This window comes from Artibeus jamaicensis, unplaced genomic scaffold (assembly GCF_021234435.1).
Source record: "Artibeus jamaicensis isolate MK-2021 breed Jamaican fruit bat unplaced genomic scaffold, CSHL_Jam_final contig_373, whole genome shotgun sequence".
Taxonomy (NCBI): domain Eukaryota; kingdom Metazoa; phylum Chordata; class Mammalia; order Chiroptera; family Phyllostomidae; genus Artibeus; species Artibeus jamaicensis.
In genome coordinates, this window is record NW_026521807.1 from 4,327,543 (window position 1) to 4,440,835 (window position 113,293).

The 113,293-nt window shown below is 43.5% G+C and overlaps 1 protein-coding gene across 2 annotated transcripts; it reads right to left on the reverse strand.

Moving 5' to 3' along the window:
• Nucleotides 1-13,051: 13,051 nt before the first annotated feature.
• Nucleotides 13,052-104,780, reverse strand: SERINC5 (serine incorporator 5). Of its 2 annotated transcripts, none has more exons than XM_037159288.2 (12): nt 104,613-104,780; nt 58,289-58,456; nt 42,765-42,943; nt 42,208-42,290; nt 40,684-40,777; nt 34,824-35,035; nt 32,882-33,013; nt 29,636-29,762; nt 22,620-22,686; nt 20,038-20,077; nt 19,216-19,360; nt 13,052-17,342 (listed from the first exon to the last, which is right to left on the reverse strand). In XM_037159288.2, exons 1-12 carry the CDS (start codon nt 104,637-104,639, stop codon nt 17,195-17,197), a joined length of 1,422 nt encoding a protein of 473 aa, XP_037015183.1. In that variant the 5' UTR covers nt 104,640-104,780; the 3' UTR covers nt 13,052-17,194. The 2 variants fall into 2 exon arrangements, with proteins under 2 accessions (XP_037015183.1, XP_037015184.1); XM_037159289.2 differs by having other exon boundaries at nt 32,882-32,977; nt 104,613-104,778.
• Nucleotides 104,781-113,293: the final 8,513 nt, after the last annotated feature.

The window sequence follows — 113,293 nt, forward strand, 5'->3', positions numbered from 1 at the left end:
AAACCATCTGGAAAATGAAAATAATACCTTCTGCATCCTACCAAGCTCCAGGGACCCTGTGAGGAACAGGGAGAGATTACCAACTAAGCCCCCCACATTCCTAGAGACGGTTGCCCTGGAATATAGGCTATGGTTGGGCCTCACGCGCCCTACATAGAAGCAAGACACAAGTCAATTAGTGCTCTCTGCGGCTGCCCTGGCCTGGCCTCAGGAGCTATTTCTACTTCTAGCCCACCCGAGTGAAGATGAGTTGCTACTGCAACTGCCGCAGCCTGAGGTTCACTCACCTGAGAGCTGAGTTGGCAATGCAATGCAGACTCAGCGAGCTCCTGGATCACCTGGGGATTTATTAGGATGCAGACTGTGATTCAGCCAATCTGGGCCAGCATCCTGGGCTTCTGCGTTTTCACCGGTGATGCAAATACTACTGGTCAGAGTGGAAAGGTGCTAGACATACAACAGGAGGGAACTTTGTCTCAAATGTGCTTTGGCAGAAACCTGGACTCCCAAGCAAGCATCGTGATGGTGGTTTGAGGGAAGTGTGATGCTCTTCCTAGGGGCTTAGCTGGGGATGCAGACCCCCTAGGGTTCTGTCTGGCCAGCCACATGTCCTCACATTTCAAAGTGGGCGCAGAGCTCCAGAGTCATGGCACAGGTTAGCAGGCTTTCAGTCCAGCACCAGCAATTAACCTTTAAGTTAGGGCCCTGAGAAGCCAGAGGTGTGTACAGCTTGATTTTGGAGTGTCCCTGAAAAACAACGCAGCCCCTCGCCAGATGGGCTTCTTTGCACCTTCCTTCCCTCCAGCCCTGGCTGGCCAGGTCCCAGGGAGGATTCATTCTGGTTAATTGCACTTTTCCTGGCAGGGCTTTCAGGCTCATGAAATCCATCTTTTGCCCAAGGCAGAGAGGATCAGCAGGCAACAGAGCACCAGGCTGCAGCTAATCGGGTGCAATCAGTTCTTAATGACATCTTTCCCTGCCCCCCAGTTATCAAAGTCGTGCAATTCACTTTAGAAAATTAAGAAAATGTTGAAAAGTACAAAAAAGGAAATGATCCTGCAATTCTACAACTCAGAAGTAATCTCTTTTAACATTTTGAAAATATTCTTTCAGTCTCTCTTGTGCTGAGTTCAACTGGTATACAGTTCCACACTGGGCTCCCCGAATTCTTTGAAAGCGTAACAGTGTTCCCAAATAGACTGTGAGCAAGTTGAGAGCAGGACTGATTAATTTTTATGTTTCTAGAATTTAATGAACAGTAGGTGTCCAACAAATTTTTTTCAATAAATGAACATTTTCTAAGTTTACTATTTAGTTCATAAAAGACTACATTTTTGCTGTGTTACATTTACTTCTTTTAATGTATCAGTATGCTGAAATTTGATACATATAATTTCAATCCCAGTTGAATCTCTGAAGGTTTGGCATGGGTATCACAGAAAATATCGGTAGAGGTCAGGTGCAGTTACTCTCTGCAAGCAAGGCCATCTGGAACTCTTCGATGGCTCTTTAAAACCTTCAGAGGGACACCTGCTCCTGCTGACAAATGGGCAAAATTCTTCTGAAAAGGAGGAAATCCTTGATTAGGGTGCTTAACGGGATGGTCACAACGTTAATTCAGCATTGGAAGGGACAGAACATGTGAATTCCACACCAATGCAGTAGAAATCATCGATCTGGCCTCATCTGGGAAACCCGTGCTGGGGAAGACTGGGCTGGGGGGGGGGCGGAGGGCGCGGGGCAGGGCAGACAGCCCCCTCTTTGCTGCAGCAAGGCCCCTTAACTTTGCACTCTCTCTCCTTCTTGGACAAAGCAAATTCAATGCCATCACCTTTACAAAGTTTAGAATCAGGCTGTCTTGTCAGAGCGAGGGCCAGAGATTTTCCATTCCCTCTTGTGCTGAGAGTATTTTCTCTAGGCCTTCCATCTATAACAGTGATAGTTTCTGGGAAAGGGATAGAAATGGATTATCCAGTCCTGTGTACCCCTCCACTAATGGAATGGAGGGTAAACAGGCCTAGCCAGTCCAGATCACTACAAATGTCATAGGACACTCCAGTCCACTTTCCTCCTTTCTGGTTCTGGGACTTCCATGCCGTATGTCCACGCCCCGTGGATGAGGCAGGGAGTGCAAGAGAGCGCTCACCTGCTTTCTCCGATACTGTAGGCAGAAGCGTAGCCACAGAAACTGGCGGCTGACCTCCAAGAGGATGTCACACACTCCTCCGGTGGCCCTAAGGCAGCCAGGGCTCAGCTGGCATCCCATCCCAGACATTCACTCGCTCATTAACTAACATCCCAGAGCCAGGCCTCCTCTGGCCTGGCGGGGAGGGTGGGGGGTCCCTCTACCAGAACAGCAATTTTCGGCCTTTTTCATCTCCTGGTACACATAAGCTAATTACTAAAATTCTGCAGCACACTAAAAAATATGTATTTTGCCAATCTGACAAAAAGATGGGTATGATTTTGATTTATTTACACCAGACAGCTATTGTTTTGTTGGCTATTGTCATTTTTTTTAATTTAAAAATCTAAGTAAGGGAAGAGATCTAACCCCAGGTATTGCATGTTTTAAAAATCTTTGTGGGCCCTGACCGGTGTGGCTCAGTGGGTTGAGTGTCCTCCTGCAAGGGGAAGGTCGCCAGTTCAATTCCTGGTCAGCGCACATACCTGGGGTTTTCCCTCTCTTCCTTTTATCCTGCCTTACTCAGCGTAAGGCAGGATAGTGCCCCAAATTCTAGTTCTCACTCTGTCACTTACTCACTGTACAAACACTGTGGGAAATCACCTCTGAGCCTCAGTTTCCTCATTTGTAAAATAGGCTAACAATAGCAGTGCAGTAGAATCTCAGCTCTCAAACTTAATTTGTTCTGGAAGGTTGTTGGAGAACCAAACTGTTTAAGAGGGGAGATGTTTGAGGACCGACTGTGCCTGCCTCAGAGAAGTGGTGGGAGGCCTCACTGAGGAGCCTGGCACCTAGCACATAGTAGGTGCTCGGCAATGTAAGAAACGATGATGGTGATGATGATGTAAGTCTGACACACACAAGAGAAAGGAAAAGTTACTAACCGGTAATCGCATAGGGCCAACTGACCCCCCCCCCCCCGCCGCCTTCTTTAACCAGATGAATGTAAGTTTTTTAAAAGCTCCCAATAAAGGAGGGAGACACAGGTATCATTATGAGATATGGAATATACAAATGGACAATGGCCAGCCTATACATAAAAATAGAACTTTGATCCACAACCTATAGTAACGAGTCCAGAAAGCCAAGTAATGACCTTTGTAGCAATCAACCCAAAATAAGCCAGGACTTGATTAGTAAGTGACAGCTTCCCTAATTTTTTGCCCCCACTTTCAACTTAGGACAAACTGGATAAAGCCAAATATACATTCTTACCAATCGTGTGGGGCACTCCACTGCTATTTAACCTGCCTATAGCTTCCCTGTGCCACCAACATCCAATCAGAACATAACCGGAGTCTCCCTTCTTTCCTACTATAAAGCTTTTCCACGCCTCTCCCTGACTTTGAGTCTGCCAAGTGCAAGGGATTGCAGCTGACCCTCTGCTATGTAGAAAGCCCTGGATAGCCTTTATTGATCTCGTTTAGATAGTCTTCATTTCCTTCCACCATACACATTTTTCAAAGAGGAAGAAAATAATGCTTTGGGCTCATTATTACTAGAATTCAGTTGAATAGAATGAAAAGCCAAATTGGTGGGGGTGGGGAGAGAACTGAAAATTTGAGTTAATCTTGACCAACAAGTAATACTGGGACAGAAAAACTAGGCAGAGATCCAGTTTGGATTATAAAAAGCTAGTTCATCAGTAAGATCAGTACTGACTATAAAATCAGAAGCAAATGAAGAGTCAATTAAGCACAAAAGTTTTGCTGTAACAATATGCAATGAGATCCAAAATGTATTAAATAGGAAGTTTCCTGCCAAGGAGAAATATAATCTTCCCTACTGGCAAAAGTCAGAATTTCATGACATCAGCCAGATAACCACAAAAGAATGCATGTTGTAACACAGGCTGTCTCTAAGCTGTTGGGAGACTACGCTGTCCCCAGCCAACTGACCGACGTTCATTATTTACTGATTTAACAAAACACATTCCATTTCATAGTCACACTTTTTTTAAGCAGACAGGTTGAATAGAGATATGCCTACGATACAAGCTCAGTTGTATTTGAGATATAACTAAAATACAAGCTCAGTGGTGTGGTTCAGTTGGTTGGGTGTCATCCCACAAAGCAAAAGATCACTGGTTCAATTCCTGGTCAGGGCACATGCCTAGGTTTTGGGTTCAATTCCCAGTCCAAGCCAGTCCAGGCAGGATGCAGCCAATTGATGCCTCTCTCACATAAAGGTTTCTCACCCTCTCTTTCTCCCTCCCTTCCTCTCACTTTAAACAATAAATATATAAAATATTAAAAAATAAAATAAAATAAAACACAAGCTCTCCAATGTATATTATTTTCTTTCAATGTTATGAGCTAAAACACTGTTTTAGCCCTGCCTGGTATGGCTCAGTGGATTGAGGGTCAGCCTGTGAACCAAAGGGTCACCGGTTCGATTCCTAGTCAGGGCACATGCATGGGTTGTGGGCCAGGTCCCTGGTGGGGGCGCATGAGAGGCAACCACACACAGATGTTTCCTTCTCTCTCCCTCTCTTCCCCTCTCTCTAAAGATAAATAAATAAATATAAAATATAATCTTTTAAAAAACAGTTGTTCATTGCCTTTTTTGGCCAAATGAAATTTATAAATTTTAATCTAGCTACAAAAGAAATATATTGGTATATGCATTATAGAAATTTTGAAAGAATGAAATTGAAATCATCACATTTCCAACATCCAAAAACAATCACTTCTGTATAGTAGAACATATTGACAATGTATGTGACAGGGGAAAAAGAGTAAACTGCTAGAATTTTTTAAAAATTTCCATTTCCATTATGATAGAGTATATTATTGTTCAAAACAGTTGCTGCCCTGCCCTGAGGGAGGGTAACATCTTCCTGCCTCCGTGCATCAGCCTTGGTTATGGGATTTTGTCAAACTCCTTCTGGGAGGATACATATCTTCCCCTTTTTGACCTCAAGATTGCCCATGACAATCACTGTGATGATAACAACTGATGTGAGCCACCCTTAAGCTGGAGCTTCGGAGTCATCATGTGGTTCAGCATGTTCTCTTCCTCTCTTCCATGATAACAGTGTAGGAGAGAAAAATAATTTTCCTTCATCCTTCTAAGTTCTAGGCTGGGACCTGCCCAACAAAAAAGATTTGAGAAGAGAAAAACAGAACAAACAAAAAAGTACTGGCATGCTGTGGGTGGGGAAAGGTAATCTTCCTCTCCTGTGGTAGCTTCCTAGACATGAGAGACGGGCAGGATGGGCCAAGTACAGGAGGTCACCAGGGCGGAAAGCCCCGGGTGCCTACCAAGGGGCAAAACTGGGAAGCAAGGACCTCGGCCCAGGGTCTCTAGCACCTTGCTGATCCCGTGGTTTGAATTTCTTGACCTTTCAGATCACTGTTCCCGGTAGAGTTTAGACCTCATGATCTAGAGATAACATCTAGGCCTCAGTGTGTTTTAGCTTGGGGGGCAGAAAGCAGCCAAACCAGACAAACGACACCAAGGCTGCCTTAGGACCAGCTGCATTAAATAACAACACCGTGCCTGACACTGACCAATCAATGGAGACCAAGACCCTGACAGGACACACCTGGGAAGCTGATGCAACATCTCATTAAACCCTCTCCCGAGACCTTTCTTAAGAGTCTCACCTGTGAGAGAAGAGCTAAAATCTGAAGGACAAGGGATGCAGGGCACACTCTGCCCCTGGGGGGCACGCCCTTGCCTCTGCCTCCCCCTCTCCCCTCAAGGTGTGTATCTCCCAACCTCTGAGGGCCCCACGAGACTGGCAATCGGGAAAGCAATGGGCAGCGTGCAGCTCATCCCAGGTGACCCGTGAACCTGTCTCCAAGACCCTCCTTTTCTCTGACTTCCCAATGAGGTAAAGCAGCCTAGCCTAAGCTCTTCTGTCATCTCTTCTATGCTGTTTTTCCTTGCTTCACTGTTCTCAGTGTGCTCTTGCTCTAGCCAGTAAATTCTTGCTTTACTGAACTTGGTCCCTTGACTGTAATCCTTCTTCCTTCAAGAAGACCAGAACCGAGATCTTGTCATCTTGCCAGTAACACTCACTACCTTTCTGAGTTTTTAGCCAAGACCCATATAATAAAAGATTTGAACAAAAGAAAAACAAACAGCCCTGGCTGGTGTGGCTCAGTGGATTGAGCAATGGCCTATGAACTGAAAGGTCACTAGTTTTATTTCCAGTCAGGACACATGCCTGGGTTGTGGGCCAGGTTCCCCGTAGGGAGTGTGTGAAGCAACCAATCAATGTTTCTTTCCCTCTCTCTCCCAACCCCTCTCTCTAAAAAACAAACAAAAAATTAAAATAAAAAGAAAAACAAGAGTTTATTAACATGTGCACCTCATGTACCCATGGGAGGTCCCCAGGGAAAAAGAGTAACTCTTCAGTGTGGTTTAGGACTCAGGCTTATATCATCTTTAGCCAAAGACAAACGTTGTGGGGGGGCCAGTTATGGGGAGGTAACCAGGGAAAGTAAGGTCAACAAAAATAAGGTTTATCATTCACGTATGAGGTAGTGCCTTCTCCATTGATAAGAGTTTAAAGTTCCCTCCAGAGATCAACTTCTGTCCTTCCCATAGAGAGAAGAGGAGTGGCCACCTTTGTAAATTTATGTTCTTTTTGCTTTTAGGCAAAATAGGGGGAAAGCTGAGAGCTTTTCATGTATCTGCTTCTTCTCAATTGCCTTCAGTTCAGAATAATCCCTCTGTCAAAGTGGCCTATATTGCAACACTTTATCAGCATCAGACTGGCTCTCGGAGTGAAGAAAACTCAGAGCAGAGCTACAGACAGACTACCACAGACATGTGACATGAACAAGAACTGAACTTTTGTCACTGTAAAACACTGAGGCCTTTAGAGTATAAAAGAGTTGCTTATAACGTAGTATAACTGTAGCTTAGTGTATACTGACTGATACACCCATGTCATCTGAACTTTCCTTATGTTTGAAGAGCACTTTTATGCACTGAAATAAGTTGTTTCAACTTATATTTTATTTATTTATTAAAATATTTTATTTATTTTAGAGAGAGGGGAAGGGAAGGAGAAAGGGAGAGGAACATCAATGTGTGGTTGCCTCTTGCACACCCCCTACTGGGGACTGTACCAGCCAGGGCAAGTCCCACTCCCTTTAAATACACCCAAAAACAAATAGTCCTGCTTCCCTCTGCCAAACCAGGCCAATTTCAGAATGTGCCCTTCAGAAGTATGGTCTCTCAGAAAAGCAGGAGTCTGCAGCTCGGCATTCCCTGTCACAGTGCAGCTCCAAGCATCTCTCCCGAGTCTGGGTGGCCAGGCAGGTCCATGCAGCGCTGCCAGCTCTGCAACCATCCTTTCCAGGCGGACTTCCAGCAGGCCTCCCGACCTCGTAACTCCCCTTTGACCTTCAGGCCGCCCTAATTTAAATGCTCAACTGGGAACTTCCTATGTGACCTCGTATCTGGCCCTTCCAATGGTTCATTAGTGTCCACCATTTTAATCAGATTGCCTATGTCTTTGACCCTCTTCCTGCGGCCATCTTTAGTCAGGGCAAAAGTTCCCAGGGACGCACAAGCATTCAGTGAGGGCATCTTCCCCACTGGCTATCTCACAAGTTACTGTGCATTCTCACAGTCAGTATATAATTCTGCAGCTTCCAAAATCTTCTTTTCAGAAAGGCACGGCTATTAACTTGCCTTTGCTATGCAGTATCTTAAACGCTGCACCACCCACTCTCCCTGCCTCCACCTGCCGTAGACAGGGTTGTGAGGGTGTTCTATTCAGTGGACCCGTGCTGTGTACCCAGTTACATGGGGACGTGGACAATGGTGTGGGGACTGACTGTGGGAAAGGGGGGTGTCCCCGAGTGGAGGGAGCAAAGGGGGAAAAACTTGGGACAATGGTAATAGCACAAACAATAAAATATTTTTTAAATAATAAATTTTGGAAAATTTAAAATACAATCTAATAGATACATTTGATTTTCTCAAGCCCCTCAAATGCCCAACAAATTCTGTAGACAAAATCTTTCTAAACAGTTAAAACACACTAAATCTAAAGTTTAACCTTATAAATTTAATAAATTATAACTTAAACATTTAAACATTGGTTTCAAATTTAATTACCTTAACTTCTGAATTTTTATTAATATTGTGTCACATTCATCAGTCTCTTCACTCACCTTAAAAAGGCAAAAAAAACATACACAAAATACTATAATAATCACAAACCTTATTTCTAAATAAAAATTCATCACTAGAAATAACAGCTTGTCATCAAAGGGGCTTTGAAAGTATTCTTATTTTCTGGCAATAACAAGATATTCCAGACCCTCATATGTCCTGCCTTGAAATGCAACATGCTTCTCTGCAGGGAGCCCTCCACCCTTCCCAGCTCCTCTGCCTGGAATGTAAATCAGATGGGTCTGCAGAGCAGCGGCTGGAGGCAGAGCAGCGGCTGGAGGCTCCAGAAGAAAAGCCAGTAAATTCACAATAAACTTTGGTTCACATCCCGGAGAACCAGAGTGCTTAAGTTACTGAGGTCCAGTCTCTGTTACTCAAATGCAATTCCTTACTGATGTAAATTGTTATCCAAATAGAAAAGCCAATAGAAAGCTCTACAAAGGAAAGATAATTATTGAACTAAAGGGGGTGGGTGGGGTGGTAAAGAAAGGAGATGGGAAAGAGGTAGAGAGAGTGGTGGGATTTGGCAAACTGAAAATAGTTGCATTTAAGTAAGGATTTTAAGAAGTTTACTTTTCTCTCTCATGTAAAAATGAGAATTAGAAAGAACAGTAACATCTATAGCAGCGATCACCAAACTTTTTGGCACCAGGGACTGGTTTCCTGTAACACAATTTTTCCTCGGACTGGGGTTGGGGGGATGGTTTAGGGATGAGTCAAGCACATTACAGTCAAGCTCACCTCCCACTGTGTGGCCTGGCCCTTAACCAGTCCCTAACCAGTCCTGTCTGCAGCCCAGAGGTTGGGGATCCCTGGTCTATAAGATCACTTGTGAGAATTATGCCAGATACACATTGAGTGCTCGATAAATGTTGACTGTCATTATTATTTTAGGTGGGCCTCTGAAATGGAATAGAACTGGGGACCGGGACACCTTCAGAAATTTGTTCTTTTTCTCTGCCCCCCTTTTCCCTTTCACAACTGCTTTAATCCTATATCTTCCTGCAGATTAGCTTTTCTTGTGTCCATAAAACCTAAAGCAGTCACTAACGTCATCGTTCAAGTTTCTCAAATCCTTGGTTTGAGACAACAGCCAGTCTACAGCTATAATTTCTTTTAGTCCCAAATCCAAAGTTCCAGAGAGGCTGAATGCCCAGCTTTGATGGAAAAGTCTACTCCTGGATCAGTTACTGTAGCTGTGACAATTTGGGGGAAAGGACATAGCTGCTCCTGCTATAACCAGGAGAACAATCCCCAAAGTACGGAGGGAGAAGAGCAGGATGGGGGTGCTGCTGTGCAGACAATACAGTAGGCGAACCCTTCGGTACATTTTCTCTGAGTGGGCAAGTGTTGTGTGTTCTGACCAAGACCCCCACCTTGACCAAACTTTAGTCAGGCTTCTCTGAGTATTCATTTTGACCAGACCTTGACCATGGCCCTTCCATGTCCATCCTGTCTTCACTGTTAGGGTGGCTGGTGACATGGGCTGTGAAAGAATTCCCAAATTCACAAAGTGTAAAGTTTTTATTCACTCTCCAAGAGAGGAGAGGGGCATGGTATGCAGACATACACCACCCTTAAGGGGTGAGGGCTTTAAACTTCTATTGGATTATACTTAGATTAAAAAAGGATGGGGGGCTGCTATTGTGTGGCCCCTGGGCTGTTGGGACATTGTAACAGAGGATGCAGTTTGTTCCAGTGTTACCTTCCGCCTGTGGCTGCAGGGAGTGGTGAGTTCTGTTCTTGCTTCTGGTATTTTCGAGTCCTGGGGACAACTCAGAAGAGTAAAATGGCAGTCGTGTTCAACAAGGTCACAGGCCTGCTTGGCAAATGGTGCCACGATAGCAAAGGGCACTGGCTTTACCCTTTCATTGACCATGCACCTGCACGGCCTGGTCTTAGCAAGATTCCCACCCCCCTCCACCCTAAAAATCTGATCAAGTTCCTCATCCCCCTCCTTTGATGTAAAAATACTTGGTCTCCCTTTAGCAGGAATTCCCTTACCCTGATGTCTCCTCTTTCAATTTCCCATCCACTGGACTCCCTCCCTCTGCTCACTAGCTATAAATCCCCACTTGCCCTTGTACTCCAAGTTGAACCTGAGCTCTCTGCCCTATTACAAAACCCCTACTGCAATAGTCTCGCATAAAGTCTTACCGTTATAAAAGCTGTCAGAATAACTTCAATAGTTCATATACACAGGATTTGGATCACACAGTGTACACAGCTTTCTAAACGATTTGTTTAACAATACATCTAAAATAGTCAATGAAGTATTTTTCAACATTTTTATTAACTACTTATCATTGCTAAGATACCGAAAGTCAAATGTGACTTCAGAGGTTAAAATAATAAAAATCTGCATATATCAGATTAAATTTTTTAAAATAATGCAACCTCAGGGTCGAGATAAAGCCCCTTGTTGAACTCTCAGGAATTTTTAAGGAAATGCTTCTCAAATACTACTGACTAGAAAAGAGTTTTCTAAGAATCTTAATTTAAAAGTGCACCTCCTGGTTTTCTCGGCTAGAGAGAGTGTAGGCAAGAACCAGGGTATTATCACACACCGCTCTGTCCTCTGAAGTGGAGGGGGCTGTATCTGGGAAGGGCTGGTGGGATGGTTTCCATCTAACTTATCAAAGATTCGGAGAACACACAAGGGTTTTAAGAGAACTGAACTAATGAAAACACGGCCCACTTGCACTAAAATGGAGAGTTCAAAATGAAGTGACTGGGCTCCCAGCAACATACGGCTGGGCAGCAGGATGAGCAAACTATTCACCTGCAAACCAGGCACTGTAATGTGTAGTCAGTTAGGATGGCCCAGAAGGTGGAGCTCAGAACCACATCAGGTTCAGTCACCCAGTCACAGACGGCTGACGTTTCCAGGGAGGGACCCCTGGGTGTGGTTCTGTGGGTGCAACGACTTGAGACTAAAAAGGCAAGTTATCTGTCTTCTGTGACCTTAAGTGCAATGTGAATAGAAAAAGAATAACCACAATAATCACTTTCAAAATGTGGGGACAAGTATATGTAAAAATCAGTTAAGTATGAATAACATTTATTTATAACTTAGTGAACAGTGTCACGTGCTTCTAATAGGTCAAGTAAGATGAAGACAACGGATATAGCACCATGGAGATTACCAATGACCTTGAAAGGCAGTTTCTGAGAAAAGGTGTGTATGAAAGGCTTCCTGCAGCTTAATTCGAGAGTGAATGGAAAAATGCTGGTGATGGTAGAACACAGTTTTGGATCATCCTGAATTCCCATGTTAAAAGAAAGTCAATAGGCAGCGCAACCAAAAGCCCATGGATAAAGTTTACAACAAAAAAATGGTGAACTGTAAAGCACATCTAGGATAAATGAAACATGAAAAGCCAACAGTATCTATCTGGGGGAGCAGGGTGGGGGTGGGGGGAATGGAGCAAATACAAATTCAGAGAGACAGAAAGCAGAATGGTAGTTTCCAGGAGCTGGTGGGAGAGGAGAATGAGGGATTGCTGTTCAACGGGACAGTCTCGGTTCTGAGACACACACCAGTGCTGGAGCTCAGTCGCACAGTATGAATGTACTTAATACTGAGTGTACACTTAAAAACGGTTAGGACAGTAAATCCTGGGTATGTGATACACAAAAACTTCAGGAAACTAATCTCATAAAAATGATTAGAATTATCTACATTAAATCCTGTGAAGATATTTTAATAAAAACAGAAGTATTATACAATACTAATAAAGAAAATTTAAACGCTCTATACACATGAAAGATACATCTACTGTTGTTATGATGTCAATTCTTTATAAACTGATCGAAGGACTCAATGACATCCCAATCAAGGGAACTGACAAATTAATTCTAAACTTTAAAGGGAAATGCAGAAGACCTAGAATAACCAAATACTGAAAATGAACCACACTGGAGGGCTCATATTACCTTCTTTAAAGACTTACTCTTAACATTGGCTAGTGTGTCTCAGTGGATTGGGCGCCCGCCTGCAAATGAGAATGTTGCTGGTTCGACTCCTACTCAAGGTACAAGTGCTGGGCTGAGCCAGGTCCCCAGTTGGGGGCTTTCTGAGCAATGGATTGATCAATGTTTCTCTTCCTCTTTCATCCTCCTTTCCCTTCTCTCTCTAAATAAATAAAAATCTTAAAAAAGAACTCTATCTAAAAAAAACTTACTCTAATTCTCATATTTAAGATAGCTTGTCGCTAGCATAAGAATATTAAAAAGGAAGCAGGACAAGGGAGCTTTTAGCCAGAGAGAAGCTAAAAAGCTTGTGTTTTCCTTTTGTATTTTTGTTCTCAAAGAACCACAAGGAGACTCTAAAAAACTTAAGAGACAGCTGATTAACATCCGAAGACAACATCTTGGAAAACACTACCTAAAGGACTCTAATTACAAATGTATCCAAGAGAACAGAGAAAAACCAACATGGTTTTCAATGGAAAGTTTTATTACAGTACAGAGTTAACAAGTTCTGAGTGTTCTACACAGGAAAAAACTGGTCAACTTAGATACTTCATAGAAAAATTAGCATTCACAAAACAAATATAAATCCATAGTTGCTTCTGTGACTAACGGGGGAAAAAACTACTTAAAAAGTTACCAAAACTCTAACCACATCTGACACTATTATAAATTTCAAACAGTAGATTTACCACATATATTACATTTTCAAAATTCTAATATTGCAAAACATAATTGCAATATTGCAAAACGTAATTTGGCTACAGCTAACTGTTTCAGGAAAGTTTAAAAAATTAACAAAGTTATGATTATAAAATTTTTGTAAAGATTTTTTTGTAAAGTAAAAATGAATCCTTTAATCTTTAATTAAGGAAAACAGACAATCCTCTTAAATTTCTTATAAATAGCTCTCAAGACATATATTACAGATCTGCTACAAGCTTTCTTTATCTGAATTTCCCAGGATCCTTCACACCAAAGGATTACCTTCAAGAATTCTTCCGTCATTTTACTCACATAAATATGAGTAAACTCCTGTAGAAGTGAATTTAGACATATGCATTCTTAATCTACCCTTCCCCAATTAAGTTTTTGCTGAAAGGATTTTACTTAAAAAAAAAAAAAAAAAAGACGGGGGGTGGTGGGCTGGGATGGGAGTAAAAGACAGAATACTGTAGTTGAAAAAAAATTAAATAAAAAAAATGTTTTAAAAAAAAAGGAAAAAACCTCTTTGGTTAAAAGTCACATATTTGCAATGAACACCTCTGCAAATGATTTACTAAGGAAGAAAGGAGAGAAAGACCTTGAGAATGTCTAGCCTTAGTTCAGAAGATCTGTGTAAATAAATAGCTTTCTAGTCCTGCGAAAAAGGTCTAACATGAGAGAGTCCATCTCTGCCTGAAATACAACACTGTATTAAAACGCTCGAGTCTTTACAGTTATATTAAAGATGGCAGGAAACATGGAGGCCTTAAGAACAAGGCCATAGGGAGTTAGTGCTCTTGGCAATTAAGAAGAATGTCCTACAGAGAATTTCATGAACCAAGAGGCCACTCTACTTTCTCTGGTTAAAGAAAGCCCAGTATTCTCTCTGGTCATATAGGGTCTCAGCCCAAGGTCACACCCTTCTTAGTCATGGAATAAACCCTCTTTCGTTTCGAAGAGGGGTAGAACACGAATGCGCACCAAAATGAGAGGCTATTTAGAAAGGCAGTCCAGGGAGAAAAAAACCCAGGCATCTCAAATATAGGCTCTGGAAGTCCCTTTTTTGCAGATAAATGAAGCACCAATGGTAGTAAACTTCTGGCCAAAATGAAGCACATGATTTTAAAAGGCAGAGGGTGACAACTGGGGTCAGTGGAATTACCACTGCACGGAGGTCTTCCATAATGAAGGAGCCTCTTGAGCAGCTGGAAATGAACGATTCGGTGTGGAAGACCCCTGCTGGCCATTGCTGATGGGCACCAGAACCCCAAGTCCCAGGAACCCCACCCACCCACAGCTCCCACAAACACAGTTCCTCACACTGCAGAAGAGCTCCAAATACTTCTGGTGACCAACACCTTCAAGCCATTTCCCAAGAGACTGTGAGGACAAAACTGAAACCGACAAAAGCAAAACCCAGTAAGGACGAAGCATGGTGTCAGAAAGCTTTGCTAGAAAAGTCTCTGCCTTCGGTCAGGTGGCGTGTCTAGGTCTACAGCAACACTCCCAAAAAGAGCCCCTTCCCCCGCTTGGTCTTTTTACTCACGGACATGATAGGGGAAATTTTTTTCCATGTCAGATGAATAGCATAGAGGAAACACAGAGAATTTTAAAAACTTTTCCAGTTTTCATCACTAAAGGAATCTGACCAGAAGCTTTTAGGAACACCTTTAAAAAAAATCAGGTACAAAAAGTTGTAGGAAGCCAAAGTCTATTATTTAAAAAAAGAATTTATCAAATAACAGTATCATTATAGCAACTCAAAGCAATTGGCACAATTTCTCCAGTTTCTTAAACCACAACAGCACAAAAATGCAGGTTCTTTAAACCTGCATTTGAATGTTGACTCATCACCTGAGTATTGTTTATTACAATTAATAACCACTAAAGTCAATTTATATGCCCATGGTCCTCAGAGTATATCTACATCTGTCTTATCACTCAGATAATCTTGCATGAGAATAGAAACCAGGCGACCATAACCAGTCTTCGTGTGTTGGACCAAGACAGGACCTTCAGGCCACAAACCCAGTCTTAGGCATCTGGAAAGGGTGGGGTGGCTGGGCAGGCTAAGGAAGGGAGCTCCCAGGGCCCTGCCACTGGCAACGTCCTTTCTTTTGTGTCTCCCTGAGCTTCTTTCTGCAGGGGGGATGGGGGGGGGGTCAACAAAGACCAGCCAAAGAACACACGGCTTTGCCAGCTTGACCTTGACCTGCTCTAAGGACCAGTACTGAAGTCACACAGCTGGCTGCCAGACCTCGAGAACAGGAAGAAAATATAACAAAAGTAGTTGCTGATACAACGCTGGTCTTGATCTGCCTCTCCTTGTGGTCTTTCCTAAAGCAATCTCACTTCCTTGGAGCTCTTTGTCACTGCACCTGGTGGCCACTGCAGGGGTCTCTGCCAGGGAGCTGCTGCTACACAGACAGCCCCGCCCTCTCAGCCCGCCCCCACCCACGAGCTCACTCCCACTGGCTTGCTGCAGGCCCACCTCAGCCATTCACTGTGTGGCTCCGGGTCATCCTTCAACCACTCAGCACAAAGAACTGCTGGACTAAAAAAAAAGGTTTTTTCTCACAAGTGCTTTTAATAACCGAATCTCAAGACACTGTCATTAAGGCAAGTTCCTAGAGGATTTATTTTCCTTCCTTGTTTTCACAGGAGAAGGGCAAAAACAGGGAAATGAAAAATTTGACTCATTTCCAAAGCCAGCCTTTTGGCACATGGAAGCTCAGCTTGCAGGGAACCGAATGGTGCCCGACTCAAACACACTGCAGGGGGCAGGGCAGCCTCGTCTCAGACCCTCTCTGGCAGGGGGGGTTGAGGAGTCTGTCCATCCCACAGGAAAACACCGGCAGGGGTGTCCCCGTGATGTCTCCACTGGAGTCTCTGATGGACTTTCCACGAAGTCAACTCCTACCCGACTCAGAGCATCAGCCCTGAAAACGAACATCTTCTTGGGCAGCTGCCCAAAGTCTAACATCTCATGAGTATTACTTTATTGGTATGCATTTAAAAATTTTCTCTGGATGTTATTTATGACTTAATTAAATACCCCTGCAACCCAACTTTCCTTCTAAGTATATCTGGTCACGTCTACAACTTGTACAACAGGCCTCACCCGGCCGGCCCTGGCTGAGCTGCTGCCTGCCACCCTGTTGTCCTCACCTCAGCACATCTATTCCGATGACTGTCGTGGACATTCACAGTGTTGTCCCATTACAGATCCGGACATCAAACGCCCTCTGCCTCTGCCATTCCAAAGGCCTCAAGGTGGAAGAGAAACACGGGTGGCTGACCTTAATGACTGAAGGTGGGCGCAGCAGGCTTTGGCCTGGAAGCAACTTCTCAGGTAAGGTCCTATGGTATTATTACTATTAACAGCACAAACAAGTAAGAAGTATAGCTCTCCATCGTTTAGACAAAGAAAACAACACGAATATTGTTCCACAGTCATGTGAATAATTCCACAAACAAGAGTCATAATCACTGTAGTAACCTGGATCGGGTGGTGATAACACAGTGGGGAATGACACAGGTGGTGATAGCAAACTGTGCTTTTTCACATTAGAACAAAGATGCTGAACCCAGAGGGACGACGAGACCCCTGGGAAGGGCTACGGAAGGACTCGGGTAGAAGTGATTCCCAGCATCACGACTTCGGAGGGGAACGGGAGGAGGCAGCACCGGGGGAGTCAGAAGCAGGGGCTCCCTCTTACACCCTACACTTATCAGTGGGAGGGGTCTGCACTGTCAGGGGCTGAGGGCTCAAGATTTGGCCATGTTTTCTATTCCAAGGGTAAGAATGAGAGGTCACACAAGGGAAATGTCTGTCCCTGTGAGATGTACTCCAAACTCTGTTTTGGTAAAAAACACGCAGAAGAAAAATACTACCCTAACTACTATTCCAGTTTTTAGGGGCAAGACACAAACAAAATATATGATCACAAAGGAGCGACCTAGTTGAAAACTTCAATTCTTTTGGGGTAATCCTGTAGTTTCCTTTTTGAATTTTAGAATTAAAAAGCTAATCAGGTGACCTGTTTTTCTGTAAAGCCTTTTCGGGGACACTCCAGCCAGGGGATGCCAGCTTTTCAAAGAGCGTCAGCAACTGCTCAGACCCCTGGGACACTTGTTCAAAGGATGTCACTTCCAGCCTCCAGGCCTGCCGAACCAAGGTGACGGCTCAGCTCCTCACACGTAGAACTGCCGAGTGGGACAGCAGAGGGGAGCGACCAGCGTCCACAGGTACAAGAGGACACACATCCAGCAGGAGGCCATCTTGACCCAGAAGATGGACCAGCTTCCACTGAAGAAAGTTTCGATGTTGGCGCTCTCATAGCTGTGGAGATAAGAGAGCCATCCCTGGTCAGAGCCGGAAGAGAACAGGTGGGGAGAAGGTTTCTTCTACCAAGCATCTCCCTGCTTCTGCCACTCTAGCCTTTTCTTTTTCCTAACCATTGACTTCATATACAATTCACTCCCGTTTAAAGTGTAAAACACAATGGCTTTTATTATGCCATAGACTTGTGTAACCACCACCACAATCCATTTTGGAACATTCTCATTGCCCCAAAAGAAACCCTGCACCCTCCAGCCACCCTCCCCAGTCCCCAGCCCCCGGCATTCACTCCTCTACTTTTGGTCTTTATGGAGTTGCCTAGTTGAAATGTTTTCATTTTCATAAAGAATCTTGGGGCCTCTTGGGACCAGCTCTTTCCACCCAGCGTGATTTTTTCAAGGTTTTTCCACGCTGTAGCACTTGTCAGCATTTTATTCCTTTTTACTGCTGAATAATATTCCACTGTCTGGATACAGCACATTTTGTTCATCCATCATCAGTTGGACATTTGTGTTGTTTCCACTTTTCATCAATGACGCTGCCATGCACTTTGTGTAAAGTTTTTGTGTGGACACGAACGGGCTTTCTCTTCACTTGGGCACACACTTAGGAACAGAGTTGTCAGATCATATCGTAACTTTGTGTTTAACATTTTGAGGAACTGCCAGACTGTTTTCCAAAGCAGCTGTACCATTTTACAATCCTACCAGGACTGTAAGAAGGTTCCAAATTCTCCACATCCTCAATAACATGTGTTAGCGTCCGCCTGATTGAGTACAGCTCCCTCCATTTTTTCTAAGCTTTTCAAGCCAAAATTTTCCAGAAATTCTCAAAGTATCACTGAGAAGCATCAGAAGCTCCCTCCCTATTTCCTCCCTCAAGAGAACGGCTGGGAAGAATCCCCCGTCCCTCTGTTTGAAACCGCCAACCACGCCATCCCCAGCCCAACGAGGTGCTCCTTACTCCTCTTCCTCATTTCGTTTTTCTCCCCCACACTCACCACTGTCTGCCACACTGTGTCTCGTTAGGATCAGGTCTCCCCCAATAGAATGTAAGCCCTGCCACCTAGAGCAGCGCGTGGCACACAGAAGCCGCCCAGTATTTGTCGAATGGATGTGTAAAAGGACGCACGATGAGCCTAAATGTCTATCCTACCTACATCCCAATTTATAACAGACTATGACCCAGCAGAAACTTTGGATCAGTCAAAGAATAATCCAGAAAGAATCTGCACTGTGACAGGGAAAGTCAGATGTATCATATAATATATAACCTGTATAATCTTATTAACCAATGTCACCCCAATACATTTCATAACATTTTTAAAAAGCAGATGACTACTTGAGAATTCTAAGTGTTTTCCTTCATTACTATTATTAATACTATATTCTTCAAACTGCCCATAAGGAGTTAACCTTCTTTTTTTTAACTTGTAATAACTGTGGCAAGTTCCAGGGTAAAGCAGGCTGCTAGACTGTCAGGAACTTTGAACTATTTCTGTAAAGGTGAGGACAGCTTGACTTGGAAAACAGTTTAGATGACTCCAGGAGATCTGATCTGTGTCTCAGCATCTTAAAGAATAGGACTTCCCCCTGGCTAGTGTGGCTCATGGATTGAGTGCTGACCTACAAACCAAAGGGTCGCCTGTTCGATCTCCAGTCAGGGCACATACCTGGGTTGCAGGCCAGGTCCCCAGTAGGGGGTGTGTGAGAGGCAACCACACACTGATGTGTCTCTCCCTTTCTCCCTCCCTTCCCCTCTCTAAAACTAAATAAATAAAATCATTAAAAAAAAAAAAAAAAAAAAAGAACAGGACTTACACTGCTTTTTCAGACTGTCCCTTCTGAAACATCTAAGAAAATGGGCCACTCACTTGAACCAGTTGGTGACGGTCATCATCACGTAGAGGGAAGCCAGAAAGAACACACAGTGGAAATAGGAATAGCTATAGACAGTGCTTTTCTTTTCATCATAAATGACACCAGGTCCTTCTTTCATGTTCCGCTGCTCTTCAGGGTCTGTGAACCATAAAACCAGCACAAGCTCAGAGAGTGAATGAACACGTGCAAGCTGAAAGACACACTCACTCCATCCCAGGGACGGTTCAGTAGAAAGGGTGTCAGGAGCCACTTGTACCCTCAGGCAATTTCCATCTGTGCCCTCGGCACACATCCCCAGCCCACCCCAGGACCTCCCTGAACAGGATTAGTTACCTAACACTCCCCTTATTTTAATAGAGCAGAAGAGAGCCATTAAAAACACAAAACTTGTTATAAGCTCAGAAGAAAGTGAGAGAGTGCAGACCAAGAATTCCCAGCCCCTGGGCGCTCCAATCCAAGAAAAGTTACGGTGAGCGAAAGAGGTGGCCCAAACAAGGTATCAGGACCTCTTGGTATTTTCCAAACTTTCATTCCTTTAAAAAATATACATTCTGTTTCTCTAAATCTCACTGTACACCTTACACATGAGCCAAAATACTAGACTGATTTCTCACCTGCCAGAATACCAACACAAACAAGCAAAGCCCAGCAACCCTTTGAGAAGAATGTGTAAAGTACACACACAGGAAACTGGCTTTGGAAGAAAAGTTTCCCCTCGCCGTTCAGTTCTTTGTACCTGAATCCCAAATGCCTATGGACTAGAGCTACAGGTGTGGAGGGCCACACAGATACGCAGGGGAAGGTGCTCTACTCACCTTCTCCATAGGGACCAAAGCAGAAGCAACACCGAGCTACCTGGGAGAGCAAAACCGACAGTCAGGTGGCTTGTCTTCTGCTTTTCTCTCCCCGCATCAGTAAGGCACTGCATGCCAAGCTTTCCCTTCTGAGTTATATCTCAGGCCCTGAACTGTACACTTTAACCCTTCGGAAGGTTCTGTCTAATCATCTGTTCTTCTCAGATGCTCTGGGTGCTGGTGATGGGAAATACAAAGGACATGGAGGTAAAGATCCTTCTCACAGGTGTGCACGCAGTTACTACGACTGCTGTGAGCTGACAGTCTCTAGACTGCAGCTCCCAGGCTTTGCCCAGGGGCAGAGTTACCCTGCCAGGGGGCAAGCCCTTCCTGGGCAACCCACAGGAGTGCGTGCTCACAGCAGGCATGTAAGGGGGCAGCCACTGGCCCGTGTTATCCATTTACAGTTGAGGAAACTGAGGTGAGGCAGGTTAGATAATTGGCCTGAAGTTATGCCACTAGCTTAGTGGTGGAGCTGGGACATGAATGCAAGATGGGAACCGCAAGGTCCATGATTCACAAGAGGCAGCAGGTAGCACGTGAGATCTAGCAGATGGTGGAGCCAACAGCATCAGAAATGGTGAAGCTAAGGTAGCTGGAGCAGGAGGCCCACCCAGGGTTCCTGTGAAAATCAGGCTGCTCCACTGGCAACCTCTCTGGCCGGGGACGGGAATGGGTGGGATGCTTTCCTTTGAAGAGTCTTTGCTAACTTTCAAATTCCGTACCATGTGTCTAACCTGCTCAAAATAATACACATAATTTAACAAATATCAGGGTATAGAAAATAACTACATGATTCCAGAAGGCGCCTAGGAAACAAATAAGAAACACTACATGTACCAAGAGGGTCTGGGAAAGGCTGGGTCTTGGCACTTTCTGACTGATAATATTTTTACTTCAAAGAACACTGAGCCAGGGACAAGGTCCTGGGAGCTTGAGCCTTTATCCATTTATACATCTCAAGGACACATCCTTGTTTCCCTCCTAAAGGGAATTTGTGATAGAGGGATCAGCCTTGACTGAATCTTGGATGAAGGGACACAGACTCACTAATTCCTTCGGGGGACCCAACAGGTGACATGCTGAGGTCCTAGTTCTTCTGAAGCTTAAGTTACCACAAGAAACTAACTCTCTTCCAAAGGTGCATCCTGTGAAACGTGATGCAAAAAGAGCAAACCAACTTCCATTCTGCGTGCTCTCCATTTCTGAAGGAAACACTGGGACTTTTTCCTTGGAATAAGAAAAACATCCTCTTAAATCTTACTTAGAGACATGCTGTTCTTTGCACTTTATTTAACTCTGTGCACAATAGGGATATTGAAACCACGAGGTACTGCCTCCACAGGTGGTCGCCCAGTCAGTGGAGAGAACAAACGCCCGCCTCCTAGAGACCAGTTTCTTCTGTATGATAGGCAGTAAGCTATTCAGACTCAGCACAGTTTTCTCCTTTGTTTTTAAGTGACAGAAAGAGCTGGGCAACGACTGGCAGACTGACAAGCCTTCATAATGGTTCCCTCTCTCCAGGTCAGGTGTGGGAAAGACCATCCCCAGAAACGCAGCTTCAGAAGAAAGCGCCCATCAGATATACCAGGGCTCTTAAACCCAGGAAAAGCCACTAGGATGCAGCCAGGGCGGGACGCAGGCCAGGAGACAGCAACTGGGCCCTGGGGTAGCAGTGGTTAGCAACTGCCAGAGTGCACGGTTTACATGTGGACAAATCAACAGTTTAAATGACTTTGTAAAATGAAGATAAAACCCTCATTGGTTTTTTATGAGGGTTTAAATGAAATGGCATGTGAAGCACCTAGAACAGCGCCTGGAATACAGCAAATGCCACAAGTCTTAGCCATCACTGGAACTTCCCATTCTTCCCATTCTTGGGGTCAGGGCTGAGTCTTCTGGCTGCCTCCATCTGGTTGGGCCTTTTTAGACTCTGATGGACGTCCCATTAAGGGCCTCAGAAAGACTTTTGTACAAGTAATAAAATAAGACACTCTGCTGAGTGATTGGGATCTGCCAACCAGCATGATTCTTTGGACACCTATTCACAATACCCAATAAAACGCCCACTTGATGGAGCTGATGCACTTAAATAAGCTAATGTACACACACTGCCCAGCCGAGGGGCACACAGCAGGTGCTGGTCCCTGCCCTTCTCCAGCGTTCTCTCCCATCTAGGAACAGCTGTTATGTAACCTCTCGGCTGTGCTACATGGAGGGCACAGACAGGTGTAAGACAAAGAAAGGGACTAGTAGTTAAACACACACACACACACACACACTCCATTTATGAAAAGAACAAAGCCACTCAGGACTCTGATGGGAGGTGGGTAGCAGGAGGCCACACAAGAGGCCCATTTTGTTGGGGAAAAATCAAGCATCTTCATTCCATAATCTATACAGGACACTTTTTGTATAAAATTTATATTCTTAGGATTATGGAATGCAGATAGATAAAAGTGAAAAAAAATAAACATAAAAAGCCTTTCTGGAAAAATGGGTCTCCTGAGATAAAGCAGGACAAGAAAAGGAAATGAACTTACTTCCAGTTCAGGAGCTGCATATCGCCCCTGCAGAGCGTCAGAACTCGATCTTGTCGTTGATGTCAGACTAGGAGACAAGCACAGAGGTCCGCAGAGCTCGTTACCGTGTGGTACCACATCGAAGGAGGGCGGGGCCGCCTGGTGAGCGCGCCGGCGTGGTTCGCTAACCTACCCAGTTCCCACTGCTTGGACAAATGTAGTCTACTTCAATGTCCACTTTAGTCCCACACTGGCTGACCAAACTGTCTACAGCTGATGTTGTTTTACATGAATTGTGTTGGACCACTTTGGGCAAAGTGAAATTTGTAAAGAAATAAGATGTCTTCTGGCCCCACAATCTTGTTTTTCCCTCTTGGTTTTCACCTTTTCTCCATTAATGCCACAAAAATTTTCTGATTTCACTTTTACTGTTTCCTTCCCTTTGACGAGTCTCACTTAGAAGGGATCTAGAGTAATGAAAGAACGCTGAGATGGCAATAAAAAGCAAGGGTGTAAAAAAGCCCAGGCCACAGTTCCTTACTGAGAAAATCCACCTAGAGCGGAACAAGGTTTTCTGTTTAGAAATTCAATATAGAGTAGTTGTCAGTGAGATTAAAAAAATTTCTCCAGTCACTTTCCTTGGAGCTTAAGGGGTAAAATGTTATAAAATTTGACTTGCAGGGGTAAAAAGGGTATTTATTTTTCCTGGGAAAAAGGAGGGAACATTTTAAGCTAATAGAAATATATGCAATACTTAGGGTTCCATCCAACTGTGTAAATTCATTGAGCTAATATTTACGAAAGGTCTGCCATGCGTCCAGCCCTGTTCTAAGCACTGAACACTCGGTAAAAAAGACAACCCGGTCCTCACACAGCTTCCATGCTAGCACAGAGGCAGGTGCGTGCGTGCGTGTGTGTGTTGGGGGGTGTTGGCTAGTGGAGAGGCAGGACTTGACAGGCTCTTTTCGACCAAATAAACCACATGAGGCAACACTACCTTCTCTTTTCACTTTTAACCTCTTTCCCAAGGGGAGATCAATGAGATGCAAATAAACAATAAAAAGACGTAGTCATAAAAAGGTCCTCTGGGATCTCAGCATATTGCTTCTTTTGTGGTCCATTCAAGTCCAATAACATCAGTTTCTTTTTTTTTAAAGATTTTATTTATTTACTTTTACAGAGAGGGGAAGGGAATGAGATGGGGAGAGAAACATGCAAGAGATACATCAATCAGTTGCCTCTCACACGGTTGCCTCTCACAGGCTCTCCCTGGGGACCTGGCCTGCAGGTCCTGGGAGCCTGAGGCATGTGTCCTGACTGGGAATCAAACCAGTGACCTTTCGGTTCGAGGCCTGGCGCTCAATTCACTGAGCCACACTAGCCAGGGCAAATAACATCACTTTCATTTCTGCTCTGAACAGATGGATGTTCATTGAGGCCCACTCCACTCCCACTTCCTGACTCTGAGCTTGGTCAGAGGAATGACAGATACATTTCGATGGCTGTACACCCACAAAACACGTACACCTTGCTCCTGCATCTAAGAGCGTGCTACATTTTTCCCCGACTGGTGTGGCTCTGTTAGTTGAGTGTCATCCTGCAAAGTGAAAGCTCACCAGTTTGATTCCAGGTCAGGACACATGTCTGGATTAGGAGTTCAGTGCCCAGTTGGGGCCTGCACAAGAGGCAACTGACTAATGCTTCTCTCCCTCTCTTTCTCCCTCCCTTACCCTCTCTCTGAAAAGAAAAGAGAAGAAAAGAAACCTATGTATACTTGTAAGAGTGTGGTATATTTTGTGCCTGTGAATTATGACATAGTACAGTACACATTGTCGATGGGGGAAAATAAAACTTTCAATTTTAGGAAGAGACCACTGCATGAAATTTTCATCTGAAAGATATTCACACTTCAAAGGGGGTAGGATAAACATTTCATTTCATAAATTGTTTGTAATAAATGGTTTCAGAAAAACAAAGCTTTTGACTGTGGCACTTTCACACTTCATTGCCACCATTAGAGAGCACTAAACAGGGTAACGTTTACCCTTACTTCTAAAAATACCTATGTCCATTGGAGACATGTAACCTCTGTATTACTGTAAAATAAGGTCTTTATTCAGTCATGACCTTTCCCTGTAAAACACTCTTATTGGAATTATCAAAAAAATATTGTTTTTACAAGCTCCTAAAAAAGCATAGGAAATTCCTACTGTCTGCACTCTGGCCTTAACTGACCCAGCAGCACAAGACAAGCTGTTGTACAATAATTCCTGGATTATCCATAACCTCCTGTCTCCTAGACCTATGGTATGAGAGATATTAACCAGGCCCTCCTGGGGGGTGTGAAAGAGACTAAGATATTTGTTGGGACAATGCCTGACCTACAGAGAATGTCCAATACACCATGGCATTGCTGCTTTATCTAGCCCCTGGTCACCAAAAGCCAACAGTGGCTTACAGTCAGTGTGATACCCAAAAAGATAAGACACCTCCTGTGCTCCTCCTGCCAGGAGCCATTGCCATGCCCACTGCCTCTTCCACATTGGCGGAGGACTTCCAGACACAGGGGCCTTCTGCACCCACTTCTGTAGCTTTTGGAACTGGCCGAATGCCTGCAGGTCACAGAAAATCTCTAAAAACTAAGTCCAGACTTTCCTATTGAAGACCATGGATTCTGCTTCCCTAATGAACTCACAGGGCAGACCTTTGGGAGATCCCATACTACTTCCCAGCCTCTGTGTGATGAAGTTCAGTTATATCCCCGCTGCACTGCAGAACTGGTGACTCAGAGCTCCCAAAGGAGACCAGAGTCCCATGTGAACTGGGGGCAGGCCCAACACGCCCAGTGCAGAGACAAAAATTCCTAGCTGGCAGGCTAGAAAGTGTCAGGGTTCCCACAATAAAGATACAATAACCAGCCCCCTTTCTTCCCTTAAATTAGAGCATCAGGCCTAGAACACACCACAAGAATAGATATCCACCTTGATTTACCAACTTTTTTCTTTTTAAGCCAATCTCTTTCTAATGGCAACTTACCTATCTTGTATGTATCACATTACTGTGAATGTCCTATTTTGAACTTGCAAGTTTGATATTTTATAAAGATTCTTAACTTTTCTAATTTTGTATTTAATTATGCTTAAGGAAAAATATCATCATTTGTTACGTAAGCTGTCTAGGAACTTGAAGTGGCCAGGGAATGTTTCATAGCACAAGTGCCTCCTGATAATATAATTATGCTAGTCATCTAGCTTATCTTTCTACCTCAGTGAAGAACAGACCTATTATTCCAAGCCAACGCAGGGGGGAAAAGTGACCTGTCTCTCCAAATACCCCAGCAAGAAACTCAAGGAAAAGTGTCTGAAAATTGGGGATAGAAGGCTACAGGAGCAGGCTCCACGCCTCAGTTTCCTTTTATGTACCAGGAGGTGACTGAATCTGATTGACTCCAGGATCCTGTCCAGTCTGACAGCTTGAATTTGAAACAAACAGAACAATAATTTCAAAATCCAGAGACCAAGGAGGGAATTAAAGAGCAGCTGGGAGAATAAGGGGCCTGTCACAGCAAGAATCCAGGCCTGGGAGGGGGTGGGGGACCAGCCTGCAGAACGAGCCACTGGGGAACTCCTGCAGAGGGTCCAGGCTGCGACACTTCTTCACCACAGCGATGCCTGGGTGCAGCAGAAGGGGGCTCTGGAGAAAGAGCAGCCTCAGGCAGGAAGCCAGGGAGTGAGTTTTGGCTGAACCCTTCTTCTAAGCTGAGACAACAAAAAAGTAAAAATAGATTCCTGGTGAGTGTGTCAGAAGCAGGACTTGGAACAGAAACTGAGGCTGGAGGTGATCATGAGAATCCTTAAAGTGGTATGGGGGGGGCATGTCATGCTTAGGGGGGCTCCTGTACACGTACAGGGGAGAAGCCTGTCCAGTGAACCTTCTGTGGCCTCACAGAAAAGTCTTTCCCGGCAATCTGGGCTTTCACTGAAAATGGGCAGTTTCTCCTCCGGTTAATGTACACATGACCTACCCAGTCTTTTGGCTTTCTACAATTTCTATCAAGAATTCTAGAAATTCTTGCAATTGTGTTCAAATGACAGTTTCTATGCAGCCTCTTTCTGTAATGTCTTCCAAACTTTCATTCCTCCCAGTCTGGGAGGAAAACATAAACTCTAGAAGCCAAGATTTGAAAACCTCCTGATCAGACTGCCTCCCGCCCCTAGCAGAATTCCCTTTTATCAAGGCCTCACTTGGCCTGAACTCACTTCCCAGTGAACTGACTCCCCTCGAGCTGCAGTGGATAACTGCAGCAAACACCCATCGCCCGCCCTGCCCTGGTACAGTATGCCCTGCCCTGCTATGGTGCTTCACACCGAGAGTGTGTTACACAAACACTCAGGCACTACCAGGTTACTCGGCTTCCCCACTTGGTGCGGGGCTGCTGTTTGCCACCCCCTCCTCCACTGGGCACTATGGTTTTGCAGTTTAGTTACTAGCACTCGGTAATGTTCACTACTGGCATTTATGCAGATTTTAAGTGGCAGCTGACAGCTTTGAGAATGGTTATCTTTGGGGGATATCAGCCTAGACCATACCAACCTCCCCTACGGTGCCTCTAAGGCCCGGAACGGGCATGTTTTATCATCGCTCACTCAAGGATGGTGGTGGAAACCCAACACGGTAAAAATTCTGTGCTGCAAAACAACGCCATTTGCAGCAACTCTATCAGCACACGAAGTAGAATTTTTTTTGCCAACTTTCCATTGGTAGGTTACAGAAAATCCAAGCCTGGTTTTATCTAAGGGGCAGACATTCCTTTTAGGCATCTAGCAACCCACGAAACACATGATTTTACTTTTAAATATCTTTATAGATTTTCCTTTAAAAAAATTCACTTCAGGGAGAGAGAGAAATGTGGATTTGTTGTTCCACTTACTTATGCATTCATTGTTTGATTCCTGCACGTGTCCTAACTAGGGATTGAACCAGCAACCTTGGCATATTGGGATAAAGCCCTAACCAGCTGAACTACCCAGCCAGGGCAGTTCTTTTCTAATAATAATAACTATTATTATAATTATAAGAATAAAATGCTAGATCACTGTAAAAATATATATATATATTTAAAGAAAGCAGAAGAATAAGAAAAAATCACCTTATCACTATTATGTTTTGTTTCTTTTTCTTCCAAGACTTTTTCTATATATGTAAACACAAATATAATATATTTTATTTTTTAATGGAATAGTCTCTATTTACAGTTTAGTAATTTACTTTATCCTCACTTGATTTACCAATATTTGTATGCCAGTTCAGAAAAAAAACTGAGTGAGAAATTAAATTCACCATGTTGCTGCCATTTCCCCCTAAACCCCAACAATAACAGACTCAGGAAGAAAAAGCTTGCTCAAAAAAGGAAGAGCTGAGAATTAGGATTTAAAATGTGGGTGCCTTTATGATTTCCTTGAAAAAATTCATGGACTTGGGTCCAAATCCGATCTATTTCTTTTTATGTCATAGGTACTCAGTGAGCCATTATGGAATCAATAAGAACCAAAGGGCAGAAAGCAGCCACCGTGTGTGGAGGAGACAATGTTCTGGACATGGCCACTGTCTGTTTTGCACGCGGGACCCAGGCCGGAATGAAGTTTGCTTTGTGCTAACCCCCCTTAGAGACTGTCTGATTATAATTACTCTTCATTCTGACATAGATCCGAGCCCTTTGCTTCCTGCTACGTGCTGGTCCCTGGAACAGGTTGTTCTCCTGACCTGGTCATGCATGTAAAATTCTTTCTGTGCCTGGTGGCATTCACGCACTATCCCCCCTTTACCCCACACAATTCTTTGGCACCTGCCAAGAGACACAAGGATCCATTCTGTCTTACAGCCACCCAACACCTGCCTCACATGTGAGTTTCCCTTAAAAACTCTACTAATAACCAGACTGAAGTAGCCAGCCTCTTTCTTTCCTCTTGCCCTGCCCTCCATTTATGGAGGCAGCTTTTCAGTGTTGGGGGCTTTCCCCTGGGTCTTTGTATACTAACACCATGGTCCCTGCTGGTGTGACAAAGAGATTCTGTCACTATGTAGAAACCAGAGTGCGCATCAATGGCACATACCCATCATCATAACAATCACTTGCAACACGGGCAAGCATTTTATGGCTAGATGCGTGATTCGGAACAAGCCCTTGGTCCCCCTCTAGCATTAGCCAGTGTGAGAAGCTATAAGAGAAAATGCCAACGTGCTCAGAAAGACATTTTATTTATAATAGGTATCACCATCAGCACTATTTCATTTCAGCCAGAGGAAGATTATAATGTGCTTAGGACAAGTTGAAATTTTTATTTGAGGCACAACAAATAAAACCTAAATCAAAGAAGTAAAACCTAAACATGAAAACGTTACCGCTGAGGGGAAACTTAATTATCAGTGAAATAACTACCCAAAAGAAGAAACGAACCATTTCCATCCTTTACTTCTGTCTGGCAATCTTTTAAACATTTTAACAGTGGAACGAACCCCACCATAAGCATCTGAAATGCAGCCTGCTCATATATCACACCTACATTTGGAGACTATCTGGCCTCCTTAACAGCACTGTGGGTTTTAGCATAAAAAGAAGAGGGGAGTTCCCTGTCTTTCCTGGACCAGGTACAGAATGAAATGACTGTGTATGTAGTGCTCTGAACTTTGTGTCAGCAGAAGAATGAGTATTATATCCCTTGGATTAGAAAGTTTCCCAAACATTCTGGCACAAACCATCCCTTCCTCACTTTGTGTTCCCTTGCCCTCCAATAAACCTTTAGCAAGTAATAGTCTTTTAAAGGGTTGTAAACATCCTATACTTATTTACCTCATATATAAATTTACCTCGTATATAAATACGAGTAAGGCAAATAAAGTCCAAACACCTATTATTTCTATTGTCCTTCCTCAGAAGGTGTTTGTTTTGCTGTCTCACCATTGCTCAAACTTACTGAAATTCTTCTCCTGCACATTTAAAGTCTGCAGAGAAGGCCACAGGAACTCCTGAAACTTACCATGAGTATAAGATGCATGCAAACAAGAGAGTGGTACCCAGGCCAGTAACCAAGTTTTCATCTCTGTACAGGCCCTGACCCAAGTCAGGAGCACAGATCGTGACGTTCTTCCCGTGTTTATCCAGCACTAAAAAACAAAGCAACCACAGTTAAATCAGAAAAACCTGTTGTAATTCATTCTGGAAAATTCAGGTAGCTCAGAAGAGTGAAGACTTACCCCTGGGAACTTACGCCCTATAGTCCTACTCAACTCAGACTAGCCTGTTGCTATTTCAAAGCACCTCTCCTCCCACCTCAGCACCCTCTGAGAACAAGACCCTCAAATTCTAGCTCAATGCTAAAGGGTCCTTCAGTTCAGGGCCTTAGAAAAGTCTTGCTCCTTTTTAGTACTATTCAAATAGTAAAAAGTAAGCTTAGATTCATTTTTCAGCTGATCTGGCAGCCTTTGAACAGAGACAGTGCCGCAGACTATGGAGTGCCCCTCCATGCCCATGCTCTCTGGAGGAGTGATACGAGTACCCAGCCCCCAACCGTGTGCAGGCAGTGTAACAGCCACCTGCCCACAGCCACCACCCAGAGGAGAGTCGTTTTACTGCCGGTGATAGGATGGCTGTGACATCTTTCAGGCTGTAACCTGGAAACTGCCTGAGGTGGCTGGATTTTTAAAACACTCTGAGAGGCTACATTAACAAAGATTTCTGTAACATTATCATCGGTGGCAGTTTTGTTGTGTTTTCATTTATTGATTTGTGAGAAAGAAACATCGATTTGTGTTCATCTTATTCATGCTTTCATTGGTTGCCTCTTGCATGTGCCCTGACCAAGAGGTCGGACCCGCAGCCTGAGTGCACCAAGAGGGCGCTCTAACCAGTCGGGGCCCGGTGGCAGTTTATTTTTCATCGAACACAGAGGTTTCCATTTTGAACCGTGAAGCTAAGTCAGATCGCCAACTCTGCCCAAAAATAAGGGACACAAAGAAAGGAAACCATTTTACAAACACGCGTGTTCTCAGTGTTTGAAGTTCAACTAAAATTATCTCTGGTACTCGCACTTGAAACAGTAAACATAACTGCGTGGGCTGTGGTTAACGGAATCTTTATTCTTAGGTCAGTGAAAAATGTTTTTAAAAAAACTGACCAAATATGAACTTTGCTATTTAAGTAGTAACACCTAAAATAAAAGTCTTTTTTGTTTCTAAGTCATACCTACAATTAAAAAGAAAATTACTATTAATCAAAACCCACACTAAGTTAAAATCAGAGATTAATACATAAAGTGTTAAAGAGACTAGATTTAAGTAAACTTAGAGTCAAGATAGAGAGCTTGTTTGAATAAAATAATTATATCCAGCCCTGGCTGGTGTGGCTCAGTGGATTGAATGCTGGTCTGCAAACCAAAGAGTCACTGGTTTGAATCCCAGTCAGGGCACATGCCTGAGTTGTGGCCCAGGTCCCCAGTGTGGGGCGAGTGGGAGGCAACCATACATTGATGTTCCTCTCATTTCTCCCTCCCTTTCCCTCTGAAAATGAATAAAAATCTTTAAAAAATTATATCCAAGATAGACTATACTTTATATCATGCCAACAATTACATCACTTTGCACTATAAATAGCTATAAAAATGAGACCCATACACAGTATGTGCGTACGTTAAGCCTTTCAAATCATCTTTGATTCCTAAATTTAAAAAGTAGAAAAACAATTTCAAATATTTTTGCAGTTGAATAAGGTTAATGATACTGTGATCATTGTAATGCATACTTAAAATTTATGAACGGAGTCTCATATATAAATGAGCTGTAAAAATCGGGCCACATATTCATTCTGCAAAGTATTAATAAATCCCATGGCTTAAGAGAAATTCTAGGAATATCTAGGTGAAAATAGCTCTCACATACTAGTTTTTATAAATGTATTTATTTATATATTTTTAAATATTTTATGTATTTTACTTTTAGAGAGGGAAAGGGAGAGAGGGAGAGAAACAATGTGTGGTTGCTTCTGCAGCGCCCCCTACTGGGGACCTGGCCTGCAACCCAGTCACGTGCCCTGACTGGGAATCCAACCAGAGGCCCTTTGGTTCACAGGCTGGTGTGCAATCCACTGAGCCACACCAGCCAGGGCAGAAATGTAAGTATTTTTTAAACAACTTCAATTTTTTTATTCTTGAAAAAAGAGTACATTTATTTAACTTGACTTACAAGATCAAATTATCAAAACATATATAATTTATATATACTTTTATATAGCACAAAGTGATCAAGATAATAAATTAACACACAACACATTTGGAAATCAAAATAAGAAAATCTGGTCTTTTACTGGCAAGGCTCAGGGGCTCATACAACATCCTATAATATGGTGCTTTTACAGTTCTCAAATAATCACTGCAACCACTCTACAACAGTAATAGCTCACCCTTATACAGCACTTAATGCGTGTGAGGAACTGTGAATTCTTAAAAGCCACCTTATAAAGTAGTAACCTTATTTAATTATCTTGTTAAATTACGAATTAAATTTAAAGTCAAGACGTCTAGGCAGAGAAAGGTAGTTAACTTTGTACAAGTTACGTAAGTGCCAAAACCAGGCTACCCAGGCAGTCCGAGTCTAGAGCTCATACACGGTGTGTTGTCTCTCTCAGTAACTGCTAAGAAGAGCATTTCAAGGTCACACAGCCAGCAAAGGGTGTGGCTGGGCTCAAATCTCCTCTTGTTGCCCAGTCCCGTGTTTTTTCCACTCTCTGTTTCAGAGAAATGACCATCTGAAGAAAAATACATTAATACCCAACGAAAAGAACAAAGCAAAACAGAGAAAGGTTCCCTGAAAACAGAGCGGGGAAAATGCAGAGTAGGCCTCCAAGCAAACTCAACAGCCCTCTTTGTTCATGCCTTTCCTGCACAGCAGGAAGACCAGAGAGAAGGAATTTTCATGTTTCTATCCCACCGTAAGGACTTTATTTAATGAAAAGTCTCAATCATTTCTCAAATTTGATTTATTTCAAGCAAGGGGGTGTAGCTCAGTAGAAGAGCACGTGCTTGGCATGCTTGAGACCCTGGGTTCAACTCCCAGCAGCTCCACCTGCAACTCGGCCTTCAACGGCACTCCTGAAGAAACACAGGCTCAGCTTGATTTACTGCAGCCCTGATCCCTGATACTTACACAATAGCTCACAGAGACAAATTTCTTCCCCCACAAATAGAAACATTCATACCGCAATCACGTGCTCCCTAACAAGGCCAGCTTACCTACTTCTTCAGGTTTGCTGGACAGAGCCGAGAACGTGAGATATGTGACGTAGCAGCTGATGAGGCCGGACTGCAGCAGCCCGGAGTGCGGCTGTCCTGGAAAATGGCGAGAGGCGGGTTTCCAGACAGTGTCTACACGCCAGCAACAATAAAGCACGCGCTTAAAAATAACAGAACTCTGCATCCCCCAAGTGATATTCCTCAAACTCAGACTCCTGCCTTTAAAGGAAAGAAGAGGCACCTACTGTGTTTCTCAGATAACACTAAAGATTTGGCAGTAGGAGGAGTTAGACAGTTAGCCTAACTGCTCTTTTAGAGATGACAAGTTCTGCCAAATTCTCTACCAACATCTTATTTTGAGAACAACTACAGCTGTACTTAAACCTGCTGCCTGGTCCCCTTGAGGTTCGTAACATTAGTTCTTAAATCACAAGACCTCAGAAGAGCATTTACCATCATTATTTGTGAGATCACGTGGCTCAGCGGAGTAAACAATAGACAGACCATGGATGGACTCCTGATTCTACAAGGCCAGCAGACACTTATAGTCTGTGACAGTGGAAAAGAGCTCTTATCTGTCAATGAATGAGCAAAAACTCTTCACAATACCAGAGCTGGTCCCAGCCCAAGTGGAAGACTATGGGGCTCACCATTCATTGGGAGACGAGCTATAATGTTTTGGCATTTATATTAAACTCAGTGTTTAGATCACTAAGAGTAACCAGAGTATAATAAAAGAAATTCATATTTTGGGGGGTAAAATTTTCAACTACCTGCTGGCATGAAAGGATTTAGTTTCACTAATTTTTCTCTCTGGTTAAATTTGTTTCCAGAATTATATCTATTACATTACAATGACCAATAAAGGTATAGAAATAGGCCCTTTTATAATGTTGCTCTTTTGGTATAGGAATAAGATTTAACTTAACAACTAAGGACATTAAACTAAATATTTCAAAATACTGTGACTATTTCAAAGATGTTTTAATCTGAATACCAGTAGTATTTTAGGAAATTCTTAACTGACCAATTAAAGAAAACGGAAGAATGATACTTTCAATATCAATAATGAACTTAAAATTTTTAGTACAGAAATACTTTAAAATTATTCAATACCAGCTCTTTTTTAAAGCATCACTTTAGAAAGGATTTAAGGGGCTATAAATTTACTTGACATATTTTCCTTTTCCCATCTGGAAACCTGAATGCCATGTACTTTTTTATAATCACCTGTACAGTAAAGTACCTACAAGAAACATGAAACCAGGGACAATTCTCTCTATAATCAAAGAGAGCATACTGGCCCAAGATATTAGAAAACTGTCATTTACAAAAGACAATTCATGCCCATACTTTCTAAAGCACTTTCAAATCCCTTATCTCTCCCTACAGCTTCGAAACAACCAGAGCAAGGACAGGCTCACAGGTTTCTGTTGGCTTTGCCAAGGAAGGACTTGGGTCTGGGGAGGGTGGCTCAGGGGCCAGCTGCCGGCTGAGTGGACATTGGATGTCCTGCTTTCTAACTGCTAGACCACACTCTCCCTGATTTCTGGTCCAGGGGCCTTGAGTGAGAGATGAGCCCAGAAAAAGCTCCTTCTGGAGCCTTCTCTTCAAGTTTTAAACAGATTATATAGGTTAGAGCTCAATATACACTAAAGGCACTTCCATTTAAAGGGTCCTTATGGTACATTACTTAATTATGGCAAAATCTATCTCCTTATTTTCTTGACTTCATTATGTTCAGATCTTTCTTGACATGAGGCATGCTTGACAGTCACATTCAGCCCAAGTGTGGGATATGAAGCAGAGACTGGAGCCCCCCCTTTCCTATTGCTGACTCATCCCTGATGCGTTAAGAAATGACCCTGATTTTTTTAAATTAGGTTTGCTCAAAGACACTTGTACTATAAATAAGGCAAAACAACAACAAAACTGTGCTTACGATTTTGGACACAGGGAGAGATGGCTACCAGTGAAATCAGCAGACACAGGCCTCCGTTTACCCCCAGAAGGATTTTGTTTTCCATGCAACCATCTTTCTGTGTGTAAAACACTGCCATCAAAATCAGGCCTCCGGCAGCAACAGAGTACATGGTGAGGGTCACCAGGGCCAGGGCGGCGTACCACAGCTTGTTGTGAGCTGTGCCGGCAGTCCTGTTTCCACAGGGAGGGGCAAGAGGGAAGGGAGAGAAGACAAGTCAGTGATGGCCACGACAGGCTCTGACATTCACCAGCTCCGTCATTCACTAACGCTGTCAAGCCATGGGCCCATCCTATCCGAGTCGACCCAGGGACATCACTTTACCAGCGCTTATGCTCCATCAAAGCTAGAAGGTAATGGTCAACATGAAAAAAACGTACAGGTTCAAACTTAGAATTCTTCCTAAATGCTGAAAGAACTGCTTTTGACTCCAGTGTATCCCTCACCTATAATGAAGACCCACAGGCATTTACTGCAGCTTCCCCTCTCTGAGGGTGAATTAGCCTGGAATAGGTTTTGGGAGTAATGAAAAGTGGCTCTTTGCTGGAGCTTACTTCCAGGTGTCCCTATACACACAGAGACTGGAAGGTGCCACCGTTGTTACTCCCAGTGCCGCCAGCAGCTCCCACTGAAGCTTATCTTGTCTTCAGAGAGAGAAGCAAACTAACTCCCCGCAGGGAAAGGTGGGCCAGCCTCAGCTCTTCCATCCCGGCACTGAAAGGGCGCATCTGCAACAGTTCTGCTTCTCCATAGCAATGCCAAGTATGATGAAGGGAAAACATGACATTCAATAAAAGTGGAGGATAGAATCAGCCCGGGAAAAAGTAAACATTTTAAGGGGATTTACAGTGAAGAATGTAAAAGAAGAGATTAATGTGCTTTCTAGTTTATGTAACTATTAATAAAGGGATGGAAGACATAAGTGGTGGTTTAACAATCTATAGAAATTGTTCAGAACAAAGAAAAGAGTGCTTCTAAATGCGAAATGAAGAGGGCAGAACAACAGAAAGAATGGTTTGAATCAGTCATCTGCATTCTGATTACATTGCCCTATTTGTAACCACAGTCTCACAAACCTTCAGAAAAAGCATCTTGCTTGATGTTTTTGCAGAACTGGAAAGTGTTCAAGAAACCCAGCTAAAACGTTTTAATGATGAAAAACTTACTGCAGCTAGAAACAAAGAAAATAGGGAGGGCAAGGCCAACATTGACAATGACCGTTATATTCTTGAACCGGAGCCAGGCTCTCCAACGACCACAGAATTATTCTAACATAGAAGGCACACAGAGGAAGTGAAGACAAAAATGAGACTCAAGAAAGGGGGGAGAATTCTAAAAGCCAAATAGTAATTCACGACACAGAGAGAATGAATTATGTAGAAAAAGCTAAACAACTGCTGACCTGCGTGTGCGGGAGGGGTCTAAGTGTTTCTGCACTAGTCTTTTGGATTATCTTATTACCATATAAAGGGCTTCCTTACAGTCCATTTATGCGCATACTCCTCAAGTTAAATCTTCAACCCTAACCGCTCAGCCCCACTCCAAACTCATAATACCCAACTGCTCTGCATCCTCACTTGAAGGTCTAATCAGCTCACCCAATTTAACAAGTCCAGAGTAACTTCCCAACATTCAAACCTCCATCCCCTAAACCTGCTCTTCGCTGGTCTTCCCGACCTCAGAAAGTGACAACTCCATTCTACCCCTGGGGGCGGGGGTGGGGGAGGAGGGTGGAGGAATAAAGGGAAAAACTGCAGAAGCTCCTGATTGTTGTCTTTCTCTCCCCTCCCTCCTGCCCTGCCATCACCAGCAGCAAATTCTGCTAGTTTCAGAGTCAGAATAAATCTGAATCTGACTGCTGCTAACATCTGGCTTCAAGCGACCTCAACTCTCACTGGATTGTCTCCTACTGGCCTCCTTACTGGTGCCTCCAACTCCTAATCTTTTCTCTATAGGGGTCCTCAACTCCCTCATCGCGGTTCCACCCACCTTCCCCCAACAATCCATTCACAGTGGGCTGGCCAGCGAAGCTCGCCTAAAGTCTGCCTCCTTTCCACCCCTCACCCCGCCACCCCCCCCCATGAAACCTATCTCTCATACCAAAAACGTTGGGGACTGCTACACTGTATTAAATCCTTCTCGAGCCCTCCTGTTTCACACAATGGCCCCAGAAGCCCCACCTGATGTGGCCCAGTGCTGTCCCTTGACTTCACATCACCACTGTGGTCCAGCCACACTGGACACTCCTTTGCTCCTTAAACAAGCACAGCACAGACCCTGTAGTCCTGCCTCGGCTCTCCTCCTCCTTCCTTCATCTGGCTCACACCTTATCAGGAAGCTGTTCCCTTCCTTCCCTGCTCTCTCCAGCTCCTGCACCCTGCATTCTTTTCCCCCAGAGCACTTCTCACCAATTGAACCTATTCTTTGCTTGATCAATAAAGTTAATTATCTCCCCCACCCTCCCTGAAGAATGTAAGGTTTACAAAGCAAGACATAGTTGTGTTCATGGCTGTTATGCTCTGGAGGGGCTGGCAAATAATAGGCACTTCATGAATACTGATGCAAGTACTGTCGGCTGCTAAATAATAACTTTATGCGGCAATGTTAACAGAGTGACTGCCACTCCTGCTGTTCCAGATTCAGTCGGTCTTCCTGATGACATCTCGCTTCCTGATGACATCCCAAACAAGTGCCATGACTTATGTTTACAGTCTTGAGGCCTGCCACACAGTACTACCCCACTGTGAATACATGCTAAATGAGAGGCACCTGAATGGAGATTAGAACAGGACCAGGCATAGAGCGGAGCTCGCGGACACAGCAGCCAGCAGGGCCTGGGCTGGGGGTGAGGGGGCTCGTTAGAAATACCTGAATACACTATCTGCTCTTTAGTTCAGTTTTGATATAAAACTGACCCTTCAAATCACAAAATTTCAGCTAGAAAATATTAAAAACAAGACAACAGGCCTCAAATGGAGTGCTTTATGCTAAACACCAAACCAAAACAGCCACATTACAGTTTCAGCTCTCCCAGCAATATGACCTTCCGTTCTGTGAAGTACACTTGATTACTTATACTACTACGGTCATCCCATTTTTCCTTCCCTTCATTCCCCTGCACCGTGCACCCCACGTCCCACCAGCAGTGCCCTCCCTTAGTCCAGAAACACAATCTTAAACCGGTCAATCGGGAATCCTCTGATTAACACTGCTAGGGAACCTGCCTGATAGACTCCTGCCATCCCCTACAGGAGAGCAACCCTACAATAACCAGCCCGCTCTCCCCTAGGATAACGTCGTTGTCCCCGCTCCCTTCAGCCTGTGAAGCCTCAGTTTGCACAGTTCCTTGGAGCTCTTGATGCTGCCCAATTTGAATGGACTTTTTGCTCAAGTAAGCTCTAAAAAATTTTAATATGCCTCAGTTCATGTTTAAAAACCCCCATTAAACACCTAGTCTAAACACAGCATTTTACAGGTGTGAAAATGGAGGTCAGAGAGGCCAAGTGATGTCCCTAAAGTGAACAGCAAGCTAGAGAGTGAGAGGCATTAAAATCTGCACCCTCCTGGCCCTTGATCTTTCTGTCCCACTGCCTTTGGGATCTTCTTCTCAAGATCTTTACAAAATGGAGAAAAAAAAAAAAGAGAGAAAGTACTTTGGTTGTTCCATGAAGAGTGATGTAAGTATTACATTTTCTACACTAACCTTGTAAGCAAGAGACTGTTTAAAAACACAGCAAAAACTCTACATTATATTAACTTACATAAAAACAATGTTAGTGTCCTGGCCGGGTGGCTCGGTTGGTTGGAGCATCACCCCGTACACCAAAACATTGTGGGTTCTATCCCTAGTCAGGGCACACACCTAGGTTGCAGGTTCAATTCCTGGTCTGGGGGCGTATGGGATGTAACCAATAAATATTTCTCTCTCACATCAATGTGTCTCTCTCTGTTTCTCTCCCTCTCTTCCTCCCTCCCTCTTTTCCTCTCTCTCTAAAATCAGTAAACACATCCTCAGTGAGGATTTAAAAAAATAACAATAACAATATTAGTGAGCTTCCTAGCTTAATCCTAATTTTAGACAAACCAACCAACCAACTATAAATATGTTGACAAAAGGGATTTTGTTGGGATATTGGCCTCAAAGCCAGGACAATAGCAACATTATCTGCTGCAAAGCTCTTAAGCCATTCTTATTGAGTGGCTTCTGGAAAGTTTTTAAAGCAACCAAACTCTTCCAAAAGACCCATTGAAAGTCGACATCAATAATTAGTCCCAGAAAATGGCTCCAGAATCAATCATAACATTAAAGTCAGAGTGAAGAAGCACAAGTATTCTCAAGAGAACACACAATTTAATGGACAAATCAGGTACTCAGTATCGAAGAGGTTAATATTTTATCAGGAATTTTTTTATCTGAGTATATTTGTGAACATTTTAGGAAAAATTTAGGATGACGTACTTACTTTGTCTAATAAAAAATTCAGAGTGAGCCCTGGCTGGTGTGGCTCAGCAGACGAAGTGCCAGCCTGTGAATTGACAGGTCATCAGTTCGACTCCCAGTCAGGGCGCATGCCTGGGTTTCGGGCCAGGTCCCTGGCTGAGGGTGTGTGACGGGTAACCGATCAATGTCTCTCTCACATCAGTGTTTCTCTCCCTTTTCTCTCCCTTCCTTCCTCTCTCTCTAAAGACAGATAAATAAAATCTCAAGAAAAAAACTCGGAATGAAAATACAGTAACAATCATCATGGAGAGTGATATGTGGAGAACATAAATAACTAGGTTTCGGGGATGACTCGAAACCCCAGGACAGCATGCACAAACCTAGACATGAACACCTCTCATACCTAGAAATCTGTATGATTCTAGAGATTGACTTGAAACAATACCAAGACATATCTGTAGTGCTGCTTATATGGCTAGTCAGTGTGCTGTAAACACTTTAGAAGCTGGCCATAATAAGCATTTGGGTGCTTACTCCAGTATTTACCAAATAATCAAACAATTAACACTATCTTTACACTCATGCATCTCCTGGTTTGATCTTTAAAAAATAATACCAAAACAAAATAGCAATGACTACTACCAAGTTGAGAAATACAATCAAAATGAAAGATATTTTGAGAGAATTTGAACAGCATATTTTGTTTTTTCCAGAATAAAAAATAAAATTCACATTCACAGAAAACTTTCTAATCCCCTCCACCAATAAAGAAAAAAAATGTATAAAATAACCTGATGACTAGAAATTCTAACCTATAAATAACAAAAGCCTTACTGGGTACAAAAGGCAGCAATTTTCATTCATATTTTACAGGTAAAGTAAGACAGAGAGCAGCTAAGTGCTTTGTCTAGAGTCACAAAGACAGTCAGGTTGACCTCAGGACTCAAGGGGCTGGCCCCTAGTCTGGCCGTCATTTCCTCAGTGTAGATCGGCAAGAATAAAGACTAGGCATTAACAGTTGGGCAGTTCCCACTTATCCTGTGACATGAAATTCTACTTTCAAGGCACCTAGAAAGAGTCTGGCCACGTCATAACATCATCTGAGAGACCAAATGAGAGAGGGCAGGGAAAAAAAAGAGCCAAAAGGTGAAAAGAAATGCAGTGACAGAAGGAAAGGTAAAAAGAATCAAAAAATAGTTTGGGAGAAAAGCACATGAAGAGGTCCAAAGAGCAAGGAGGAGAGGTTGCCGGCAAAAACTGCTGTTGTGGCGGGCTGCTCATCCCACCGGCAGTGGAGCGCCTTTAGCAATACTGTACTGTGGGCAGTGTCTCCGAGTCACTGAGTGAGTTCACTTGGAAGCTTTCCATAAAGGCTCATACCAGTTCTTGTTCCATTTATGTGCAAACTCCACAAGCAGGATGAGCTGGATGCCTATGAAGAGGAAGGCTCCGACGGCTCCCACATAGCGCCAGGCTGCAAAAGAAGACCACCCAAGAGGAGACGACATGACTGTTCCAAAGAGTAATGACTACAGTCCATTTTTACTGCATGCTCTCTGTACCTGCAACACATTTCATTTTCACACAACGATACTACTATTAGACCCACTTTACAGATGACAAAAACCGAGTCTACGTAAGTTGACACAGTGCCTTACTCAGTACTGGGTGTAGCTGGGGTGTAAACACAGACAGTCTGGCTCTGGAGCATCCAAGCTTAACCTCCATGCTATCATTGCCAGCTATGCTAACAGGCGCAGTAATTCATAAAGTCAACATGGCCCACAAATTAAAAGTAAAAACACACGTTGCTGGAAAAATCAAGGGCTGTAATTTAATTGGATAGGGAGCCACTAGTGCCTAGTAAGAAAATGAGGTTTAGACTCGGGGGCCAAGGACTCAGACTCTCCTTCTGGCTCGGTCACAGAGAAGCCCTAGCACTGGGTGAGCTGTGTCACGTCTCTGGGCTTCAGGTTGCCTATAGAAACGACTGAGCTAGGCTAGAGGACTGCTAGGCCGCGTCCCATTCTAAAGATACTGTGCTAATGCATAAAAGTAGGTCTTTGGGGGACAGAAAACCAGTTAATAGCATTTTAGGTAAAAACAAGACATGGATATAACTCCCTTAAAGAGTATATAAAATTAATGTGATCTTGAAAAACTAGCTGGACCTTTATATGGGACTATTAGGGTCTACGTCTGTTCCATATGGACTGACATAAATGTGAATACTTTTACTATCTTATTTAGGATAGTGAATTCATTGGGGTGGAACGGTGTTTTGAATCACTGAAATTTGGACATTTTTTCCTCCTTAGCTCATGGGAAGAAGGGCCCCCAGGTTCAGCTATGATGAAAGGCTTCATATTAAATTAATTCTGGTAGGTTCTATCAATAAGGAACACAACTCAGTGTTACACAGTCTCACTGAAGGCAAGGTTAGAAGTAGACTGGAGGATGCCTCTGTTGCCCCGTTAGGGCTGCAGATTTCAAGCTGCTGAGAAGCCCTGGCCCGTGCAGTGCTCAGAAAGAGCAAGGTCTCCGGGGCCTCTTCAGACGGGCTGGTGGTGTCAAGCTGACATGCTAAACTGGTTTTCAAACAGATTTTAAGTGCTTCACTTTCCCTTCAGGCCAATAACCTTAAAATTATTTTACCTCTTCAGCCCGTTGAGGAAGTAGAGGCCCTCCCACAGCCTGCCAGGCAGGGAGGGAGTGGGAAAGGCAAAGGAGGAGGGGACGGAGGGGGATGGGAGCACAGACAGTGGATAAAGTACGGGCAGGCCAGGAATTTTTTTTAAGGCACAAGAAAGTCAGTGATTCAAAATATCAAAGGCACTGTGGACTACACTTTTGAATCATTTTACAAAATGGGTAAAAACAAAATCCATGAGGACCCATATGTACCATTCAGGAAGGTCTCCTGGTCAGGAATGAAGAAAGCTCCTGAGCACATGGCCCCCAACAGCAGAAGCTTGAAGAACCAAAAGCTGGAAAGAAAAAAAAAAAAGGAAATGTATTTAAATGATATTCAAGGAAGGACAAAAGACCTCTTAGAAGGGAAACATGTCACTCCATGATTCTGCCATTGGTACTGTTCTCTCCAAATCGAGGGGAAGTAATTAAGTGACTAGAGACTGCCTTTTCCATAATTAGACAGACTCAGCATAGCCTCTGATTGTGCAAAACACCATTTTGTTGCAGGACTGGAAATGACCTGGGGAAAGGTCTTGGTACAAGAAATTAACTCTTGTCTTCACTGCGTTTCTCGTTATGGTACCAGGGTTACAAGGATGATTCTTCTCATTCTTCAGCCACTGTGTGGTGACAAGTATTAAGTCTCCCCTTCCCTAAAATCAGTGTCGGCAATTGCAACTGGAGGGAGAGCAGTGCGGGGTCTGATGATCGGAAGTGGTCCTGGACGGCTGTTCTGAACACCGGGGAAGGGAAGCCTGAGGACTCACCCATTGTGAATGTAGGCTCTGCAGCTTTTGCTGTTGCTGACATTGAGGGTCAGGAGGCAGAAGATGAAGAAGAAACAGGCCATTCCGAAACAGACTCTGTACACCGCAGAGTACCCCACCAGCTTCTCGCACGTGTCGCCAGCTTTAATGCCTTTACAAATGTCTTCGTAAAAAGGAATCTGAGGAAAAAGCGAAAACAAGTCACGTCACAACTGGGCGAAGAGGGGCCGTGGGCAGTACTCCTTCAGCCTGCAGGTCACGGCCCCGCGCGGAAATGCACCACACACACAGAGAACAGGCACCGAGAAGGGAGGCCCTCTTCCAAAGGCTGTTTCCCAATTTCCTCCGACTCTTTCGTACAGTTACGGTGCTCAGAATGTACCACTCAGCCTACACTTGCCCCAGATGAATTCTGAAATCCAGTATCAGAATTTTCTTTAATTACACTTGCTATTTATGGGTATATTTTTCTTCTTGAAATGCACAAATGTACAGAATAAAAAGTGAGAGACTTCCTTCACCTCTACCCCAAAACCTCTACTGACCTCTCTTCAGAAGAGTTAATAGTTTGGCGAATATTTTTATTAGTTTACATGTATCAATGTGTGTATATGTATACACAGCCCCATACTTACATACAACACACATATACATTACACACACACAGCTTTATTATGTAAAAGAGTATAAGTATTGTTCTGTAATATTTTTCTCCGATTAACAATAAATTAGATATCCTTCCCTATTAACACATAAAATCCCACCCTGCTTTTTTTAACCACTATATATTTTAGAACGGACTAGATTAGAATTGATAAGCACTCCCACACTGACGTTCTGAGGGAGGTGTTTTGTTCCATGCACCTAGTTTTTGCTCTTACAAACACTGATGCAATACTGCTGTTGTGCACGCCTCACTGTACCAGTGCCATTACTTATGTGGAACAGACTCTGGACCCAGAAATGGAACCACCGAGTCAGGTAGTATCTACATTTTAAAATTTCAAGAGATGAAATCAAATCACACTGTCAAAGGCTGCCCCAATTTATCTCACCAGAATTTCTGAGACTGCTCATGGTCCCAACCTGACCACCCAATTTAACGATAAAAAACACTATTTTGTTTCAATGTCCTTCTTCCTCATTACTAGTAAGGTTCACTTCTTTTCTTAAATTTATGGCTATCTATGTTTTTCTTTGTGAATTGGCTATTAATTTTTTTCTTGATCCACTAGAGCTCTTTATTCACGTATCTTAATCTTCTGATAAATGTTGACAATGGGTTATTCTAGTCCAATTAGAAGGTTTCAATGTAACACCTATATTATCTGCATAATCAAAATGTTACACAATGAGAACAGGCAGTACATTTCTAAGAACACAGAAAATAAGGATTTAGTGATTTAAAAACTTGCTTATCTACATCAAAGCTGCACATTCTTCAGAGCAGAAGAAAAGTGGAAAATCACATTATAGCTGTAATTCACAAGATAAAGAAAAGATAACACAAAGGGGGGAAATGACACAATGGAGATAAAAACGAAGCATGATAATTTAGTTTCTTCTCCAGGACAGATATTAAAGTAACAATAATAACTGAGACTATTAAGATTTCCCTAAACAAAAGGAAGACTAAACTTAATTGGCGTTCATCTTCCTGAATGTGGATTCCTTCTCCTCAGAAAAGGTCTGCAGTCATTACTACTACACCTGAATCTCAAACATGGTTTTTCTAAACAAAACATGTTTTTTCAAAATTACTGCCTCGGGCAAAAATGCATTGTCACCAAGGCCCTATTAACATAACTGTTTCATAAACAGACACGAAAGAGTTCACAAAGAAATGTCAAATGTTTTTGTAGTCAGCACATTCTGCAACTGGCAGTTTTGGTTTTTTTTTAGATCATGGCAAGATGTAAATGCATAAAGACACAACTGTACTTTTGAACAGGCTACCAAACAAATTAACACACATGTAGGGTTGCCAGATAACATACAGAACGTCTAGTTAAATTTAAATTCCAGACAAACAATGACTAATTTTCTTAGAATAAGCATGTTGCAGACAGTATTTGGAGCACACTCTGACTAAGTACTGCAGGGGACACAGCTACACTGAAAGTGCATTCCTTCACCAGAGACGATGCTCAGAAGAGCAGGGGTCACGTGTCTGTTGTGCTAAGAACCCAGGCCCTGTCTTGTGGGCAAAGGGGAACAACTATTTAAGCTGGAATAGCTTTGTTTGTTTTCTTTTTCTTTTCTTCTTTATTTTCATTTTTTTCATGTTTTGGGTTTTTTACACCAAAATGTCTTTGGCTGCAAAGTGGAGGACACTGCAAAGGGGACAGGTCTGAGGCCGGGGTAAGTTAGAGGGCAACTGGTTCACTGCCCAGGTGATGCGTGAAGAAGGTAAACCAGTGGATAATAAAAATTCTGTAGGTAGAAGTCATAGTTGGCTGGACCTTATAAACAACAAGAATGAAGTCAAGGATTGGGGGAGGGTTCTCGTCTGCTTTAATTTTTTGCTGTTTGTCAGGGTGGGGGAAGAGGGCTGGCGGAAGGCAAAGAGCGGAACTGGAAGAAGAGACCAGCAGTTTGTGTTTAACTAACAGAGTTCAGGGCATCCTGGATCTTCCCAGTGAGGATGGCTGGTCCGGAAACTGCTTCAGAACAGCAATTAGGACTAAACACACGGATAACAGGAAGTGACCCCAGGCAGGTACTAAGAGAAGTCAGCCGGTGCTTCCTGAAGGAGTTAAAATTTTTCAGATATTGAAGCATGCTGGAACCCACTCAGAGTGAAAGTTTCAGAGCCTCTAACAACAACAAAAAAAGCTACAGCCGTGAGTAGTGCCAGTAACAAGGAAGTAATACTGCTTTCAATCTGTGACAGCCACATTCACTCCACCTGACTTTAACAGGCTGTTTTATTTATAGGAGATTAATTGCTCTATACTATTCATTCATACCTTTTCTTCCCTCCCTTCTTTCTTCTACGCATCAGCAAAGCTCATTTCTCACACATAGGCCCCAACCCAGCCCAGATTTCACCTTCAGGCTCTTCTCTGCCCCCTGCCCAAGCCCACTCTCCTCCTCCTTCTAAAACCCACTTGAAGAAGAATGCTAATAATGCCAGCTAGGCCTGAGCTCCTAGCAATCATCCCCTACAAACGTCCCCCGCTGTTGACTCCCAGGCTCCCAGAGGCCCTGACACTCATCAAAGGGTGAGTATGTGGCATGGCATATTTCACCCAAAATAAAAGTAGGCAAACACCCCCCTGCCCCAATACTAAGGTCTGCTTTATGCTCTGCGGGTGACTTAGTCATTTATCAATGGCTTTCAGTAAACAGTGAGTATTTTTAGGCAAAGAACCTCGAGTTGAACAAGCTGGCAGGATTTAGCAAAGGGAATTTGCTCTGATTAAATATTTGTTGTTCCAAACTCCATCCCAGTTTTGGAAAAAGAAAACATGTAACACACACAGATTATACACTGTGGGGTGAAGGGGACTGGCCTGCTAAGGGTGTTGCCTCTAAAACCTGGCTCTGGGCATCCAGGGACACCACAAGTATTGGTTCTGTGCAGACCTAGGGCCAGAGATTTCCTGCCATCCCCCAGGCCATCGAACTGAAAGTCACAAATTATCAGGAAGAACAAACAGCTCACTCCCAACCCTAACTCCACCACTAAAGTGGGCAAATTACGCACCCTCCCTGAGCCTCAATGTCCCTTCTCGTACAATGAAATAATACTGCCACCCTGTACATCTGAAACTAATATAAAATAATATTGAACATCAACTGTATTAAAAAAAATTTTAATACAGCCTTCCACCTCATGAAGTTGTTCTGAAAATTAAATTAACATCCTTGTAAAGTACTTGGCATCGTTCCTAATCCATAATATCCATTAAGTAAACTTCCTTAATTCTGAGGTATTATCTTTTTTATAAAAAGAACTTTTGGGGAAGGGAGTCTGCCTAGGACATGAACCACTGACTGGCTGATGCGTTCTGATTTAAACATGGTGGGAAATGGGCATCTCAGGACGCAGAGATGCTCTGCTCACCTCACCAAGGGAATCACTGGAAAGATATAGTATACACTTACTTGTCTTTGGAAGACCTAGTCACCACCCAAAAGAAAATATCTGAACTCCCAAATCATGGAAGAGATGTTCAAAACATCAACACAAGTATTAAATTAAAAAAGATGGGATCTAGGAGAAAAATCTACATAATTGTGTCTACATAGGAGAAATGCTAGTTATGCCCCCAAATAACTTCCATCTGAGGCAAATAAATACTCAGAAACAATAAATATACAGACCTACAGAAAGACCTGCAGATCTAGTTGGCCAGGAGCCCAGAGCTGTGGACTTAGAAATCAAGTATAGACTTTGAGAATGAGTCTTATGGAAATGGAGGAGAGGAGGATGAGAGTCATGTTTTTGTAATATCAAAGGATTATTTGGGAGAGATGAGAACATGGCATATTAAGAAAGCTAATGATTTTATATTCCATTACATCAAATTTCTAGGGCAGGAAATGAAACTAAGATGCAAAGAAAGCTTTGGGCAGCTCAGCATGAGTGATGTCATGAAAACCAGAAGAACTAGATCAGCATGTACTATTTAATAACCCTTACTTGAAAAATGACTTTCCATACTGAGAGTCTTTCTCAGCCTGCCTCTCTCCTTCCTGATAATCTAACTTGTCCTCAGACTTTCTAAACAATTCATTTTTCTCTGCAGGTCACAACAGCGACGCCTGCCTGTTACCCACCAATGGACAGAAGCTGAGAAATGCGATTGCTAAAATCAGTTCCCACACTCCATGGACAGCCTCTAGGCAACCAAGGCTCACTTCTCAGTCAGTTACTATCTTTGACACCCTTTGTGGGAAACAACCAGTAATTGCTTCTCTTTTGTTTGGGTTTCTAAACATTTTTAAGAGAAAAGTCCACATTGTGTCGTTATTAAAAGCCACAAGAGGAACAAAAATTCCTCAGGCTGGTTTCGTTTGACCCTGCCACCTCTGAAGTCAGGAATGCAATGCCCCACCCCGAACAGTCCTCACAATCTTGATGCACACCCGCAGCTTCTCCACCACGTGCATTTCATCAGGACCCAACAGCCGCAAATACGATCAGACAATCAGAAAGCAATTCTTATCAAACTCTAAACAGGCTTTCATTCTGAAGACGACTCACAGGGGACTGACTCATTATGACAGTTCCAAGGGCTCTTCCACAGAAGGGGAGCAGGGATCAGCTAATGTCAATCTGTTTAGACAATCAGGCAACATCCAGGGCAGAATATGCAAACACGAGAAGCATGCACCACTTAATGATCAAGCAGTGAAAACTTGTGGAACTTTTCAATGAGGCAACAGCAGTGGGGGGGGGGGGTTAGGGGCCATGCAATGGATACATCCTGCCTGCTGATTTGATGTGGCCTATGGAGGTATGGGCTTTGTTTTAGCCGGAAAATACAGTTTTTCTACCCCCTCCCCCTTCCCCCAGAACATAGGGTCTAACAGAGGACTCTGTCCTGCCCTAAAAGGAAGAAGACGGACTGAAGGACACCCTTAAACACAGGGATGTTGTGGTTTCTGTAACAAGACGACTAAAAGTCTACACAGGCAAAGCTGTCGATTTGGACCGCTTAATCAGGCAGAAGACAGTGAGCCCCAAATCAGCTTTCTTCCTGAACGTCTAAACCTGGCAGCCGTGGAGATGTGTCATATGCAAATTCAACTGTGTGCATGACTATCTTCTATAAATAATTTTTTAAAACCCAGTGAGATTAGTTTGCATGTGTACTCATTCCACACTACACATTGCACGATACATGTAAACATATACTGCAGCACAGCATGAGTGATGTCATGAAAACCAGAAAAACTAGATCAGCACGTATATTTAATAACCCTTACTTGAAAATGACTTTCCATATTGAGAGTCTTTCTCAGTCTGCCTCTTTCCTTCCTGATATTCTAACTCGTCCTTGAACTTTCTAAACATTGCTCACTCTGAACTTTGCTCACTCATTCACCAAACCTACCATGTACAGGAACTGTTCCAGGTGAATAAAACAGGTTAGGAAAAATCCATGCTAATAAGGAGCTAACTTTCTGGTGAAATACCATATCCACAAAACTATGTGCTCCACTTCATGGATATTTCAAGCATTTGCATGGTTAATCTTGCTTATTTGTGATTTTTTACCTGAGGTGGGACACGAGAATCTAACATCCCCCCAAGACTGGACTCCACCACACCTACAGTCTCACGTTCTGCGGGCCCTTACTTACTTGTTCCCCACTCCTAACGCTGAGGACCAGGACATCTCAGACATTTAGGTTTCCGGCCCAGCGTCTTTCCCATTTTACCATTATTGAACCTGAATGTGGGGACTGCCAGCAGCAAGAAAACTAGGGTACACACGCATTTATTTTCTCCATTTATTTTCTCCATTCCTACTTCTTCCCAATCACCAACATGCTTGGTTTGGCTACATAAATTGAACAGTCATCATCTTTACTTGAGAATGATCTCAAAGGGCTACACAGAACAAGGCATATATAATGTTAAACATATGCTCAATTTATTCTTCCTTAGTCAACCCAGTATGCGGTTCACATGGGCCAGTGATCTGCAATGGAAGCAAATACTCTGGCGTTTTCGGCACAAAGTCTAGGCCACTGAAGCTTCCCCTTCAGAGAGAAGAGGAGAATTTAACGGCATGACATGCACAGAGCCACGAAGTTCTAACACGGGAGTCAGCAAGTGACAGCCTGTGGGTCACATCCAGCTAGCTTCTGCTTATGTAAATAAAGTTTTATTGGAACACAGCCACGCTCATTTGTTGGCATATTGTTTGGGCTGTTTATGTGCTACAATGGCAGAGTTGAGCAGTTGCTAGAGACCACATGGCCCTCAAAGCCGAAAATGTTTTCTTAGCTGGCTCCTCACAGGACCAGTTCGCCCACCCCTGGACCACCAGGAAGAAAAGCCCAGAACTTGTGCAGAGCTGCTGAAGCATAAATTAGCATCTCAAAGGCAAATGACATCTGGTGATAACTTACTCTGCAGATCAAAGGCCAAAGGACCAGCAGAGAGCACAGCAACTCATGTGGACGACTTTAGAGGGTCCCAGTAGAGGGTCCCAGCGTTTGTCCTGCCTTCTCGCCTGTCTCAGACTCCTTCCCTTCTCCACAGGACTGTTTTCCCCAAATGGAACTTATGCTTTCAACAAATCCAACTGTACATCTCCCTTGTCACTGCGAGTGCAGCAAATTAGGTATTTTAATTCACCTGCCTGCCCGGTAAGTTCTTTTGGAGGAGCAGTGGAGGGAGTGGGGGAGTAGACATGCCTGTGAGTGCCAACGTGTTTTCCTGTGGGTCAGAGTCCTCAATGGCTCTAACAGAAAAAAAATCCCCACATCTGTTATTATGCAAACAGCCCGTGGAACCAAAAATAAAACCCATAGTGATGAAAGCCGGCATGTCAAAAGATAATTTTAGACTTATTTTAAGACCGTAGAAATAGCCTCGCTGAAATTTAAAAACCACACCCCCAAAATAACCAACACCCTTGTGATTAAGTTCAGCCTGTAACACACTTCAATTCCCTTCCGCAGACCTCCTCCCTCACCGCAGCCCCCAGTCTCCAGACCAGGAAGGGGAGAAGGTCTTCTTGAGGTCTAGTATGACCCAACGGTCACTAGAGCTGACACCACCGTCTCCTATGGTTGCTAATAAAGTTCTCGTGTTTTCCGTTTTCAAACACACCTGCGTACACACCCAGTCTCATGTTGGGGGGCTTTTTCTGTACATACAGGGTGGGGCAAAAATAGTTTTACAGTTGTAAGTAAAACAGAGTTTATTCTGGTACTGTTATTTACTAATTACTGGATCATTTTCCACACACACTGTAATCTACTTCTGCCCCACCCTACACTGGCCACACTGTTCTCATCTGCCCCTACCTGAGGTCCAGTGTTCTAAGAACAAAGACTGTGTGCTGCTCACAGCACATTCCCCCTGGTCCACCCAGAAGCGGGATCCGCTGGCCTGGCACTGACGCAGCCAAATAAGCGGACAGCAGGTTGTAGTGAAAGGAAAGACGGTGTGTATTTCAAAGGTACCAACGAAAGGGGAACTGGCAGCTGATGCTCAGAGACCCAAACTCCCCGATAATTTGCAAACAGGAAGTCTTTTACAGGTAAAAGTCACCAGTAAGGGATTCGGGGCCCTGGCTGTGCTGATTGGTCAGTTATGATGTAAATTTTCATGGTTTTCCTAATCTGATTTATTTCTCCCCTGGCGTCATCCTGTCATCCTGTTTGGGGTCTTCATCACAGGGGGCGGTCAAGAGGTCTTCCCATTTCCAAACAAACCAGAGTTCTGCAACCCATCTTGAGATTGTAAGTCAGTTACGTTACCTTTGGAGCCGAAAAACAGATCTATCCCTCTTGGGTTTAAAAGGCCACATCCTTTCCTTATGTCAAGCAATATATTGCCCGAAACCTGCTTCACAGGCACATCTCTAGGTTCCTGGACATGGCTGTATTCTTTCATAATCTTTAAACAGAAATCGTGACAGCCAGCTGTGGGGGCAAAGGTATTTTTCCTCTCATGTGTTAAGTTGTTCTAGCTGGGCTAATAATCAAATCAAGAGGCAGATTAACAAGAAAGTGTACAGAGTCTATTCTATGAATATCTTTTCTGGGGCCATAAGAATAGTGACCCACAGAGGTAGCTGAGGTTTATATGCCATTTCCAAGCTGAGAAGACAGCAAGGTGGTGAAGAGACTTCAAAGGGCAGGAAAGGCATACCCATGGAGATGGGAAAGCAAATCTTTGTTCAACAAATGTTTGCTGACCTCTGGCCCTCTCGGAAGAGACCCTCCATCTGAACTCCTTCTAGGCTGTAAAGCGGGGGAGGTGAAAGGTTTTTTTCCTGAGTCTTTTATTTCCCAGCAATCAAACAGCTTGAAATCAATATCCTGAAAGGCACATTTTGGGAGTGGCAAAGGTGGCTTCCCTCTTCACAGTGGAGCTACGACTCTTTAGAGAGCCAATTTAACATCTTTAACTGAAAGTTAAATTCGAGTAATTTTTATAATTTGCTATCAGTTCCATTTCTAGCACCTCACAGGGTGCTTGGCACCGGCCAAGGAAAAAAAGGAAGGAGGGAGGAATGAATTACGTGACTTAGAAGATTTTTTAAAACATGAACTCAGATTACAGTATACCCATGTAACACTATCACCTACTTTAAACTCTGTGTAAAGAATCAAGATTCAACTATTCACAATATTTATGTTTCCTGCTACCAAGCCTTCTGAGGCTGCCATCCCTGAGTTCATTCTGTGTCGTGCCGCTTGGCCGTTCCCTCTGGCCCCGTGTCTGTAAAGACAGAACCATTCATTTCTAATGGTAAGCTCCCCGCCTGTCCTGTTTATCTGCAGAGCACTCCCAGGCCCCGTCTGCGGACAGTTGCTGAACAGATGCTTTTGATGATGACAGAAAAAAAAGGGTTAGGAAAACTTACATTCTCACATCTTATCTTCTTATCTTTCTCCCCCCCCCCACCCCCCACCCCCCAGCCAGGCCTGTCCTGAATCAGAGGTCCTGTTAGTGTCTGGTGCTCCACCCCCACCCCCAAAAGCTTCTGGGTAATGGATCCTGCAGACCAAGGACAATAACTATTGTTTCTTGTTTTCTGGCTCCTGGAAAGCTCATTATTGCTGGACAAGGATCAAACCTCTTTGTCTTTGGTTCAGACTCAAAAAAAGACTCTCGGCAGGATATCCATCTAGTTCAAATCCCTGCCTGTAGTACGAACTATTTCCCACCACTGTCTCCCAGCATTCACTGTGTGGAGGGTGGGGCCCAGCAAGGAGAGAAGCCACGGAGAGAGGGTTGCGGAACTCTGTTTCCTCCCACGTGGTGTTCTTCACCAAAGATAAAGCTGTTTGGAAACCCAGGAGGATTTAAGGGGCGGAACCTCCCCACAGGGAAACTGATTAGGCCACAGTGAGAACTTTCCCTCTGAGTTCTGCAAAGGCCTTGAAGTTTGATGGCCCGAACCCATCTTTAACCTCAGAAACGTACTCACTGATAAACCTGGCACATGTAAGGCATAACAGTGCAATGAACTCAGCTGCTGTTCAGAGAGAGAACTTTTGAAAAGCACTCTCTCAGATGAATTTAAAACAATGCTCCAGAATCAAAGAACTGACTTAGCAATATATATATATATATATATATATTTGCTAATTCGACACCTGCTGTAACACAAGAACACAGAACACCAGCTAAGACTGGAGAGCTCTACTCTAATACTTCAACACTTTATAGCAACACCTAATGCTGGATAGTTCTCTTAACATTCAACTTGTAAACACCAAAATCAAAACAACAGCCCAGCTTGCCAGCTTCAGCCTAAATACCTGCCGGGACAAACTACACAGGGTTTTGGGTCAAAGTGGAATATGTTTCACTTTTAAAGTAAAAAGGTGGTTATACCAAACACAACTTGAAAGCAGGTCCTACTTTACATGCAAAGCCACCGAATAAATAAACTCCAGATTTGTCGTTGCCCCTATTTTTTACCAGACCCCCCAAGCTGGGCTTGGGCCCAGCTCTGGCCTACAAGGAGGCAGGTGGGAAAGATAAGCTAAGAAAGCTGCCAAAGGCACCAGGCGGTGCTGTTTCCAGAAGAAATACTTCTCCACAGCACCAACTCCAGGTGAAAGAGTAGCAATCAGCTGGCAGGATAAGCTTGCTAAGCCTTTTCCTGTTACTTCTGTAAATGTCTGCACAACCAAACCTAGTCACAGAGGCAGAAAAAGCACCTGCCAGGCAGCCATCAGTCCTGGTTCTAGTGCCACTGCCACCACCACCCAGTAGTGGCACTTGGCCAAGCCGCTTCCCCTTACTTGTCAAATAAAACGTTTGGTTCAGATTATGACTTAAGAATTCTCCCACTTAAAAAAAATTCTAATGTTCTATTCAAATTATGCTCTAAAAGATCATTATTTTCTTTGCTTAACACTGTGTGATAGTCGCTATCCTTTCACAGGGCAGTACACTTAGCATAAATGTGAGCTGCATCCTTATTTCCCACTTCTTATCTCTCAGCTAGATCCTGTGGTAACGCTGTTCCATTTTTTTTTTACCCTCCTTGAGTAGCACAGTGAAGGCCTTCCCCCCAACAATACTTGCTCTGATGCAGACATAGGGACGTGTAGAACAGTCGGAGCCAGACACCAGGAGCCGCCCTGCAGAAAACATGAGAAAGGGGGTGGGTGTCTAAGGCTCAGGTACAGAGGAGATGACCGTGTCCTTCTGAGCGATGGGCACCAAGATGTGGACATGACCTTGGAATTAGACTAGCTACAAATAATCTTTTGACTGTTTCACTTTCATTTACTTCCACATAATCTTACATGCATACTGCTAATATACATGAATTTCCCATCACGGCATCTCCTCCTTCCTCCTTCTGATGAAGACAATGAACAAACAGTGAAGATGATGGAGAAAGAGAGACCAAAAGAAAGTTGATATATCACCTCTAGGGAACATGCTGTGACAGACAGGATTTTCTGAATAACTAGAGAAAAATCCTTTAAGCCCATCTGCTACCTTTGTTCAAAGAACCTAAAATTCAATCAGCAGCTCTACTTTAACTCTTTTTCCACTTCCTGGAAAATTTTGTACTTCTGATAAATGTAGATTAGAATATGTACTTAAGATTTTAAAGGGAAAGAGGGGTAGGTGATGGGTTTAACCTGGGGAAGGATTAGCCTGATGTAAAGGTCCCACCTCCACCCTACATGAGTCCTGAGACTGAGTGGTACAGAGAGCTTAGTGGACCACAGCGATCAGGACAATTCCTAAATAGCTACGTGGATAAAAATGCCAGATTCCAGAATGCAAAGGGGCAGACTAGTTACAGGGGGAAGGGCTGCTGAGGTCTCAGCCTGGGCTCTGCATGTTGAGTTGTGCACACTGCCCCAGCACACTTGGCGGCTTCCACACTTCCCACCAGAATGAGTGAGGCAAGAGAGCCCTCCGCCTATTCTGACATTGAAAGCCCTTTCAGAAACTTGTGGACTCAAAGGATTTAAACTATGTTGGGAGTTGCGAATCCAAATGCGCTGGGGAAGGGTTGAAGGAATAAGGGGAAAGGAGTAAGCATCCAGGAATGGGGTCTCCGGTGAACTAGAGCATGCCAGCCTTTCTAAAGGCAGCCAAATTTAGTTATTTATCTATCTTTACTTATTTATTTTTAATTGCCCAGACAAAAGCCTGTGGTCCAATTTATAGCTCCTAGACTAGGAGAGTTCCAGTGTGGCAATGGCTAAGGGGTGGGGCCGGGGGCCAGGACTCTAAACATCAGACCACTTTCATCAAGTCTAGGGAGAGAATGGAATTCAGGAGCTGCTTTCATGACACAGAGAAAACTGCAGCCATGAGTCAGTCTGATCCCGTCAGGTCTTGTCCAGTGTTCCTTTGAAGCCTACTCCACCCTACAACATTAGCACCCTGGCTAAAAGGAACCAGAAAGCTCTTTCATCCCGGGAGAGAATAACCATCACAGGAGGGCAGTTTCCACATTACTACTCGCTCAAAGGAAAACTGACTCAGGCTCAGCCAGAAAACATGGTCAAATGAGACATTTCCTAAAGAGATAAAGTAAGCTTAGCAACAAAACATAATGCTTTCTAAAACAAATGAGGGAACAAGGAGATGGTTATCCAAATAAACATCTTAGTGGACTCTTTTCCTAATATGAGGAATTGTTCTTCAAAATTTAAATTTAGAACAAACACACAATACACAAAAAACAATCTTCCACATTGTGGAAGATGTATTTTGGTTCTGAAAAAATTAAAGTGTGAAGATTCGGCCATCTCAGACACCACCTACTACCCATCTCGATGAATCAGAGCAGCCCAGGAACTGAGTGGAACATGGACGATGAAAATGGACCCAAGTTCTTCATGTTAGGAACATATGAGGCTCTTCCCACCCCGGCCTAGCACACTGAGCTTGCAGCAAAGAGACCTGAGGGCCACATAGGTCACCTGTCCTCTCTTTTCCAAAGCAGGCTTGGTTTTAGAGGCCCCTCTTCCACACCAAACAAGAAGTCCTTTCTCCTCCCTCCTCAAATGTCCCTATAGCTTCCCAGGGTGCCCGAAACTCAAAGCATCAGCTGCCTCCAAACCTAGAAGTTTTATCTTGATTTAATGGTACAGGTCAGGAGGCCTAAATCTCTCATCCATTTTTTTTCTTTTTTTTTTTTTTTTTTTTAGCATTTTACATCTAAAATGAATTTTTACTCTCTAGGTATCAAATATCTCAAGACTATACCCACTTGAATGAGTTGATTACAGGCATAAATGACTTGCAGTCAAATGGCTCCTACACATTTTGAGGTGGGAAAATGCTCCAGAAGACAGAAGTCACGCCCTATTCAAGCAGCATAGTAGAGCTTTCTCCGAGCCAAAGCTCTCGTGGGAAAGAGGAGTGTACCTAGTGGAAAGAAGCAGGGCGAACTTTGGCCCAGCCGCTCCCTGCAGTTGCCTCTCCTTCAAATTTAAACACAGGGTGCATCCTGAAACCAAGGCAAAAACTGAAAATAAGTGAAAGGGCTGCTTCCATTGGGTTCTTAACCCACATAGCAAAGGCCCATGTGGCTCCGGACAGAGCCCCGGCCACTGCACAGGGATGCTGGGTGGGAGTCAGCTGCACACTCCCGTCCTGCCTGTTACAAACACACGCTCTCTCCTCTTCCCATCACAACCCCAAACATTTCCACAGGCCAACAACGAGGGGGCGAGGACTGCAGCAGAGCCCAGTGTGCCTCCCACTAAGGGGACCTTTCGACACCCACCCTCCAGCACAGCCTGAGGATGAGATCAGACTCTATTCTATAGGCCACAAAACAAGCTGACTTTGTGACCAGCTGGCTGGCCCTCCTGTGAGGCCCTAAAGATGGACAAGGATTGATTTCGCCCACAGGGACCTCATTCTCTATGCAGAAAGCTTAGCCAAACCATTTTAAAATAAGTACATTCAGAGGATAAGCAAAGCAACATTTCTAAAGCGCCTCTGTGAGGTTCCCGTTTGTAAGAACCCCTTCTCTGTCCCTCCCTTTGGCCTCCTGCTCTAACCCCAAGCTGCTCTGCACACACGCACTGCTGAGCTCACTGCCCCCCAGTGTCCCTCTGATGGCAGCCTCCTGACTCAAGAATCTACAGTGGCTTCCCAGTCGCCATCGGTCCACAGTCAGATGACTCACTTTAGCACCCAAATTCCTGCATTTTTCAACAGAAAGCTTCAGAGGGCCTACTTTACCTAATGGACAAGAATATGTCAAGTGCATTTAGGAAAAGGGTTGTTCTGACACACTCGATTGTATTTAGAATGGTATGTAGTTTCAGAATAAGGTTGGGGAGAACAAACACTTCCTGGGGGCTGCTTCTGGGAATGCCATCTCCCTTCGGGGAAGGGTTCCAAGAGCACAGAGCGCTTAGTCCAGCAGGGCAAACGGGGAAGCTCACCTCTCCTCTCTCCCTTCCCCTCACAAGGGAGCTGCCAAGAAGCAAGCAGGCTGCTCCTCTTCCCGGCAAACTCTGCCGCTGCCGATGAAGCCTGCCCCGCCCCAGGTGCACTCTCTGGGTGGGTAAGTCTGACTCATTTCAGGGATCAGTAGTAGGAAACCCACTTTCTTGCAGATACAAGCCACACTGTCTCGTATGAGCTGTGTGAGGGACAGAGGTGATGTTTGGTGTGTACCTGCTGACACCGTAGCCTTTTTGTCAATTTGTTTAGAGCCTGTGAGGGGACAGATGGTATTATTTATTGGATTCCCTCAAAAATACTAACACGTCCCCACCCCCTGTAACCTTTTGATTAAGAGGCCTACTAGGGGGCAATTCCAGAAGGTTCTCTATGTGTCTCCACCAGCATCACATACCAGGCCCACCTCTATAGACAGTTCCCGAGAAATGGCTGGAAATCCATCCTCACCTCTGGAGACACCCACCCTACAGGTCACCCTACAAGTAACATATCTAGAAAAGTAAAAATCGCCCTGATTATCTATGGAATTATCATAGGCTTTATCATATACGACAAATTACATTTATAACAGCTGCTTCCTGAAATATTGGCAACCATCCTTACAACAAGGGAAAGGTACAAAAGTCCCCAAGAAAAACCTATACATCTAATCAGAGATGGGTATAAACAAGGCTAAGACAAAACACACAGCCCTCTCTGCCAAAAGCATCGATTGCTTCCACATACTACTAGCGACCAGGACGCTGAATGGCTCGCCTGCTTGGCAGGAAAGCACTGAAGAGGCTTCCCCGGAGGTTCAGAGAGAGTGAGTGTAGCCAAAGCCACATCGGGGTGGGTACGTCTAACCACCGAAATGGATGTTTCCCACACACCCTCCTCAGCCACCAGAAATGAGGAGAGTTGAAGTGGGCAGACTTACGTGCTCTTTCATCTTGCTAGCCACGGTTGGTGACATCATGACACAGCAGAGGACGACGATGAGAATGAAGTAGAGAGCATACATGAAGCGGGTACTCCGGGACTGTCGGATCTTGGGGCAGCAGCCACAGCAGAGGGAGCAGCCAGCAGACCCACAGCAGCAGGCCAGCTAGAAAAGGAACACACAACATCCTCTTAAAGGCACTGCTTTACCAACCTGCTAACCCGGCCCGAGCCCTCTGCAGACCGACCTTTTGGGTGACCATTTTTCTGAGCCATCCTGCCCATGGAGCATGCTGGAACAATTCAGCATGTGAGCAAAGCTTTCGGCTGAATTGGTCTAATGTTGTCTTTAATGATAAGCCTTAAGGCTTGGGAGAAGCCTAGTAATTAATTAAACATGAAAGGCACAATTCACCTGAAGCATTATCATCGTTACTTTAGGCAAAATAAAAGATTTCTGGGATCAGCTAAAAGCTAGAGAAGCCAGGAACTAGAAAAAGGCCAAAGCGAGGTGAGGAGAACATGTAAAACAGGGGATCAGGCCCAAGCAAAGGAACTGTCAATATCCATTAGCAAAAGAATAATCTGTATGAACACCTGGGGGCAGGTAGGCGCGCTGGCACCCATCCTCCTTCACAGGAAACAGTGGGAGCGTCCAACTTGGATCTCAGAAGGAACAGATGCCTCTTCCCCTGGCATTGTTTACTACAGCTTCATGCCCCTAATGGTAGGCTTTTCGGCTAATGAGTGGGGCCCGGGCGCAGAGGAACATGGAGCCCTGCTGTCCCTCTGCTAGCACACACACCTTTTATTTGGGGAAAGCAGCTTTTTTTTTTTCTTTTTAAATCTTTGACTGGGCTTTATTGATCAATGCAATTAGACACAATCTGGGAATATTGAATAAACAGTGATTACGTTTCCAGGTGTGGGTCTGGTGTTAATTTTTTTTCTTTTAAAACACTATTTTTTAGAGTAGTTTTAGGTTTACAATAAAATTGAAAAGGCAGCAGAGATTTCCCATGTGCTTCTACTCCCACATGTATAGGCTCCCCCATTTGTCAGTGTTACTCACAAGAATGTACTTTTCTTTTTTTAAACCATGGATGAACCTACATGGGTGTATCATGATCACCCAAAGACCATACCATGACTCACCTAAGGGTTCCTTGCGTATGTCATGGGTTTGGACAAATATATACTGATGTATATCCATCATTATAATATCATATGGTGTACTTCCGCTGTCCTATAACAAACTAGATCTTCATCAAAGCACAGGGCAATAGAGTGTAGTGTTACAGCTCAAGCTCAAAGTCACCCTGCCTGACTTGGGGGACTGGGTCTGCCACCTTACAAGCTGTGAACCATGAGCGAGTTACCAATCCTTTTAAAACTCATTTATAAAGTGGGGGCAGTACCAGTATTGATGATTATGCTATGGTCTCTTGGACCTAATCAGACACACCTCGAGTTAGGGAGGGATTTCTACAAGATCATCATAAACTGCAAATAACTACTAAACCTACATGTATATACTATAGTCTATTTCAACCTACAACCTAACAATTCAGTCTCTTGATAATGATTTGGAAGGAAGTTCAAGACCTTGCATTGTTATAGGAAAATGAAGCGACCAGACACTGAGGGATTCTGGAGTACGAGGTTTATTAATGTGCATGGGCCCAGAGAAGTCAGTCTCCAAATTCTGAGCCCCGAACAAAGGATTCTTGGGGGTTTATATAGCCTAGGGGGTCTTCCTGTCTACCTGCAAAGCCGGATACAGAAGCAGAATTCGGTAATTAGTTCTATCTACAGGGCAGACGCAGAGTACAAAGGCTAAATGTGAAAATTGGTTCTATCAGCAGGGGTGCTAGCCCCAGTCCTAATGACTATCCGGCTGTTTGCTTTTCCCAGACAGCCTTATAGTTCTCCTATGGCGCCTGGGGTCTAGGGTAAGCAAAGGTCTCCTAAGGCTTCTCCCTTCAGCATAACTACAAATCAAGCATTAATTAGAACGCGACACTATAAACATCACTTAGAATGAGAAAATATTATAGGTAAACACATGTAAGACTGGCTATAATCACAAGGAAGTTATGACGCATCTTGGAAATGTAGTCATTTCCCAAGCTATTGTATCTACTTCACGAAGCTGCCATTGCTTGAGGCCTCGGTCATTCTGTACTGTTTCATTACTTTAAATTTTTGCCAATGTAGTCTCTCTCCTTTTTCACTCAGTTTTCCAAGCCATCTTCTCCAAAAGACTCCTCTTGCTTTATAAGGTTACCCACTGTTTAGTAAGATTAGTTATTCCACTTGGGCTGAGCTAACGGCTCACACCAAGTGGGACCCTAACACTACTGCCCATGTGGTGTTCTCATGGGCCCCCTTCCTGCACAATTCATTCACTCAGATTTTCTATCCCCGGTTTCACTAACTGCTTCCCACTCACATTCCCCTCCCTCTCTGGGCCCTGCCTCCCTCCCCTTGCCTCCCATATTCCTTTCCGACTGCCTCCTTCACGGGGGGCTAACTCTTTAGTTCTCTGGTCTTAGATAACCAGTCTTACTATATTTGAAATTCAAATGTGATCAATGAAATATCCTATTTGAGAATATGAGTATTTTTAAAGCAGTTAATGCTTCCTATGGTAGGCCCTTCCCACAGTAGAATCAACAGTTAAACGTATTACCTCCACAGAAGGGAAAAATGAACTGACACACACATAATGTGGGCCTAACTGGTCATTTAAAGACACAAACAGACTTCCGCCAAGATGGAGGTGTAGGTGGAACAACCTTACCTCTGTGCACAACCAAATCTAAGAACAACTATTTTTAACAGCAACAAACGCAACCAAGCCACACAGAAAATCGACAATACGGAGTCCAAAGACAACTAAATGCTCAGCTAAACCGGTAGGAGGAGCGAAGCCAGCAGCGGAGCAGGTTAGCAAGAAAAAATCCCCGAACGGGTGGTGCGCGGTGCTGATCGCGGTGCTGATCGCGGGCTGGCTACGGGAGCACACAGGCGCGGCAGGCTGTCTGCGGTGGGTCGCGCATCTGCGTGCGGATAAACCAGTGAGAAGGGAAGCTTGCGCGGGGCAGCAGGCTCACACAATTCCGATCAGATAAACAGGTCTGGGGCCAGTGGTGTGACTGGACGGGCTGGGCTAGCGGAGAGGACCGCCATCGCTCCCTCTCTGACCACGCCCCCACACACAGCGTCACAAACCAGCGACCTGGGTCGCCCCGTCCTGGTAAACAACTAAGGCTTCACTCGCTTACTTAATGGCACAAATAGACCAAAAATGGCTCTAGGACAACTCAGAGCCCCAGAACCGATAGATCTAAGCGATGAAGAAATAGCCAGTCTTTCAGATGCACAGTTCAAAACACTGGTTATCAGGATCCTTACAGAACTGGTTGATTTTAGTCACAAATTAGAGAAACATATGGAAGCTAAACTAATTGAAATGAATGGTAATACAAAGGAAACCAATACTAATGGAAAGGAGAATGGGACTCAAATCAAGGGAGTGGACCAGAAGGAAGAAAAAAATGATCAAACAGAAAAGAATGAAGAAATAAGAATTCAGAAAAATGAGGAGAAGCTTAGGAACCTCCAGGACATCTTTAAATGTTCCAACATTCAAATTATAGGGGTACCAGAAGGGGAAGAGTCACGAGTGGAAACCTTATTTGAACAGATAATAAAGGAGAACTTCTCTGTTCTGGCAAAGGAAATAGACTTCCAGGAAATCCAGGAAACTCAGAGAGTCCCAAAGAAGTTGGACCCAAGAAGGAACACACCAAGACACATCATCATTACATTAGCCAAGATTAAAATGAAGGAGAGAATCCTAGAAGCAGCAAGAGCTAAGGGGACAGTCACCTACAAAGGAGTTCCCATCAGACTGTCAGCTGATTTCTCAAAAGAGACCTTACAGGCAAGAAGGGACTGGAAAGAAGTATTCCAAGTCATGAAATCCAAAGACCTACAACCAAGATTGCTCTACCCAGCAAAGTTTTCATTTAGAATGGAAGGACAGATAAAGTGCTTCTCAGATAAGGTCAAGTTCAAGGAGTTCATCATCACTAAGCCCTTATTATATGAAATGTTACAGGGACTTACCTAAGAAAAAGAAGATAAAAAAGATGAACAGTGAAAGGACAGCAAACTCACAGTTATTAAGAACCACACCTAAAACAAAAGCAAACTAAGAGGACAGCTAGAACAGGAGCAGAACCATAGAAATGAAGATCACATGGAGGGCTAGCAACAGGAGAGTGGAGGAGGAGAAAGGGGGGAGAAGGTACAGAAAATAAGTGGCATAGACAGTAGATAGAAAGTAGATGGGGGGAGGGTAAGAATAGTAGGGAAAATACAGAATCTAAAGAATTTGAGACACATGTTCATGAACTGAGGGGGGAGGTAATGGGGGAGGGGTGTGCGGGGTGGAGGGGAATGGAGGGGGGAATGGAACGAATGTAATGACATAATCAATAAAAAAGTTTAAAAAAAAGAGCAAAAAAAAGACACAAACAGTGACAGAGATGTGATTATGAAAAATGTGAAGAAGAAATCATACTGGTTTAATCCTATTCTATTATTAAAGTCACACTGCAGTCCAAGGATCTGACTTTTCAAAGCTTTTTTACTTTCACTTCCCCTGTGTATTATGGTAAGATTGATAGATAAGACAGACAGACAGGTAGATAGACATGCACATACACACACATGCTTATAAAATCCCATACTGTTTTCCTAGTAACCTGAAAGTTCTATTTATCAGAGCAAACTACGCCAACAACCAAGGGTGCAGTGCATTATCTTTAGCTAAATAAACATTGACAAAAACAACAGGTAGAAATTCAAAAGAGCATCCATAAAAGAAATTATTATATTAGCACCCAGGGAAATCTCACAGCCCTGCTGACTTACCACGTCTTTATGGAAAAGCAAAAGTCAGAATGAAAAAGGTTTGCACCTAGCCCCTGACACTCATAGCTTTATTACTCTGAGTACGTCACTGCCCTGATCCCCACCTTTGAAACTAGAATAATTCTTGGCCAGACTGACTTCCAGGGCTTTCCCAAGCATGAAGAGGAGTGCCAGTGTCTGGTAACCCATGGCTTCAGTAAAAGGCCAAAACCTTTTGCTGAACAAGTAAGGGAATGTAGAACACCAGGAGTGAGCCCTATTGTAAGGTATGGGCTTTGGACAATAATACGGAGTCACCATAGGTTCATCAATTGTAACAAACATACCACTCTGGTGAGGGGTATATCTGCCAGTGTGGGGCAGAGGGTGAATGGGAAACCTCTGCACCTTCCTCTCAATTTTACTGTGAACCTTGAACTGTTCTAAAAAGTAGTACACTGACCTGGCTGGTGTGGCATCGTCCCACAGACTGAAAGGTCACGGTTTGATTCCTGGTCAGGGCACATGTCTGGGTTGCGGGTTTGGTCCCTAGTCGGGGAATGTACAAGGAGCAACCCCAACCGATGCTTCTCTCTCACATCTGTGTTTCTCTCCCTCTCTTTTTTCCTTCCTTCCCCTCTAACATCAATAAGCATGTCCTCCAGTGAGGATAAAAATAATAACTAAACATAAAAAAGAGTAAATCCTATTAAAAACAACAGAGAAATGGATGATGTGTAGTCAAGTATGTGGCAATATTCCTCCAAGGGGCTTGCAGCCCACGCCACAGGGCCACGGGCACAAGTCATGCGCCACACCCTGAATCTCTCTCCCCAGCATTTTGCCACAAAGTATTAGGGCTTTAATTTGTACAGACTGCACACTCTCCTTTTCTAGAAGAAATTTTTATATGTTCAGGAAGGACCCAAGACAATCTCTTTGGAGGGCAATGCTTGAAATTCCTCTAGAAGCTCATGGTGCATCTACACTTACACAGCAGCACAGAGACTCAGGTATGAGGTTGTTCACTACGGGTGTGGAGAGTCTTATTCTCCAGATGCACAAGGGCTGAATAAATGAATCATGGGCTATCTATACAATACAAAGTAGTTAAAAAGAGCAAGTCAGTGTTATGGGCTGAACTGAATTATCCTTTCTACCCCATGCCCAAAGTATCCACATGTTGAAGTCCTAATGCCCAGTATCTCAGAATATTTGGATACAGGGTCCTTAATAATATAATGAAGGTTAAACGAGGTCACTGGAGTGGGCCCTAATCCAGTGTGACTGCTGTCCTTGGAAGATGAGGACACAGATACACAGAAAGACCATGTGTAGACACAGGCAAAAGATGGCCATCTGCAAGCCAAGGAGAGAGGCCTCAAAAGAGACGAACTCTTTGACTCCTTTATTTCAGACTTTTAGCCTCCAGAACTGTGTGAGATTAAATTTGTTTAAGCCACCCAGCCTACAGCACTTTGCCACGGCAGCCCTGGCAAACTAACACGGTAGTTATGCTCCGATGTTTCATACGCAGGTGCGGGGAGGGGGGTGTGCCACGGCTACCCACGTCAATTACCCACAGAGTGGGCCTCGTGTAGGGAGGAAAAGGAGACGCCTAATTCTCCATGCTCTGCCCTCTGTTTGTGTTTTTACTATGTGCATGGATCACCGTTGTCATTTTTGTTAATAAAAAAGGAACGGTGACTAAGAAAAGCAACAAAATTTGAAGATATTAATAGGAAAGCATTTGCAAATGTGGCACTGACTCATGTGACCTTTTTTCCTCCTGAAAAACCTTCCCCTCCCCAAACGCAGTGAAAAAGAAAAATCTCAAAGAGCCCTTCATACCCTGGCCCAGCCAACTTCTTTTGAAACAGCAACAGCATGAGTAGCAAAGGCTTTCCCGAATACAAGGTGCTTTGTTCTTGCCAGGGCAGCGTCCGAATGAAAGGACACCCGCTGCCTGCTGCCACCTGGAGCTGAACCTCCCTCCCAAGTGTTACTTTTCTCTTCCTACCTAAGGGCCCCCACCACATACTCACACCCTTGCTCACACACACCCCACAGTAAATACATAAATACCAGTCTTCCCCTCTGTCCTCCCCACCGACCATGGACACAGGCAGTTCTAAGGACCAATGCCAGGCATATGAAGACATAATCACAGGAACATGAGCTAGACCTGGCAGTAATGTCCAGGTTCCTGTTCTGTCAAATTAAAAGGCACAGTTCCTTCATTACCTAGAATCCCTGGCTGCCAACATCACCCATGGGAAATAGCAAAGAACCAGGAAGAAAGTCAAGTCCAATCCCATAATCAGTGTGAGCACACACGCACACATTACACACACACACCACGTTATCTTACTCACAAGAGTCCCCCTCTCTCCATCGAGTCTCACTTTCACCTGCCAAGAGGCATGGATAGCGGGTGGTTAAGCCCACCGGGACTAGAAGGGACTAACTGGTGGGAAGAACAAAGGTCTGAGAACCCTAGGACCTGGATTCTAACTCTGTGTGGCTCTGGGTGAGTCACCTTTCCTCTCTGGGTCTTGGTTTCCCTCACTTGTAAACTGAGGAAGCCTGGGTGACGGATGATTAAAAGTAAGTACGTAAGTTTCATCTCACATTCAACTCCGTGTAGCCGTGACCTCCCGGCCTGCTGTGCTGAGGGGTGCTCTAGGGCTGAAGGTCTCAGCAAGTGCCATCTGCCAGAGACATGGTGACAACTATGCTTCACTCCTGTCTTTCCTGCAAGAGATGATCTGACATCCCTCCCTCCATAAATTCTCAGATGTTAAAAACAAACTATGAGAGGCAAATGCACTGAGTTAACCCCAAAGCAAGAAAGAAGAGAAGTCAATCGAAAAAAGAAGAACTGAACAGTACAGCAGTCAAAAGTTCTCCAAGGGTCTCACAGGTAATGTGAGCATCACTCTGGCTGCTTCATGGTCTATGTTCTGCGAGCCACAGCTCCCCGCACAGTGAGAGACTCATCTGTGATGACAGCCCAGGCACCCATGGGGTCATGTCCCCTTGGTTCCATTTAGAGAGGCCGCAAAGTGCACAGGACACTTCTGTCACAAGAATCATCCCAAATGTGGGTCACATCCTTTAGATTCGATGTTTTCATTTTTGGTGTGTAAATCCCTCAGCAATGTGGAAGACACTCCTGAAAGACTCACTCTTCGAGGGCTGCGGACAGCCAGGTTGGCGTTGGTGTGTCTCAACCAAGTCCCAACTGCAAAAGGAAAGAACCTTCCAGTCTCGCACCGCCCCTCACTCAGTCCCCTTTCCTGACTTGGAAAGACAGGATCACTAATGAAGTGGGAAGCCATAGAAGACCTTTGCTCACCCAAAACCCCAGGCGCCCTGGGAGAACAATAAGGCCGTCTGGGAAAAGCAAACAGCAGGATAGTCACAAGGACTGGGGCTAGCACCCCCGCTGATAGAACTAATTTTCACATTTAGCCTTTGTACTCTGCTTCTGCCCCGTAGATAGAACTAATTACCACATTCTGCTTCTGTATCTCACTTTGCTATGTAGACAGGAAGACCCCGTAGACTATATAAACCCCAAGAATCCTTTGTTCGGGGCTCAGAATTTGGAGACTGACTTCTCTGGGCCCGTGCACATTAATAAACCTCGTACTCCAGAATCCCTCGGTGTCTGGTTGCTTCATTCTCCTGCAACACTAGCACAACTGAGAAAAGACTAAAGGTATTTTTTAACTACACCAATTTCAGCACTGTCACTTACTGTAGCAAGGGGAGGCGCAGCAGTAAGGAAGGTCCTCGAAAATAAAAGCTGCTGAAGCTGTCAGAAGCAGAACCCAGGTGTTCCTGGGCATGCTGGGCGGTTATACCATCAAGGAAATAGAATAAGAGACATTAAAGACATAAAACTGGATTGAAACCTTTTTATTCAATGTGCTCTCTTTACTTTAATGGCATTTAGATTTCCGTGCCTTTCAATGACACACAGCACCAGCCATGCCATGCCCCAGCCCACTCTCCTCTTGTCCTTGAGGCTCTGGGATTGCTAATGAACCACGTGTGGTCGGCAGACAGGCAACAAAATCGGGTCTGCTTCGATGGCAATGTTCATTTAAGTTCCCGATTCAACGGCCAACATTTTGCAGCTCATTTTCCTCACTCCAAGACCAGAAACAGCCCCCCATTGACTTATGTGGGCTTTTGTTCCCACCACAGCAGAAAGGCAGTCAACTCTCGCCACCCCCGTCCCCATGGTGCCAGGTACTGTCCTTCACTGGTGACTATTCGAGGTGCAAGGGACTGATGGGATTTGAAAGCCAGGAGAACAAGAACACACAATTCCTCTGCTCTATAAAAGATTATCTTCCTGCACCACCAGCAGAGTTGCAGGCAGCCCCTAATTCATAAAATGACTGTGTTTCATAAAACTCAACACATTATATACTATGTGAGTAAGTTGGTTTGTATGAGTTTACAGTGAGTTTCTCCCTACGAAAGAATATAAAGCCACCTATTAAACCTCACTTAATCCACAATATTAGCTAACAATTAACACAGTAATTAATCTCTTAGTCTCTGCAAAGCACAACAAGCATTATCATTAGCTATTATATCACCACTGCTCTATAGAGCTGAGACAGAGGCTCAGAGAGGTTAGGCCACTTCAGGTCAGAGGACAGCTGGCAAGTGGCATAAAGAGGGTAACCAGGGCAGATGACACTCACCTGAAACCTTGGTTTCCTGCAGAAGGGAAACTAGCTATTTGGGGAGGAAGAGGTGAGAGACAGCCGCTTTTCTCTCCTGTTCTTAGGCATACGGCAAGTAGTTAACTATCTGGAGAAGGCATCTTCCTTTCTGGGCCCCTTCCTCCTCCTGCCCAGGCAGCCTGTGGCCTCAGTGGACCTGGGTGACCTCTGTGGGAGCCCTGCCCCAAGCAGCTGAGCCACCCCATCACCAAGCTCCCTACATCTCCATCAAGTTCTACCCCATATTAAAAGCCCCATTCCTAATCCTATGAAAACAACCAGACCATTCATTCACTCAACTATTATTCTATCACATAATTGCATGCAGTGTTAACTCCTGGGAATGCAGCAGTGACAGACCTCGTTTCTCCCCTCACTACCCAAGAATACAAAGATGTACATGGGAATGACCATCTGTGTTGATTAGAAGACAGAAAGGGAACCTGGATGTTCGAGGACAGAGTAATGGTCCCTGAATACAATGAACCTATGGAAACATGGCAGATGACACAGAAACATTCACTGCCTTGGAAGGTGTCCACGCTGCCTGAATTGAAAATCGTTAATAACACAAGAGTCTAGCAAAGGCTAGCATTTGGGGGTACAAATATAACAAGACGGAGATCAGCAACAACAACAAAAATCTGGAAGGCTGTACAGGAAGTCAACAGTAGTTAACACAGTTGGAGGGTCATGAGTGACTACACTTTTCTGTATTTTCTGAACGAGCACTTAGAAAAACATTAAAAGTTTCTGTTTGGTAACAAAACAAAGCCACATTCTTGTTCTATCTATTTGATAAGCACTCAAATATTTGTCAGATAAATCAGCGAGTAAATGAAATCCACTTTAGCTGTGACTGGTAGAAAACAGCCAGAGTGAAGTGTCATTGTAACTAAGGCATAAAACGAGAATTTGTTACTGTATGTACCTTTAAAAAAGTTTAAGATGGGGAATTTTCTGTGCTTTTTTTCTTACCGCAATAAAAATAAAAATAAAAATAAAAGTTCTTTAACCTTTTAATATTTTTTAGAGTCTTATTTACATAGGTAAACCTTTACTTGGTAGAACTGAAACAAAAGTGAGAAAAATTAAAGAGCTATGTGTCAGTTCAAGGAGTTAAATAAGCTATATATTTGCCCTGTCCAGAAACTAGCTCTCATACATATTTTCTTCATCTCAATTTCTTCTATTTTTTTCTTTTTTGAGTTTAAAGAATCCCTTAAAACACCAAGGTTCCCACGGTCCTTCCGTAAGGGTGGCGGCAGGGTTCTGCGGGTTTGTCAGAAAGGAGTTCCTGCTGGGTGGTTCTCACTCGGTTCCAACACTGACACGTCAGATGCCACAGTCACCGGCATTTCCATGAATGGCAAAGGCAAGGGTTAGTGTCCTTCCTGAAGGGACACTCAGTGTGCACAAGGTCCGAATTGAAATGGGCGAGGACGGACTGTGGGCACACTGGATGTCTGACAACGTTTGACCATGGGTCGGGGACGAAACCCTTCTCCTGGTGGGGAGTCCCCTTCTCAGGAGGTCAGGGTTACTTTCGGCACCAACGGGTGTTCATCGAGTTCTCTGTTCTCAGACAGCAGCTGGATTCTTTGAATTATTCCATCGCACCACCCTCCACATGTGATATATTTTAGTAGGTTTGAGGTTCAAAGGTAAACTTAACTCTACTTTCTGGCAGTTCAACAGGAAACAAACATTCCTGGGAGGCAGATCACTTACAGCAGGTTGTCAATCTCAGCGCCATGCCACAACATAAGGGGGGGGGCGGCTAGAATTCTTTGCTGGGGGCTATCCTGTGCACTGCAGGACGTTTAGCAGCACCCCTGGCCTCTACCCACAGGACGCCTCTACCCCACCCCCTTCTGCCTCCCAAGTGGTGACACTCAGAAATGTCTCAGACCGTTGCCCTCCCCCTGTCTGTTAGGAACCACTGATTTAGGGGTTAAGGGCAGGAGCTATGGAGCCAGGCTGTCTGAATTCACACCCAAACTCAAATATGGTCTGATGAGGCAGCCTTGGACCAATTCCTAGGTCTCAGTTACCTCACTGTAAAATTGAAATAAAAATGCTTATTTCACCAGGCTGATGGGAGGATGAAATGAGACAATTTGGGCAAAGTTCTGGCCCAGAGCCTGACGCAGGCACCCCCTCCCCCCACCCAAGAGCCAGCTGTTACCATCTGCACCATCATCATCCTCTCCCTCCTTCCCAGAGATGCCTGTTCTCTTCAGTCCATCGGACCAATGGGGAAAGAAGTAAAGATGGGAGGGGGAGGAAATCAAACCATTAATATTTGATTTATAACGATTTTCCCCTTTTCTGCTCTAATGTGGATGATAAATGAGTTATGTTGAAGGAAAATACTTTTCAAAATAAGACTCCTGAGATCTGAACCCAAGAGAGCATCCTAGCCACTTGGAAAATGGCTATTCATGTGTCCAGTACTTCCCACACGCCCAAAAGCCAAAGCCATCTCCACTTCCACCAAGGGGCAAACAAGGCAGCTGGAACACTCACCCACACCTGCGAAAGCCACATATACCTGCCGCAGGACAGGGCTGAGAAACGGGGAAGTTGAGCAAGTCGTAGAGGAGGGGAAAAATGGTGTAAGAAAATGAAAACTTGAAACTCAAAATGGGAAAGTGTGGAATGTGGGAAGAGAAGTGCTTATGGGGTTTAAGTTATTTTTAAAAGTAACTTTTAAATCTCATCAAAATAAGGAAGAAAACAATCTTGTTTGTTTAACTTTATAGGAGCTTATGAACAAGCAGTTAATGAAATACAAAACCCAAAATTTGCTCTGATTGTGTCATGGAGATTCTGTGACACTGGAGAAACCTGCCAAGCCCCTTTCAGGCGGTGCTTTATGCCAGTCCGCCGCCCAAGCCCTGCCAGGCCACAGCATTGCCCTACAGCCCGGTGACAGAGGCCACAGAGCCAACCACCAGCTGGATCCAACTGCTCTGGGACGGGGACCTGGGGGAGGAAGGAACTGTTCTCTACCCTCCCAGGTTCTCTTGGCTGGTCTAATAACTAAATTGACATGAGATGGATTAGATCAACAAGAAAAAACAACCCAATTTAGTGCACACGCACATGAGAGGTTCAGGGACCGAAAGTTAAAACAGAGCGTATAAGGCATTCTGAGGTAAGGGTGAGGTAAGGCACCTTGAAGCTTCAGAGGGAAGGAAGGTTATTCACAGGAAGATGGGAGGAGCTGATGTCCAGTACTCAGAAGTTTGCCCTGCCCCACAGTTAGGTCATAAAAAGTTATTTTCTGGTAATAATTGTTATGGGCTAGCCCCCCCGCCCCACCATTTTAAATCTTTAAGAGAGAGGTAAAAAGCTGATCTTGGGATCACAGGCCCTTAATCGTCTTTGGCTCAAAAGAATCCACATGCTGAAGTAGCACATCTTGGGGAGGCCTGTTCTGAACCCCTTCGGAGAACGGATGTGAGCTCTCTGCCCGGACAGCTGGCGCAGGGAGAACCTCAGAGCTCAGTTGGCCAGGAACTTCAAGGGGTTAGCAGCACACTAAGGCCAAGAGAAATATGTGCAGCTCCAATGCAGAAAACATATGGGTGCACTGTAATAATATAAATATACGTATATATTCATAGAACAACCATTTACTGAATGTTTTCTGGTGACCAGCCACTATTCTAGGAAACAGTAGTACAGTCCCTGTCCTCATAGAATTTACATCTAGTGAATTTATATCATAAAACTCAGCATCCCAAAATTCTACCGAAACTAAAAAATGTCAGAGCATCTAGGCTGAAAGTCTCTGATCCAGTCCAGTCCTCTCACTTTCCTGATGTGAAATCTGAGGCTCAAAATGGTTAGTGGATGTGGCTCAAGGACAATCCAGGGGTGGGCATCAGTGGGCCAGCAAGAAATACACCAGTTTAGTTAAAACAGCGCAGCAATCTAGAGGAAGGATAAGCTAACTGATAACTCAGCTTCTGGTCTCACTCTTCTGTTATCTATAGTGCAATAAACAATCAAAACAAGTAAATTAAGTCACCATATATAGGTTTAAACAGTGCTCTGTTGACCCTAGGAAGAAGGCAGTAAATGTCTAAGTGTCTCATGGCTTTTGAAAGGTTCCCACCTCAACGCAGTTAAAATGAAAGGCTGGCTGCTACAGATGAGTTAACCTGGGAGGATGCGGCCATAAAATTGAATGCTCTTGGGCAGCTCCAGGTACTTTGGTAAATGCCCTGCTTCCTGATGTGCCTTCCCCCTTCTAAAAAGCAAAGCAACCAAATACCTCTTCCAACCCCATGTACAAGGTCAATTGCTGGCCACTGTCCCTCTCCACACCACAAAAAGGAGCCAGTCCTCAAAGGACACTTCTGGCCCAGTACCTGGGGACAGGGTGCCTCTCTGAAGTGTAGACTAACTCCAGTGGTCCCATGCATGGAAAAACTGGCACACACATCCTACCTTAGATTTTGCCAGCAGTAAGGATTTCACGTAATCCTATTCTTTATTGCGCACAAAATGCCCAATAAAAGGAGACACTTCAAACTTATTTTCATGTAATTGAATAGATAATTGGAAACAAATGTCAGACAATGGGTCTGGGTTGGGAAACCTATGGCCCTGTGTGGATGCCATGGATGGAGGGAAAGGCCCACTTCAACTCCTGTCCCCCTGGGGGACACTCAGCCCTCCCTCTAACACATTCTGTCCTTCTGCATGAAAGCCTGGTGGCCACATGAAAGGCCCTGGTTTAACAGCTTTTGCTTGGAGCTGAAGTAACAACCACACTGTTTTCCTACAGCTGAGGAAACACTTTCTCACAGTTAATTCCGCCATTCATCAGTCCCTCAAAACTGCAGGAAGCCTTCTTTCTGGCCCTCTTCTCCTTTCATCCTTGAAATCTATCTCGTCTTCCCATTGCTGGCCTGAAGGGGAAAGGATGGATAGGTGTGTGCCTCTCCCCAGCAAGTGTCTGCCTGCGATTGCCTTTTCAGCTGAAGCGCTGCCAGATGCCCAGTGGATTTTACCAGCACCTGCCCAACCCTTCTCCAACCAGGTCCTCATGACAAGGCTGGCTGGCACCAGGGAGGATGCTCTGATGCAGGTATAAGCTGCCTCTGTGGCAGGGAACTTCATATACATGCAACTCCCCTGGCAACTGTCCCCTCAACAGTCCTGTTAACGTTCCTAAAATACATTTGCAAAAGGAACCAAGGCCAAATGAAGAAGCCATGAATTGTATTTTCTTCTACCAAAATACCAACAGAAATGAAAATATTCTTATGTAGGGCCCCCGCCCCAACTTTCACCTTTTTTATTCATCAGGGCATTGCCTGTGCAAGTGACATGGGCGGGCAGAGGGGAGTCTAGAGAGGTTTCCCCTGTGGCATTCTTTTTAAGGAAATACTTCACTCTGCCCTCGACCGTGAAGACCAGCACCCCAGCATCAAACTCCAACACAGTGGACCACAAAGCCAGGCTGATGCACATACTGAATGAACTGCTATCGGTAAACAGGCCCAAGGGGTAGACAGTTCAGGAAATGGACCTTAATTATAGTTATTTGTTCAGTCAAACCTAGCATTTCTCAGTCAGCTTGGTGGAGTGGATGTTGAACTGAGCAGAGGGCTCCTTTAATGGCTCTGTATTTGTCTTGCCCCTCTTTCCTTCCCCCAGAGCCCCAAGGGGCAGGAAGCAGGTTGAGACCAGGGCAGAGCTGACAGGCAGATGGGGCTTCTGAAATGGCAGCATCCACCTCCATGGAGGAAAAAAAAAAATCACAGCACTAGGCCTAGTCTCCCAGACAGGAAGCTGGGGGGTAAGAGGAGGGCAATCAAGCAGGAAGTAACTAAAAAATCTTTCTGGCCTGACTTGGTGGCAGTAGGAGGAGGGACCTGGGGAAACTTTAGAGCTTGCTGGAGTGAGTAGAACAGGTTTGGCAGGAATGTGGGTGTGAGCCCAGAAAAAGCTGGAGTCTGGAGCAGCCTGGAAGAGGTGATGGAAAAAGAAGGTGGAGCCAAGCCCCCAAAAGACCAGCCCAGAGCAGAACAAAAGCAGAAATTGCTTCATAGCAAAAGCAGAAAGTATAGGGCAGAGACTAAAGAACCTTCCCAAGTGCAATTCCAGGCCAGCCACGTGGGCACCACTGGGTGCCAGTCAGGCCCCACCCAGGACCCACTGACTCAGAATTGGAACCTGCATTTCAATAAGCTCTCCAGGTGATCTGTGGCTGGTTCAATGTTCCACCCAAGCTCAGGGGCCATGGTGAGTGTTTTCCTTCTGCAGTGGCAAGGCCTTCTGTTCTGAGTATCTAGCACCTGAAACAAATCCGTGGCAGGCGCAGGTTCAGATCGCACTTTTAAACAATCTTGTGTTTAAAGCTGACATTCCAGCTCCTCGTTTCGGAGGATGGCAAGTAATAAAAGCAAGTTTCCCGTGGGATCAAACACTGCTTTAATGCCAGCAGATTCGGGAATGACAGAATGAAAAAGATGTCTTTAAATAATTTAATAAGGAAAAATGCTAAAAGAAATGTCCTTGGGGAAAGATACATACACTAAAACATCAACCAGAGTTGTGAAGTTATATGATCTCTTTATTTTCTTTATCATGTCCTGGTTTTCCCAAGTTTTCAACATCAGCATGAATTTTGTAAGTCTTCTAAATTAAGAGAAAATTTTAATAGGTGAAAATCCAAGAGTAGAAATCTGATCCTGAAAACAGCAAAAAGTTCATTTAATTTGCTACCCTCCACATGCGTTATATGACTTGCTATTTTATTTATAAAATTTACTTTATTGGGGTACATTAAATAGCAAGGCAACCTTGGCAAAATCAAAGAGTATCAGAAGAGAAGAAACACTGTAAGTTGAGTTTCCAGGGCAGCTTCGATGACAGCGGTCCCAGCCTTGCTCTCTGGTGCGAGCCCCCTGGGGACGCCCTACTGTGCTGTCCTCCAGGAAGAAGAATCACGGATCCAGCCACCGTGGGCCTCTTTCAGGTGGCTTCTCAGGGTCCAGGCAATGCTTCAAGGACCCACTGTCTCTCACCATTACCTTTCATCAGCACTAGCAAGTTTGGTGTCTATAGGGAGACTTAATGATTTATGATATAGTGGTCCCTGGATGGAGATTATACTCTGGAAGAACAAAACTGTGTCACCTGGGAACAAGACCCATAACTGTGGCCTCATCTGCTCCCACCCTGCTGTTTTATCACTCTTATGTCATACGCTGGACCAAAGGGTCCATCTCTGAAATTAAATCATGGTCAATTTCTCCTACTTTGCAGGAACAAAATCTAATGTAGTTATGTTCTGTATTCTTGAGTCTCTGGCATCTGGGCCTGGCTGACTCAGGAAGGACTGCCCCTCCGAGGACTAGCCAGTTCCTAAAGATAGCATATTACTCTCCCGTGAGTCTACCTTTCACGTGCAAACCAACCAATCCAGGGCCTACACTCTGGGCCGCCTCTTCTGTCTGGCTCTGAAACTCCAGGAGATAAGAATCTCAGGACTAGATACCATACCCCAGGGCCCACCTACGTTATTCACACTAGCCACTCCTAAAGCCTGCCTTGCCTTGCCTGGCCTTGCCTCCCCTGAGGAAACCACACTAAGGGCTCCCGCCCATGCTTTCCCCTGGCTCCTCTGACTCCTCGCTAGTCCTGGCGCTTCCCCTGCGTCCTCCTTTTGTCTTGGGAACTCTGAGTAACAACTCTTTTTTCAACGGCAGCTGTCCCCTGATGTGTTTGTTGGCTTCGCCATATCTGGGTGATAATAAAAACTATAGTTTAAAACATACTGCCAAAATGGCTTCATTTTCTCAAGTTTTATTTTTTAATCTCATACATTTGCCTCATGGCTTCACCACCTGCTCCCAATTCTGTAGAGGCAGACGGCAAACAGAAAGAACAAATCACAATATTGATGGAAAACTAGGAATCAGTAGATGGTGTTTAGCTTGGTTTTTCATGAACAAATATGCTTGGAAATTTACAGGACACAGGTAACAATCACATTCTGCCATAAAATCACATGTAGTTCCTATCACTAACTTTCTCATGGTACTGAGTGAGAAACACCACGCTCCACAAAGGGCACATTTGAGAGCCAATGTCCCAATCAAATTAAATTTACAGACTAAATTCCTTGTACTCTTAGGTATGCAGAAAACCTTGAAATAAAGTTATTTAAAATTCTAGAGCAAGAAAACAAAACCCCAAAAGCACTAAGGCGGAACGACAACGCCACACCCCTTCACGACTAGAAAGGAAGGCGGCCTGATGGCAGGCCCACGCCGTCCTCCCAGAGAAGGCAAGGAAGGGGCGAGCAGGGAAACATGGAGAAAGATGGCCAAAACTGGACAGCGCAACAGCGGTAACCAAAGCAACAACATGAACAAGTTCGTGGAAACACAATGTATTGAGCACCTATTTTTTCAACCTATTAGATTCTTTAAATACATTATAGAATTTGATGTTTATCATAACCCTAGGTTGTTATCACTAACCTCTATTATAGATTTTTTTTTAAAGGTGATCAAATACCAAAGACACACCAAGTACGTAGAAGAACTGGGATTTCTGCCTCAGTGAGATGCCTCTTAAGTCCACTTTCCCCCAACTTTTCAATGTTTACTGATCAGTGCAATGCTTTTTTTGAAGGGGGCGGGGCAGGAACTAAACACTGCCCCTACTAGTCTCCACAAGCCTTCCTGCAAATTAGAAAAAACCTCAGCTTGAGTCAGGGCCCAGGACCTGGATTTCCGCTCTGCCCACCCCCTCAGCTGGTTGCCTCTGTGCCGCACAGGAACTGTGCAACCTACTTCCTGTGGAGCAGTCCTAGGACTAGTGCTTCCCTCCCACACACACTGCCTCCTGGCCTGCTTTATTCTCCTGCCTGAATTAAGTTTCTTTTATAAACTGTCTCAACGCTATCAAAGTCATCACAATTGGAATTAGGTATTTTGGGAATGATTTACCTAAAATCTGTCCCCTGCATTAGACTCTATAGTCCATCAAGGCAAAGACGGTCCATCTTCTTTTAGGCTGTGTCCCTGGTGCCTAGCCTGGTGCCTGCAACAAAGCAGGTGCCCATAAATATATGTTACCCAACTGAGGGGCTCATTGTCTACCAGGAAAGATAGGGCTCTTATTGAAATAACTGTGGCAGGGGATGGACAGGCACAGAGCTAAATCAATGGTGCATGGTGCAGCCCAAGGAGGGAGATGTGACTTCCAGCTGAGGTCATCTGGGCATGCTCATGAAAGAAGTGGTGTTTTGTTTCTTCTTGGTAGTTGGTTTTTTATTAGAGTCCAATGTCTGCACAGACCAAAGGCAAATATAAAATCATTTGTACCATCTAAGAGGAGGCATTTGCTTCTTGGTTTTTCTCTTTGCATTTTAAAGATTATAATGGCAGGTATGCCCATTGTGGGATTGGTGAAACTGTGTGAGTTCCAAGTTCTGGAGGCCTGTAAGCTAACTTCACACGTGACTAGAACTCTGCTGAGGCATGCACTTCCCTCAGGAGACTGCACTCTTCCATTCTCGCACTCCGACCGAAGTGTAACGCCTCGATCATGCCTTCACAAACTTCCTGCCAGTCGAACGGGATAACCACCCTTCGTGACAGGCAGGAAGAGCAGCATTATTCCTTCCATTGTAGAGATGAATGTGAAACCTGGATAAGTTACTTTATTTTTGGAACTTGTTTTTTCTAACATAGCACCCTCCAAGGGTACGAGTAATGAGAGCAAAACCTTGACAGCGCAACAAGAGAGAAGACTGGCAACACTGGAAAAGACGAGGACAGCCCTGGCCAGGGTGGTTCAGTTGGTTGGAGTAACATCTCATAAGTTGAAAGCTTGTGGGTTTGAGTCCCAGGCAGGGCCCATGCCTCAGAAGGGGTTGCAGGTTTGGTCCCCAGTTGGGGTGCAAGCAACCTCTCATTGTTTCTCTCTCACATTGATGCTTCTCTCTCTCCCCTTCCCTTTCAATTAGCACGTCCTTAGATGAGGATAAAAAATAATAAATTTTTAAAAGGACAGTAGATTTGCTACCTTGACACTGCTTTGAAAACACAGGGTTATGCTGTATGCAAGTGTCCTATGCACTTGCACATGCATGTGTGTACATGCATGCACACGTGTATACATGTATGCACGTGCATGTGCACCCAAGAAGAGCAAACAAAGCTCCAAGAGACAGAGCAAAGCCCCAGAGCCCCAACCCTACTTCAAAGTGTCAAGCTGTGCAGAGTCCCACAATTTAAGAGGGCAGGAAATTATATGCTGTACTGCCACCAAAACACCAAAAATTAAACATGGGAGTGTCTTAGGCAACCAGGAAGGCCCTTCAACCCAGTAATCATTATAAATAATAGTTACCTACCATTTCTCAAATACTTCCTCTGTATCAAAGCACTACACCAAGGTGCTTTCAAAACATTCTTCATTTAATCTTCTAAAGGGCCCTGCGATGTAAGTATCACAGTCCCTGTTCTACAGATGATGAAACCTGATTTTCTGAGTGCACAGCTCATTGGAATTCCAAAAACTGTTGTTACAGGACCACATCTCCAGGAGATTGGAACACATTGTTCTGAAGCCCCTCCCTCAGCCCCGTACAGAAACAGAAGCAGGCACGTGCAGGGGAGGCCGGTGCAGTCAGAAGAGCTCGTTGGACCCACGTCTCCCTCGCCTGCCCGCGGAGGCCATCCCAAAGGCTTGCTGTGAAAACACCTAGAAAACACACACCTGTACTTTCTAGGAATTAGGCAGGGTCCTAAGTTCTTGGCAAAGATTTATTTCCTCCTCACAATTCCATGAGATAAATACTCATTTATCATTTTATTGGTATTTTTGCAAATTTTTTAACAAATGTATTAATTTTTGGCAAGAAAATGTACTACTTTTATAATCAGAGAAAATTTAATAAGCTATGCTGACTTTTAAGAAGTGATGAAAAGACAAAATAAGAGGCAGAGAAAGACATAGAAGAGAAGAGAAAAAAGGAAAAAAGAATTTCAATTGCATTTTTTTCACAAATGAGAAAGCTGAGGTGGAAAGAAGTGAAGTCACTTCCCTAAGGTTCTGAGATGTAAGCTCAGCCTCCTGGGCCCTAAAACTCTCACCCAGATTCTATGTCACCATCTCTAAACTGGAACCACCATCGAGAATTGCTGACATACACACATAATAAAATTATTTTGTACAGAAAGGGATGATGTTTAGATGTTTCTAGCAATTATTTTGCACTCAAGATAGTCTGGCACTGGTAGCAGGCATAAAATCTGCCCCTTGAAAAATCATCCCACAGCTCACATCTGTCCTGCTGTTTGCATTAGAATACCTCCCACTTGTTCTAGATACACAAAACTCTTCAAAGTTAACTAATGCTATTACAGCAAGATACAAAGCAAAAGCAGAAAACAGACATTATACTTAGGCTTCAAGCAATTTATTGATCAATCCAGAAAATTTCCATTCCCTAAAATTATCACTTCAATACTTTATTATACATACAGATATTTTTTAAGCTAATTTCACAACCTGGGATATCTCTTTTCAGAGATTGTATAAAACAAAATGAATTTGCAACCAACCTTTGAGTTACCAAATAACTGAAAAATGATCAGTGGAAACAAACAAGAATTTGAACTCACCTACATTAAATAGTCATAGTTCAAGTCAACACTATGAAAGGGTAAGTAAACAAATAACAGAAACTTGCTCCCTGATGTAGGTAGACATCTCTTGGCCTGTGAAGCAATACAGAAACAAAGAGTAGTTTCTCCACCTCCTCCCCCACCATATCAAAGTTATAATAAACATCTGTAAGGATTACAGGAGGTCAAGCCATGTAAAGTGCTTATGGCCCACGTGCTTGGCACATAATAAATGTTCCACAATAGCTTGTAGTATTAAATGCTCATTCCATTCCATGCAGGTTTAGTACACTCTGCACCTCAGTCACCTCACCTACAAAATAGAGACAACAGTACTTCCTACATCATAGGATCATTAGGATGGAAAATACAGGGTCCAGCAGAAGTAACGCCTGTTTGAGTGTAGTTGGTAGGGTAATAATATGTGGCTAAAAATTTATAGTTTTAACTTGAACATTTAACCTAAAATGCCATATGATGTGCTTGAGTGTGATATTATTGTGTTACAGAATTCCATGCTTATGATTTTGAATTGTGCTGGCGTTTGTGAAAAAGTGGCACTATGTGTGCTGGACCCTGTATATCCGGAGCACTTAGAACAGTGATGTTAGTTACTTGATAGTATTCCTAGGGCCCTCAAAAAGGAAGCTCAAGGCTTGTGGGGCTAGTGTCTGCACCTAGTTGCTCTAAAGCAGCTATTCCAGAATTTCTTCAAAGTCAGCCCAGACCTGATGGCTGGGAAGACTTCCCTGGCTGCCAGCTCTTTCCCTACCGCCCCAGGCACCTCCCAGGAGACAGGGAACCCAAGGGCTCCCTTCCTCTCCACAGCTCAGGCTGCTCTAGGAACTTGAACCTTTGGCATCCTCAGGCCCTGATATCACCCAACCCTCACATCTGACCAAAAAGCTTTTCCCTTTTATTTCTGTTGGCCAATGTTTTCCAAAGAGGGGTTGGGGGGAGGGGACTTTTATAACTGCCTAAACAAACAACAAAAAGGCGAGAACTCCCAGCACTTACCTCCAAGTGCTGTGATGGACTGCGTTCTGCGTGGGCAAGTTCTCCCAGCCTGGGAGGCAGTTACTTTTACCACTCTCCCCACTGTAACAAGGAACACTTGGGCACAAGGAAAGTAAGTCGCCCAGACTTACTTACTTACTTCATAGCTTATTAGAGGTGAGGACAAGACCCAAACTCAGGTGTGATTTCAAAGCCCGCTTTCTTAACTGCCTCACCAAATTGAGTGTAGGAAAGGAAAAAAAGGAGTAGCATTTCATTGAAGCAATAATTACTTTGAAAAACCAAATCAAAATCAGTTCCCAAATAAGTTATTGCTTAATAAGCGAAACTATTAAATAAAGAACCAGCTCCCACTCCATACAACAAGGAAGTATACTTTGGTCCCGCCAACCCCACTACTCAGGAGCAGTTTAAATGATCTATGGATGGCTCCAGTTTCTACTTCCAGAATTTGTATTTTGTGATTTGTATAAACTGAATCATCTCTCAGGCCTCTAACACCTACTCTGTGTAGGCCTCTAACATCTACTACTCTGTGTAGCTTTCGATTAAACCTGCTTAATCATGATCACAGAGAGATGAGTCAACCATCTAAGAATGACCAATCCCCAATCCCCAAAACTTGTTCTCTAGCCCACTGACTGACTATCCTGCCAGGCAGGATAAACAGTAAACCAAGGCAGGGAGGGAGGGGGAGGGAGACATGTCTCAGCCACTAATTCAGCAGTCCTGAGCCTGGTCCAAGAGGATTGCCAGGTGTCCCAACATCACAAGAAACACCATGCTAACACCTTGAAATTCTATGCGCCATTTCCACTACCTGGGAAAGAAAGCCTTTGAAACTATGTATTCATCCCAAGGTCTAGGAAGGGGAAAGGAGAGGGTCCACGGTGCTCAAAGAAAAAGCCCATAAAACACTTTGGTTAATTGCCTACCTCTGGTCACTATCTGGTCACTAGGGAGTCCCGAGTGCTTACACAAACAGCCCATAAATAACTTTGGGTAACTGCCTCAACTTTAATTAACTACCTCCTGTCACACATCTGTTTTACAACAAGGTGACCAAATGTGGTCAAAAGCAAGATAAGGATTCCGAGCTAAGAGACCCCCACACGTACCTTCCTTTGGGTAGTCACATGCCCCTGGGGGGAAGCTGGCACCACCTTTACCAGCCAAATAGTATGTAAGTTCTTCACCTCATCCTGCAGGCTACCTGAGTCCTCAAGACAAAGGACCTGATGCTCTGGCCTTTTTCCCCCAGCTCAGAAAGACCCCCCTGAAGTTCTAAAGTATCATTAACTAACCCTGCTTGCATGCTAGTAGACTTGCTGATCTATAATTCCCTACTGCATCAGTAAGAAGAACTGAGTTTCTTCTATAACAGTCCCACTGTGTCTAAATCCCAGATGAATAATTCCTCCAATGTACAGTCAATTAAAAAAATTAATACAATTGAGAGCCTAGACATAAACCCTAGTGTTTATGGTCAATTAACTTTTGACAAGTGGGCCAAGATAATTCAAAAGAGAAAAACAGTATTTTCAAAATGTGGTCCTGGAATTGGATATCCAAATGCAAAAGTATGAAACTGAACGCCTTTCCTTATACCATACACAAAAATTAATTCAAAATGGATTAGACCTAAATGTGTGAACTGAAACTATGAAACTTTTAGAGGAAAACAAAGGATTAAATCTTAATGACCACAGGTTAGGCCAAGTGTTGTTAGATAAAGAGCAAAAGCACATTTACACCTGAAACTAATAGAAAATAATATTGAATGTAAAGTGTAAGTGAAAAAAAAATACAAGCAGCAAAAGAAAAAATAAATTGGACTACATCAAAATTTAAAACTTTTACATTATAAATGATACTATCAAAGTGAAAAAACCACTCGGAATGAGATAAAAATATTTGCACCTATCATATAATGAACCGGTGTCTAGAATATATAAAGACTTCTTAAAATTCAATAATTTAAAAAAAATTAAAAATGGGCAAAGGATCTGAACAGACATTTTCTCCAAGGCATATGAAGGGACAATAAGCACCTGAAAAGATATTTAACATCATTGCTCATTAGGAAAATGCAAATCAAAACCAAAATGAGGTACTACTTCATACCCAATAGAATGGCTGAATTAAAAAAAACAACAACAACAGACAATTGTAAATGTTGGGGAGGATGTGGAGAAATTAGCACCCTGATACCCTGCTGGTGGGAATGCAAGATGCAGCAGTCTCTGTGGAAAATTACCTGGCAGTTCCTCAAAGGTTAAACATAGTTACCATACGATCCAGCAATTTCACTCCCCAAGAGAAATGAAAACATGTCCACATAAAAACTTGTAGTAAATGTTGAGAACAGCATTATTTAAAACAGCCCCAAAGTGGCAACAACCCAACAACTATCAACTAATAAATAGACGAGTAAAATGTGTATATTCATAAAAAAGAAATGAAGCACCAACCCATGCTCCGACATAGATGAACTTGAAAAGCATGAAAAAAAAGTAAAAGAAGCCAGTCATAGGCGATCACATACTGTATGGTTCTATTTACATGAAACTTCCAGACTAGGCCAATCCGTAGAGTCAGCAAGCAAATGGGCAGTTGGAGGCCAGGGCTCTGAAGTCTGGGGGGAAATGACTGCTAATGGCCACAGAGGTGACTAAAAAACACCCTAAAATTAGACTGCAGATATAGCCACACAACTTTGTAAATACACTAAAAACTGCTGAATTATATACTTCAAAGGTGTGAGCTGTAATAGTATGTAAATTATATCGCTAAACTCTTTTATGAAGAATTTCTTTAATTAAAAAACAACCTAATATATAGTTCTTTTCAGACAGATAAGTGTCAAAAAATAAAAATAAAAGCAAGTGTCAAAAAAAATAAAACCTCTAACAATAATTTTAAAAGGTTGGACACTTCTGTTCAAGAGAGAAGTAAAACTGTGGGCATTTCTCCAATTCCACTTTAAGAATAAAAAACTATGAGGTTTTTGAACACCTGTTAATTTAAACAAGAATAATGTATCCCCAAGGGCAAATTGCCAGCACTTAAGAGCTGAAATTGTTTCACGTGTTTCTTAAATTACTGGTCAGCTATAAAATGCTTTGTAAAGTTTACATAAAATATTTCATGGATCTTTCAACGTTTAGTTTTCTTAAGAGACAACACATGAAACGACTGAATCTTGTACTAAGGCTGCCATTTCTCCAACAATGTTCTTGTCTTGTACCAAAGCAGCCCATCTAACACCTCCTAATACCTGTCTACAGCCCGCTGGAGTCCTCTGTCAAAGACTGATCATCTTACCCTCACTTTTATGGGTGGCATACTCTTGTTCCTAGTTCTACTCAGCCCAGTACACTTGAGTTAAAAAAAAAAAAAAATTCATGGCCCTGGCTGGTGTAGCTCAGTGGATTGAGCACGGGCCTGCGAACCAAAAGATCACAGTTTGATTCCATCAGGGCACATGCCTGGGTTGCAGGTCAATTCCCAGCAGGGCCGGGCCAGTTCCCAGCAGGGGATGCACCAGAAGCAACCATACATTGAAAAAAAAATTTTTCATTTACATATGTAAATCATGGATAACAAAGATAAAAATAAATTACACCACAAATACATATCAGCTGTGCAAACTGTACCTCAGTTTCCGGTCTTAATGCAAAAATGGGTTAAATCTGTTATCTCTAAACCCACTTCCTAAATATGAAACACACACACCACCACCGCCGCCGCCACTTCCCTCCCCCTCCATCAGAGGTAATATCAAAATGAACACTGTGCCAGAAAATGCAATTATGTAATGTTATAGTTCACACATTTAGGTTTGTTAAAACCTAAAGCTCACTAAAACAAGCCTGAAATGTTTAAAAGAAGTAGCCAACACATGCTCATGATAAATTCAAACAGCACAGCAAGGTTTCGAATGAAAAGCAAATGCCACCATCATCACCCCCAGTCTCCTGTTCTTACTCCACTACAGCAACCACTGTCGACAGTTTCTAGTAGATCAACTCTCGGATACCTGTGCATACACAAGCATCTTCATACACAACACGAGGCTATTCCTTCTGAAAGCTACACATAGGTTCATACTGCTCTTCAATCCCTACTCAACACTATACAGTACATTGGAATCTCTCCTCTGCACACACAAGTTTTCTTCATTCTTTTTAATGATGACATAGTATTCCATTGTATAGAAGGCTAGTGATTTATTTTAAATAGTCTCCACTATCAATGAGCAATAAAGACATTCTGTATTTACTTCTAACACAAGAATAGTACGATTGCTAAATCCAAGAACACAAACATATTTAATTATGATTCAAAGAGACTATGCTAAGTTAAATATTCCTCCAAGGGTGATAAAACATGAATCCACACAGGCATATTTTTCTATCACCTTGTCAACTCTAGGCTTTATACTTTTTAACTTTGCCAATCTGATCAATGAAAAATATCTCATTTTGAATTGTATTTTTAAATTATGAGTAAGACTAAATAAGCATCCTCTCATGTGTTTATTGGTCATTTGCATTTCCCCCCTAAACTATCAGTCCCTGACATTGGTCCATTTTTTTGTTGTGTGTCTTTTCTGTTGATTTATAAGAATACTTTTTGTAAATTAAGAAAAATAGTTCTGTGCTATGAATCACTGTGTAACCTTTGTGTTTTGACTTTGTTTATATTTTCCTACGGACACGTTTCTAATTTTAACATACTCAAATTTATTAATTTGGCTTACGTATCTCCCATCACAATGAGAAAAACCTTGGCCACTGCAAGATTATTATTTAAATTTTTCACTCATACCTTCTCTTAAACTCATTGCGCTATTTCCATATGGTGATGGCTCTAGTAACGCTTACCTGTCTAACTTCAGTTGAACAATTTTGTTAGATTATATTGTGACAGCTGTCATATCAGTGAGCATTTTTTTAAAACTTATCAAAATTGGTGAATTTTTGTGCAGCTATTTTAATTTTGAGCATGGAAGAAAACAGGCAACATTTTCTGTGTATCATACTTCAATTATTTCAAAAAGGTAAAAATGCAAAGAAAGATTTGTGCAGTATATGGAGAAGGTTCTGTGACTGATGGAACATGTCAAAAGTGGTTTCTGAAGTTTCTTGGCATCGTTGACATTTTGGCCAAATAATTCTTTTCTGGTGGGCTACTTTATGCGTGAAAAAAATGATTAGTGGCATCTTCTGGTGACCTCTACCCACTAGAAGCCAATAGCGGGAAAGAGCCAACATACTCAAAATATCCAAATCAATGAAGTTATTGGCACAAATGAAAAATATGTCTTTCACTTTATGGAAAAAATTAAACAGACTCTTTGGCCAACTTAATAATCCTTTTTATGGACCACTTTTAACCCATTTTAGTGCTGTTAAATATTACAGCTACACATTATTTTAAAGTAAAGGGCATGGATCAAACCTCAAAAGAAGTTTATTCACAACTTACACTGTGGGCACTGCTAACCCGAGGGATAGTACCAGCCCTTTCCATAACAACTAACATGGATGCCTCCATATTCTGGGCCAGCTACTGTTCCAAGTGCAAAATCCTATGAAGATGTTAGCAGTTACCCCATTTTACGGATGAGAAAACTAAAAGACAGATCGAAGCACACTGCTGGTAAAGGGCAGAGGCTACTCTAGCTGCCCATCACCAGAATCAGCTCTTGAGTACTCAACTACCCTGCCTCTATACGAGGTGGGTGAGAAAAAGGGGTTCTATGGAAAGTAACCTCACCAGGTGATCGATCGGAAATCCCTAGCTGGGCAGGGCACGGTGGAGGGTCACCCCTCAAGCTCATGACTTCTTTAGTAAAAAGTTTTAAGCAGGCCTTGTCCATTGTTCTTGGGCACCTAGGTAAACACACCTTTGAGATACCAGAAGTAATATCCCTAGAAAAGGGTATTAACCCTCAAGAGAGCGCATAACGTTGTTAACTAGCCAGTAATCCAATCCCCACCTTGCTTTCTCCCTCCTCCATCTAATCTTCCTTGTTGCCTCCTTAATTTCAAATGCACAAAAGCTGCAAAACTGTAATTCTCTAAGCATTTGAGATCTCACTCTCCAGTGTAGTCATCAGTTTGGCTCAAATAAACTCATAATAATTCTCTACAGGTTTGGATATTTCTTACATCAACACTATCAATAACAACCCAAAAAAAGCCTAAAAATGTGTATCAGAACTATGTCTAAAGGAATTCTCTACGAAGCATGTTTTTTCCTTTCCTTTCAAACACATAACTCTACCTTAGCAAGCACTAAAATCTTAATGATACTTGCAAACACCATTTAAAGTAAACTACGTGAAAAGCACAGCCTACGTCATCGTGTCAAGTTTTGGAAGCACATTACACATGTCAAGGTAGTGCTGTGGTGGAATCGTCTACTTTATTTGTGTCCTTTCTTATCTCTCCAGCTATGCACTACTAGATGCAGGATTCAGCCCATCATGCAGGAGTTTTAAACTAAATGAAAGCATTTTATCAATCCCACGGCACTCAGCGGCTCCAGTCTGGGCAGTGGCAGCCAGGCCCCTAGAACCTTGTGGACCGTTGGTCACAAAGGTGGGGGCAGTGTTTGCACAAAGGCTGGTGACATCTAGAGGTTATCCAGCGTGCTAAATATGAGGTCTCCAATGACTCCCTCAAGAGAAAGAGCTGCTCCACCCAAAACACCAACAGCGCTGCCCCTGGGACCCCTGCCTTCCAAGTGCCACGCTGAACAAGCTTGTAGCTTTATTTTTTTATCAGAAGCTCTGGGCTTTGTTTACAGTACCCGATTTTTATATTTTTATTACTCTCAAAGTCTTACAAACACGTGGAAGGGCAATGTTGAGTAGAAGAGAGGAAGGGGCATCTCCCTAAACACCAGGGAGAGTACCCTCAGACTCCCCATAATGAGGAGCAAAAGGAATGAAGGCATGAGCCTTCTCCAGCACTCTGAACAACCAGGGCTTTCTCTCTGCCACACCATAGCAAGAAAAAGGCAGAGACTCGGTTCTGCTGAACCTCTCGTTTCCAAGAAAATGCAATCCCATGACAACCCTCATCTTTCCTCTCCCCTCATCATAAGGAAATAATTTACTGCTTCATGCTTCCCAAAGCCTGGAGCCAGAAGCCAATGCTGGGCATGACAATTTGCATAGATCGGCTCATTGGTTAACCAGCTTGTTCTAAATGGCCTAATACCCCTTACTCAGCAACCTGCAACTTTCACAAACTACTTCACTTGGTAAGAAAGCACATTCTTTAAAACTGCTTTTGGCTAAATCATATGATCCACAGGCAGAGCAGAACTTCCTGGGGAAAAATTTTTTAAACAATTGCTTGGGAGTTTACAGAGACGGAAGGTTTACACTGATTTTATGACAGCAAAACATAGTGTAAAAAAAAAGAAACAAACGATGAGATTTCTATCATAAGATGAGGTTTAAAACCTGCAGCCATGAGCTCTTGTGTTGAACTGCTCTGCAAAGATAGCAGATATCTTTCAGAAAAAAACCAATATCTACCCGCTCTCTCTCCTGACATTTATCAAGAATCAACCGCGCACTCAGCACTGGGGCGCACTGCACAGGCCGGGGGAGCAGGGCGGCAACCCCTGCTGGGGGCCGATTAGCTGTGTGGCCGTGGGAGAGGCCCTAACTCTGGGGACCTGTCTCTCTGCCAGTAACAGAAGGTGGGTATCCTGCTCCCTTGAGGATCCTTCTAGTTCCGGAAGACCACCGTGTGAGTTTGCAGACTGACATGAGCCATCACGGTAACCCACGGCCAGGAGCGAGGTATCGCTCCTGTCAAGAAACCTCACAGTCAGCAGTGAGACTTTCTCTGGCTTGCTCCCAACCAAGAACTTCCCAAGATGGTTTCATTTCAAACAGTCTGACAATTTGAGTGTGCTGAAACTTCCAAGACTTGGGCTTCCAACTGACCTTTCTCATCCCAGAGGCACAATGTTTCTCTGTTAGCACATCTCAATTTTCAGCATACGGTTTAGGAAGATGCTAGCGATCCCCACAACCAGCAGCAGCAGCATCAACCCAACGGTGGTCCTCGATGGCCCAGGTGCCACAGCCCCCCACCACCTGGGAGGCTGCCTGCCTCTTCTTCTACCTGCCACACCAAATTATGGCAGTCCTCCCCATGGTACAGGCAGAAAAGTCTAAGTAGAGCTTAGAGCTGATTTTGAAGGTAGGGAGTTCCTGTCTCTGGAGTTGTTCACTTATTATGGTTCAAGAAATCTGATCACAACTGAATAACAAGGCAGAAGACCCTTCCAGTCACTTCTGGCAACAACTTTCTGGGAGTTGGTCCAAAGCGGGGCTGGGGGACAGCGCCTCCCTCACAGCTTCTGAAGGAAGTCTGCAACGCCCAAGGCTTCTGAGCTATTCATTCTACAGTTGGCTTTGCTGTACAGGACTTGGTCTGAAAACATATGGGTAAATTTGTTTCAACAGGATTGACACTGAAGAAATTCAGTGCATCTCACCCCAAAATACGCCACTTAGGCAAACTGATTATTTTGACTTAAAGGCACTTGAGAAACAGCAGGTGCAAGAAGGGCACTCTGACCTCCCTTTTTCTTCCTGAAAGCAGAAGATAAAACTCCCATGTGAAAGGAGCCCTCCCTGTTCCAGAAAGAAAGACATAATCAAGGACAAAAGCTGACACTGAGAGACTTCTATACAAACAGACCTTGTTAAAATAATACTCATCTTCCCTTCTCACCTCCCCACATAGTTTAGTCACTTTTCCACAACTGCTTCTTTTTTCGACTAATATAAGAACAAGGAGGTTTCACCAATTTTTTTGGATCTTCATTTCCTTATGAGGGTGCCCAAGGTGCATAAAACTCACACATTAAAAAAATGTGTATGCTTTTCTCCTGTCGATCCATCTTCGTCAGTTTAATTTTCAAACCCAGCCCGAGACCCTAAGAGGGTCAAGGACAACTTTCTCCTCTCCCTACCACGTCAGGGGACAATGTGAGCATAACAGGATGTGCAGTTTTGTCTGAGAAACAGTCACTGACAGCGGAAGACTGCGCCCGGCTGAACCGAGCTGTGTAGGAATGTATGAATTCACAAACCTCAGCTCAACGTGCGCGCTCTGTGTGAGTCACAACTGCCCACCCAGCCTCAGAGACCGTCCTCCCCTACTTCTCACCTCACAAGCTGCAACCCTCCCAACATCCACGTCCACAAACAAATTTCAGGTCTTTTCCAAGGCCAAGTGCCAATGTTTTATGTAAAACTATAATACTATGTTTATTAGGTTCCTTTTAAAAAATGTCACTGACAACGTTTTTAAAAGCTGTGCTCCAACCCCATGTTTCCCATGAGCTCTTTTGTTGAACTGCTCTGTCAGCAGGTCAGTGGGAGGGATTTACCCAGGACAGACAGCTGGTAGGACTGGCTACGACCACTGGCCAGCACTAATGCCTGGGGTTTCTAGGGGTGATTTTGCATAGTTCCATTTTTAGGGGACGTATTCATGCTATGTTATATAGCAGAGCTATTTCCAAGATTCCTGCCTAAACAGGCATGTACTTAGAGAAAGGTTACATAAGAGTTACTTATAAATTTTTTTAAAAAAAGAAATACACTAAATTTCTAATAAAAGAAAAACAATGAAATAAATGTTACAATCAATTAAATGTAATATAACCAATAAAATACTTGCTTTTAAGAATTTTTATATGGAAAACTGTTCATGTTGTTATATGAAAATAAGCTAGGATATAAAACAGTACATTGAGTATAGTATAATTTATTTTTAACATGAATGAAATGCAGTAAAACAGTGCTAATGGGGTTTGTTCTCTCTGGGATTATGAATGATATTTGTTTTTTTATAGTTTTCTATATTTTCCAAATTTCCTGCAACTATAAATTATTTTTATAAAGCAGAACAAACTTTTAAAATTGGTTTTCATGTAATGTTACTTATCATGGGCTTCCATCTCTAAAGGTGAAATTTTGATACTCATCCCTTCTTTGAGATGCTACAAACTGTAATCCTTATGGTATGTGAAGAAATAAAAAGGAAACAAGATAGAATGTTGAAAAATATTCAATGAGTGATTCAATATTCAATATAAATCTATACTTATAAAAATAGATTTTATAAATATCTACTTATAAAATAGAATATACAGAGAATATATTCTATGATCACCACAAAAGTTAATTAGAAATTAACAACAAAAGTACTCCTGGAAAATCCTCAAAGATTTGGAAAATAACAATATACTTCTAAATAACCCATAAGTCAAAGAAATCACAAGGAGAATTAGAAAATATTTTGAACTAAATAATAAAAATACAACATATCAAAATGTACAGGATGTAAAATGTGGCTTTAAATACTTATTTTTAAAAGATTTAAAATAATGGTCTCAGCTTCTGCCTTCGAAAATCAATAGGACTGATTAAATTCAAAGAACATAAAAAGAGGGAATAAAGAATAGGAGACAAACTGACGATTGAAAATTGTTTCTTTCACTAAATTAATAAAATTGATAAATTCCTAGCTACAGTCAATTAAAAAAGAACACAGATTATGAATATCAGGTGTGACTGGGAGACATGTATTACATTGTTATTTAGAATGTGTTATCTTGATACAAACCCCTAACAGATTCCCACAAAGGACTTACATTTAGAAAATCCATTCAGATCCAGGACTTCCGTCAAGATGGAGGTATAGGTGGATGTGCCGTGCCTTCTCACACAACCAAGTTTAGGGACAACTAAATATTAGCAACACAAAACACAGCCAGAACACGGAAAATTGAACTTTTCGGAAGTCCGTTAACAACAAATTCTGCAGCCTGACCAGTAAGGGGCGAAACCAGTGGCTGGTGGAGCGGATTGCACAGGAGGACTCAGTCAGACGGACTCAGGCACCGAATCCAGAAGCGGAATCCAGGTGCAGGGTTGGACCTAGTGAGCGACCCAGCGAGTGACCAGGCGAGTGACCGCGAAGGAGACGGCGGGGAAGCAGTGCTGCGTGTTGACTGGGGTCGCCTATTTGTGCGAGAGCGGACAGGCGAGGGAGTGGGCGGTTGGACCGGGGCGGCGTCCCCGCGGCAAGCGGCAGTAGAGGGCGCCGCCATTTCCCCGCTCTGACCACGCCCCCACATACAGCGTCACAACCCAGCGACCTGGGAGTCCAAGGCCCCGCTTCTCACACTTAAAGGGCCAGAACAGACCAAAAATGTCGCAAATTCTCAAAATCCCTGAGCCCATAGACCTAAGCGATGAAGAAATAGCAAAACTCTCAGACGCACAGTTTAAAACACTGGTGATCAGGATCCTCACAGAACTGGTTGATTATAGCCACAAATTAGAGGAACATATGAAGGCGAAACTAATTGAAATGAACGGAATTGCACAGGAAACCATTAGCGATGAAAAGGAAACTGGGACTCAAATCAATGGAGTGGACCAGAAGAAAGCAAATAATGGCCAAACAGAAAAGAGTCAAGGAGCAAGAATTCAAAGAAATGAGGAGAGTCTTAGGAACCTCCAGGACATCTTAAACGCTCCAATATCCGAATTATAGGGGTACCAGAAAGGGGAAAGGCACAGCCACCAGTGGAAAACTTATTCGCACAAATAATAAAGGAAAATTTCCCCAATTTGGCAAAGGAAATAGACTTCCAGGAAATCCAGGAAGCTCAGAGAGTACCAAAGAAGTCGGACCCAAGAAGGAACACACCAAGGCACATCATCATTATATTAGCCAAAATTAAAATGAAGGAGAGAATCCTAGAAGCAGCAAGAGCTAAGGGGACAGTCACCTACAAAGGAGTCCCCATCAGACTGTCAGCAGATTTCTCAAAAGAGACCTTACAGGCAAGAAGGGGCTGGAAAGAGGTATTCCAAGTCATGAAATTCAAAGACCTACAACCAAGATTGCTCTATCCAGCAAAACTTTCATTTAGAATGGAAGGACAGATAAGGTGCTTCTCAGATAAGATCAAATTCAAGGAGTTCATCATCACCAAGCCCTTATTATATGAAATGTTAAAGGGACTTATCTAAGAAAAAGAAGTTAAAGAAACATGAACAGTGAAAGGACAACAAACTCACAGTTATTAACAACCACACCTAAAACGAAAGCAAACTAAAAGGACAGCTAGATCAGGAGTGGAGACATAGAAATGAAGATCTCAAGGAGGGTTAGCAACAGGGGAGTGGGAGGAGGAGATGGGGGGAGAAGGTACAGAAAATAAGTAGCATAGACAGTAGAAAGAAAATAGAAGGGGGGGCAAGAATAGCATGGGAAATATAGAATCTAAAGAACTTGAGACACATGGTCATAAACTAAAGGGGGGGTAATGGTGGGGATGGGGGGTAGGGTGGAGGGGAATGAAGGGGGGAATAGAACAACTGTAACAGCATAATCAATTTAAAAAATAAAAATTAAAAAAAAAAAAAGAAAATCCATTCATTAACCCCAATCAGGGTTGAAAAAGCAGGCAGAAGATGACATGATTGAACTATCCGTTAGCAAAACAATCGACCTGCTGGTGGTGTGGAAAAATGATCATGCAGGGAAGGGACTAGAGGGAGGAAAACCAGTGTGTAAGATGCACATTGCCATCTTCCTGCCTCTAAATCAACCCTCAACACCCTGGCCTTTCTTCTGAGGCCGTCATTTTCCCTTTGGTCAAGCCACGATGGGCCAGAAGTACAGTATTCACGAAGGTAGAGTTTATCATACTAGTTCTCACAGCTTGTGGTCCACATGGGCAACTGTCTCACTCCACCTCCATCCCTACCTTCTATGAGTCTTCCAGTACTGAAGACTCTGGAAAGTGAAACCACATTGCCCAGACTCTCAGCTTAGGGTTCTGACAATTTGCAACACTCAAATATTTGGTAGGAGAAACCAAAGATGAGGACCACCCTCCTGCTGTGGTGTCTACCTCCAGGAAACAGCTAATTCCCTACATTAAATTCCCTCTTGCTGAAAATACCTAGAGTGGTCTCCGTTTCCTGCGCTGGAACCCTCACACACCTGCATCAGTACTGATAATGGAGAAAATAAAATGGAATAAGCATTACTAAGACAATTAAGATAGAGCTGAGAGGCTATTAAGTGGAGCCTGGAAACATCCTGTGCTTCAGTTTTCAGGGCTGCTATTAAGTTGCTAACCTGTTGTTAAACTGGCTCAAGGCTGAGCCATGAACATCCTGGAACAACTGCTGCATGGACATAAATGGACTTTACTTCCTTCCTCGTAGCTTTCACCACTCACGTGCATGTTGGAACTAACCAATGCCTGTCTATCCAGCCAGCAATCCTTCATTTGTATGGATGAATGGCAGTTGTTTTTTGCCCTTCTAAACCTTGTTTCTCTTTGTTGTCTAAGAGCACAATTTAGGTTGCTACCTGAATCTGTCCCTCTCAGGATGCAACAACTCCTTTGCTCAAGTAAATGCTTTCGTTCTTCATTACAGCTTCTCTTCTGTTAATCCCACTTTACAGGTAACAAAAGTTGAAATACAGGATTGCCCCTTTCAACAACCATATAAGGGAGGCAAAACACAATCTCCCCTTTTCAATGAACAAAGAAGCCAAAGCTCAGAAAACTTAAGACTGGGAACAGTTACGGACTCCCAACCCTGGAGAAGTTCTAACACACCTGATGCACTTAGGAGGGATATTTAAAAAAAAAAAAAAAAAAGACATCTAAACTTCAGATGAGGAGTTAGATGCTTTTCAAAGTCTCTTCCAGAAGTTTCCCTGATTCCACAATCTGCCTCAACAATTTCCACACAAATAGCAAAACCTGGTTCTCTCCAGAACTAGTTATGCCTTTCCAGAATTTTTCAAAGAAAAATAAAATCCCAGTGGCTTCAACAAACTTAAAACAGCCCTGACTTGTGTGGCTCAGTGGATTGAGTGCCAGCCTGTAAACCAAAGGGTCACGGGTTTGATTTCCAGTCAGGGCGCATGCCTGGGTCGCAGGCCCGGTCCCCGGTGGTGGGAGTGCTAGAGTCAACTACACACTGATGTTTCTCTCAGTCTCTTCCTCCATCCCTTCCCCCCTCTCTAAAAAAATAAATGATTAATGAAAATTACTAAATAAATAAAAGTGTCCAAGCCCATTCTCCAAAACCCAACAAGGGCCAGCCCCAAACTTGCTCAGGCTGTACCCTGCTCCCCCTTCACTTTGGCAGCCTGTACAGACCCCTCCCTAAAATCAACTCCAAACCACATTTCACAAAAATCCTCCATCTCCTGCTAGTTAATGGTCTTCCCCTCCACTGCCATAGTCTTAAAAGATAATAACCTACATTCCCTGGCCTCAGTGCCTCAGCTCCCCAGTACTCCCAACCCACAGCATTGCAGCTTCTGTACCCTGGAAACCAAGGCTGCCAAACCACCACCACCCCAACACCACACTCACCCCTCCCCAGAATTCTTCGGTCTCCTTCTTACTAACTTCTCCTTGTCCACAAAGCCAGAGCCCCACCCCCACCCCCACCCCCCCCAGGCTCTCTCTCTCCTGCAAGCTGTACCCTCACTCAATTTTCTTTTTCTTTCTTTGCAAGGGGTACTGTCTGCTTTCATATGAATATGTCTCCATTGTTCATCCTTCCCTTTTCATTCTATATATTGGGGTTTGTCTTGTTTTGTTTTACATGGGGGGGGGTTCTGTGGTCATAGGATTTCTTTGAGAAGCTGAAAAATGTTAAGGACCATCTTCCAGAGAAAGGTGTTCAGAATACACCCAGACACAACCGTGTGTGTAACTGCAGGGCTACATGGAACCCCTGAAGCCCGTTGCTGGGGACCCAGCTCTCCACATGCCCCTGAGTAGGTTCATTTACTCTGGGGAGAATGTCCCCAGAGATACACTCTGCTTCCATCCCTTTCCCAGGCATAAAAACTTCAAAGCTGAGGTACATAAAACTCAATGGAGTCTGCCAAGAAGCTCTGCCCCAGGAAAAATCTTATACTAAGGAATTCAGCATCAATTCACTAATTGCTCTCAAGCATCAAAGTCAGCTTTTGGATTCTATTATGCTAGGTACCCAATGAATATTTATCAATTGACATTATCACTTTAGGGGTAGTATGATGATTTTTTTTCCAAACAGCAATTGAAATAAGTCAACAATGTCTTAGGATCTTTATGAATAATGCTACCAAACCAAAAAAAATTCATATTGTTAGAGAATGCTATTGCAGAAAACAGTTTCATTACTATGGTTACAAAACACTCCCATTGTTTCCGAGACCATTACTGGAAGAGTTCAATGGGCATGGCGTTAGGAACAAAAGGCTGAATTCTTCCCCCATTTTGGTGAGCCACACTCGCCAAGAATCAGGGCATCAAGAGACTCAGCCCTCTGTAAAATTACTGCAATACAATGAAAACAAAAAAATGGAAAATAAATCCCATAAAAATCTTGTGGGCTTTGTTTCGAAGTGAAGTTGGCCAGTTTATTTAAAAGTGATAAACAAAATCTGATTTTCCATCTCTCCTAGCTATCTTTGCACAAATAAGATTTGTGTACGTAGTTTTTCTCCTTTCGTTTTGACAAGCTTGCATGGAAGGGGGTGGGGCATGCTGTCTAATCACTGTGTAGGGTAAACAGACTTCAAACCCACAAATTGTTTTGAAATTTATTCTGTGATTTATTCAGTGATAAAAACCCACTGGAAGTTTTTCCACAGCAGCTGCTTTCCTTAAACATTAGCTCAACTTTAATCTCACAAGGCAAACTACATAAGAAAAACCAAAAGTAAAATCCTTTCCTTTAAAATTTAAACAGATGTTTCATGTATTCGAACCAAACCAGTATTTGAATTTCCTATACACGCACTACACCACTGAATCTCAGATTATGTCCTAAAATTTTTTTTAAATATCATTAATACACAGGCTAAAAGATAAAAGGATATCCCCACTGGAAATATTTTAATACATTAACTAAGGTCACAAAGGTTTACTTTGGACTACTTGGAAAAACCAATCATGAGGAATAACCTGTGGTTCAGATCAGTGACTTGATCGATACTGCTCTCAGCATCCAATCTCAACCCAAAATTAACTGACAATAGCAATATGTAATGGAAATGTACTAACAGTGCCGCTCAGGACACTAAGAGAACATAGGATCTTTATAATTACAATTTAAAATACTGAAAACAACTTAGTCAAAGGATAAAATGGAATTGCATCCAATAGCTAGTTCTGCTTACATGAAGGCTTCCTTTTTAACGCCAAATTATCATAGATGAATTGGCCATGTGCTACTCTGAAATGCAAATAGACCATGCTATCATTACAGCTCTACACAAGCTGAGGCTTCTAAATGGGATTTCCATGAAAACACCTGGGAAACTAAAACACCTCCACATCTCAGGATGCACTCACTCCTAGATATTCCCTATCTGTGGGAAATCTGCAGGTGATATGTGCACAGCAAATGGATGAAAGCCAACAGTGGAAAAGGGGGTGTTGCCTTCTAGCTCATCAGCAGAGAGATGAGTCAGGGGCTGCCTTCCACTCCCTACAGGTTGACCCTATGTGACCCTGCCAGCAAAGTCATCCTGCTCAGACTTACTGCAGCCCACAGCTATTTGTCAGCTTCCCCCGGGCAGCTATAAAGCAGCCAAAGAAAACAAACCTGAAAGAGCACCCTCCATGCAAACTCTCTGCCTAGGTGCAACTCTCACTCTCCTGTTCAAGGAAAGTGGGAAACTCATCTTTCCAACAACTGGAAGCTGACTACACAAAAACATCTGCAAACCACTCTTCATTATCTCACCAGTTCGACAGCACAATACCAGCTTAATCGACACCTCCATAAGTGTGGGAAAGCAATTATGTGCATATTTTACTGTATTTTGACTGTTTTATAAAAATGAACAGAAAAAGAGAAGTGCCAATACTAGTGATACAAAGCACAGAACTCACACTCAATGTAAATGAAACAGAGATGGGCACCTTCCTACTGCAGGAAAACAGTGACTCAAATACCATCTAGACAGATACCATCTGTTTAAGTGACCATAAAGAAAAAGATCAGCCTTGTCTGGTGTGGCCCAGTGGGTTCGGCGCTGTCCCGCAAACCAAAGGGTTACCAGTTTGATTCCAAGTAGGGCATAATGCCGGGGTTGCGGGGTCAGGGCCCCAGTCGGGGACATAGAAGAGGCAATTGATTGATGTTTCCCTCACAAGTCAATGCTTCTTTCCCCCTCTTTCTCCCTCTATTCTCCTTTCTCTAAAAGATACATAAATCTTTTTTAAAAAAAAGAAAAAGATCAGCCTCAGCTGGTGAGGCTCAGTGGATTGAGTGCCGGCCTGTGAGGTTTACTGGTTCAATTCCCAGTCAGGGCACAGGCCTGGGTTGTGGGCCAGGGCCCCAGTAGAGGGATGCACAAGAGGCAAGCACACACTGATGTTCCTCTCTCTCTAAAAATAAATAAAATGTTTTAAAAATATAAAAAAAGAAAAAGACCAAAGGTAAAAAAAAAATTTTGGAAATGGTTGAAATATACTGTCAATGATGGTACCTAAAAGGGTAAAATAAATTATATAAATGTCTAACCACTATGCTGTACACCTGAACTAATAAAAAATAATATTGAATGTCAACTTGTAATGGACCCAAAAAAGTTCAAATTAAAAGGAGTATCCCTACCATAAACTATGGACTCTATGTAGTTAATAAGAATATATCAATACAGCTTTACCAGTTGTGGCAAACGCCACACTGAAGCACGAGGATAACAGGGAAACTGCGTGCTGGGGGCAGGGACAGGGGCCATCCGGGAACTCTGTAGTACTTCTATGCTCAATTTTTCTATAAGTCTAAAACCGCTACAAAACTAAAGTCTTAATTTTTTTAAAAGCGGGTATAATTAGGTATTTTCTTCATTACTTTTAGCCTTTTGGGAAACAAAACAGACAAACCTATTAACACATAAACCTATACACTGACTTTCACACATTCCAGTTTATTTAACGCCTCTGGAGAAACTGGTCATGGTCGAAGACAGAGGGACTCCCTGAACGCAAGCCCGGAAAACATTAATGGGTGCAAAGGACAGGCTAGTGCATGTTAAAAACTTCCTTGATCACCCCAAAAAATTCAGCAAAAAGAGTAGGATCGAAGATAGCACCTACAGCATAATCTCAACTTTGGAAAGTGTGATCTTATATATTAAATATGATTGCCCCAGCCAGGTAGCTGTTAGTTACAACACAGTCCCCATACGCCAAGGCTACGGGCTTGTTCCCTGATCAGGGCCCATACGAGAAGCCACCAATGAATGCATAAATAAGTGGAACAAATCGATGTCTTTCTCTCCGTGTCTCTCTAAATCAATCAATCAATAAAACAAATATTCATCTCTGAGAAAAAAGCTTTAAAAAATATATGACTGCATTATAAAATATCAAAATATGTTTCTCTGGGTGATGTGCAATTTTTTTTCCTATGTACTTCAGAAATTCCCTAAATTGTTCAAAAAAGCATCAGTCGTGGAGAGAGTGAACTTGTTGTGGTGTCCACCCAGGACTCCTTCCAAGAACGGAAGCGACACGTATATGCTGAGGGCCCAATATTACCAATCACTATAAACAAAGATCGGTAGGGAAACAGCGCTTCGTAACCAAGAGCACTGGACCGGGCTTCCACTAGGCAGTACCTCATACTCCATCTGAGAGAGAGGAAACACGTGAATGGAGTGACCAGGAAACAATGCCAGTGCTTCAGGTGACAAGTGCTGGGTGGTGTGCACAGGGCCAAGTGCAAGTTCCTAGAGCACTTTCAAAGCCAAGGCAAGATCAATACTGAGGAAATGCTTCTTGAAGTTGACCTAGAGATTTGGGTTTAATTGAGGAGGAAAGACATTCCAGGGATATCATTCTTATGGGGTGTGTCATTTTTAATCTAAGACTTCATGGACTGTGTGCGTGCGCATGCACATGCATGTGTCTGTTTTACACTATAGTCCAGAGGTGGTCAGTTGCCCTGATGAGGAAAACACTTTCCAGCTAACATTTAACATTAACTCAGAGGCCGCACTCAAAGTCATCTCCTGCGTGGGCTTCTAACTTGGATGACCCCAGGTTTTGTTAACCTATGAGAACTGTAAGAACTCTTGGCACATAGCAACTCTGCCCAAACCCCTGCAAAAAGAGACTTGGCCAAGCTTTGACACGGCCTCTAGCAGCCCAAAGCTGCATCCTTGGGATGATAACCCAGCCATCTTTTGCCTTTCAGGTTCCTGTCTGGAAAAGTTCAGGGCTGTCAGAAGAAATTTACTGTTTGTCCTAGACAACGCATGAGGTGGGCCTCCATTTCTCTGAGCATTTATCCAAAGAGGCTTGCAATTTCAAGTCTGTCCCCATCTCTTTGACAGACACTAAATCTATTTCCTACAATGCAGGAGTGTCTTTCTCAAGGACCCAAAAGCCATTCCTCTGAAATGTAATCAAGAGGACAGGACCTCTCTTCCAGTCTCTGTGGAAGGGGAGAATCCTAACTTGCCAGCCAGCAGACACAGCTGACCTAGCAACATGCACACTGAACAATGCTTTGTAACTTTGCACTTCCGAACGCAACTTGGGCCTCCACTGGCTTGCCCTCCCTCATTCTCTACTCCCTCATGCTCTCTTTAAAACTCTCAGTCACCATCATGCAAACAGAAATGGAGCTAGGCTTTTCCCCCTACTGTCAGTGGCTACTGAGCAAAATCTGTTTTCAATGCTTCAACCAATGCCTGGCTTTATTTATCTTTGACAGTGGATAGTCCCAGGTGGCATTTGTAGCTTTGGTAATTAACATAACAGACATTAGAAGTAGACTTTCATTGGGGAAAATCTCAGTGATCAAGTAATATAAGCCAGCACAAAATACCTTGGCCTGGGCATTCCTACCCTTACATGAGCTGGCTATAAGGGCAGAGCAAGTCTTCACTTTTCACTATTGACTCAATCCATCCACGTGGCCCCACTGGCCTGGCAGTCTCAGCCAAGTTCTACCAACTAACAGAATGTTGGTCCATCTGCGTCAGGTCAACATGCAAGTTGTGTGTCTGTGCACCAAGAGGGGCAAAGAACTGGAACTTAATGAAGTCTCAGAACAAACTGTTGCTTGCTAATTATGTCTGCATATATGGCAGAATTTGGTCTGAGACTTGCTTTCTTTATAACCTGGAGCAGGTGATGAGGAAGAAGCTAAATTTTATCCATCCATAACTACTGGCAACCACCAATATCTAACAAAACAGTATTAATAATGTGTATTCAAAACTGACTTAGGTCCAGCCCTGGCCGGGCAGCTCAACTGGTTGGATCATTGTCCTGTATACCAGAAAGTGGAGAGTTCAATCCCCAATCACAGCACATACCTAGGTCACGGGTTTGATCTCTGGTGGAGGCATGTTAGGGAGGCAATAGATCAATGTTTTTCACATTGATGTTTCTCTCTCTCTCTCTCCCCCTCTTGCTCTAAAACCAGTAAGGATATTCTCAGGGGAGGGTTTAAAAAACATTTTAAAAAATGACTTATGTCCACTGTAAGCAACAATAGCGAGCAAGTGTTATTATCATTTACTCACACTGTAAGAAGAATGATCAGATAGTAGTCAAGTGCCCCAACTCGAGTCAGTGGACCAGTGTTCAAGGCTTAGCTCCCCCACCAAAAATCAGTTCACTTATCTGCCTGTACTTCAGTTGCCTCACCTGCAAAAGGAGGCCAATGGAACATCACACACCCCAGAGTCCTGGCTGAGTAGCTCAGTTGGTTAGAGCGTCATCCTGATCTGCCAAGGTTGTGGTTTTGATCCCCAATCAAGTCACATATAAGAATCAACCAATGAATGGATACCTAAGTGGAACAACAAACTGGGTATTTCTCTTTCTCCCTTCCTCTCTAAAATCAATTTAAAAAAAAAAGAAAGAAAGAAAATTACCCACGCCACAGGGTTGCGGTGAAGAATGAATGATACGATGGAGATAAAAACAGACAGCACATGCAGGCATGAAATAAGTTTAAGCCATTATTCTTATTATCGTTACTACTTACACTTGCCTGGAGCAAAACCTGCCAAGCCATATTCTTGAATTGCCTCAGAAGGACTGTCTAGATTTTATCATACCTTAATTCCCCACTGACCGTATGTATTGTCATTTTTTGTTGCTAGCTTTCGGTGTGTATCAGTCCGTGCAAAAATAAAATAAGAAGAAAAAATAAATTAAATAAGATGACCTGAAGACTATCCAGGTACAGATGGATAATGGCCACTAAGATTTGGGGAGTTCCTTACTCTGTGCCAAACCCTGTACTGGAGATTGTCTGTTATTACATGCACTCTTCATAGCCATAGGAAGCATTATCACACTCATTCTACAGCTGAGAAAAACTGAGGTTAACAGAGAGTAACATGTGCAGTTACACCAACCCTTGTCCAGATTTCCCATATCAAACCACGTCTGTGGGTCCCAAGTCCAGGCCGTCTTCTGGGTTACCCACTGTTCCCGATGGTCTGCAAAGTCCCCCAAATTTCTATCTCCAAACTCAAATTTCTCCCAATTTAAATATCCAACTAGTGACTTGGATTTAATTTTTAATCATCATCTCAAATGTAGCAGAGCCAAAAGAAAACTAAGGGTTTTCCTTGCCAAATGTCCTCTTCCCCACCAGCCTCCTACATTACCTCCACAAATGGCACCATCACCTATCCAGTAGCTCAGGCCAAAAACAGAATTTCCTTCCCACACCCTGCAACTGGAATGACCGCTGTGGGGAGAAACGCTTATCTGGCTCACTGCCATATCTCCAGCTCCTGGCACGCAGTTGGTGCTGCCCTATTGTGATATAAAAAGAAATTATATTTGATCTTCATCCCCCATATGGGGGGCACAGGACTTTGTGAATGGCAGCTGAAATGGGGGCAGGGGAGTGGAAGAGTCTGTGGGACTAAGTCCTTAAACTGAGGAAAACTACTCCTAACTCCAGGAATAGTATGGAGTTAGTTTGGTTGGTGTCAGAACTGAAATGGATTGCTGGACATTCAGTTGGCGTCCAGAGTTGGGTAATTGGTTGGCTGGGGTACAGGGGTGGTAGCTCATACATGTGATGTCAGAAGTGCTGTGAGTAATGAACAGTTCGTAGGTGCTCAAGCAAACAAGACTCAGATGGCTTCTGCTGGTCTCTTGAGTTTTTAATGCAAGCTTATGGGCCCCTCCATATCCAGTCATAGTGTCATCACCCACTCATTGCCTTGAGACCCGCCACAGCGATGTCTCAAGCAATTCCAGAAAGCAGAAGTTACATTTTCTGTGATGAATAGCTAGGATTGGGTTCTTTCCAAAGTCCAGAGAGGGGGGTTTTAGAAACAAGTCATTAAATCCTACCAAAATATCAGCTGTACCAGTAATTCTTTTACAAGACCCACTTGAGTACTGGTGATCATTTTCAGAGTCCTAAATTAGTTACTTGGAGTGACAGAAAACCTCAAGGGGCTTTCAAAGAATTGGAGGAGATGACCCAAAATATCTGTATTGTAATTACTATTAATGAAAAGTGCTGCATCGAATTAAAAAGTATCTCAAAACAACAATAAAATATTTGCAAAACTTTCTTTAGATTCAGAACATTCAGGAAGTAACTTTTCCAGGTCCCTGTTGGTCTTCCGAGCCCTGGAAGGGTAGGGGGCATCCTCTCTTTTTGCCTGATTCAGGTCAAGTTAAAAACCTCAATTTCCTCATCTCTGAAAAGGCCAGACTGAATGCCTGCCAAGTACAGGATGAGATCTCAAACACCAAGTGGTAACTCCAAGTGGCCACTCCAAGGAGGTCGGATTATCTGCCGATTACCTGCCAGTACAATCGCAAAGTTTCAGAAACCCCTAACAATTTAACCTCTACATCATTTAGGAGCTGGTCTCAGTTGTCAAACGTTGACTGTATTAGGCAGCAAGAATATCTCTGATCCCGAATGCCCCCGGAGTTGAAATTCATTTGTCAGAACACATCATGCTGATAATTAGTACAACAGGGAGGAAGGTGGACGTCTGGAAGGCTTAATTTCGCTTTTTTCTAACCCTGCAAGGAGTGAGAAATTAGCATTAAAGGGTTAAATCTAATTCTGCCTTGACGCACTAGTCACCGGTAGAAGACGCCTACTCCTGATGTACATATATGTTTTAAGATACTACAAGTTTTAACAGGCGAGAGCTGCAAAATAGGTTCGGGCAGGTTCACTTTAAACCTGGGATACGGAGGCTCGCGCACTACCCAGACAGTTGAGTTTCTGCCCCTCGAGAGCTGGGTCGAGAAACGCAGGAAGTAGGGTTGTCTTCCCCACGCCCAGACCTGAGCACTGTAATTTGGAAACGCTTCGACACGTTCCCGAAGAGACAGAGCCAATGCTCTAGCCTTGTGAGATACCAAGCGCAACCTGCTTGGGCCACATGACCCGAGTTTTGTTCAGAGCATGGGAAAGAGGTGATGCCTAAACCCTCGTCTCTTCCTTGATTCAGTCGGTATGCAGAGCCGGGTGGGCTACGGAGCTCAGCACTACCCCTAGGGAAAAAATTCGTGCCCTAGGAGGAGATGACAGGCTCTAAGGATCTTCCGCTCAAGTCCTGCCCACCCTGCCCCAGCGAAATCCTGAAGGTCGGACGGGAAGACCTCGGGGTAGCCCTTCGGGCGTCCCCGCGTCCCTTCCCGTCCGCCCGCGGCACTGGATTTCCCCAATTGCCCAGCTCCGCGCTAGGGCCCGAGGCAGTAACGCAGACGGCGCGGGATCTGCCCCGAAAGACCCACCACCCGCACCACCTTCCACCGCGGAGCTGGGGAGCACACCCAGGGGAGCCCCAGTGGTGCCTGAGCTCCCGGACCCGTCGCCCTACCCGTCGCTCCTCGCGTGGCACCCAGCCTCGCTCACCTGGCCCGCACAGCACTGCGCTGACATCGCGGTGGCGGAGGACTGCAGGCGCGCTCTCCAGCTCCCAGCTCCCCTCCGACTCGCCTCGCTCCCCAAGGCCTCCAGCGCCCCTCCCCGCACCAGCTCAAATCTACAAGACAGGCAGCTCCAGCTGAGCGCCAGGTACTACCGCCTGGGCAAAAACAACCCGATCCAAAGCCCGCCCCACCGCCGCAGGCCCCGCCCCCAGCAGCCGCGCCCGCCCTCAGCCCCACCCCACGCTCGTCCCTTCAACCCGCCCGGGCGGCGGAGCAGGCTCCCCCTCGGCTAGTACTTCCGCTGGCGTCAGGCGGCCGTTGGCGGCCTTGGGCGGCGATCACTTCCCGGTGCGGCACTGGGCACCGAAGGCTGCGCAGTGAGAGGCTGGTCCGACTCTCCCCCGCTCCCGCACAGGCTTGTCTGTGCGCCCCCCTTTCCTAGCCCCCGCGAAAATGCTGGTTGTCGACTCCGAAAAGCTTGGAGCCTCTAGCGGAGCGTTTCTCCAGTGTCCTCTATTCAGCCGGCGCTGAGGGGACCTCCAGGTGCTGATCTGCGCTCTGTCTCGTACCTACAGGGATATCCACGGGATCCCTGTCCCATCTCTTTTCCTTCCACAGCTTCCAAGAAAGCTTACCAACTTTTGGGAAAGTCCCCTCTGCCCAAGCTTCCTCGGATCCCCAGGCACCAGGCTGTCCTGCCCTGATTTCCACTTTGGGGAATCCGGTGAGAGCTCTTTGCTCCTGTCCCTCGACATTAATCTATTTTCCAGCCTCTCCTCCCCTATCCACCTGAGAAAGCGTCCTGGCGCAGGGACTCAGTTTGCATCCCTGCTTCTTATCACCCGAACTCACTACAAATAGGGCCCCTAATAATTCATCGTTACACTCAGAAAGCAGAGAGGGTACCCGTAGTTTTTCTCCCTACACAAACATGATCTTAGAGCCACTTCCCCAAGAAGAGGAGTTTCTGATTAGAGGAACTTTGCCCCAATCCCTTTTGTTATTGGACTCCTTGAGTTTGCTGCTTGGAGTGTTTTCAAGAACTAGTCATGGTTGTGCTTAGCTAGTTTTATTTACTTGCAGCAAGTAGAGGAGACAGGGAATTAAAATCCAAAGCTCTGCTCTGTCTCCCCAAAGGGAGGCTCAACCATTGCGTATAAGCGCTGTTTGGTTAATTGCATGTTGATTTCTTCTTTGCAGTTGGTTACACTTATGGGGTTGGGTTCCTGTCTAGCTCATCCTGTTACAGCTGCTTCTGCAAAAATACTGTGCTATATTGTAACATTTAACAAGAATAGCATTCAGTAACGAACCACCCAGACCATGAGACCCTTATCCTCTCCAGCACTTTTAAAATCAGCATTACTGTATCCATTTTAGAAATAAGGCAACTGAAGCCCAGTCAGGTCAAATAACTTGCCCATAGCTTCACAGCAAAGCTGTAAGGAGCAAAACTGGGAGTGGAATCCACCTGTTTGATCTTCTGGCACTTGGCTCAAGGCTTAGTAGCTTTCAGACAAAGCTTTTGGCAAGGAACGACTGGTTGGGCAGTTTAGGAGGTGGAAACTAAGGAAAGGCAATTAATTAGAGGAAGAGAAATAATGGAGCAGGCTCTAGTTGGAGCCATAGAAAGTAGTGAAGAGAGTTGGCTCTGAAATTTTTATTCAATAACAATTTTTAAACAGCATAAACCGTATCAGGCCAGTGTAGCCACTTGCGTGGCAGCCTGTGACTCATGAAAAGCCAAAGATCTTCCCCAGACTTCAGTGAGCTTCCTGTTGGCTGCAGCAGTCACTTTGGCCTAACTTCTCGGCTGAGGAGACAAACTGGGCACCTAGAGTTTCCACCCCATGAGAAGAGCCAGGCAGCTTCTTGGGAAGGGAAGGTATGAAATCTGCATGTGTTTGAGTAGGCTGGGACTCTAAAGCCTCTTAGCCTTTGACAGAAACTGAGGTTCAGGAAGGTGCCAAACCTCAGCAGGGAACACTTGAGCCAGAGGTAGAGCTGGTAGTAGGATATAGGCCTGCTGACCCTGAGTCCTGGGCTCTGTTGGCCAAATCAGTGCCAAATGTGGGAGACTATATCAATGTCAGCCTTGAAGAGAAAGAGAATACAAGTCTTAATAACCTGGGGATTTGTAGACTCTGCCCCAAGTTATAAGAAAAGCAATAATGAGCCCTTGGCTGATGGGGTTCAGTGGATTGCGCGCGCACATGCCTAGGTTGCAGGCCAGGTCAGGTGCCCAGTGTGGGGGGCGTGCGAGAGTCAACTATACATTGATGTTTCTCTCTTCTTTCTCCCTCCCTTTCTCTAAAAATAAATAAATAAAATATTTTAAAAAAGAAAATTGTAATGGAAGCCTGAGCTTTTGGGGCCAGTATTCTTCAGACTTTTTCAAGTAAGACTATTGTACATAGTGTTCTTAACATGTAGGTACTTCCTCAGTCCATCTCTTTTGATGTGGATTTTTCAGGAACAAGAAGTAATAGACCTATTTTAATAAGACTATAGCTCTTGGCAGACCATGTGAAATATTTCCCCCACAAAAATTTCCCTAAATTAACTCTGAATTATCTCCTTTTATACCATGCAGTTATATATGCATATATGACATATTAGAAATAACTATCTTATAATTTGCTATTTCCCCTCCTGAATTTGAAGATGTTTTTTGGTTTTTCCTTTTCAGGAAGGAGAGTTCAATGTTGAATTTAAAAACACCCACACCCTAAACGAAAAACAACAGGGGTCAACATATGTTGTTAAAGAAAAAAACAACCATAGATAACCACTTTATTTTTACCTTTAATGAATTTAGAAAACGTCATTAAAAATTTAATTTCCAGTTCAAGAATGGCTTAAGAACAAATAAAATTAATTATACTACTTTCCTGAAATCTCAACTTTGAAAAAAGCCTAGTGATATGTTCTGTTGGTTTTTAAATATAAGAGAAGAAATTTCTCTAATGTTCACTTATAAAGTCTCTAGAGACCTCAGTCTAGTAGTGAAAGTTTAATTAATTTCAATTACAAGTAAACAACAAAGTATTCATTTAGAAACTAATAGCTATAAATTTGGGCCCCAGGCAACAACAAAAAAAAAAATCAGAGCCTGATAGTGTCCCTACTCCACTCCTGCTGGTTACTGAATTCTCCTTTATTTCTATTAAATTAATATATACACAATGTTTTTAAATATAAAAAACTTTACAAAATGTACAATGAAAAATAGCATATCTCTTCTCCACAACCTACCTTACAGTCCCCTCCCCAGACGCAACATTATCAATTTTTGCAGTTTTTCTTTTATATTTTCAAATTGTATTCTTACACGGTTCTTTCCTGATCGGTTGACTCTGTTTACTGTGTATTATCTTTTATGTTATAATCCATGTGGGCTGAAAGCTTATCCCACTGAGCTCTCCCATCTGCCATCTTGCCAACCTATATCACAGTTTTCATAAAATTAACAGTCAGCATTTTTGTACTTATGGCTAGTAAAACTTATCTGTTACATAGCCACATAGCATGTAATTAAAACCAGAGAAGTAGGCATTGGTGCTGCTTGCCACCACCGACCCAATAAGCAGAGACAGGGATTTAATGTTCCTTGATGTTTTATTCAGATGCTGGCGAGCTGAGAAGACGGAGGGTTATGTGCCCTAAAAGACCGTCTTACATTTTCTTTCAAGGCAGCCTTTTTTATATAAAAGGAAAAAGTGTGTAGGTAAGGGACTCAGGAAAAATGTTAATCAGATAAAAGCTGCAATCCAGCAATTCCCTTAATGTCCTTTCATCTCCTGGCCAGTGATTCTTTGTCTGTGTCCTGGGCACCTGTGTCCTAAGCAATTCTCTTTATCTGTGTCCTGTGTCCTATGATGTTTCACCCTGGGCAACAATGGCTCAGATACCATCTTGATTGCTTGCAGTCCTCCTGGGGCACAAAGGTGGAATTGTTCGTGGTCTCTGGAGTCAGGGTGGTTTATACCGGCAGTTCCTGAAGCAATAGCTTTTTACATGCATTCATTACCAAGCTTATTAGCTATAATTTAAAACTAAAATTTCCCAACACTTCAGTTTTCCGATCATAATGATAGCATTGCTTTCTTAACAACTTTTTATCGCATCTCTCTTTCCTAGAGAGGCAGTATATTCAAGTGGTTAGGGTAGGGTCTCTGGAGTCAGACCCTGGGATCAGATCCTTGCTTTGCCACTTACTAGGTCTGTGATTTTGAGGATGTTGACTTCATCTCTCTGCACGTCAGTTTCCTCTTCTATAAAATGAGGGGGATTAATAAATTGTACACATGTGAAAGCACTTAGAACAGCACCTAACATGTATTAAGTCTTGGGCGTTATATTCTATTTACATGTTAGCTGTATATCTAATCTTGAATTTCTCCATTTGCTTTTCTACCTGTCATAATTCTTTCCCCTGCATAATCAGCCTGGTCACATAATATCTAGCAATTCCATTTTCCAAAAAGGCCTCCCTGTCTGCCAAAGCTCTCCAAACGGCTCCGGTCCGGATCCCGGTGGACGGTGCAGCACCGCTGCCATCCTGGCAGACCCCCTTGCCACTTTCTTCTGTTGGACATCTGGGTTTCTGGAGTCCTCTTTCTCTCTTTACTCCCTACTTTTGGTAAGCACATCAGCAGCTTCCAGACTCTAGGACCCCTGCTTTTAGCCCTATAGTGACCTTCCTTGAGATGCCAACTTAAAACTTACTCATCTTCCTTTTTAACACAAATCCTTCCATGAGTCTCGTCCTAGATCTAATTCTACTCACCTACTGTCGCCTTGATTTTCTGTCTCCCAAACATTTTCAATCTCTCCTTTTAAAGGGGAGGGGAAATTTGCCCCTCTTAGTTCTTCTGGATGATCTAGTAGTCAAACTGACATGAGACAGATTAACAGGGGACTTTATTATGTACACACAGGGGTTCCATAAGAATATGGGACCTGAAGGCAAATGGGGCAGTTGAGGCTTATATGCCACTTTCAGCTAAGAAGAAAGGGTGGTGGTCATTTTCCCTCAGAGGGAAAGTAGCACTGGCTAGTGTGGCCCTGTGTACTGAGCACCGGCCTGCGAACTGAAGGGTCCTCAGTTTGATTCCTGGTCAGGGCACCTGCCTGGGTTGCAGGCGAGGCAATTGATTTTCTCTCCCTGTCTTTCTCTCTCCCTTCCCCTCTCACTAAATAAGTAAATAAGTAAGTAAGTAAGTAAATAAATAAATAAATAAATAAATAAATAAAATCTTTTAAAAAAAAAGGGGGCGGGAGGGAAGTAGGTCATTTCACAGATACCTGAAAAGGAAGTTATTTGGTAAAAATGTTCACCAAATAAACATTTGGCGAACAAACTCTTGCTGGGCACCCAGAAACAATGGGACATGGAGTAAAGTCTAACAAAACGAATTTGTTTGGTTTCACCCTGTCTGCCAGTGACAGCCGCCACCTTGGAATAAATGTTCTATGTTCCTTTGCATAGGTACGGGGGGAGTAAACGGTTTCTTGAGTCTCTTGCTTCTTAAAAACAACCAGCTTTAAATAATATTCTTAAGAAACATGTTTTGGGATGGAAAACTTGGCTCCCCCTCACTTTCCAATATAATTCTTTTTATTATTATTATAATTATTAGAGAGAGAGAACAGGAGAGAGAGAGAAAGGAAGAGAGAGGGAGAGAAACTGATTTGTTATTGCACTTATTTATGCATTCATTGGTTGATTCTTGTATGTGCCCTGACTGGGGGTTGAACTCAAAACCTTGGGGTATTGAGACTACACTCTAACCAACTGAACTACCCAGCCAGGGTCCCTCACTTTCTATTAAATCATTCTCAAGCTACAAACATGGTCAGATTTCTCCTAAATTAAGCAACAAACGAAAACCTCTCTTTGACTAAGCTATCACCCTTTCCCCCCTTCTTTACCTTAAAAGTTCTTAGAAAACAAATGTTGGTGTTCACTCTCCGGAACCCTCTCTGGCTGGCCGGTGTCCCTCCAGGTCACCTACTATCTGCCAGTGGAGGGTGGGGATGCTGCCCCCACCCTCCTGCTCCTCTTACTTTGGACTGGAGTAATAACTCCTCCGTAAAGTGATTTTCTTTTTATCTCTTTATCCAAAGGCAAAAAAAAAGTTTAACGTTATTCTACTAATTCCTATTGAGGGGGATTTTTAAAGAAATGTACACTTATTTTTCCAAATTCACTTAATGACTGCAAATGAGCTAATACTGTATTACCTGATTAAGATTTTTTTAGGAAATATTCTTTAGGAAACTGGAGAAATCTTTTGTACTGATCACCAGTTCTTTTGTAAGTATAAAAGCTAATGATTCTTCAGCATTCAAATGGTGCTTTAAGCATACTACGGCCTCAGTATTTTAACGATTCCCCCTTTAATCCATTTCACAGTGTTAATTTGCTTGTCAAGTCCTTTGAGTATAGACAATGCTGAAGGTACCTAAGGTTTGCCACCTTGAAACTACATTTTTGTGATCATTGATTTTGAGTTGTTTATTAAGCAACAAGACCCAGAAAGAAACTTTCACTCCACCATCCCTACCCCACTTTCCTGCCCATGAGATTCAGAGAGAAACCTGCTTCAGGAAGATCTTACAATGTCCCCTTAGCCTAATTTGAACTAAGAATGGTAAATGGGAAGGCTTTAGGCAGTAGATGCCTATTGGCTAGATACCCCATGTTGCATTGTTTCTGAGTTGCCTAGCAAGAATGTTTCTGCTGGCCTAGCTGGTGTGGCTCAGTGGATTGAGCCCTGGCCTGGAATTAAAGCATTTCCAGTTTGATTCCCAGTCAGGGCACATGCCTAAGTTGCGGGCCAGTGTTGGGAGCCAGCCTGCAACCATCCCTTGACAAGATCAGGGACGGTTGAGATGCATCTACAAGGCAGAGGCAACTGTGGCTGGATTTCCTGTCTATCTCTCCTTACATGTTTGTTTTGGTGATTAAAAGGTGCTGGGATTGTTAGACACTTGTATTTCAGGTTCACTGACTAGCATAATTCCAATGAAGTTGTACAAAATAATTTCTTGACCAGAGAACAAAGTCCCTGTATGTCTAAAAGTTGTTGGAGTAATAGCCCCTCCTTGACCTTGAATAGGAATATATATCAATTAGACAGGCAAAGAAATAAGAAAAGCTGGTTAGAAATAGTTACTAGGGAGTCAGAGTTTATAGTACACAGAGAAACATTTTAGACAGAAAAGGCTAGATCGCTAAGTTAGACATCACAAAAGCCTTATAATAATTTCCTATTACCTCTACTCAATCTAGCATATTCTTTTGCACCATGACAAATTCCGAGAAACTTTAATACACAATAAGACATTCAAATTCTGTACATACAGCTATTTCCAATTGTCTGATTTATGGCTCTTCTTGTCAAAATAATCTTTATTATAACTGAATCTATGGGAACTTTAGTACTTTTCCTGGTTACCTTTGTATTGATTTTTTCTGCTTAACTGATCATGCTATACTGCAAATGTTATCACTACCTAAAATGAAAATATAAAAACCTGCTTGTACTTGCAATAAACGGAGCAGAGCTTCACTGTCCTTTGAGGCGTGTTGTCGTCTGTTAGCCATCGCCAACGCCTTACCCACCTTTGGGAATCCCTGGATCCTGCTGTGGCTGGTCCGCGGCAGGCCAGATCCCCATTTGGGGGTGTGCAAAAAACAACCACACATTGATGTTTCTCTCCTTCTTTTTCTCCCTCCCTTCCCCTAAGTCTAAAGATAGAATCTTTTTTTAAAAGAATTTCTCTGCCATGTGTGTCTGCTGTTCTTCAACTACCTGTAAATAACCCATTCTCACTTGTGAAATCTAAATACCTTGTTCTCTACCTTTCTTATATATCCAAAGTTGCCTCACTGACTTTGGAATTCTTCTGGAATTTATCATGCCTATGTGAATTCCCCATGGGAAGTATTCAACTTTGATTTTCTCCTGTTAGTCTGTCTTTATTAATTTGGTTATTAGTCCAGCCTAGAAAAATTTAGAAGGAAGAAGGAAAAGTATTAACTTTTTTTTTAGCTCCCACAATGCAAAGGAAAATACTCTTTTATAACACCCCAGGGAACACAAATTCCAAATTAATGAAGAGACTAGAGGATTGTTCAACAGGTTTTTCATCATTAGTCAACCCTTCTGAGAACAAATTAATTTTTTAAGTCCTCTTGGATTAAAGGCCTAGTCTTAGAATCAATGAGTATATATGTTTATATATTCCATAAGAATATATAAAGTTGATACTAAAATATATATTTCCCCCTCCACCTCTGTCCTGAGTTGTATCATGTACACTCATATTGAGTTAATCTTTCTGTCAAGAAAACTTAGTGGAAATGTTTAGAAAGGTTTTGCCTCTCAAACTTAATTAAAATATGCAATAGTCTTTGAGGAGATAGTTGAAAGTCTTCACTTTCTTCTCTTAGAAACAAATATTTGGGTAAATCAAGCAAATAACCATTACAGTATCTATTATTCAATTTTATTATGAACTTTAAGAAACATTTCTGAAAACAGCTCATTCTGTACTTGTACATACCAAGAAAAATTTTTCTGACTTCAGTGTTAAAATGTGATCCAAAGAATCTTTTCATATCCTGATTTCAAGTAAACACATTCAGAAAGGTTT

Coding starts and splice junctions, on each gene's coding strand:
- SERINC5 (XM_037159288.2), bottom strand. CDS start 104,639: ATGTCAGCGCAGTGCTGTGCGGGCCAG. Junction 22,687..29,635: donor GCATGCATCTTATACTCATG/GTAAGTTTCAGG, acceptor CTTGTCTCCTAG/TCTGACATCAACGACAAGAT. Junction 19,361..20,037: donor CTTTGGTCCCTATGGAGAAG/GTGAGTAGAGCA, acceptor TATGGTTCACAG/ACCCTGAAGAGCAGCGGAAC.